The following is a 143,500-nucleotide window of genomic DNA, read 5'->3' on the forward strand; positions in this document are numbered from 1 at the left end:
GTTAGACATCGGGCAAAGTTAACCAGAGGCCTTTGATGAACTCCAAAGAACAGTTCTAACATGGTCAGGTCTGTCCATTTATCTGCGTTCGCCAGCACATTTTTTAAACATCGACATTTCCTACTAATAAAGTATACTGAATGTTTTCTGCTACCCCTTCATCTCCCCCACTTGAAGTTTGTCGTTGTTGCCTCTCGTAAGATCGATATCAAACTACACACTGGTCGTCCACCATGTCAGTAGGGGGATAAACAAGTTGGGCAAACATCGAGCTTTGCGCACCCCAGGTCATGCTCAGCTCTCCACCCATACAAGGATGGGACAGGTAAACCATATACGTCACGTCTGACATGATGTAACAGGTGAGGTGACCTCAGCAACAGGACTGACACTGTTAGTGTATACGTGTATTGGTGCAGGATATATATAAAAAATAATAATAATAATAATAAATAAAAATTAAAGCGAATAGTTGCACGTGTCACGTGTCACTAGTCAAGTAAGATTTCTCGTCTGTTGACATTTGGCGTGAACACACACAAGACGAAGAAGCTTATTTATTCTAGATTGTGGTCAATCTTTATCAGTGATTATCCAAATGAGCTGCTGAGTTCTTGCAAGGCCCACTAATGTGTGGATACCTTATGAAAAGCTGAAAGATACAAAGGTATGTTGTACCTGCGAGGCACGCGCTTATCGGCATCACAATGAGGACAATGGCCGGCATTGTATTTCTGTTTACTCCCATAGAAGTGATTCATCGTGATAGAAATTGGATCGCTGCTTGCAGCCGTCCATTCACTCATTCACAAGCTCCAGTACAGGCAAAGAAAGTGTGTTTTGATCTCATCGATAAGATTAAAATACTAATCTGAATCATTGTGTGTATCCCAGAAGCAAGCGACTCCCTGAGGTCTCTAGCCAAGCCTTTCTCCTCGTTTCTCATGGCAGCCGCTGAAAAAAAACTTCCAATCTGCGCTATAGTAAATTAAAATGACACTCGCACAAACCAGATTTTTTTTAAATGGAGGGTTCTTGCGAATCTGGGTTTGTTTTAAAATCTCCCTTGAACATTGCTCAGTCTGATAGACTTGGTAACATACATATAAATATAAAATATTGATTTGTGAGTCATTTTACGGTGTCACTTATAGAAGAAGATAAAATTAGTTCAGACAAACCGTTTGTGTGAGGTCGGAGGAACCATAGCATAGTGGCTAGAGAACTCCACGTAGGAGAACGTTACTGTGAGACTCACTTGGTTTAAATATATATTTTCCTTTTTATTCTAGGTAATCTCATTACAAAAGTGACCTTTCCCCTTGGCAGGTAGGCTTCAGGAGTAGCTATGCCACTTGCAGGTGGGGTAGGAGTTAGGTTTACTGAACTTATAGTTTTTAAAAAATGTCTTTACAAGATGTGTTCTTCAAAACGTGCGCTCAGCTGTGGAGTACACGTATGGTTGCACACAACGAAAGCATCGTACTGAAAGACGAATATTTGTCATACTTTATTTATGGATTATAAAAATATGTAGATCCTTAAAAGAATCAGTGAATCGTAACATATATATATAGACATACACGTACAGTGTATACGCAACCCACGAACATGCTTCAGCGGTCCTTTCCCGCAGTGTAAGGGAAGCAACTCTGTTTTGATTACTTTTTTTGTTTCACACAAATTGCTTGGTAGTCTCCCATGTAATCACTCGTAGACGAATGGTAAATGGCAGAGCTAGACTTATTAGCCAACTTCTTCCATTTGTACCTCTTAATTATAGCAGATAAAGATTTTTAAATGGTAAAAAGAAATCGTCATTCTTGTCGGGGTAAAGTATCTAATCCAGTGTGTGAGATGGACAGAAGAAACGCATTTGAAAGTTTGTAACAGGCGTTTTTAACAGGCTTCTGGCTAATATTGAGACTTATATACATCAAAGCTTTTCAGTGGCACGTAGTATCAAATACAAACAACCTAGGGCTACGTGTAAAGCTTGGTGTGGTACCCGGTTACATACATTCTTTTTTGTGACGGGCTTTGATAAAGGAAGCACCACAAGCTCGACATTCATAGAGATATACAACAATTCAACACTAGAGTTGTTATAAAATATACCCAAGCAACGCCACGACCTCCTTCACATGCATAGCTAATGGTAATGGAAATACAATTAATGCAATAGATAGATTTTAGTGTATGTATATATATATATGCAAGTATACTTTTTAAAATATATTGAAAAAACTAAAATGCTAGCGTTGTGCAGAGTGAATAAAAGCTAAATTCAAGCAAAGAACAATATGTAAAGCAATGAAGCTAATGTATGAACTAACTGTAGAGATCACTAGAGCACAGCACAAATAACAACAATAAATGATCTTCTTGTGGAGTAGGCACAATCTAAACTATTGTGACACTCACTGACGAATTTACCCTCAATCCTCTTTTTTCCGAATGTGAAAGAAGCACAAAATTGAATAGCTAATTAACAGTTAAATCTGAGAAGCAGAACAAACATAGTGATAGTGGAATCTGTAGTCAAGAAACATTGAAATGTGGTAGTTATCTACGGGAGTAAAGAAAGAAAACACAGTCGCCGTCGATGATAGGGGTAAATTCGTCATTTATTCCTGACTCGTTCTAGTAATGGCATTTCTGACAAAGTCCTTTATGTTATTCCACTGCCGATGGTACAATATTGGCTCCTTTCTCCGACACGCCTCAATCGCTGCCTTTCCTGGCAGATTTCTGAGTTTAATCGACTCCGAAAAATGTCTCCCAATCGCGGCTTTTTCTTCTTTCGTCCAGAACTTTCTTTGTCGTCTTCTTCTTTCTGTCGAAACGACAAAGTCATGGAGGTGTAGAGCGATACAGCATTGCTCGATAGAGCATGACAATGTGTGAAATGTGGAATAACGAAGTACCACTGTCAGACCTCAAGTGAGGAGATATTCAATGACTCTTATAGCACTTGGCCAAAAGACACTAGCAATGGCGATGACAGAAAAAAAAAAATTAAAATTCATACCAGTTCTCTGGGGGCCCCTCATGGTTTGCCGTTTATTGTCAGGTGCTCCCACATCATTTCCATGTTCCTGCATTCCAAAGAAACATATCGCTTTGACAATATGATTTTTTTCAGTTTTGAGTGTGTGCTTTGTGTTTGAGCATTTGTTTGTGTATGTATACGTGTATGTGTATGTGTATGTGTATGTGTATGTGTATGTGTATGTGTATGTGTATGTGTATGTGTACGTGCATGTGCATGTGCATGTGTACGTGTACGTGTATATGTGTGTGTGTATATGTGTGTATGTGTTTGTGTTTGTGTGTATATGTATGTGTGTGTATGTGTTTGTGTGTGTTTGTGTGTGTGATGGGAAAAGGTATTGCAGAAAGAAATAAAATGGACTTTCCAAAGAATTACTGGGGACAATCACACACAATATAAAGAATGACGGGTTTCAGTAGCTTCGTTCGTTTGGAACAAACACCCTGACATTGAAGAAGATGAAGTTGAAACCAAGTGTAAAATTACATTTCACATTTCTAAAATTAAATGTCTTTTGTGAATAATAGTTCTGGGTTCCAACCTTTGACGTTACTAATTTCGCGCTCGAGGATTATTGATCCCTATTGGCCTTTAAGGGGAATTCTTCTTGCAAAGCCTGGTCCGCAACGAACGTTGGGAAAAAAAAACCCACCTTTTATCACGTGACTCATCAACACACAAGGAGGTCATACAGAATCTTTCCCGATTTTATAGCGACCCCCACACGTCCACTTACGTTTCATTCGTCTGAACTCATCTCGTTCAACTTCGTTTTCTTCAGATGGAAGATCCTCGTCCTCAGCCCCCTGTTGACAAGAAGGTGGCCAACAAAATTTTAAATCGCTTTTTTTTCAAATACTGTTTATCGAGTCACAAATTAAAACTAAGAAAACTTTCCTCTGCAACTTTCCCTTTTTGGAGCTTGCATCAAGATTGCATTATATTTTGGTGCACAGAACTAGATTCTTCCACCACTTCCTTTGTACTCTGTAAATGACTTCTATTCGCCTTAATAGCTCCCTCATCCCTTTCCCCGGCTAAAATAAAACGCTCCTTTATTTAAAGGGAGTGGGGAGCACTTATGTCACACTTGAGTGTAACAGTTCTCGTGTGGACTGTGAAAAACATAATATTAGCATTTATATATAATATTACTTCAAATACAATTAATGATCATGAGACTGCTGTGCCACTCATAGAAGTTTCTGTTTCTAGTGTCAAAAACAAGAGAATGGTGGATAAGGACTGAGTAACGCACAGTAAACAATCACAAACTGACACTTGCTTACTTAGAATAAATTTTATATGCATCTGCTAAATCGGGTTACTTTCACACCTTCATCTACTGATCTATAGTAAATGAAAATACTCACGATTCTAGTCGGTTTGATTCCTGCACGTTTATCTTCAACTTCTCCGGGTTGAAGATCGTTATCGTTGATGATTTCTACGACAGAAGAGGTGCAGTAGGTGTCAGTTAATAACACAAGAAGCAATATAATTTTTTTTATTCCATTTTTCCGCAATATCTTTCTAATCTATTGTCAACTACTCAGAGACAGAAAACCATTTCAGGAAATGTATAATGATAGCTAAGGGGCTGTGAGACTCAAATGGTTCTGGTGAAACTACAACTCTTCTTATTATTATTTCTTTTCATCCCCAGTGGAGCAAAGTGCCGCAACTACAGTAAAAGAAGCTATTTTTAACTGTTTCATACCTTCATTATCCTGGATATCAATATTGTCCAAGTTTTTTCCCTTGCAGGCTGCAATGTCCCCGGATTCCATAGATATCAAAAGCTTGGAGACTTTGGCGAGCTGCAGGGTTTCGTCTGGCAGTCTGTAAAATCTGCGATGTACGTTGATGTCGTGGCCCAGAAAGTTGGCCAGTATGTCGAGTTCGTTGTGTTTTAGGTTGAGGATCTGAGAAGTGGTGGCGATGTGCTTCCGTAAAAGCGTAGTGGTGAGGGTGTCAGGATGGGCAGCACCACTCGCGTGCCCTGCCTCCCTTAGGACATCGGACCCACGGACATGTGTATCTGTTCCAATTCTTGCAAAAAAATAGCAGTTGGTATCCATCACTCCTACATCTTTCCTGCATTCCAGCAGCGTTGTGACCCATTTCTGAAGGGTCGCGGTCAAGAGGATGGGAACGATTCGTCCTCGCTTTCCCTGAATTTCTATGCGGACAAGTTTCGACAGAAGCTCTGTCTCGAATTTTGTCAACCCTGCAGCGATATCAGCGTTGGGCTTAGATTTTCTAAATTTCATGTCCCCTAGTTTCACTTTGGAAACCTCTCCTTGTCGGCGACGATTAAACGGTCATGAGGCTGACGAGAATGCAGTCTCTCAGCTTTCGGTAGGCGCTGGAATCTTCTTTGTTCTTGATGAGATTTTGGTAAGCCGCGTTTCCTTCCTTCTCCACGTACCTTGCTAATTTTTGCACGTCTGCTGTGACAGGCAACACGAGCATTTTATTTCTGTGTCGTTCTTTGTATGTACGTCGCGTGTGGACACCAACCTCGTCCTTCCACTCGTTATCAAAGCACGTGAGGAGACCAGACACTTGCTTGAATAACTCGTCCTCGCCGTTTTGGAGACCCTTCGATTGCAGTATTCTCGCAGCTTCTTTCACGGCCAGTCCGATTCTTTCCGCAGCTGATGGCGCCCCAAACGTGTTGCTAGTCTCGTCGAAGCTGGCGATGTTCTTGATCTCGCTACATATGGCTTTGAAATATTTGGGCGCCATGAAGTCAGACAGAATTTTGCCATTGCCGTGAGTCTTCCGCAACCCGCGCAGAAGTCGAGCAAGGTCCCGAAGCCTTCGCCTGATAAGTTCATGTTGATCTTTGTTGTGGCCGTACCTCATGAAGAGTTTCTGACCATAGCTTATTATTAGTCTGTCCCCTTTGACAATCACTGAGATGCCGTCCATAGAAATTTTGGACAGGACTCTCCGGAGACCTTCGCATGCCTCGAAAGGGACATCAAGGAGCAGTCGGGCGGCTTCTTGGACCCTACTGTACCTCGCAGCTTTCTGGCGTTTGAGTTTGCACTCTCGTGTGTGTCGGTAGAGGTCGGTTCTAACATAGAATCCAAGGCAATGCACGCACGGGAGGTAGTTTGTATACGAAACGTTTTCTCTCGGTCTATATACTACTATAAAATCTCCCTGTTGTTCTCTTATCACTTGGTTATTGTGCTTATAATTACCAAGATTTCTAAGACGCTGAAGCTGCATTTTTCGCTCACGCTTCAGTCGTTTGGGCAAGGAAAGAAGAATAGCCACTTCCCTTTCCTCCGAGTGCATTGCCTCCAGGTGCGGTGGAAGTTTACAGTATGACTTCAGGCAGAAAGGGCAATACTGCTTTTTGTCAAACGAGCGACCATCTTCATTGTTTGTTGATAGAACCCTGATTTTAGACGAAACAGCAGGATCGTGTATGGTGTCCTGCTCTTCCGACTGATTTTCTATCTGTGAGTTATTTCGAGGACGAGTTACAGGGTTGTAGGTGGAGTCCTGAGCTCCCAACTGTTTATCTTTTCGCCAGTTTCGATGCTGAGTTGCAGATTGTTTCTCGGATGGATCGTAGAACTGGCTCGGAAGTTTGTTGTATGGTCCATGGCAGAATGGACAACACTGTTGTCTGTGGCTGTCTTCGTTGTTTATCGAAGGAGCTCGAATGTGAGGCGGAAAGTCGGCGTCCTGTGTGATGTCCTCACCCTCCGACTGCTTTTCTTGCGAGTCTTGGTGTTGAACTACAGGCTCATATGTCGTATTCTGTTCTTCTGATTGTTTTTCTTTCTGCGATATTTTGTGTTGAGTTACAGTTTGGGTCTCGGATGGGTAGTTGAGAGTGCCGTATGGCGGAAACGAAGTCTGGTTCTCAAGCGAATCTGTTTCTTCTGTGTTCTCATCCTGAAGACGGAGTTTTTTCCTCGGGAGATCGTTGTGCTTAGTTTCTCTTTTTTCTCGACATATTCTCGGTTTTTCTTTCATAAAGATTGAATTTTGTCGACCAACCTCCTCGTCGTCGTCACCATTCTCCTCTTCAGATTCCTGTTTGCAGTCATCGCCACTTGAAAAGTCAAAGACATCATGTTTCTGCAGATGAAACCATCTTTCTCCATTTTCTTCTGTACACTGTTGAGCTCTCGTTGGCTTCTTTTTCTTAGGTGGCATTGTCGTTCGTGGACCAAGATAATCTTTTTCCTGTTCAGATTCTGGATCGCAATCATCATCACTTGCAGCATCAAAGACATTCTGCAGATGAAACCTTTTTCTGTTGCTACAATATCGTGTACCTCTATTTACTTTTACACGCTGTCGAGTTTGTGTCGGCTTTTCTTGAGACGACTTGGGTTTCGGTGGTTCCTCATCATCTTCGTCTGAATCTGGTATGTATTCTTCGCCACTGGAGAGTTTTATGTCATCAGAGTCATCGTCTGAAACAATACCTTTATACATTTGTGATATTTTAATGGGTTTTTAACTTAAATACACTTTTTATCCTTAGGTGGAAGATTGTCAGACGACATGCTGTAGGCACTATGAGGTGTAATAAAGTGAAAGCTTGACTTCACTATCATCCACTAAAAGATTGAGAATCTAACTTGACATACCTGCATATATGGATCGTTCATTAAGCTGTCTCAACCTGAGGGCATAAGGTTTAGATACAGTTTCTTCTTCAGGGATGATATTACTCTCCATCAGCTCTGCTAATGAAAGAAAACAATATAACAAATTTAGCATATTTTAATAACTAATAACGTGTTATAATAGCCTAATTATCTCTATCCCATGTTGGTGGAAAAAGCTTTAAATTTAATTGCTATAAACGTTCTAAAGATATAAATAGTTTTCTTTAGACATATTCCACTGGTAGCTCAGGATGATGAAGTTTTAAGACAGGATTTAAAGTTTTGGGGGTTTATAGGTTCTGTTTTAATTTTCTGGTTTGATGGTGGCCTTTTAGAAAACAACAACCTTTTTAACACTGCTTACCCGTTTTGTATTATCCTTTTATCTTGTTTTGATTTCTGATGTTAGTGGTGTTATTGTAAAACATTGAAGTCTTGTTTTTTACCCCTTTTAAACAATGTAACGTTCTCTTGCAGTGAAACCGCCTTAGTTGCCGGCAGGGCGTTAACCTCATCCAACCAACCATTCACACCTGTTGAATCTCATGTCCCATGCAACCATCAAAAAGAGTTTTGCTCTAGCTTTAACACATTTTGAGTAGGTAACAGTGCTCATTTACCGTACTGAGCGTCGACACTTGAATAAAATTCGTATTCTGGACTTGACATGTTTGGTGTGTATCTGCTGGTGGTTAGACAAGCAGTCAAAATGCCTCAGGTGTTTCACCGAACCCCTCGCCTGTCACAGAAATACGCAATTACCTGCTTCAATGTGCAGTGTACTGTAAAATCATCGTTGAACGCCGAGACTTGTAAGAAAGAAAAAGCAACATTCTTTTTTAAAATAACGAGAAGAGGAGTGAAAAAGAGCTGTTGATAAATAGGGTAGGAACGAAAATACAAAAATATACCCTAAACCTGTTTGATAAATATGTTTACATAACAGATAATACTGATTTATAAATACTTTAAATATTTACGAAACGACCTTCTTTAATGGCTGGGATGAGCTCAGACCGAGATTAAAACTCCCGTCGCCACCAAATCTGAATAAAGAAAATCCTGTAACTATTAATCACAGGAGTTTACGCCTTATTAGCGGGTGTTCCTAACTGTCCCAACGGCTCGCATGAATTTTGGGTTTTAAAAAAGTGATGGCACTTCAAACTTATCGCCATCCTTCATAGACGCAGGGCCTTACTACCTTCCATAAATTAAAATTCTTTTCATTTTTTCTCCTGTCAGAAGGATATTCCCACGATCAGAGTCACACAACGATCGTCAGTTCTATGCACCTGTCCAGCCCGACACTTAGTTTAACTACATCTGTTTCAAACGGAAAATAATTCTTTTACAGTAATTATTATTTGTCTTTTCAGCATTTCGGCATTTTTTCCACAGAGTTCTAACTTCTAAAACTCCTTGCTCTTGTTATTAGTCATTTTTTTCCTTTTTTATGGTTTTATCATATTTATCAGATAATCAAAGTTAGAGCATATGTTCGGTATTTGTTTAAAATGGTATAATATCGTTGGTATAATTACCAAGATTTTACATCAAGATGTAAGAAATGTTTCTCGACCTACCTGCAAGATTTTGGAACCACTTGGTTGTGAGGTCAGAGTTAATGTGAGTTTCACTGGAGCGGAGAGGTGTCAGCATAGCAAACAGGGGAGGACGTTCTTGGCTACCCACCCGTGTCCCTCAGTATTCTTTCCTCTCTATCTTCACCACAAAGCTGTCTTTTCACTGTCTTCGGTACTTCTCACGTCGACATAGATATGCTGGAATGAGTCGTTAACCCTGTCCTTTTCACCTGCAGCTTCTGTTGACGATGGGTGGCTTCTCCCAATAGTGTTCAGCCACAGGTAAGGTTGTGGGTGTCCCTGAGAAGTGAACGTAGACCGTTTTTACTCGAAACTTATATGCTCACGTCCGCAGAAATCGCTGTTTGGCTGTACGCAGTCTCAGGTAGAAAAATTGAGAAAACGCTGACGATGCAATTATATGGAACTTTGACACTGCCACGTGTATACAAACTTCACAGAAGTCGGTGCTTGTGTAGTTTATACCATTAAAAACATTTTCAACCATAAACCCTTTGCTCCTACTCTAGCTTCACCTTTCCACCTCCACCCAAAATAAAGAAAATACGTTCATGCATCATGCATTCTACTTGTAATGCGTTGCACAGTCGGATTCTTGTCTTCAAAGAAAATTATCAGCTTTTTAAACTTTTTTTTTACAACTGTCCCCATGACTTTTGACATCCGACGACTACTAAGCAGCATGTTATTACAAAATAAGGCAACAAAAAGAAAAATTAGGCTTTTGTGGTCCTTCACCTGCTTCACCGAGTATGACATGCACATTTAAAAGCCCTGAATGCTGTTTCACAGCAGGAATCACATGGCTTCAGAAAACGTTAGCGAAAAAAGAAAATAATTATCAACAGGTTTCCAGTGTTAGAAGGTGAATCCCACCAGATACAAATCAACATATTCTAAACATAATGGCATCTCTATAAATGCGAAAAGCTCGTTTTGTTTTAGGCTCATCGTAGCCTGATCATCTGCTCCGAGGGTAGGAGCTGTTGTGGAGTTACATCGCTTGTGAGGTCATCTTAAAAAAAATAATTGACCAACCGTAACATTTATATCACTGATCCTAATTTTATTCAATGTATTTTTAAATAAGAGGGAGGAAACAGGTGCAGTCTCGCCACATTTTACATCCAGAATCACTTTTCGTGCTGTGGACGCTTATGTCAAAGTTCACTAGTTTAAATTTATTTTTAGTGTCAGAGACCTAAATTTTGGTTTCGGTTCACAACCCGCCGCCTTTATAAAACCCGTTGACATGTCTGCCCTTATTATACACAAGGCGTTATTTGGGACTTGCAAAGGGAATGTTTTATATTTCTTTGAATGGGTAAAGTTTTGAAGTATGTAGCATATTTGCCAAGGCCTGAATGACTTGCGCGTATTTCATTATCCTTCATTCACTTCAGCATGAGTTGGTGGTGAGACTCACATCGAGGAGAGAGTGAATAGAAAGAGAGGTCAGTATTCAGCTTCTTTACATAAAGGCAATGAGAAACACCGCAATATTTATGTTTAAAAACTAATCTTGAATCGCAAACTTGTCAGTGCTAGTAGCAAGCGACCTGCTGGTTTCCAAAATCCGTTCCTATTCCACGGCATAGCGAGGGAAGTCAACGGCGTAGTCCAAGGGAGACTACTGAGGCTTAAACGTCTGACTTGTTTTAATCAAACGTTGCCTCCCTTTAATCGCACCTCTGATGCACACGCTTCTTGCGACCACCCCCAACCATGGCTTCTTTTATCACGAATATGATTAACTTCTGTCACCTACTGTTGCTCTTTGCTCTTGCTGAGTCAAGCTTCTATTTTATTCCTATTCTCCGCAGCACTCAGGTCAGGAATATATTTATCCTCGAAGCAAAGGACTATACAGAGCCAATCCTGCATAACTAAGTCAGTACCCAGACAAAGAACGATTTACATCCCAAAAGGTCGAGACTTCTCCATGGTAGGGCGTTTGTCCCTTTACAATATTGTTAGCAAGGTCGGCACCATGCTGAGTTTTGTTGTTCCCGTCTGGCTCACTGAGGTTTGACACCTGTACCAAACTGATCATAGCGCTTGTTAGTTTGTGAGCACATTTCGGTTACAAATTAAGCAACGTGATGTGACAAATAAATCTCAATAATATGAGCTTTATAGAGAAGCGAACTGCCTAACCATCGTTCAGAATAAAGTTGAGGACAGGCTGTATCCTCCACTGCCGCTTCCACGCAGAGAACAGCAGGCGACAAAAGCGGGGCAGATGATGGTGAGAAACTTCACCTCTTCATTATTTATGGTGGTTGGTGGGAATGAAGAGAGTAGAACCCATGTCGACACTTGAGAAAATAGACAGACATCATCATTTTTACAGGTCGACAGCGAGTTTTAATTCAGCAACATGACCTTTTAGCAGCAGGTGACCCGCCTCTCCTCGACCCCACTCCCGCCCCACGGCATTGAGATGAAAATCAAGGACGTATTCAGAGAATATTCAGGTCTTTCAACTGATGAGACTTTGTTGCTATACTCAAGACACGCATTTCTCCCCCCCCCTTTTTTTTTTCTTCTTCTCTCTCTCGCCTGTGGCTGCTATCAATGACCTATTTCTACTACTATTTAGGGCATAACCTGTTCCTTTGAGGTTGCTGCTTATACAGCAATTTTTGCTGTTGGTGAATGGTAACAAAAAGGAAATACATTGGGGAGAGGAAATAAGGTAAACTGAAAAAACGGTTGAAGTTACTTTTCTCGATTCCGTACGCAATTAAGGAAATATTTTTGTGTGTGTGTGTGACTTGCTCCAAGTGTCCACATCGCAAGTTTGTGTAATCTACTTTGAACTTTTATCATGAGAAATACCAATCAGACACTGTGAGGTGAAAGCAATGTCCACCATGTTGGAGCACTGCACATCTTCATTACGACAGGGCGGGCAGATCGGAATGGAGAGGCAGCAGCTTGTAATCTGTGATGAAGGAGGAATTTTATTTTGTCAACGACTTTCCTTGAACAAGCACGTACCGGGGGCCAAGATGCGTGAGTCAGGGTGAATGTACTCTGTCTACTTTCTACATGCCATCAAAGTGTGGAGGTCTCAGCTGGCGTCTGGTGTCTGCACATGTCGTTCGAGTGGCTTTGTCGTCTCGAGCCAATGAGCGCAACAACTTTGTTTATAACAGGTCAACCCTAGTCAGAGGGGTGAGGGAGGACGTGGGGAGAGGTAGTGGTGGTGTGGTGGTAGTGGTGGTGGTGGCTGCCAAGGGGTCTCCATTGAATCACGCGGCTGCGCGAATGACATTCTTTGACGTTTATAGTTACACAAAAACTTTGCCAAACTTGGCTCATCTTTATGTGTTAGCCCTTAATGGTTTTGTGTCACCAGACACATTGTGGAACATGGGACTATGTTTAGAAAAATCCCTTTGTTAGTGCAGTATCAAAATTTTGTCAGTCAATGTATCGACAATGAATCCTTTAGATATCTGTAAATGAGGTCGGACAAAAACCAGTGTGTGCCGCACAATTTGTGCAAGTACACACTGTGACATACTGTCTGTATAGTCTGTGTCCAATTAATCAGCAACTAAAGACATTAAAGCTTTTCTGGATGGACCCTCCTCTCCCAAATATGAGTGGTCCTGTGGTGCAACGGTTAGTGCCTGTCACAAGTACAGTGAAGATTGGCTGTCTTGGGTTCAAATCTTGAGTCGGCACACTTTTCTATCTCTGGATGTGGCATTTGTTTACAGGACAGGCCGTAGTATAGGCTTACCTGCTGGTGTACAATCCCAACTCCGCCCATTCCCTTCAGCACCCAAGCGCTTATTGCTCTCAAACTTCTCTAAGTATTTTCTGCTTAACTGTATTCGCTCTTACTTCAGTAGCCCAACACTGAACTGAAAGTAGCTTCGATCATGAAATTGTATAACAATGCTTTCAAGATGAAGAACGTGCCCTTCATCGTCTGAGTTGTCTTGCATAACAAACACTCCAAACCTGATACAAAAAAATAAAGCAATCTCGGTCTTTTAAGCTGATATTTATGTAGCGCACGTTTTCAGGAAATTTTGGAATTCTATTACAAGGTTTCTTGACTCGAAACAGAAATCTCTATTGGAATTATTCTTATATTCCACAAAAAGCCAGTTGCACAACGTCGATAAAATTTGTTAAGAGACAGATTTAACCAGACCCATGCGGCTCACTCAGAACACAATAAGATGGAAGGAGGATCAGAAGAAAGAGACCAATAATTGATGGTAGATTTCTTTTAAAATAAAAAATATCTGTGTTACAGGAACGTGACAAAGGAGAAAGGCGCCATGTTAGCGCATCCCGAAGGAGTTGCGAAGATTACCCCAAACCTATTACGAAAAGAAAAAATTCATGGCGGTATTTCAGACATTTTTGAGTGGATCAGAAGAGACGATTGTGCCCGCAGAAATGAAGTTAGAGCTGCGACTGCAGAGCTGAACCAGGCCCTTCCTTTGTTACACATAGACCTTCAAATACAGGCATGGGTAGATTTGTGAAAAATTAATGTCCCCAATTCTCTGTTAACCTGCTGAGCAACTCCCTGCACCCTGCCCTCTAGAAAAGTTAATATTCAGCGAGGCGATGTGGAGGCAACTTCCACGTTGCACTTTTTGTAAACTCTTTCTTTCTATCTGTCACTGTAATTTTGTTCTTTTACTTTTTGATGTAACGACTGGTTTCGTTGAATCCTCTGTCTTACCTGTCCACGGGTTCATGGAGGTGAGCTTAGTGTTCTCAACATTGAGATTAAGGCTCTGTCTCAACATGGTAAGAAGAATATTATTTTTATACCGATATGCATTATTGAATCAGATTAACCTGTTGATCAAAGAAAATGAATCACAGAAGAGTGAAGCCCATGGATGAGCAATTATCAGATAACTCTTAAAATAAATCTCGAATGCGCTTTTTTTTAAAAGTCAACATCAGGGAAGGGACATCCCTCAATAAGTACAGTGGAACCTCGGTTAACGAACATAATCCGTTCTGTAAAGTTGTTCGTTATCCGAAACAGTTTTTCCCATAAGAAATTTTTCCCAGCCCCTAATGACTCGCTATGTACAACTCTGACGTCTGTGCGAGTGACCTTGAACATGCTGATGATTTCTTTGAAAGGGTTCGGCAAGTCTTATCTTGCGTAATGACATTATTCCATCATTAGTTTTGTACTCTGCATGTAAATCTTTCCAAAGTTAACGTTAACTGAAGAATTTACAGAAGTAAAGTGTTAAAAATAAAGTAAGTAAATCTGCGTCGCTATGGAAAGTACCCGTACAGTCATTCAAAATTAACAGCTCTCCGGCTATGAATATTTCTCAACGTGCTAAACTGAACCTGCAATGCTTGAAAATCAAAAATGTGGTAGACAGAAATTTGACCCCAGTCGTTGAAATCCTGTTGATCCCAGACTAATGATTTAAAAATTCAAATTTATTCTAAGATATAATAGGCTTAGTACATCTATAAAATACACATCATATCACAGCATAAGCTGAGAGCCACAAGGTGTAGCGTATAGTCATATACTTAGTCGAAGGTTTAAACAAAACATCAGGCGTCCCTTCGGCACTTAACTTTGATTGACTCCCCTTGTGTAAACCCAAATTTTCTGTTTTGCCTTTGATTGACACAGCATGGACGGATAAGGAACGATCGTTGTGAACGACTCCAGTTGATCGTTCCCGAAATATTCGCGTTAACGAAAATAAAATTTAATCCGATTTTGAGAATGCAACTAGCTGTATTAATACATAAGCTTCGAGCAATAAACAACTTGCCAGTTTTGAAAATATAGACTGCAACAAAAGCACTGAACAAATGATCATCGTTACGGTCGTCAGGGAATAAGGTGACCTCCGTTGCACTTGTTGTCACCGTAATCAATAAGACAAAACTTTTTTTTGTTGTTGTTGTTGTTTTCTCCTGTCCCTGGCTGTCTTTCCGTTCCCATCCATTCAAAAGCTGTATCAACTGGTGGGTGGGAAAACATTTACTGCGCACCACGGGCATCGATAGCTGTTACTTTGCCCACAGCTCTCTCCTCTCGGTGTCCTCTGACCCTCGGGTTGTAGCTTTCCCTGCCAACTAAATGGGACTCATTCCACTTCCCTCGCCACTTACATTGATAATGATAATAATTATGCGATAAAAATCACACGATGGAGATTCAGAGATAACAATGATATCGCGAAACATTATGGAATTACATAATAACTACGAAGAAAGAAGAAAAAAGGTGAGGTGGATGACGATAATGACTAGCACCTACTGTATAAACCTTGCACTGTTGGACCTCACCATCTATGTATTGTTTGGGAAAACAACTGAGACACCGGATGGTGATGTTGAGCTTATAAACGGCATTAGGTCAACCAGAACCACTTTGTTTCCACCAGAGAAATCATTTCTGGAGTCACACAACAAGCTCAAGTGAGCTGGCTTTCCAGATGATTTGATTATGTGCAGTTTTTTTCTATTAAAGAAAAAGGAAATTTGAGAGAAGGATTTTTTTAATTTCAACTTCTCAACTTCCTCCTCCTCCGAAATCGATATTGGTTAATATTAGAAGCACTTTTAATATTTTTTATAAAAACGCAATTAACTAAGTGTGCGCATGTCTGCCAGAACTACACAAAAAGAAGTTTCCTTTGCGTATTAAGTAGCAGTCTTGTTAACGAAATAAAATAATTTCTAAAAATGTCTCCATTTTTTATAGATACAAACCCTTTATATATTATTAACATATTTAAAGAAACGTTTCAAGTTGAAAGATTACATTTATTTCTCCCTCTGGTCAAGTCCGTCTGTCTTCATATCCTCCTCTCCTCATCTTTCGTTTTCATTCGTCACATTTATTTCTGCTCTTTCTTTTGTCTTTCTGAATATCTGTCGTTTCTATACTAAGTAAAGAAGTGTTTATTCCCGTACACAGGCACGCATGCACACAAACAGACAGACACACACACACACAAGGCAATCGGGTATCTAGAGATCACTGGCTCTGCCTGAGAAGCCGACTTAATGGCGGTCATCCGTGTCAGACCCACCCAGGACTTCCACAGTCTGTTTCAGCTTCGATGCCATGACGATGACCCCGCCATCGCTGCCTGAAGGCCCCGGCATCAAACGGATATGAACGGGCGTAAAGCTGATCAAACTGGAATGTGGGCAATCGCAGCTATCATCATGTATCCCGGGGCTTGAGAAAATCTGCTTTGTTCGGGGTAATAACCGGATTTCTCCTCCTGGGCTGTTCAGAAATTTGCATTGGCGGGTGGCCTCTGCCGGGTAACTTTATAAGAAGTGCAGCCAGATTGGGATGTGTACAAGGGGTATCAAACGCGACTTTATTCCATTAATTCGATGAGAGTAAGAAGGAAAGAGATTTTGTGTTTCCATCCGTCATTCTCTTTTAGTGTCTGTTTCGATCAATGCTGGGATTTTTTCTTTCTAAATTTTTGTGAATATCAGCATAATATTTTATAGACACTGCATGTAAAAATTATACAAAATCCAAAGAATCAGTTTGCATGACCACCGTGGTCTAAAGTGTTTTACTCTAGGAGGAATATTGTCCGGCAGTGAGGGGAAAGAGCAGGTTTGGGAACAGGGTGCTGGTCAAGCAGTTTTGAATCGACCTACACACCCGACCCTTCTCCCACACTCATCTGCCTATTTATGTTTACAAATTTGGTGCTTGGATACTTGAAAGGGTCGGATATTTTTTTTTTAAAAAGGTATTTCTTTTGGTCTTAAATAGACACACGTTCTTGTGAAATGTCGAAATAGTTGTCAGGTAATGGGAATCTAGTAAACAAGATGCTTGATGGCGTTTTGGACATGACAACTAACCGTTAGTTTGGTTTACTATAAAAAGACTGACCTCATCGATAATATTGTGATCTGCAACACCCAATTTGGTTTGATCGCTGGCTACACAAAATTTATCCTTCAGCACTAGGACTACAGATTACCCCTCCTCCAAAAGTCACAAGCTACATCCTAGTCTCTGTCGTTGATCCTCCCCTCGAGACTTTCCTGTGTTTTTATATCGTAGCGCTTAGATGGATATAAAATGTCAGTTGGAAAAAAACAAACAAACAAAAAACTGCAAAAAAAAGAAAACAAGTTAAAACGGAAAAAATGAGAGTGTGTGCGGCATTGATTGTCGTCTGTGTGAAAGTCGGGGGCATGTGGGGTGAGAAAGTAAAAATTCCGATCGAATTGTCAGTGGGACACTAATCCTAGACTGGGGTGTATTTTGTGGAGGTGTGGGAGGGAAACATTGGGAAATTCCTAGGGCAAAATGACGTTTGGTTATTAGAAGAACAATTTTAAAAAAAGCCCCAGGTGTTTGTCGGGGGCGAATCTCATTTAGTAAGCGCCCAGAAGTGCAATGGGGTGTAAACTTACATGTGGCTGCATACTCCATAAAAAAAACCAACAGCCGAAAAACCAACCAGCCAACCAGCCAACCATGTGAGAGCAAAGGTTAATGTTTAATCAATTTGCGTCAAACTGTCTGCTGTCTGTTTGTTGGATGCTATGTGTGCATGTGGGCTTGCGTGTCTGAATGCACCTTATGCTCATCTTTATCAAATCCTCCAACATAGCAAATGTCAGATTTACAGATTTTCACCAGACTTGTTCCCCTTTCATCGACAAGTCGCCATACTGCAAAGAAGAATGTCAAGGATGCTCCCAGTTTAGCCAGAAATACAACTTGCATTTCTTCCTATAATTAATGATGGGCAACGACAAGAATATTACTTTACGGTTACAGGCCTTAGGTCCACAGCAAACCCACACACAATCTACCCAGTCCAATGTCATGCACACAAACCAATCAACCAGAATACCTTACTCGCTCACTCCACACTCTCCCCAACTTTCACATTACATAACGACTTCCGCATTTTACGTCATCGAAACATGCGACTGACCCCGAAAGGTGACCCCTAGCATTCGCTCTGCATGCAAGCTTTACCACATGGCATATTTTTGGGCCAGTCGACTTGAAATAGTTTCTGCTGCATCAAAAGATTTAATCATTCAAACAGCCGTGAAGGGCCCGGCCACCCGTGCGTCTATTTATAGTAACAAGTGACGTACGAGGGGATATTAACGGGAACCCAAAGTTTGATCTGCTTGTCTGGCTGGTTGCGGCACTGTGTTCCGTTAAACATCCCGGTATTTATTATTGTAAAAATAGCCCTGGTTACATGACGGTTGCAAGATGCGTTTGTTCAGCTGTAAAGTAGCCGATCATGTGGAGGACACCGAGCAGACAGCATCCATTGTCATTACCTGACCACCGTCAGCACGCTTTTCTACTTCAAAACCTTTGGATGGCTTATAATGAGGACTATGCTAGCACCAGATCACCATGACACACCTTACAAGTCCATGTCTGACACCATGTCCCACTCATTTTTTTTTTAAAGGTCTGCTACAGTGCAAAACGCTTTCTTTTTTCTAATAACTCCTCAGAGGTCAGCAGTGGGGTCATACCGTTTAAGCAAAGCAGGGTAAATACCGCGCTTATTCAGATACAAGACTAAAAATCATCATCATCAGAGAGGTTATTAAACACAAATATTAGATTGTACATTAGTACGTTTATGCTGTCAACCTTTAACATTTTTTCTAGTTATTCTAAAGAGATCCTAGCACTCGGCGACTGGAGCGCCAGAGGTAAGTCCACACGCGCTTGTGTGTATATGTACATGTGTATGTTGATGTATGTGGAAACTACCTCGCCTTATAGGTAGAACCCAGTCTGACACCTTGCACCGAGCTTCGCCCTGTGATTTTTAAAAAAGATTTTCTACTGAACTAGATCTTTTTAAAAAAAAAAACTTTCCGTCGCTTCTCTCAAATCCATTAATTTACCGTAAAATGGTTGAGCCAGTCATTTTTTTGTCACGGACGCATTTTGTTTTATTGTCTCTTCTTTTCCTCCTCCTCGCTTTCTGACTGCGTGGGGAGGACAGCTTGTCTCCCCTGGGTGGATTGCGGGAGGTCGCTGCTGGACGTCTCGTCTGCTACGACAGGGTTGACAATGGCAAGGGGCGGATAACTTATTTGCTACAAACACGCGCTTTGCAGCAAGAGGTATCTCCTCCACCCCTCATCTCCCTCTTTTTGAAGGCACGCAGGAGTACTCAGACATTTGTGTGAAAGTCAAAATAACAGCTAAATCAATTACCTTTACATTAATTTGATGTAGGATAATGCTTGGAGGCTAAAATGGATTTTTATAGCCCTCCTTAGGCAAAGTGCTGGTCTGCAATTTGCTAATGGTTTGCACGTGGCATTTGTAATTTGTTCGTGAGTTGCGTGTGCCAAAAATATCGATCAGTCTCTCTCACTGAAAGTAATATTCTGTCTTGACTATGTCCGTATTTTTAAACTTCCTAATATTCTTTACTTCCAGAGGAATGCGTCTGGCAGGCTGTGTAAAATAACACGTGACGGCAGCACGAGCCTACGTTACATGAGTACTATGTCACAGTCACCGTTGTATCAATCAAAGAGGCAGGTTACATTTAAAGTAAAAGACAGAGATGGGAGATTTTCTGCAAATATTTATAAAAAAAAAAAACTTCTTCCACTGAACGTGTCGCTCACGCGGAGGGAAAATGGTTTCTGCGTTGGCAAGATCGTCTATGTTAGTCGTCTAACTTGAACCACGGACATCAATAGGTGGATTACTGTCTGCCTCCCAAAGAATGTGACTAAACCGGAAGCTTAGTATACACCTGCCTCGCTTTAGTAGTTAACTGGAAAAGTCGTCTGCAAGCAGTCCAGTTATACAAGTCGTTCTTGAACCAAGTGGATTTGCCGTCCATAGTCAACTGACGATTGAAATTATCATTTCCAGCGAGTTGAACTTTGTGCGCGGGCTGCAACATGCACTTTTTTTAGCTAACATCTTCCTGATACAAGGTAAAGACGTGAATGGAAATGGCTGTTATAAGGCTACAGTTACTATGACTTTGAAGTTTCTCCGACTAAACCGGTGGAGGAACAAAGAGATTTAACCGTGAAGAAAAGGTGAAGGTGGATGGGTGTTCGAGACAGTGGGTGACGGGAGGAGTGAGATCAAACGGTTAAAAAAAAAACTCCCCCCCCCCAACTAACACGCGTACCCTTCCTAAGAAGGGTGGAGAGGGTGGGAGGCACAGAAAGACACTGTAATCCAATTTCTTCCGAATTATCAGTGCATACCTTCGTCTGTGAGTATAGGTCCTGGCTTCGCCATAACGGATTTATAAAGTTTCGTTCAAAAGTCTTTTTCCGTCCTTTCAGCCCCCGATTATGGGATTAATTATTATTTTAGAATTCTATTGCAAACCAATTTTGTTGAAAGAAAATTTTTAAATGCTACACAGATCACTTTTATTCAGATAAAAAGTCAGTATATCTGGAAATGGACATAATAGGCCTTGATAATAATAATAATTTTTAATTGTAGGAGTGAGACTCATATGGTTTAGTTTGTGAAACTTTACACAGAAATGAAAATCTAGTCTTAGTGGTTTCAAGGCATAAGAGACTTTCTCTTTTTTTTTTTTTCCTCGCTAAATCACTACAGAAGAACAATTTAAAAAAAAAATTTGTCGAGGAAATAAAACTCTTCTTGAACTAAATATGAGAGTGATGTAGCAGATCTTGGGCGCACATGGTGTTTACAGGAAGTGCGTCAATAAAACGTTACTATATCAATTTTTTTTAAATATGTTTTTGTTTGCATTGAGGTAGGAAGCCATTTTCTATTAAAAATTCCTGCTCTCCAATATTTTTCTTAACTGCCTTGTTTGGAACTGTTTTTTTCTCTCCTTTTGTTTTCAGGCCATCTGAGGTTTTGTAGTTTGAAACACGAAATTGAAGGCCTGGTGTAAAGGCTGCTCGTGCCTCTCTGCCAGATTGAAGCTAACAGCAGCTGCTCAGCTTCCCGCGCTGAAGATCACTGAACCAGTGTTGTGTTCCCCATCTCGGCACATCGTTGTCGAGTAAACAGTAAACACATCGTCTTCGCAAACAAAAAAAAAAAAAGAAAAAAAAAAAAAAAAACACCCTCCTCCGACTTGGTTTTGATGGAATGTCGTCAGGTCTCGTAGATCACGAGATTATTCGAGATGTAGACCGGAGCTCGTGCGACAAGACGGCGCTGTGAGAAGTGAGTTAAGTACATGAAAACAAGGGTTTGTGAGGTTTTCTCGTCTTCAAACAACGTGGCATCTCGTTGATGGCTGGAACATTGCTGGAACAATGTTGTTTTCCAAAGTGCTCAGACCTACACACAATATCTGTATAGGAAATTCGCGTACTAACAATAAAGTCCAAAACCCTTCCTAATGACTTTGGCACTGGAGCCTGTTTTGATTTTATCATGTAAAATATTCAAAGAATGTTAATATACCAACTATTGCAACAAGGCTGCGACCAGTGGCAGAGTGTATATTCTTCGCAAAATACCATCGATACTAACTCCATGAAAAGCTATGTTGGGAGTGTTGAGCACCTCTATGTCACCTTTCTTTTCTGATTTGCATCTTAATTTGATCAAAACAGCGGTCTGCACAAAAATGCTATTGTAAACCAGCACTTTTTATTTTTTTAGTGTTATTTACATTAAATATGTAAATGTATTGCATATGATATAGATGTATTGTGCATTATATTTTTTCTTGCCTAATATTGAGGTCTCTCTCTTTCATCTCAAGTTCCAGCCAGACTTCAGGCTTATAGTAATAAAATTAAACAGTTGAACAAACTCATTGATACCCACACAAACAAATACACTAGAACAGAGAAATTCCATAAACTTTGATGTAAGAAACTAAAAAAAAAAAAAAATCAAAATCGTAGCAACACTAGAACAATGTAAGGTCATTCTTTAAAAAAATTATGTTTAAAAAAAAAATCATTGCTAAGATATTTTAACCAATCACTTCCTCCTCTCTCCTCCCCAAGGGATCTTGTTGCGAATTCTAACACCGAGTTCATGTCCAAGGACACAGGATGGAAGGAAGGTAAACAATTTAGAGAAGGTCCCGTGGGGAGGATGGCAAAGTTTAAAAGAGTTGTTTAGACGTAGTCAGTTTGCTTTCTTTTGTTTCACTTTTGTCTTTTTATTTGCAAAGATACAGTGTTAAAAAACTCTAGCAAGAAAGATCAATCTTTGGAACCATGGCCTGTCACTTTCCATAAAGTCCACAATGAATAACGGGAACAGACTTCGCTAAATCGCTCCGATAACTGTGGCTGCCTTTCTGTGATCTTTGTGTTTGGAAAGACATTCTTTCGTGTAAACGTTATGGCCAGGACGAAAAGCTTGACAAGTATCGATGAGCCAAAAAAATAAAAAAACGGTCCTCGGGGTCAAAAACTAACATGAACACAAACGCGCAGTTTGGAATGTGTGCACTTACACTCAAAAGACACATAGTAGGACATTCTCTCTCTCACACACACACACGCAAGCACGCACGCACGGGTTAAAATCTCATCATGATGGCCACAAAAACAGGAAGAGCTACCTGCCAGGTACACAAACTCTAAATCCACACAAACAGAGATAAGAGGGGAGGAGCGTTTGTTATGATGATAACATCTGGAACCGGGCCGGCCATGATGCAGGCATCAACATTATATGTTAGGCTCTATACATCACTTTCATCCAAGCACTCAGCAAACTGCAATGTCCTTGCCCACACGCGACCTGCAGCCATGCATCTCAGTCAACAAGCCTGCACCCGAACCCACCCTCATTGATCTGTTGCATCGCTTTGTTTTGCCGGCCATGTAAAAGCCGGAGTGGCCGCACGATGAAGGCCGAATTCAGGACAATTTTCTTCGTTCCACTGGCTACTGATTGTTTGGCTGAAAGTAATCCGACAATCCTTCTTGACGTCCACGTCTTCCTGCGGTCCTTCTACGGCCTGCGTGAGTTGAGACGTGAGAGCGAACCCCACTAAAGGCCATTCCCACATGCGTGTTTATCTTAGCGTGAAATCTGATTTTTTTCAGATTACAAAAGTCAAGGGTCAGATAAAAGAAATTTCGTGGCATGGTAGGAAAAGACGAGCTCTGCCTGCCAGAAATATCCGATAGAATCAGGCTAGCAAGTGCAGTGACGAAGTTAATCTCAGTTTTTCTCTCATTTTTTTTAAAGAATAGATCACATTATTCCCGAGAAAGGTAATTGTTTTCTTTTAAACCCATGGTGGGTTTTTGTTTGTTTGTTGCTTTGTCAATTGTTCTATCGTTTGTTGATTGTTTCCACTTACACAAATGTTCCTAATGCAACATTTATGTCAACAGTAGACAAAATGCACCAGTGTGCTAAAAGTATCATCTTATTATTGCTCTTATTTCTAGTTCTCTTGAGATGCAATAATACTGGTTTTCAGAGTAATAAGCCAGGGTCGTTCAGGAGAACGTAGTTCCGTCCCTGAAGAGAAAATCAAAGGAAAACAGTAGCAGCATGGGCTGTGTGCTTTGGGATAATCTCCTCGCTACTGCGCATGCTCGAGCAAAGTAATTAACCGCTCGACACACTCAAGAGACGGTCCCAGCCCATGCTGCTGCTAAGAGGCGACTGATTTATAGGGAAACAAATTAGCTTTGAGCTGTGAGTGCCTTTGGTGATACTGGTAATGTAGGGTATTTCAGAGTTGGGTACCTGTGACTGAAGTCTTAATTCTTGCTTTACCGGGTGTGTTATTTTATACATATCATATTGTTAGTCTCGCGTTTGTGTGTGTGTGTGTGTGTACGCACGTGTGTAAGCAGGCTGAACTAGAAAAAATCGGGAAGGCGATTCTATGTGAAAGATAGACGAATTTGCAAAATGTTTTGGAGAGACTTATTGGCATTTCTTCTTGTTTATGAAGCAAAAATAAACAACAACAACAAAAAAAAAAAAAACAAAAAACAAACAAACAAACAAAACAAAAAAAAACAAAACAAACAAAAACAAAAAAACAACAAAAACAAACCTCATGAATACCGCAACAACCAGCATATTAGCACGGATGTGCATAGGTGGATTGCTGTCTGTCTGCCAAGACCAACTCTTAGCTTCTTGCTGCTAGTTTCGGCGAGCCTAAACAAAGAATGTGACTAAACCGGAAGCTTTCTACACACCTGCCTCGTTTTAGTAGTTAATCTGAAATGTGAATAAACCGGAAGCTTTGTAGTCTCATGCCTCGTCTTAGTAGTTAACTAGAAACAATCGTCTGCCTACAGTCCAGTAATTCAAGTTCGTGATATTAGTAAACGCAAAAGTTCAGGACTGATGCCATCGTTTGAGTCGCCATACTTCTATTTCTTCCTCCCGCCATATTGGTCATATCAGGACCCTCCCTCCCTTTACTATAGTGAGTAGTCGCAATCCTTAATATACAGGGGCCAGGAAAATCGGACAAAACCTCTTTGGTGCATCGATTGAACGGAAATGAACGATCCACGCATGTCATGTCGCACACGCGATCGCCCGACATGAAAGGCCAGCGAGGCAACCGGAAGGAAATGCGACTCGCGCACTGCATTACAGTATCAAAGTCAGGCAAATATTATTGGAGACAACGCCTAACAGTTACATTTGCAAAATACAAAAGGATAACGCGTGGGTTTGTGCGGATGTTAGAATTCCTTTAATCTTTCAGTGCGAGGAGAAAGGTGGGGTGGGGGCACATTTGAAAATAACCGTTCCTTTCAAGTTTGTTTTGTTTTTCTTTTTGTCTTTTATTTGTTTTGTTTTGTTTGTTTTGTTTGTTTGGGTTTTTTTTTACTCTATTTCATCTGCTAACAGAGTTGTAAATGTCGTTTGCAGGGAATGTTTATATTTGGTTAGAATGTGTGGGTGCAGTTATATGCAGGCAGGAGTGATAACTCACGCATGCATGCCTCATTTCGTCCCTTTCTCAGTTGTGTGCCCGTGTTTAAATCTAACAGCAATTGCTGTCCCATAATTTCTGGAGGCATTCTCAGCATCAGGGGCATTCAGGTTTCTTTTTCGGGCTAATGGATGATTATTATGGAGCTGGAGTACGGGAGTCCATTTTTAGGGGCTCCAATGTTCTTTCTCTTGCTCCCTTCTCCCTCACTGGCTTCGCCATCAAAGGCATCGGGGACTCGGTAGGTCTTTATGAACATCTCCAGCTTGCCCAGCTTCAGGTTACTCACCAACTTGACAATCACAACAAACTACAGAAGCCTCCATAGTCTTTGTTTCTATGTTTTTGCTGTAGGAACTGAAAGACGAGTTTCGAGACGGTGAATGTTGCTAGAGAATTCTTCCGAAGGAATCGGGCAAGAGACGAGCTGTTTAATTTTCCAGGTTGGTGAATCAGGTGAGGTGTTGACATCAGCGATCTGATCAACATGAAGATACCTGATGTCACTACCTAGCCTTATGATGTCAATTGTCGTGTGTAAACAACACACTTAGGACGTGACTGTTGACAGCGTTGCTTTGAGTAACTCTGAATTTTATTATTGTGATCATTGATTATTAATGATTAATTATTGATTATTGTTTATTGATTCTGTGCCGTTAGCTGACAGGTGCTGGACGTCTCGGTCAGACAAACTTATGAAAAACTGAGAGGACAAAAATGTTGACAGCAGAAAAAGAAACAAAGGATACACAAAAAATACTACCTTTTTCTGCATGGATATTAAAATTTTTTTAACAGGAACAACGCATTTTTTTATTCTTTAAAGAAATCGGTAACCATGTGGTAATATATACTTCAAAGAAATTATCTAGTTCAGGAGGTCCAGTTAAAAAAGAAATGTCAATGATTTGAAGAAACGTTTGCAAGGCAAGTCGATCTTTATCTGCACGAAAAGATCCGATTCTTTCAAAAACTGCAATTTCATTCACTCTTTTCTTCTCTGTGGGCTAAAACTAATCACATTATTTCCTTTCATAGTTAAAATCCAAATTAACTGTGGGAGAGAAAATGGCTTCTGTTCAATATTTTTTCTCCTTTAAAGAAATTGAGACACAAAACATTCTGGAAATTAAAGTATTCAGAAATAGCAATATTTAAAGAGTTTGTTTTTCCTAAATTCTTCCTTGGAGCAGTAGAAACAAAAACAGCAGTAATGATTATATTAGGGCGAAGTGCCCACAGAATAAAATTGCTATGAAAACTTTATTCAATGGTTATAGACTCGTATCTGGAGAACAGAAGGGAGATACTTTACCTGGGTTGGGGAAGTAGTATTTGTACTGAGCTAAACTCAGTCATTAGGAAAACAAAATAACTGCTCACCACTAGACCTTTAATAGCTGCAAAGAAACTCATTTCGTAGGAAAATTAACTCTGATTTTTTCATATTTAGCAACCGCCTTTGCGTGAGCGTCCGTTGCCATGTTTTGAGGTAGAAGGGAGATTATGTAATTATTGTTGTCTTTAGTGAGTCAGTGTCTACGACGCCATGTTTATTTGTGGAGCGAATGAAGATGTGAATGGACATTGGGAAAAAGGTGACTGAAAATGGAATGGGAAAAAAATTGACGACAATGACAATGACCAACTTTATTAATCCCAGGGGGAATGAAAACCTGCTACATTCTAAGGAAATCACTTTTTGGACAGAGATTTGTGGTCCTCCGCGATGGGCGTGGGTCACAGCGGAAAGGGAGAGTACAACTAAACTAATCTAACACGAATTTCGTCCCTTGTTTTTTTCTATTTTTCTTGGTGTAAGTCATGGGTGCTTTTAGTCGATGATCTTGCTGTCGAAAAGCGTTTTGTATAACTTCTATCTCGACTGACCGACGAGTTTTTATCCAGTTTTATTTGACTTAAACCTTATTTATCTCCAATCTCCCGACAGACTGGTTGTTCCCTACATTTTCTAGAGTTCTTCAAAACTCCCGGTAAGGTTTCAAGATTAAATTGCAAACTTGCGAAGCAAGAAGGTATAGACAGGTGGAAGGAGCTTCCAACAAGCAGAATATACTTGAATACAGTGTATTTGAATGACACAGAGATGACACAGCGATATAGGTTGAATATGTAGCAATTTGTTCATACAGCTGTATAGAGGATCGTCTCACTTAGCGAACGTAGCTTTTCGAAAATAATGATGCCAGGCACAACTCAAGAGGCGTCAAGAGTGGACAGGAAATGATATTTTCCTCAAGATTTTTTAATGTCCCCAGGCTGTTCCGAAATCGACACAGACCATTAGAAGAAGCGTAAGACTGAAGGGGATGGAAGGATGACCCTTCAGATGACAGATGACCTGCACCGTAGATGACAATAGGCGTCTTCGAGGGCACTTCATGTCATCAAGCTACATATGGGCACCACGGTTAGGAGTGTTCAGGTAAAATTGAATTTCCAATACCACAACTTTGAAAAAGTTCAGTTATGAAAACATTTTTCTTTACCTTTTTAAGCGATGTTTTTTATTGCGTGTCAGGTGGGTGAGTGTAAAACAGGAGAGGGAAAGATAGAGAGATGCATCTAATGAGCTCAAGGGAAAGCCACGGGTCAGTGAGTATAGCTAAATAAATATACTACATCCCAAAATGTTCACATTAAGAAGAAGGCCTGCGGGACGGACGTTCCCCACCCTTTCCATAGAGGGTCGGGGAAGGTAACGTAGCAACGTCGGAAGATGTCCTCGCACGCACATGCGCACGTACGCATATATTAAAAGATGGACCCAAGAAAAGTTCAATACCTTTCCACCAATGACTGATAATCTCTGGAACTCCTTTTACCTTTTTCACCTGTTCACCGGGGTCTAGCTTTAGGGCCAGAGCAGGGGCCTTTTTTTAGAGCGCCGGCATGTTAGCCATTTGTCTTGGACGTCTGTCTCCGCTGAGGTTTCGCAGACGATCGTGGCCGGTCTAAACGCGGTGCTCACAAGACAGTCGGTTAGAGGTCTGCAAGCCTTTCGCCTCCCCGGGGCATTTTTGAGAAGCGAGGGGGAGCTAATCACAGTCATTAGGAGTAACTTCCCTTGTCTCAGCAACGTCACGCTAGGGCACATCCTGTCACTAGCGACACGAGGGAGTTAATTTATACGGGCGGCGAATTGGTTGTACGCGATACGACCGTCCATGATCATTGTCTGGTGTCAATTTAGTTTTCAGACCCAGGAAGGGCCAGACAAAGTGGGTGTTCGGCCCCTTCTCCGTCGTCCCTTTCCCTTCGCTAAAGAGCTTGTATTTTGTGCGCGGCCCGTGACAGTAAAAAGATGACAAACTGATTTCAAAATAACAAGCGGATGACTGCGTTAAGGACTCCATTTCAAAGTAAAAAATGTTGCAATTGCTGCAATTACAAGCTATTCCAACAAGATTATCACAAACAGCGACAAAACAATTTAGGAATGTTTGCATTTTGTAAGAAAAAAAAAAGAAAAGTTTGTTTTCATTCTGTGGATTGATTTATGGGTTGGTTGATCGGAGAGGCTGAATTCAACAGATTTGGCAGTTTTCTTCTCATTACAATCCGTAAATGAAAGAAAACTTTGTGGACTAGCTGGCTCCTGCTGCGACTGCTGGTGTGGAACCGCACAAACTCTCCACTTGAGCCTGCTACAGCAGCTTGACGTTGCCATCGGTGGAGTGATGTTTGGCTTACTTGACCCTCGTGACGTCACAGTCAACCTGGCGGGTGGCAATGAGTCACAAATTATTATCAGGCAAGGTTAATGGTTCTTTTAGCAATAGAGGCATATACAAAACAGAGACCTTGAAATCACGAGAAAATATCCCATTTGAAACAGTCCGAGAGAAATTGGCTGACCTCCGATTAAAAATTTCTTATTCCACGACAACCCTCTCTATAGCGAGAGAAGATTTTGTGAGAGCTCTGAAACAAAAGTAAAAATTAAGCAAATAAATCTCCGAGCAAAAGTGACATCTTAAATTTGTCTGATATACTGAGAAAATATTTTCATTGCGTTGATGTCTGTATATGATCCAAAACAGAAGCAAAGCAAGGACGAAAACGTGGAGTCCAGAGTTCATCAAGATCATCCGTCGCTTAAATAATTGTATTCTTTTGGAAACTTCTATGTACCTGTGCAAAGTGTTTTTTTTCTGACACGAAGCACCAAGTATTAATTATATTCACAGCAAAGGACCTGATCATGAAGCAGGTCAGACTCCATTGCCTCAAAGGCTAGCAAGAGGGGAGCATTCTTATAAAGGGGTGTGAACTTGTTTTGCAAAACACATCTATCACTTGGCAGTTAAAGCAATGAAGAATGAAAATCAGAAAAGATTATGAGTTTATTCCTTCTCAAGAGCCAAACAGAAGGAGTCTGTGAGCTGCTGGCGAGCTAATCAGTGTCCATCATGGCGTAATGACTGTGCTCGGACACTAACAAGTACCGCTTGGACTCTGGCCGCCAGCTGCAGGCCCGCCCCTGCCATCTTTGAGCTGTCAATCATCCATAACAAATGTCGTCGTCGTGAAGCTTGTAACTCAGTCGTTTAGTCGATCACCATTACCTGCCGGGTGCTGCGATACGTGGGAAAACTGGGAAACACGATACATGAAGTCAATAGAAACCTAAGCAAGCAGAAATACGTGAATACTTGTTGGAAGAAACTCTTAATTAGAGTAAGAAAATCTTGACTTAAATAATTATAAAAATGTAGATGCCTGAATAATAATAATAATAATAATCATCATCATCATCATCATCATCATCATCATCATCATCATCATCATCATCATCATCATCATCATCATCATCATCCCTGACCTTGCTTTTGCCCAAGAAAAAGCGAATAGAAAAAAAGATGACGCGTTGTATTAACTGACATAACCTGCAATGTATTTGTTTTGGTTTATGCTTCTATCTAAAAAAAAAATACTCGCTATTAATGTCTGAAAAGATACAGTGGAAGAGAAAGGAAAGGAAGATAATAATCCCCTTTTGATCTCTTCGAAATAAGGTTAGTCCTGTTCAAACATGATAGTTGAGTAAGCAGTCTATGGTTTTGGATAATCATTCAATATGGCTGGTGATCGTATTGTCAAGAGTGCTTAGGACCAGTTGAACTGGTTAATGTGATGCTACATTCACTCTTGAACTAGGCTCTGCTCTTGTTTACAGTATACTCTTACCATTTAACCTGGTTCTGTTATGAAGGCTGTGGTTTCCCGGTTCGAAGAAAATATTAGAGACTGGTGTAACGGGGGAATAAAACCTTAACGTCTAGTCCTCTGAAAATGTGTCAAACTGAATAGAAAATTACTTCTGCCCTGATCTGATATCCAAATCCATAATGGAAGAAGGCTTTTCTGCTATCAAACCACCCAAACTGGGGCTTTAGGAAATCGCACCATTTCATCGCAGTTAGTGCGGGATAAATTCCTCTAAACACACTCTTCAAAGTTTTAGCACATTTACTAAATGGAAACACATCCACCCTGCTGTACAAGTACTTTCAGTTTAATTTTACATCGCCCGACAGATTTAAAAAGAACTGACACAGCCCCCTTAACTTTCATTCTCAGCCTATAGTATATAAAGCTCCGCAAATTCCGGCGCTTACATCCTCGAAGGAAATTCAACAAGTCACACTGTTCACTGAATTTCGTTTGCACTGATATAGAGTGTTGGCGCCTGACCACAAACAGTTTTGTTGAGTGGCTGCTCTTTGTGATCTTCACACACTTCACAGAGATCGATGCCATCATCCTTTGCGCCACCCGAACTTTACCGCCGGGTTCCTGTCCACGTCCAGCAGTCCTTGGCTTCTGTCGAGCACTCATTGTTCTCAGCGTTGATGATGTTTGATTCATCGCCAGAACCAGATTCACTTTGAAGCCGAAACTATTTTTCCGACCAGGTGAGAAATAGGGATTGAATAACGCAAAAAGCAGATCCGAAATACAAAAGTAATTAGAGTCCGACTTTATTCATACGCTGCCATCTTCACAAAAGGATTGAAAAAAGTCCATAAATCACGATCAAGGGGAACAAAGAGAGAAGTGAGGATCAAGCCCACGGATTTCATAAGGGAGTCAATACAGGTAAGTTTTTATGTTTATGAGCTATTTTCAACAAGTTTTATTAAAATTTTTCGGTATGTATATGTACATATAAAGTTATAAAAATGGTGTATAAAAGCGTAGACATACAAATTTTACAATTGTCTTTCTTGAACATTTGATATATGAAGATGATGGAGGAGGAGGAAAATGGATATATCATGGTGGTACTTTCTTATACAGAACTGTTGCGTGAATACAGCTAACGATGTACTGCGCCGATTTTCTTGCATTAGGAAAGAAAGAATGATTAAGCGAAAAACAAAGAAGAAATATCTGCAGTCCGTCAGATAATTTTATAGCTGAAAAAATATCCCCGTAGCACAACAGCACTTATTTGTATTTTTAGGTAATGTTAGAAGGTCTAAGGGCACATTTATGAAATACTAGACAGTTACACCTGGTGTAACGCCCGTAATAAGTGAGGTCACAGACGGTCTGTCATTACTTTGTCTCCAGCGGATAACTCTCGCAGTTGCTAAGCGCGATCGTCCATGTCCCGGTGATCGATTCCAGACCTGTCTTTGAATCCAACTCCATCCGCTTGTTAGTGACAGACTGTAGGTATGAAAACAGTTCATAACCAACTTTATAGACGTGGCACTAGAGTGTAGCTGTGCATTTAATTGCCTCTTCCATGATGATTAGACGATGAGACCATCTGTTTCCGAATAATAAGTTCTTCGCGCTCAGGTATACTTTCGTTTGTAGCAGAAAAAGAAGGTTCTTGTTTGCCACTTCTTTCTTTCAATTTGTCTAAACTTTTTGGTTTTGTTTTGTTTATTCATTTATTCCAACATCCTGTTGATGCTCTAGAATAGTGCCCCTCATCTTTTTTTAAACTTTTCTTTACATTTCTTCGACCTCTTGCTTGACACTAAGCTAGTGCTGCCCAGGCAAAACCACGTGTTTATGGAATATATATGTGTGTGTGTGTACTTTTTTGAATGATCGAAAGATAGTTTGATACCTACTTAAGGTATGTGTACTCTTGTACTTTCGAGCATGTGTGGATGTCATTGCGCCGTGAGTCCACCGTCATTCGCGGGACAAAGCACTAAATAAATAAGCGAACACGCAAATAAATAAATAAATCTTTTATTCGTTAATCACCATCACTGTGCATGCTTAGGTATTAAATGTGTATGGATATATTATTGGACATAGATCTGCTTGTCTTTCTTTATGCTACAATAGCATATAACACTACCATGATCTTTTTTTTTTTCTCTAAAGAACACAAGGTACTTTATTTCCAACCTCTAACTTCGCAGTTCCATGCAAGCTTGTTCCACCTCGGGTATCGCACGTCTACACAACGGCAACACGCCGCCATCTCGCGCCCTGCACGTGCGCCGTGTGATATGCCGCGAGTTTACTCCTCCCACAGGCACCCAGGCTCCCCGCTGCATATCACCCATTAACGTATTGCATGCCCCTCATTAGCATCGTAATCTTTCCATTAATGTATCAACTTACTCCCAGTCAGTTAACGAGCGTCACCCTTTGACCAACACTCGGACTGCCCACCCGGTCAGTTAACACACTCGTCCCTCCATTCCACGCGGGTCGCAGTTTCGTTTATCACACAGCCTCCCATCAGCGAAACATTACCAAGGGATGTACTCCCAGCATCTCTGTACTGCATCGTACAAGCACTATGCGACATCAACACTGCAGCGCAGTTGTGATGGCGGATGGTGTCTGGGGGCTGACCTCCCGTTCGATGGCCGCGGAGGCAGAAACAGTTTACTCTCGTGACGAAAAAACAACAAGAGGAGCCCGGAAAGAGTTATCACCTGACATCGTCAGTTGACAAGGCATATATCTAAATAACTGCACGCCATTCTTCGCCTGGTATTGTAGCCAGCAATTGTGGAATGGAGTCCTTTATAGAATAATTTAGTCTCACCGGAGATGATGACAGGGGGCAAGTTTATTGCACGGCAGCCATCTGTTGACGCGGTCACTTATCGGGGAGTGCATAACGGATACAATTTTTAAAATTTTGGAGTGGATATTTTTTAGAAGTTTTATTTGCTTGTCGAGGCTCCTATCTTTACGGTGTGGCATTAATGGAAATCTGAGCAATCACTGGGTAACGGTAGGAATACAGGTAGATGGACCTTACGAGCTTTTTCATACGACTATTATTTACATGTTTGTTCAGGTCTCACTAAAATTGTTGTCTATGACTAGTGAAGATACTACCATACTAACACTACCAATGCATCCGTCATTCCATACAGCTTTCAGCAGATGAGATCAAGAGGTGTGATGTAAAACAAAGAGCAACAAGAAAAATGGAAGACTTTGGGAACTTGTCCAACCGTCCACAACAAGTTCTTTCTTATAGGGTCCCCCACCATGGTCCCACCATTCTCTAATCATCTAAAATTTAGGAAAATTCCGCATCTAGATCGACGATTTTTGTTTTATTTTCGGAGAAATTAAATCACGGTTCTTTTGGGAAGTTTGGACTGGTTCATTACGTTCCAGTCTGAGATCGACCCACGTTGTCCAGTCAGTGATCAACGAACCACGTAGCTAACCAGTGAGTCATCAATCCAGTCAGCCAGTCAATTATCCACCCAGCACCATCCTCTCCGCCTTCGGTACCATCATCAATGTATTCACACGCACCATCACATCACCATCACATAACCGTCACCAGCATCGTTGCATGAACCACTGAGTAGTTGCTGGGCTGAAGATCATCATGGAGGCGACGGCAAGTCTGGCCTTGCGAATACAGTGGATATGACATGAGAGATAAAGTTTCAGGACAGGAAACAGTGTATTCGCAAGCAGCTGCTATCCTCCCTTTGTTCTTCTGTCTATAAAGCACACACGCACCTGTTAAATCACTGATAAAACGGGATTCGCATCAATATTTCATAAATGAGATAAAGGTTGCTTGTTTAGGAAGGACGACTTGGACGGGTCTTCGGCAACCAAGGTTTAGTTGTTTTTTTGTTGTACCTGAATCATATTGTAGGGGCTTGTGAAACATTTCAGAACAGATTTTCGTTATGCAAGTCGGTGGTGTGTTGCTTTGACCAGGTCCTGGCATTTAGTTTTCATCCAATATGCGAATAGCTAGTCGATCTCCATGTCCACCTGTAAAAATAAACCACTGTCTGTGGTTCGCATGCACACACACACACATGTATACATACACAGCTTGATTATTGTCGGCAGATGGCATTAACACACTAACATTATAAACCCAATTGTAAATAAAATATTTCGTCCGCCTGCACAAAATACACTATTTAAACATCCCTCAGCTATTTTTCTGACGACGAAATCAACAGATTTTCCGAGAGGTTTCGGTGAAAATAATCTTCTTTTCCGTGGCTACGTGTAGAATGATGCGGGTCTGAACACAGCCCTGAAGTCGGCGAAATTGTTTGGAGGCTACATCGCAGGAAATGACGGTCCTAATAGTGTCGTCTGCTGCCTTCAAACGCTCAGGGGAAATGTTGGAGATGGGAACAAGAGGGGGAAGGAAGGTGGCTGATGCTACTGGGAAGTAAACACGCATGCGCACTAATGAACGCATAAAAGGCACACGCTCTCTCTCTCTCTGCCACGCGCGCGCGCAAACATACAGAACATCGACAAATGTACACACACACACTCAAACTCGTACACAAAGAAAACCCATGTTACAGGCGCGCACACACACACACAAACACGTCTGACACCATCGGGATAAACAATTCGTGTTTGATGGCTGGTTTCAAGTAAATTTTCCAAAATTTATAGGTACACTAGCAAATGTATTTTACCTCTCCTGTATTTCCCATCTCCGTCAGCCACCCGACAGGCTGTATTCCTCCAACCCCGTCCTCCCGATGGTGAGAAAGGTGAGTATTGTAGACATAAATACAAACCTTAGCATTTCTCTTGCGTTATGATTAACGAGCATCCCATAGAGATGCTTCCTGTTGGAAAGAAATGTGTATTGTTCCTGTTGTAAGCATCGACAAGTTGCCAAGGTGCTGGGATTGAAAGATGGCGAATAGCTTAATCAGTCTGCGGAGGTGGGGAATGGCTTGTGTCGTCCTGTGAATCTTGTCCTTCCCTGCAGCGTCCTTCGCGGGTCTTGGAGCCTTTCCATTGAAGGGTCTTAATGGATTTCCCTTCTTCCGCCCTCTCGTCCTAACGAGCAGGAAACGTTAATTGGATATATAGAGGAGCTTTGGCGACCGTTAATTGGATGAATATAGAGATATATTTATCTATACATTGTTAGTCGACCCTTGATTGTATGTACATAGTGTGTTTAACCTAATGTTATGGGGATTTAACAGAACACTTTGGTGTATCATGCTTCACTGCAGGTGTCAGGTTGATGTTTGGCGCTTCACTGAATATAGTTGGATGTATGGTGCATTATTGAAGGTGGGTGTTTATAGGGTGTGATTACTGCGAGACAAATGATGAAAATCAATTTTGGGTGGTCCTCACTTTGACCATACGTATCTCCAAGATTTTCAAAGACATCAAAATGAGCATTCTTGAAAATTAAATAATAGTTTGTACTTTAACAGATATCAAAATCAACGATCTATGATATTTCGTACTATCTGAAACATTTCTTTCAAAAATAATACTCTAAACAAATCATTGCTTACAATAAAAATTTTCATCCTAACCACTTAAAACATATTTTTATATAGCTATTTTCATTATTATTCTGTCACAAAATGTTAGTTAAAAATATTTGTTCTTAGAGTGTACTGTCATCTTAAAATGCTTTCAGATATTGAATGTCTTTAAAAGTTGAAGGATGTACTGGCGCCGTTTGGCTGTCGGCACATAAAAAGAACTAAAGAGCTTTAAAGGACATCTGAATCGTGTTGTTGTAACAAACATCAGTGAGGCCTATAACAAAGTACTCTAATCCACCCCTCCTTCACCGTGAAGATGGGAGGAGGGGGATGTATCAACATGGCCAAGGCTGAGCTTAGTGACAGAAATCAAGCCACGACCAAAGAGGACTAAGAACTGTCTGGCAACATGTGGGGAACCTGCATCGGCACAAAATGGCTATTTTAAATGGCAGTAACATTTACCAACAGTGCAGCTGACATGGTCGAGCCCTTTTCAGTCCCTCAGAGAAAGCCTAACTGCTGTTTGCTGCGATTCCGATGCCGACATCTTCTAAAGCTCTTTAGGTGTTGACAGGAGAACGGCGCCATTGCCTCCTTTGGCTTTTAAAGAACAGCAGCACGGAGACTGGTACTTCGAAAATCTATATTTGCTTTTTGAATTAGCTGGTACACATGGGGCAAGTCTGTTTGTGATTTCGTCAGTACCCAGTCTCTTTGCCTGAATGTGAAGCAAAAATACTTCTGTTCAGTACACAGCTCAAACAGATTTAGGGAAATGGGTTCTGTGTACTTTAATTAACTGTTGAGTTTTATAATCAAACCTTTCATGAACCGTCACATGCTTGATGCTTTTAGAGAGAATATTTTAATCAATCGACCATCAATATTTGTAATCTCTTCCCATCACTATCGCCAAAAGCAACGCAGAAGCGAAAGTATTCCCTTTCAATACGCAACCCACAGAGTTCTAGGGGAATGGGTTCTATCTGGACGCCATGTTGTTAATTAATTATTATGTTTGGGGATCAAAACTTCCGTAAAACTACGCCATACGCTTGAAGCTTTTAGAGGATATAGTTTAATCAATCAACCATCAATGTTTTTTGTTTCCTTTCCAACACTATTGGTGTGAGCCGCCTCTAAAAGCATTTCCTAAATATTTCATATTTTTATAAACTACAGACACAAGCAAATTGCAAATAAACTGTCCCCAGCCCTCTTCGACCTTATTTTAACACCCTGAATTGTTTCCGACCCTCAATAATCTTATCCGAGCATCTCCGAAACTTTCCTATACTTATTATAGCATCTCTCGGCTATTCTCCAAACGTTTCCTTGTCTTATTCCTGAAAGTTCGCTAACATTTTCCAACTTTCCAGTATTTTATCAGCTTAATAATCTTCGTCTAACATCTCCCAGCTCACCCTTCCCCAATCTCAGAATATCTCAGCTTTCTTCAACTTTGTTCCAGGGTCTCCCAACGTTCCCGAACTTCATTCCAGCATCTTCCAACCTTTCCCATATGAGATCATCTTTTAGTCATTTTTTCCAACGTTTCCTAACCTTATTTCAACCTCCTCCAAGCTCCCTAACCTTTCCCAGCCTTATTCCAGTACCGTCCAACCTTATCAAAGAGTATCTCATCAGCTTAAAATCTTTTTTTGCAGCCTAGCCTTCCCCACCCTCATTCCTGCGTGTCCTATTCTTTCCTAACCGCGCTCCAGCATCCCCTCCAACCTTCCTCCCGAGTCCACCCACGTCACTACGGACAGTGCCATGGTACCCGCTCGGTGACTTTTCCTGGCTTCTTGTGCCGAACCCACATGCCTCCCACTCACGACTGCTGCTACCCGAGACTCCGAATCGATGCGCGTGGCTGACGCAAGGCCAGAAGACGGGAGGAGGTTTGGGTGGAGGAAACGTGCGTCGGAGAGAAACCAGAGACTGGGGGTCCGGTAGTATTCAAATAATTAAGCACCCTCTAGGATGGCTGGTCCTTGCGTTGCTGTCGGTTCTGCACAGTGAAACACCGTGTCTATGGACACACAGCTGGGGTATACCCTCTTCATCTCAAAGCTTTAAAAAAAAATCAAAAAATGGATGTTAGTTTTATTGTATTTTCACTGTTTTTTCTGTATTAGCTTACAGCGGGATGTTTGAGTCCGATTGATTTTGCATGAGTGCTCCGAACATAGGATATTTTGGGGAGGAATGGAATCTCACGGAGTCAGAACTGCTGTGAATTTGATATCAATACATTTTAGCCACTCAAATTTCTTTACTTTTGAAGTCGAAGTCAATGATAAAACGCTAAAAGGGTTGTAGTAATAAAATCCCGGATTGATTTATTCCAAATTTTCTGTTCGTGTAGGTGGTTTCCAAATAAAGGAAAATCTTGTTGGAAAATAAAAGCTGGGTTCGAGCAGTCTGCCCCAGAGTTGTTTCTTTGACCTTTTCACCAAACAGTAAATAGCACCAATCAAAGCTGCTGTCCTCAACCAAATTATTTCCTGTAGTAGATTGCCTCTTTGAGGCACTTCTTTGAACCTCACCGCTCGCTGTCTTTCTTGAGTTCCTGAATATACTGAGAACCTCGTACATCCCACAAAAAAGCTCCGAGCTACAGGCTTTTGACTTCGATAAGAAACGTGGCTACCGAGCTGGAGATGTCTATAGTCGAGCAGAGCGACTTGCCACGCAGACAAACCCATTTTTATCGTTGTCATTCTTCTTGCCATGCATTCAGTTCCGAAGAGGCGCATCTGTGGACATAGAGATTGGATAATGTAGAGGAAGGTATCAGAAGTCCTCTCAGACCAAAGAAACGGAGACCTCTGCGGTGGACAGATAATCTCGAGGTAACAGCTTTGCATTCAGTCCATACCTCCTGCTATGGGTGGTGATAGTGATGATGATGATGAGGAGGATGATGAGGATTAAGATGTGGATGAGGATGAGGATGAGGATGTATCAACAGTAAATATATTTACTACGCTGTCTCACGTGCAGTTATAATCTTTATCTGCGTCACATTCATCACACCACCCTGTCTGCACCATAACACACACTCAAATTTGTAATTCAATCGACAAATCAAGTGTGTTATTAGATGCCTTGTATTCTTTTTTTTCTTTCCTTCTCTCATTCACTGTGATTGCTCCCCATGTAAAATCGAGAGTTAATTGAGAAACTGATGTCACATCTCCTCTACATCTGGCGTCTCTATGAGTGTTTGCTTTAACTTCTCTTACTTTCCTCAAGTATATGAATCTTGCTGCTCCTCCCTAAAACCTGTAATGATGACTCAAAATGCTTTTTGCGCCTGAAATAATTTCTTTTTTTTAAAATTTTGAAATCGGTAATTTTTTTTTTAAATATGCTTGATGGTCAGTCCAGCTGACGCCCATGTGCATTTTATTTCGATATCAAGCATCGAGGCATCAACTGAGGACGCAAATGTGGTTGTGCAATTAAATTAATGATGGTTTGGCACAACCTCACACGAGAAATCGGAGACTTTCGAGACTATCGAAATAAAACCATGTCTTCCTCTGAAATATTTTACTGTTAAAAAATGTGGTTCCTTTCCTTCCCTCGGGCTGCACTTCACTTACATCGGACATAAACTGTATTACGTTTTAAGCACAATTAGTGAGCTTATTATAGCGTCTATTAATTCCATCTTAATCGCGGTTTCAAGTAGAATATTTTTTTTTTTGTTGCTGAAATTGCTATCAAACAGAAGTGTCTATATTAATTCTGTTGCCTAAGGAAACGGGATATTAGTCTCTAACACACACACACGGCACACACACTCTCTCCCAATTATTCTCTCTCTCGCGCGCGCGAACATTATGCTGAATGTAAGCAACAACAACAAAAATCGAGAATTCTTGAGTGATTCTTCAGTTACTTGTTGACTAGAAGCAAATCTCGCTGGCCGCTTGTCACGCACTGTAACTGACACCCAAAATCACTTTTAATTACTACCTTGTATTGCTAATTTAGCCAGAAGGAAAACCCGTGATCCCAAAATCTTCTCGACAATATTACTCCATTACATGAACGCCAATTTTTTTTTAAAAATAAAAAGCTAAGAGACTGCAAGCAAGCCGGCAATGTCCCATGTTGTAGGCTTTGCTAGCTGAGTGATTGCTAACAGCTGTTATCCAGGTTAAGTCCCAGCTCCAGCCACATGCGAGACAGATGGTCGAGATGTCTTGGCGCTCCGCAGCTCACTTTCTTTGTCGATGGACGAGTTCGTTCGCATCTCCCTGTGCAAGGTTTCGCTGACATACAAAAGGAACTGTGTTTCACGAAAACTGATGTCTTTTCTGCTTTTAGGTGGGAGTCAGAAAAGGAAGAACCGTTTCGTTAGTTCTTGTGCCGGTAGTTAGGTCTTCACGATGTGCGTGAGAGTAGCAATCGCATGCGGCGTGTGTGTGTGTTGTGGTGTGTGTTATTGTGTGTATGGTCTGTGTGTGGTGTGTGTGTGGTGTGTGTGGGGTGTGTGGTGTGTGTGTGTGCATGCATGTGAAAGGGAGAGACACGAGGTGTTTAAGGTAGAAAATAGAACATCGAAGTAAGCCCCGGCCCGCAGGCTTCCTCTCCCCCATCCCATGAGAAGCACTGACGTCATATCCGTGGTTTCAGGCAGAAGCTGATCGAACAGATACTCCTCCCTCCCAGCCGGGGCACACGGCGGTAAGGCAGGGTATCGAAGCAGGCAGGTATCGGGTACCCGAATGCAAGCCATTTTGCCCGGTTGCTGTAGTTTTGAGGCAATCCTAATTGGGTTTCGCGCTGTAGTTTGGGGGAAATCCTCGGCACTCTCAGTCCCTGGCTGCTGCAACTGTATGGCGGTCTTCAATGGTTTCATTCGAGCTGTGCGCCAGTTATTAACAGGATGTCGTCAAACCTGAGCGGTTTGCAATATTGAAAAAGGAGAAACTATTATTTCTTCATCTAGGTTAACTGTTACCTCACAGGAATGTCGCCTTCCGTTTCTTGTCTTTCCTGTTCACCTCCATTTCAAAATCTCATTTTTCTGAGACAAAAAAGGAAACGAAAGAAATGACTGTAATCAATGCCGTCATTACAACCGCTAACATTTATCACTACAGGGAGGTTTGATGTTGAGAGGTGGGTATGATATACTGGAACAGCATTGACCGTTAACAATTATACGACATCGTTGAACATTTTGGGGCGAACTTACAGCCTTTAAATTAATCTTCACATTGTAATCTCTCAGGGCTTGTGTTCCCAAATCCTTTAAAGATGGTTTCTTGTACTGGCTTTAGGATCTATATGAGGATGACATCGACTACAATGACAATGATAAGAAGAAGTTAATGTTACTTTGATGATGATGATGATGATGATTTTATTATTATTATTTTTTTTTTTTTAAACCACTACAATAAAGGCTGCCGACCCAGAAGACTTGTTTTCACTCTGCCCCCTTTCATCGCGAAACTTTCTCTAATCAGCTCTTGCCGTCACTCACACTTGTTGAAGTATCTAGCTCATTACCTTTGATAAGCCATACCATTTATCATTAAATTACTTGTGAAGTCAATTAAAATAAGCATCAAAAGTAAAACTAAGAATAAAATATTGTCAGAAAATTATGTGTCCGTATGCTTCTCTTTCTTACAGCAATGATAGACAGATGTAACCGTGGCAGGCTAAACAACAAAACAAAACAGCAGAGCAGGGACATGAACTGTAATGGATGTTGGTTTAAGGGTTCAGCGGCTGCTTTTTTTCTATGCACGGATTCTTTTGTTTGCTGTTTACACAGGTTCTTAATCAAAGCGCTTGAGTTCCTGGACACAAAACTGTGAAGCGTGCTGTTTCTCCGAGTTATTGTGTGCAAATGAAGCCGATCGATGTGTTAGACACACTGAAGACGGGAAGAAAACAGGCTACGCATGTGCGCTTAGTCACACACACATAAATATATAGATATAAATACACACATATAATAATTGTATATCGCGTTGAGATACGAGTCCAAGTACAAAGAGAGAGAGAGAGAGAGTGTAAAATGAAAGAAAGTTGGAGCTGATGTACTAATGAACAAATGTATTTTCAGGGATAAAAGTAAAGACACAGGAAAAAACAAACAGGACATAATGAATGGAAAGCCTCATGGCTAAAATAACAACATCGGGAGCGCTTTGCAAAGAACTTGCAGCCATGCCAACTTGGAAGAAGAGGGTAGCGAGGAGGGATAGACAGCACATATACAAAAACAACATTAACAACAAAACATGTTGATAAGCGATCATCTAGTAACGTCTGGTAATCATTGCAATTTCTCAACCTTTATAAATCATTTCAAAGAAAATTGCCACAATTATCAAACACTATAATCATTAGGCCAGGACAATACACTGAAAAACGATTGCCATCGTGGGATTTTCCAGAACTCTTTCACAACAACAAAGAGAAGGGCGGTATAAAAGGAGAGAATTGCACCGGGCGAGGATCAACGTCTTTCACTGACTACCACTGACTCCTTCATCTACGACCTCTTGCATCTGTTCCCATCCATCCATCCAACAACCGGAACACGATTGAAGAGATAGGATATCTGGCTGTGAAAAATAAGACATTAAGCCCATAGGATGCACCTCATCGAACAAATTTGTCTCGACAAACGAAGTTATGTTTGGTGTGTTTTGGGACCAAAAAAAATTTAAAAAAAATGCTGCAGCTAATATGTAGAGAACGAATCGATGAAACACGTGTTACACTCAGTCTTTGCAGACCGAGGTCTCGATCGGAAATGAGTTTGCTTTGCGCCATTTTTTTTCCGTGATAAACATCCGCTCTTGCTTTATTTTCGAAAAAAAAAATGGCCGAGTCCCATTTCTTTTGGCGACAAACGGGCTTGTTGCTGACCACCTCTTATCCTCCATATGCCCTGACAGACATGTCCCGCACGCGGTGCATAAACGGGTGGTTATGGTGAACCACTTTCCATCTCGGCAGGCCCGGCGGAGGCTATATTGCTTTTCCCAAGAGGTTTTTCCACGCATGTACAGGGTGTCATTTAGGTTGTCATTTTTATGTCAGAAATCGTAATGCAACACTTCAAATGGATGAATTGGTAATTGGCTTGGCTGAACTTTCGATATTAGGAGGGAAAGGGACAAACGAACGACTTTGAATACGAAGGTTGCTCGTTCGATTTCCATTGGATACTTTTCTACTTGGTATACAGGTTTAATTTCTATTTTTTATCTTCTGATGGAGAGTTTGTGTGTGTGTATGGTACACACACGCACACACACAATCAAATGAGCATAAAAACTTCTGGGAGTATAAAAGAGTCACTAGCTACAGCTGTGACCATCAGCTTGAAAGTCATCCCTATGACTACCTTTGTCACAATATGAATCACGTGACAAGGATGAGTCGACTGCGGTATTGATTAACAGTTTATCAGTATCGCTGTTTACAGCGTTCTGTTGTCGCAGACGTAGGAGACGTAGAGGCTTGTTTACTGCTTGCCCCATCCCCTCCCCTCATCTCCAATCCCCTGTACAGGCAGCAATGTGATACGTTTGGATTAAGTGAGAGAGGGAAATAACTAGATGGCGAACGGCATTTGATTTACTGTCCACTTTATTTCTGGCAACATATCAAAGTTTGAAAAGCAGTTCTGCCAGCATTGTCGGGGATGGCATGATGCGACTGTTTGGGGATTTTTTTTACCAATTTGATGGCCACACACACACACACATATGATATGATGCTATTTTTAATTATTCAAACTTCTGGCCAAATTTTTTAAAATATTGACAGTTGATATGAATGTGATAATAAATGTCAGTGTCGTTTGCACTTTAGTTTGCAATTTACACTAAACTCCATCCTGGCATTAACTGTCTTCGTTCCCCATCTCTGTGATTTAAGCTGAAGGACTTAACATCTCTACTGCTCTTCTCAAAGGACAATATAAGTGTACCATTCTTTTCTTCCTAACAGGGTTAGGGTTAGTTCATTTTAAAATAATAATTCTAAAATATGAATACATAATAATTTTGCTTAATTTTCAGGACATAAACCTTCAAACATCGACATTTTCACCTGCTACTAGGAAAGCAGAAGAAAATTACTCTCCTACATTTCTTTGATAAGAAGACATTATCAGGTTGTCATGTTCAAGAAGCGAATTTTTGCCCAGAAAAGGAAACGGCTGATTTTTCAAACACAGCTCCTACAGATCTCAATTTTATTTAGAAACTTCGATTGAAGTTTTAAAAATAATTAAAAGGTCCAAACTGAATTCACTCAACAGACTGACAAGTAAATCTCTAAATGAAAAATGTAATGGGTAACAATCACAAACATTGCAGTCTAATGTTGCATTATTTTTGATTCTGTTACTAAGTGGGCGCATTTAAGCTAATTTTTCCATTGTTTATAAAATATAAACACCTTTCAAATGTGCGTTTGTGGGATCTTTTCTTAAGTTTTTTTCCCCGCAATCGTATTGGTTTCAACAGCTCGTGCTTTTGTATACTTGGCACTACTGTATGAGGAATATCTCTTTGTTTTACTGAAAAATCCAAGACTTGCTTGTATTGTATAAGTGACTGATAAGAATCGATTTTGAAAATGCTTCGAGCAAATTCAAAATTAATCCACTGGCGTTTGTTGCCATTATCTTTGGATTTCTTAAATGAGTACAAACTCCATCTGAGTATCAAAGAAAACATTCAGCAACACTACATTGTGTCCTGGTCTGCTGTCTTTTACCGAAGATTGCATCTTTTTTCTTCGATTTCAGCTCATGCAGACAAAGCTATTTTTAGAAATACTTCCTTTCGTCACTTTCCTGTTTTCTCGACAAATCCAGGTGTGATTAAGAGAAAAACATCAATATAATATTCCTCGTGCCTCTTCGTCATAAGATGTACATCGGGATATGCTTTTGTGTTACTTTGTGTTCTATTTCCAGCGATTTTCGCTCATCGCTCGTGTTGTCCTTAACTACTACTGAAATCAACAGTCTCCTCTTTCCTTTACCTTCATCCTTCGTCAAAGTGTTATGTTTTTGTAATTCTTGTGTTGGGGTGAATGTACGTCGGACATGACAGGAAGCTTCCTAGAATTATTCCCTTCCAGAAATCATGAGCACTAATTGCTTCGACCTCTCACCAAGGTCGGAAACACTGCTCTTTTAATACCTTTGTGGCAGCTCCTTGATTGCAAGAATGAAAAATATTTGTTTGTGTTTTAAAGCCGATGAGATGTTTCCCGGAGCTTTAATGAAACTCGAATTTCGTGACCTTTTTCCACGATGGAAACATTTCTGATAACAAAGCCCTGAAGCCAATTTTCAGCCTGCAAAAGTGTCAACTTGATACTGGCAATTCTGTATGAAATGGTAAGAACTCACTTTTCAGCTTTCTAATCACGTTGTCTAAACATAAAGAAAAATAGATTTTTTTTATATATGTCATGTAAGTCGATTAGTAAATAAAGAAAGAATGAAGGCATGACGGCGATTTTTCAAAATCACTCTCGTCTGATTCATCCAAATTTGCGATCAAGGTTGACCTGTGGTCCTTATCGCTCACGTGTTTCCGATGCAGAAAGGAGAATATTGGAGCGCAGGGTCGATGGGGGAGGAGTGCACGGTTTTACACTTTCCGACGCATTTTCAAATGGTTTCAACATGCTGACCGGCTTCAAATTATTCGAATTGTGGAAGTTTTTGGCCAGATCGATTCGAGCATCGGAAGTTGATCATGCATTGTTTTAATGGGAAACCAACCAATTAATGTTTAAAATTCGAGTTAGGGAGAGTTTCGACATACGGAAGGTCGACTTACAGAAGTTTGACTTACTTTCATGTATGCTTATTCCTGTAACATTTTCACCCAGCCTATTACGGTAATATCTTTTTTGCAATCATACCTGTGTACTCATCAAAGCTATGTTTGTAATATATTCCCTGCTCGACACTGTCAGCAGAGCAATGACTCTATTGCCGCCAAGTTCTCGAGATAAAAACCTTCCAAGAGAAAAAAAACCAACAAACTGCTAATCAAATATCGGAGACGAAGCAGAAAAACATCAAACTTTTGTATAAGTGCAGCTACATCCTAAGATCCTGCCACAGCTGATTTTCTCTCTTTCGGGAGGGTATCATTTTCTCACACTGTTCCCTGTATTTTTATTACATCCCCACTTACCCCTCACCGCACAAAAACCGCATGCTCTGATTGATGATCCTGATTGCCCCTTTTTTTCGATCGAGTTGTTTTCGCTGTTTATCCGGTTTTCACTATGTGCAGAGATCATCATCATCATCATCATCATCATCATCGTCGTCGTCGTCGTCGTCGTCATCGTCGTTGTCATCATCATCATCATCCTTTTAATGCAACACTCATTAGATACAACAAATCGTCATAAAAGCATTGTAAGCAGCCACAAGTCAGACCATGTGTTGTATCATCATCGCCAATCAAAAGATGCCCTTCTTAATTAAGGAGAACGCCAACAACAGTATGAGAAGATGACAAGAGTTCATGTGATATCGCCCTTCACCTCTGAGCCTAAATCCAAGTGAGGGAGAAGGTGGAAACATCGGGTTGGCTTATTCCCCATGTTTTCATATCATCTACATTTTCTTCATATTTTATGGGGTGGGAGACAAAATAAAGGCAATTAGTCAACGGCTTAATCATCATCAAGCTTGTACAAAGCAAGGCGTGCACATATATATTTTGCTCTTTCTGAACCTCATTTCGTGCTTCAAATGTCCCAACTTGACATCCTGCATACAAAGCACAGTCAAACACAGTGAGTGCAGACCTGAAGGATTGACAGAAACTGAAATGAAGAACGCATAGACAACCTTCTCGATTTGGCCGAGTTACAAATATTCGCAGTGGATACCAGCCCCCAGACGAGAACAGGGAAGCAGCCGGATTCAGAAACTGTCTGCCTCGAGGTATGAAGTCATGAATCTATCAAGTTATCGCAGTATTTGCTTCCTCAATTGCATCCCGCAGTCGGCGCCTTTTCATATCCCTTTCTTTATCTTCATACGCGCAGCCATTGAGCATCGCAAGACCGCCATCTGCTGCACGCGGCGATAAGCCCGCTGTACGCGAGTCGGTCTGCAGGACGCCGCATTCTTCCTTCGTCCTGCGTATGCAAAGAGACCAACAAGATGGCACGAAGGCTTGACTCAGACTAGCAGGCTCTAACATCTTAACAAGATTTGGATAGGAACGGTCAGAGATAAGAGGATTGCTTCTCATCAACCTTCATCCGGCTTGCCACAATGCAAGCATCGTCACACGTCCAGCCATCGAGAGGTTTCTATCATCCGCGGCAGATGACCCTGGCAGCGAGTGTTATTGCCAGTTTTCCGCAAACTCCCCATCCCCCGAACTGCGACTTGTCATGATATTGTCAGGTAATGAAGGGAAAGGTGTGCATAGTGCTTGTCTCATTTTTTGATAACTTTCCTTCGCAACGAATGCTTCTTTTAATTTGTGGGTCGTTTGCTCCAAGCGTTATAGGTTCCCGTTCAATAAAGAGTGAATCCCAAATGAGAGGTTATCTCTAACATTTGCTGGATTAATTTTGGAAAAGTGACGGAAATGTCGATAATTCTAAATCAGTATGACAGCGCAGGAAAGGTTTCCCTGTTGATGACTTTAAATCGAACTGGGAAGAGGCATGGGGTGTCTCTGAGACAGTGTACAGAACAGAAAGTGATACAATAATGCATACTATATGTAAGAATAATTAAAACTGAACCATCATCATTTATGTCAGTCTATTGTCGCATACATTCTCTCCTATACATATATATCATTATCTATCTCTCTCACACCCTGAAGGGCCGATTGTGTTGTCCTAATGTAGCCTTAGTTGCTGGCTCGGCGTAAAACAATTTTTCCTCTCTTTCCACTCTCAAAACATGAATATACTGAATGTAGACCAAACTTTTCAACTTAAAAGCAACCATATTGAAAATATTATTATCTTACAATAAAGCATAAAAATGTGAGGACTGTTTGTGAATGCTCATCGTTGACTATAAAGAAGTCAATGTTAGGGTCTTTGAAGACGTATATATTCACTCACTCTAGCACCAAGTACAGGCTGCAGGAAAGGATTTTAAGTCAGACTTGACATTAAGCCCAAGATTTTCAACTTCCGATATATCGCCATTGGCTGGTGTGCATAAAAGGTCATAAATATCTTCAGTCTCAAGTGGCAAGCCGTAAGTTTAGACCAAACAGCGAAGTGTGTGTGCATGGTGTATGTCTGTCTGTTTTATACATATATGTGTGAATCGATACACGCGTTCATAAACACACTCTGTATGTGTGAGAGAGAGAAAGAGAAAGAGAGAAAAAAAAGAAAGAGAGAAAGAAAGAGAAAGAGAGAGAAAAAAGAAGGTGTAGATCAAAAGAGAGCGGAGGAGAGAGAAAGATGAACGAACACATGGGTCTATATAAAGAAAATAAAAGCAGAGATAAAAGTGAAAAATTGTTTGTGCAGCTCGCTGTTTTGTTTTATTGGTTTTAGCTTGGTTTTGGATTTCAATTATCTGTGCCATTTAAGCTCTGCTGCCATTAGAGGAGCTTTTAACGACATTTTGCTGAGCGGCACCCCGTAGTTTTTCCAGAACGTTTAACGGAGGATTAGCTGTAATCAGTTCGGTACCAGTGCCTCCATGTTTCCATCACTCTGCAGGCAAACTGATACTCAGAAAACCAAATTTGGGAACACGGCATCCAGTCTACGTCCCGTCCTGCTCTTTTTGTTTGTTTTTTTTCTCTGCTCCACCCTTCAGCCCCGACTCTCCCACCCCTGAGCTTTGACTGGGATTTCCTTCCTCACGTCATTACACGTCAGGACATCGATCTTGCTCAGCAACTACATCTTCCGGTCTTAAGGCGCATGCGCCAAGGTGTGGCACCGTACAGCGTGATGATGTGTTCTACTCTTTACTCTTTTTCATGAAATATTTTCGCGTGTGTGTGTGTGTGAGTGAGTTAGTGGGTGAGTAAAGTGGCGGTCATGAGACTTTGTCTGCTCTTTAATGCTCTACTAAGCAGATGATACCCTTTGTTACAACCACTGTCTGTAGCTTGGAGGCAAATTTTACTTCTCACTTCCTTTTATAAACGCAAAGAATATGGATATTGTATATATAAGAGGAAATATCTTTGTCGTACAACATGGCAATATGGCGTGCAAACGAAACAAAACAAAAAAATTGGTGAGAGCTTACGTTTGTCTTTATTATTTTTCTGATTCATTTGCAGGTTTGTTGTTGCACTGCTAGTTTGCTTTGTGGACAAAAGTTGAGCTTTAGACATGACTGTCCTATAAATAAAACAGACGTTGTTAGTGGAGGCACTTGAAACCAATGCAAATCTACCCCGTTGGTCGGATCGTCACCAAATTTGGCAGAAATATTCCTCTATGGTACGGCTCGGTAATAAGTTGTGTTAGGTTGCTGTAATTGCCCCTGGACGTGTTTATGTCTGCTTCCGGTGACTTTTAATTGTAAAACACTACACAAAAGAACAAGTCACTATTTAGCTACGATGAATCCACGCATAAATAAACTTGACTCAAATGAGACGACATGTGAAGAGTGAAGAGTGACAACAAAATCCCATCTACAGGAGTTAGCCGCAGAAACCAACCCGAGTGATACCCTGTACCCGCTTAGTGACGTCACAAGTGTGAACGTCAACCCGTGGTGAATAGTTGCCGTCTGTTGCTTAGCTACAGTTCGCAATACGTTTGTCTGGTGGTCATTTATCAGGAGACTGGGAATGCTGCCTCAACGGCGTAAGCATCCTCGCTAATGGCCCTTTCTTTGATGGGCTAACGCGTGGGCAGACGGGAATTATGAACGGGAAACTAGCTGTGGGTGCACCGATAGCTCAACAAGCCATGGCTGTGCTGTACGTATCGCTCTTGCTGATGTCTGTGCTGACCACAGCGACAGATGCCGACGTTGCCTCGAAGGGATCCTCGCAAAGAGGTGTATCGGTCGTTTGAACTTTTTTTTCTCAAGGGGCGGGGAATGGATAGCGTGTCCGTTACCCTTTGATGTGCTTGCTAGCCAGACCTGTTATTTCCATTTGCGCTCATCGCTCACGTTGCTTGCACGAATATTTCCTGTAGAAAATAGCTTTCATAATTTCTGTCATTAATAATTTACTGATCTCTCATCCTTGCTCCAACCAAACTCTGCTCCCAACGACATCCAAATTTCATCGTTTGCTTAACTTGTCGAAACAAAGTCCGTATCCTTGTCTTCCAAAAACAAGCCAATCTGGACTTCACCAAAACAATATAAAACCCCTCTCGATCTTGTCATGTTGGCAGCCGTAAGCCAAAGAGGCCCACCATTACACGACATTCAGTTTCCCTGGAAACTATCAGCGACTCTGGACCCGCAGGGTCACGGCCATCAAGATAAGGCCATTCATTAATCGCGCATCTCTTCGTGTAGCTAACGTTTTACAATTCCCCCAAGTCCGTACAGCCAGGATCCCGCTTGCCTTGTACTCAAATCGCCCTTATTTGCACAAACGTCGATACAGGAACTTTCTGTCCAGCGTGTATTGAATCACGTCGTCTGCGGCTGCCGTGGGTCTGGCTGTGTAGAAAAAGCTTCCACACCCCACTCCTACCTCTCAACTACGCTTTCTCTTTTTTTCTGCGTCCCTTTCTCTGCCTCTCTCTCTCTCAGCGCCGGCTGTATATAGCTGCCTGGACCATGCCACATTTTACGGCTAGTTTCCTTGTTTTCAAGTGCTAGCGCCGTGCGATTTCCATGGTTGTTTGGCATTCGTTCTTCATGGAACCGGTCAGAACATTGAAGGTCAGTTTGATTGGGTTTTCCGCTACCTCCCTTTTCTCTTGCTTTTATTATCCATCACTTTCTTTCTCCCTTAACCCATCTCTTTTTTTACCCTCGTCTCTCAAAACTGTGCTTATTGCAGTTCAATCTTCATCTTGTTTACAATGTAAACGTGGATTCTTCAAGACTTCTTTAAGATGGGTTCACACTCTCAAATGTAATGGTTCACAGCAAGGATATACCATGCAAAAAAAAAAAAAAAAAAAAAAAAAAAAAAAAAAATTGTTGAAGATCGAACCTACCATTGGCTGCTACAACCGTTCTCTTCTGCCAAGCCAAGTTGAGAGACTATTTAGCGCAGAAAGTAGTGTATTCGAAGTACCGTAACATCGTGACATAAAAGAAGAGCTAGGCTACTTTCCACCCTCCCTTTCCCCGCAAACACCCGTATTTTAACAGGCTGCATTTGTTGACTTAACGAATGTCTGCAGATGTGTGTGGGTAAACATCCCGTACAGCAATACAAACAGTGAGAGAACGGCTCCGCCACGTTCTATCGTCTGCTGTCCGGGCTTTCTCCAAATTGCAAAGCTGTCGAAGTCTTAAACAGTCCAACAGCTCGTTCAGACGCACTCTGTCAGTCCTCAGCTCACCGCCATCACACTGATTGCTTCCTTCAGCCGGACTGTTGGGTGGGTGGCTACGGAAGTCACTACTAAATTAATTCCTCTTTGAATTACACGCAGGTGCTTTTATTCGATGGTAATTGTGTATCAGAGCACTTTCCTCTCCCTCCTCTCTCTCATTCATTTCTCTCTCTTTCTTTTTTTTATTTAACAACTCACGTTTACTACATTTTGAGATGGTATGCTTGCTTTACTTGTGGCTCTTTTGTTGCCACCTTTATAAGGATAGCTTATGGTCAATAATCTCTCTTTCTCCCCACCCCAATTTATGTTTGTTTATCGTCTCATTTCGTTTATTGATTAGCCGTAAATCAAGGTTTTTAAGCCGAGTGAAAAAAGTAATATTATCTAAAGCAAGACATGGTATAATCTAAAGTAGAGGAGAATAAAACATAATTTTTACATATACTAGGTTAAGTGGCTTCTTTATGCAACATACATAGAGCTTTAAGACTTAAAGTAATAATGAAGTCTGCCTCCTATGATAAATGCTTGTCATTTTGTCTTTTCTTCAAATAGATAGTGACTTGCATGCGGACGCACGTGTGTGTACATGAGAGAGAGAGAAGCTTCTTGTTATAATATTCCACAATATGAATATTTTACCATTATCATAGGTAGAGCCGCGAAGACTGCTCGGGCTGACACAAATATGAAGAAGAAGCAGGTTTCTATCAAAGAATAATAATTAAACGTTTCCTTTTATTTTCTTCATTCATTAAACGAACTCACGCACCTTTTTCTACATCTCCAACTCTGCCTTACTTCTACACAGATAATGCACTGGTCTTTCAGTTCTGCGCCCAATTTCTCTCTACGTTTGAACAACTTTCTACGAGACCTTCCCTTGTCATTATTGGAAACGGGAGGCAGAAGCACTTACCTCTTGGTAAAGAAAAGGAGTACATGCGACATATCAAAGTCAACAGTATTTTAGTTGAAAAGTGAAAAAGCAGAACGGCAATGAAAAGAGTATTGAGCGACTCAGACTGAGTACTGCTGACTGGTTCTCTAGATTAATGATCTGGCCCATTTAACGCATTTCGTGGGAAGATAAATTTGTCTATGCATGCCATGTTCCACTGATGCGATAAATGTATATTCCAATAAACTACGATGAGGCAGTGGGCTGAAGCCAACCAATAAACACTTTGCCCTATCTTTGATCCCTGATCGATGTAAGAGGCGCATTTCAGTATCAACAACAGCTTGTCCGATGTTAGCGGGAGGGTGGAAAGGAAAGGGTAGTGGGAGTGGACAAAAAAAGTATTTTGCTGTAGACAATGTAGGATCTACTCAACCAAAGTAAGAAAGCGGCATGTGCGGGGAAAATCCGCGCACAACGATCAGAAAAGCCATCTGGTGGTGGTGATGAGTACAAAGGTTGGGGAAAAACCCAAACTACTAATCCCTGCAGGAAAGAATGAAATCACTTGGTAAAATCCTTTCATTCGCAAAATGAGAAAGTGTTTAACAGCAGTGGAATAGATACACTAACTGTTTAAAAAAATCCTTTCAGAGACAAAAGGTGTTTAAGCACTTTTCAACATAATATTTTTGCTTGCGCTGTTGCCGCTCTTTCTGATTTTATTTTCTTATTCAAAGTTAAATGAATATTAGTTATTAATCATTAAGTGAGAATTATAATTGTCTTTATAATTTATAATTGTAACTATATAGCTACATATGTTTGCTAATGGTGTTTACGCTAGAAACACTATCGTCTAGCGACTGTCTTTAATTAAAGCGCCCAGTTATGGTTGTTGCCATAAGATGGCTGTAGTATCTTATCGCTCAGTTAAATTGTCCATTTATTTGATATCTCCTAAAGTTTTGAATAATTATTTCTACTTCTTTCAAGCGTTTGGTTGATAGCATTTTTTTTTAATCGACGTTCACATAACTTCACATATTCGCGTGACTACGCGTGTGTAAACGGCCAGATTGTATAAACAGTCAGATGTCCGATTCCTTCTTGAAATCGGTCTTTGGTGCTAAAATTAACCTGACAGAATTCTAACCTAAGCTCTATATAAGTTTTATCTATATTATTATAAATAGGTAAAAACGTTTCTCAAAAGTTTAACGAAGTTACTTGGAAAAAGAACAGTCGTCCCGTACTTGACTGATTGACATATTGCGAGGTCGGTCACGCCCCATACATGTTGTTTACTGCCGAGGGAAGAAGGTGCACGCGAAGATGTGTTTTAATTCGTATCGCGACTCCAAGGCGCTTGACTGCGGCCCCGCCCACCACCCGTGAGTCCGCGCATGCGCACACAGCTACACGATGTCCAGAACTTCCGGGAGCCGTAGTGGCTGTGCCGTGTGAAAGTACAAAAGCGCGCCGCGGCGTTATGATGTGCTTCACTACAACAAACGACGTCGGGGCGTCAGAGCAGACGAGAAGTGAGTTTATACACAAGTATCTTTTTCGTGTAGTTTTTTACACGTTCTTTCTTTCGCAGTCAGGATTCTTTTTTTGTAGGGGGAGGGGGTACAGTCAAGGTTGGGTGATATGGATTTCTTGTACCACTGACGGATAAACGGTTGGGACTGAAGAAGTACTTAACAATTAGCATTCAACAGAAAAAAGAATTCTGTTCGCTTCTAAAATATGTTAGTGGAATACACTTTTGGAGTTGTAGTTACACGAAATGTCCCTCGCTATGTGTAGGGTAAAAACACTGCTTATAGTTTCGGTGAGGCTTTTCACACTACCAACAATATAAACATTAGTTTAAAGTTTATTTACAAAATGTAACTAGATAAAAAGAAGATGTACAGTGCTTCAAAGGAATTTCTAATTATTTTGGACTAGTTGCCAGGTCAAAAGGTTTTAACAGTACAAAGTATTTTAAGTTTTCATGTTAAAAGGCATCAAACAAAAAGTAACAAATCAGCTGTTTATTTGTTATTAGACTTGATTGTGCGTGCAAGTTAACCCCTATATTTTTAAACATTTCTTGCTCATCTGCTCAGTAAGTATAGTTTTTCAGCATTACATATTTGTCTGAACAGAGTTAAAGAGTTATTTTCCCTAGATGCAGAAGGTAATAATAATTATAAATGCAAAATTTGTAAAGCGCATACTCACACTCCTAGGGTGTATGCTCTTAGCACTTAAGAACAAGATTGAAACATGGACAGCATATGAGGGCAGGAAAAAATACCATATGAGCTATAAAAGAATAAGCAACAGTACTAAACGAAGCTCAAAATCAAATACAGAAGCACAAAGAGGAACCAAATACCAAAAACAGGAGCTGAGAGTAACATGATATTGCAAAAGGAAGTGTGTAAAAAAAGAACTAGGATTGTGGGAAAGGAGTAATGTCTATGGAAGAGGTGTGTTTTCAGTGCACATTTAAAGGATGCAATAGTGGGTAGGTGGCATATATGCAAAGAGAGAGTTCCATTGTTTCATTGCACAATAACTAAAAATCTTGTGGCTACCAGGTATACTTTGAACATAACATTCTATTAGGATTTGCATGATGATAAGTCTTAAACATATTAGGGTTTGAAATAAGGCTCTGCCACAGGACACCCAAGACCTATCTTTGCATTCTGTTTGGAAAGATAACAATTAATAAACAGTTTTATAAAGAGATAATCATAGCTCATTCAGCTCCTCTTTTTCTTCCTATAAAATATGCTACAACTAAGACATACTACAGGACTGTGTATGTGGTTTGAGCTTGTTTTTTCTGCAGTGGCCTACTTTTCAAGGTTTCGTGCCTCTGTCCGTGGTCTGGTTGACCTGGCGTAGTGCCTAAGCGAGAATAATAGTGATAAAAAGAGAACAAGGAAGAATATTGCTACACTTTGTCGGTGGGTGTTTGCACACCTTTTTTCCTGAATTAAGGTAACAGTGGTATACAGATCAGTTGGAATACCAATGTATTCTTAAATACTTTAAGGTACAAAACTGTTAATATATATTATTTGCCATCATGGGCTTTGTAAGCATGACACACATATATTGAGTCACAAAGTCCTCCACACATCACGTAATATAATACATACTTAAATATACATACAGGCTTGCATTTTTATCTTGGCAGCGGGTCTAAGCAGACACTATGCACTATAAAAATTGAATGCCTCTACACGGATGTTAGTTTTGGGATCCTTTTCTCTTATAACCTACTGTGACTGGTGTGGAGGGGACACATGTTTTCAAGCTTTCTTCCTTTACAACTCTCAGCGCATCAAGAATGCTAGAGTAAGAGGAAAATATTTATTTCTAGAAATGTTAATAGCAGATTCAGACATTTGACAACATTCAGGAGCTTAATATGAGGAAGTAACTCCATTTTTGTCCATGGTAAAAATGTGTTTACTCTGTGTCATATGTGTGTTTGTGTGTGCACATGTGTTGTTTACATGAGAGAGTACGATTATTTTAATTCTTCTCCTATCAGTTGCGTTTGATATTGATGGCCTGGTGATATAAAGCATGCAGAACATGACCACATGCTGGTATCCTGCGCTGTACAAACATCATTATTATTGTTGGGTGGCATGTGATGTGTTATTGTTAAATTACGATCCACCCATTCCAGATGCATGAAGCAGTATATATGACACTATAGTTTTAAATGTAAATCATGATTACATTTTAGAGTTATGTTAACTTTTTCAGAAACCTTATGGAGTCATTTATAATGTGTCACTAAAATATGATCCATTTATTAATGCTTAGAAGGTTCAACTGCAGTAAACAGATAAGAAGCCATCATTTGTAATTTCAGCAGCATTGATGATTTACATAAAATACAAACCAATAATTGAGTAGTTTACAGTCATCTAGAGACTTGCATTTTTCCCCTCTACCCGTAGAAAAAAAAACTGCTGGGAGGCAAACTGATTTTTTTTAAAACTGCAGAAAATTAGTTTTTGCTCAGAAAGTTTATCTGTCTCATTTTACTTTCTTTTTCTCTAATTGACGTGTAATAACTTGGGTTTAAAAAAAATAGGTTTTAGAAACTTCCAGAACTCTTAAATGACTTCAGGGAGACCAGGAGAGGGATGTAATTGTTCAATTTCGCTTGGTAAGGCAGGTCTAAGTTTGGCAGTAATCATTAGTGCAAGCTTCACAGATATTTTTTTTTTTCTGATGTGGCACAAACTACTGTAATAACTTTAAACTGATTCCATCCCCCATCACCCACTGGTCTATCACTAAGGCTGTCTCAGTCTGGGTTTTCTTTCTGATCAATTTTGGCATGAAGGAGACGAAGATCTGGTAAAATGAGGCGCTTTCCTGCATTGACTGGTAAGCCTCAAAAAAGACCTCATGAGTCAAGAGAAATTGCAGTTGAGAAGAGGCTAGGAGCCAATTAACCACTCTCGGGCAAGCTTGTTTGTCGCAGTGGTGCCTGGTGTCTACAAGAGAGAAAGGGGGACTGCCATTTTTGTCTAGATAGGCAGCAGTCAAATTTGTTGCCAAGCCTGCATCCTTCCATGCTCAGGAGAGGGGAAATTTGAACATGAATTTTCTGAAGCTAAGGAATTGGCTGCAATTAAGACAGGATCAGAAATGTTCCTTTTGGAATCTGGCCTAGATTGTCTTCTTGTCACATGATTTCAGAGTTGATGTATCATCCTTTCAGATATGCTACCTGTGCTTACAGCCACCACAACCTGTTTATTTTCTCAATTCTCATGTGTTACCAGTGGGCAAAGTCAGGTATCCCAGCTAAAAGAAAATGAATAAGAAGTGTATCCACTTTTTACATTCTTTAATGAACTGTACTACTACCCTTCAAATCGGCATTTAACTATGTCACCATCTTGCATATTTTTGTTTAAATTTACTGAAGTGGTGGCATTTAGCAGAGAAATGTATTCACTAAATGTTACAAATTTTGTGTCAGCCTGATCATGAATATACTGCACGAAATGCCCAAGTTCGCAAACTTTCTTGTGATGCCATATATACTTTAGTTTGCTACTTCTGTGTCATGTCTTAGAGAAAATTATAATGACAAAAATATTTTGCACATTTCTGTAAATAATATCATGTGAACAACATCTCTGTCAACAGTTAGGTGCTTTTAGATCCTCTATGCAAGCTTCGGCACTAAGTCAATCAGAAACATCCATTTAAACAATAAATTATCCCAGAGGGCTTAGTTTAGATAACACAAAAAAGAAAAGAGTGACGTTAATTCTTTATATTGGATCTGATGCCTTTTCATGTGAAACAATTTACAAAATTAAAATCCGATTGCTCGATATGGTAGCACACAGAAATTCATTAAATTTAATTACATTGTTTTATGAGCCCAGCAACCAAGTTAAGATTCAATTACCGCTGTGTGATTATATGTTGCTTTTGCTTCCACACAGCATTTTTTTGCTCAAATATTTTCAAGATTTACGAATAGAACATATTGAAAATTAGTTTGCCTGAAATAACACAGTGCCCAAATTGGCTTAGGATGTCTTAACCAGTGTGTCTGTGTGTGTATGTATGTGTCGATACGAGCAAGTGTGTGATTAGTTCATCTTCTCGTCATCTACAGATTCATGAAACTCCCAATTGCTACTGTTTGTTGCTTGTATCTCTTTGCATCTTCTATGTTTGTCTTTTTATTGCATATCAGTACTGTTGTTTATCCGTCCATTCTTCTCTGCTGTTCTTAAGCACATGCTTCTTTATGAATATGATCATGAGCTACCAGCCAGTGTGAGGTGGGTTTGTGGGGTGGGGGAAACCTCTGACCCAAGTTGATCACAAGCAACACAAGTTTTTTTTTGTTTGGGTTTTAGTTTTATTTTTTAGCTGAAACATACAGGAAAACTTCAGTTATAACAAATTATGTCGTAATAAAAATTATAAATCAAAGGTTCTCTGCAAAATATCACAAGCTGAAGTTAGTCCCAAGCATTAATATGAGCTGAAGGATTCAAGTCTAGAATGACTGTAGAGTGAATGTAACAGTGTTTATTGAAAAGCAGATGCTTAGGAACAGTTGACAGAAATATAATTTACTTTCCTGGTCTGTTTATGTTTTTAAGATGAGATCTTTGGTTGTTAAAATCTATTGTCAGGTAAACTTTTAAAGCAGATGTTAATCATTTTATTAAAATTCTTTATTCTGTTATATGTTGTATTCCAGATTGCATACAAGAACTGAACTTGATTTTTTTTTGAAGTGCCAGTTTGATCACACATTCTTAATGCCTGCTCTGTTTGAAATAATGTCTGTCCCTAAAGAATCTCACTTGTTTCCATGCTGCAAATACGAAATACAGGAACATTTGCTTTTTGCTGTAGACTATCTAAAGTACCAATACATTAAATATACCACCCATTTAATTCTTTAACAAATTTAAATATCATAGTTAAAACAGTAACAGATCAAGATGATAAAGAAATGAAAATGTGGGAATGCTTACTGTAAGATCAAGTTGGAGCTTACATCTTGTACCAGCAGTCAGTAACCACCATTTTGGAGTTTTCTTATTGAGTTCTGTTACGAAAGCTTAATTTGAAATAAAACTACTGTGTTCCAGGAGCTAATAAAAGATGACACCCAGAGTTTCCTCACTAAATGCCTTGACTTCACTTACTGTGGCCTTGACAGTAATCATCCCATGGGCTTTCTTATTACTACTGCTGACCCCACCAAGCTTTGCCTTGACCTCGGAACCTCACCATTATCATGACTACTGCATTGTTGGAGCTGGTCCTGCTGGCTTACAGCTCGGCTTTTTCTTAAAAAGAGCAGGCAGAGACTATATAGTCTTCGAAAGGTCAAATACTACAGGTGGGTGTTACACATACATTTTTTTTCAAAGAATATACATGCTTGTTGTTCAGCAGCTGGCTCATGGATGCAGAATGGTTTCTCCTGCTTATTTAAGTTTGAAAATTTTGCAAAAATAGAAAGCAAAGTACTAAAGTATAACAGGTGTTGTAGAACTATTTAAATGACATTCCTCAAACGGGTATTAAAACATCGATTTAGAATGATAACAGTTGTAAGGTAAAAGTCACTCCTTTACTTCTTTTTTAGAATGCGGTCTAGTGGCATAGCAATTAGCAGACAAGCAAGCTGAAGGGGAAAAGAGATAGGACACTGTTTCATGATCACTTGTTGCAGGTCAGTTTTTCATTGATTATCCGCGGCATCGGAAGCTGATCAGCATCAACAAACGCCACACTGGAAAGACAAACAAAGAATTCAACCTTCGACATGACTGGAACTCATTATTATCAGATGATGAATCACTTTTGTTCAGGTGAGAGCTGCCAGAAGCCTAATGCAGAAGTTTCATCATGTGTTACTGGTTATTTTGAGAGATGGCATGCTTCATTTGTTTTGCTTTTCAGCAAGCAAAAGAATAAAATGAAGTAAATGTAATGACGTATTTGAGCTTTATTTTATATTTGATGTTTATGGTACGCACATGCACATACACACATCATAATTTAATGGTATGTCGCTCGCTCCCCACAAAACCAAAGTACTGCAATGCAGTTTGTTAAATATTGATTTTTTTCCCAGCTGCACTTTTAAGGAAAAACAATTTTTTTTTTACATATATTATATCTTTATGGAGGAAAATTTTTGTTTTTTGAAAACAAATAATAACTTGTTATTGCCAATGAGGCACTACCTTCCAATCCCAATTATGAACTATTTTTCTTTTGTTAAAAGGCACTACTCCAAAGAAATGTTCCCACATGCAGATCAGCTGCTGCGCTACCTTCGTGACTATCAGCAACGCCTTGGCATTAAAGTGCAATTCAGCACTGAAATTAGCAATATTCACAGTCTTCCTGATGATACAATGCCTGATGGTGTGTTATACTACATGAATGATCAACTTAATAACTCCTATTCATGCAAGTGAGCAGAGCCATTCTCAACTAACAACTATATAATTATTTATTTACATTCTTACCCTGTGGGAAAAAAACCCTTATCTGCATAAGATCTTTCACTTTTATTAAATGGGGATGTTGGAAACTGTTTGTATGTGTACTTCTTGAATGTTTCCCTAGAAATGCCTGCTTCTTAGAATTGAGGATGTGTGTGTGTGCACACATGCATAAATGCATACATATGAATGTACAGGAAGTGTGTGTGTGCACGCGTGTGCTCACGAATAGGAGAGAGAACGGGTTAGAAAAGGAATCATTTGGAGAGTGAGGGACTTATCATTCCAGACCTGAAACTTGTCTCACTTTGTCTCTCTAGTACTTTCTGAGACAAATTTAATTTTTCATCAGAATAGACTTTTTTGAGAAGCTTGTATTTCTCAATATGTTTTAGAGTCCTGATAATTGCAACTGGCATGGGAAAACCCAATATTCCAGACATGAAGGGTATTGAATATGCTGAGGGATATGAAAGCCTGTCCCTACATCCAGAAGACTACGAGGGGAAAAGTGTCCTGGTATTGGGTTAGTTATGCCTCATTCGATTTGTCACTTTGCATCTTATTTTATGCTAAATCTTCATCTTGATTAAATTTCTGTAGGTCAGCTTCATTTTTGTTTTTCTTTGATGTGTAGGGGCTGGAAGAATATAAGGGGGATAAAGTCAAAGAGATCAGAAAAGATCTAAACAGCCTGAGTAATAAAGAAGTGCATATGAAGTATTTTATATGAAATATTTAATAGACTTGCCACCAGCTCTGAGACTAAACTTAACAAAATTTAGACTAAGCTGTCATAAACTCCCTATTCAGCAATTAAGATATAGCGGTATACCGAGATATTTAAGAACATGTCCACTGTGTAATCTAGACGAGGTAGGCGATGAATTTCATTATTTGTTTGCGTGTACCCACCATTTCTTGGTTGCCTCGCGGAGAACGCTACTTCCGGTGTGTTTTGCATGTCATGTGGGTGAATTTGGGTTTCAGCAGCTGATGAGTGTTGGTTCCAGGCGTGTGCTTGTGGACTTGAGCAAATTTGTTAAAAGGGTGTTTTCATTGTTTGGATGATCTGTATGTATTTATACGTGGTGCCATGTGACTATTTACATGTGTTTGCTATGTTGTTGTCACCTGTAGTGAGTTTGTTGCTGCGATGGAGTTGTCATTGTGTTTTTTGTGATTGTGAGGTTATGGCTAAAAATGCCCCTGGGCTTATAGCCATTAAATAAAAATGTTCAAATGTTAAAATGTTAAGTATTTAGTGTGATTGTATTTTGGATAGTGGTTAATGCGATGTCATTATATATCTCTCCCTTTTTGACAGGCCGAGGCAATTCAGCCTTTGAGGTGGCAGATGGAATTTATGGTGTGACAAATTTAATCCATATGGTGGCACGCTCTCGTGTTAGATTATCATGGGAGACACATTATGTTGGAGATCTAAGGTAAGGGGAAAAATGTTTCATCACTTAGTTGCCTCATGTCCATATTTAAAAAGTTTATCTCCACACAGATATTGTAGTGTTGATAACTGCTTTAAAATATTTCTACGCCATTGATCTACTTTTAGATGGGACAATTTAAATGCTTGCTTTCAAATTCCACCACAGAAGTAAACAGGAAAATGTCATTATAAACTATCAAAATTTGAGTATTTCACACTTTGTGGTGGGAACACACATTTAGTGAACAGTGAAGCTATCAGATAAAAGGCAGGAAATAAACTGACAGGAAGAGCTCCATGATAAAGCCCTTAGTTTAATGTTCACTTGGTAAGTTTATAAGCCACGTAGAAGAATCTCAAGTTTAAGAAGTGGAAGCGACCTGCAGAATTTGACCTTACTTAGAAACTAAGCTGTGTAGGAATTAAGGAAGGCACACTTTAGACTCCTCATATGTAAGGGAAAGTGAGCTACTTGTGTAGTTAGTAGAATTCTGCCTCAGATACCTTACAGTTCTTTTGTTCTTAGCTAATTACTAGGAAACTTTCTTATGTTTTTTTTTTTTAAGTATTTTAATCTTACACAATTTGTGTAAAAGACACAAAAATCTTTTCATAGACTTGCAGCTTAAGATAACATTTGTGTATTTTGTTATAACTTGGACATAGCTGTTCCAGCTAGTAACTCATCATTTTTGGTAGCAAAATAACAACAGCTATTACAAAATTGTACAATTAAGCATGGTAATAATGAAAAATGGGAAAGACTTCCTATCACCTCTTACTGTCAAACTTATATAAGTCAAATCTTCAAGGGACCGATGAAAAAAATAAAGGTACAGAAGGTTCAAGTTAAGAAAGTTCATCAGATGGAGTTGCACACAATTTTTTTCTGCATAAAAAGGAGAATATTAGAGCACAGGGTCGATGGGGGCCTCCATGGGGATTTCATGATTTTACACTTTCCGACGTATTTTCAAATGGCTTCAACATGCTGACTGGCTTCAAATTATTCGAGTTGTGGAAGTTTTTGGCTAGGTTGATTCGAGTTATGGAAGTTGACTTTGCATTGCTTTAATGGGAAACCAACCAATTGATGTTTAAAATTCGAGTTAAGGAGACTTTTGACTTACGGAACATCGAGTTACAGAAGTTCGAATGTATTACCATTTGGACTTGACGGGTTCTGTAAGCTGACCTGAACTTAAATGTTGATGTTTACGAGTTATTTTAAAGTCTTCTACTTTATTATTGCAACTGCCTTAAATAATGGATGATTGGTTTTTACCACCTTATGTATAAAACAAAGATCTGAAAGGCAATAAACAAGTCGCAGACACTGACTCTACAGTTTGAGCATTATCAAGTAAACATAATTTTGAGAGGTAACAAGTGAAAATGTTCTTTACTTTGATGACCTTTTGTTTTGTAGCACTTTGTAGAAATTTAATAGTCTTTGATTGTGCATTTATAATTTTCTTTGTAGTATTCTTAACTTTGTCACTTCATTGCATTTACAGTAAGCAATATGTTAAAAACATAAAAGCAAGAAACATTTACATAGTGTTTACATTATGGATCCAAGTGTATAGCATAGAGAACTCAGTAAAGCATATTTTTCAAACCTTTCTTTTCAGGAAGATTATTTAATCACGAGTTTTTGGATAGGTGGTTTTGTTTTTTTTCTTTTCGTTTCCTTCTTTTTAATTTGTGACTTTTACAATAAATTGCTATCTTTAAATGTTCTTTCAGGGGAGTTAATAATGCACTGCTCGACACATATCAGCTAAAATCTTTGGATGGACTTCTTGAAGCTGATTTAACTGAGGTCCAGCTGGCGAAAAGGGATGGCAAAGTGTTTATTGAACCACTTGTTGAGAATATGAGTGAATTCCAGAAAATTTTTGGTGACAATTTTGCACTACGTGAGCCATATGATAAAGTCCTTCGTTGCCTAGGTTTCTCCTTTGACTCCAGTCTGTTTCAGTGAGTGATTGTAAGCAATATCAGCACAGCAGTTAAAGAAGAAATATAGCTTGCTTGTATAAATTAAGAAATTTTCATAGTACAGAGTTATGCTTATCTTAGAACTGCGACATGTATTGTAAAGGATTTTTTTATCCTACAACACTATGCAGATTTCAAGCTCTGTGAAATGTAAGCATGCATATCCTCATGTATTGTGTTTAGGTGTATGTGTCAGGTAAGCACCCAATTCCTTAGTTATGTGGTTCAAAATGAGCAAGAATATCTCAAAGTTAGAAAAATAACACTTAAAGACCAACCTCAATGCTTTTGCGTTTTTTTTTTTTTTTTAAGGTATCAGTAGATATAGGCTTTAGAAACCTAACCTGTAAATTTCAGCATCCAAAACCCGTCCATTATTTATCCACTACAGTTTGTACCTGCGATCAACAAGTGCTGATAACAGTACTTTGGTAGTGGGTAAATAACAAGTCAGTTTTGGAGGCTTAAATTTACAGGTTAGGTTTATATCGCCTATATCTAGCAATATCTGCTAAAAATGCAAACTATTCAGATTGGTCTTTAATGTCTGGCTACGGAAAAAAATCACAATAACTCATTATAGTTAAAAAAAACTATACCAAATAAGACTTTATTGTTTAAAGAGGAATCTTACTTTATACCACAGTCTACTTATTAAGTTATTCATTGGCTGCATGATTCTTAGATCATATTTAGTCTGATGACCATAGGAATTTTTGAAAGATTTAAAATTTTAAAAAGGCAGAAATTTGTGCTTTTTTGTCCCAGAAATAAATCACTAGCACGCCGTAGTGGGCGCTTGAAGAAGTTCCCCGCCATCAATTACAACTATGAGTCAAGCTCTCACCCAGGGGTGTTTTTTGCGGGTACGACTACACATTCACTTGACTTCAGAAAATCAGCAGGAGGCTTTATCCATGGATTTAGATATGCAAGTATGTTTTGGCCCTTGTCTTTCTTTTTCTTCAGCCTCACTTTTCTTTCCTTTCTTAACCCTTAACATACGAAGCCTATGTCATCAACATTGTTGACCAAGCTAGGGATCCTTGGAGGACCCAATTTTTTATTTTAACTTCTCAACTGTTTGTTGCGACAGATTACTCGAATTACGTTTGGGGATTTCTGAAACAATATTTCAGCGATACAAGCATTTTTACCATCAAATATTTTCTTCTTCATATTTTCTACATTTTTACTAGTAAAATTTTAACAATACAGTTTGGGTTTTTTTTTACATCAGATTACGTGCAGTATAATATTTCTGTATAACCAGTTATATAAATTCACTAAAATAAATGGTACAGATTCATGTGTTGCCATCGCTACAGTCCTTAGCACATGTCACAGTTGTGCTGATCTTCCAACGTGCTTCACAGACAAAATGTTTGCATTTTATTTTATGTTTAAAAGAACATTTTATAAGGATTGTTATATAATAGTTATCTTAAGTTGATGAGGGACATACAGAAATCAAGAGTAAATTGTTACAGGTGTAGCAGGATCACTAAAAGTCACCCTCTGGGGGTCTCCGAGGACCCCACTTTCTTGGCATGTTAAGGGTTGATCTTATCTAAGTCTCTCTCTTAGCCTTAATTATAAAACACAGGGAAGATTATCTTTGGATTAGCTATAGACTTAAGTCTTTCATGGCTATGAAGAACTTTACTAGAACAACAAGTATTGGGCAGATGTCAAGCAAATAAGAGGTACTGATGTATTTTTGGTTCTTAACTAAAGGCCCTTAACTCTCCAGAGAAAGCTCCTGCAAACAGGTGTCACATGCAGATAGTGCCCTGAGACTTTATTTTTATAATAATCAGCTTTAAAAAAAAACTATACACCAATCTCTGAAGCACAGCAACACATTTTGGTCATTCTTTTAAATCAAGCCACAGCTGTGCACATGATTCTGTGATGTGCTGATTTGTATGCATTGTGTTCATGCACATGCATGCACACACCTTTAATATTATTGTTTATTATTTATTGATTGCTTCCATACAAAGCCTACATGATTTTTAACAGATTAGCATGTTTAGCATATTTAAAAAAATTTTTGCTATGCAACAATTTAACAGTATATCTGTTAGATATAAATAATATCAAAGTAGTGGACGAAAAACAAAATGTTATTTACAAGACTCCGTAGACAGATAAGGAAAGATAAATTTGTTTTATATAGGTTGCCTCCTATGGACTTTTTTATAATTAAAAGTGAAAAAGATATTTGCAGAAAATAATTGTAACTTCTAATTTATTATGATACTTTGTATCATGGCTGAAGCACAAAAAGCATACACATCCTCTACGGATTGATGAAGTTTACAATCTGTCATGCATATTCTTAGAACAAATGTTGACATCCACATTAGTGGCAGAATTTTCATTTGCTTTGTTGAAAATTTATGAGAAACAGCTTTGAGTATTTAAAAATAACTGAAGTTGAATGAACGAAGCTTGCTAATAATGTTTCGATGACAACTTCTGCTGTACTAAACAGATGTTGTTCTGATACTGAATACTTAGCAATGAGCCAAAATCCTAAACCAAAAGATGGCAAAGTCATAATTTGGGGTGAACGTCACATGCATGCATAATTCTCCAAAATTGCCCATAAGGTACTTCTAAAATCATTTGTAATTGTTCTGGATCCCTTAACATTAGTAATCTCAGCAGAATAACTGCAACATTCAACATATCTTTTTTTAAAAGTTCCTATGATGATTTATCTTGAAAATGTTTGATGTTACAAATACCCATAAGATGATCATGTAATATACATGCTGGAGTGGTTTGTTTACTATTAATGAGCTAAGTATATAAGCTTTAGACAAAGAACAATCTCAAATGTCATGATTTAAGAAATGGACTTTACTATGTCTTAACAGTCCGAGCACTACATCGACTCCTAGAATGGAGATATGAGAACGTTCCGTGGCCTAGTCAACCCATTCCTACAGCACATCTTATGAACCATCTGCTTAAACGCATGAACGAGGCATCAGGTCTTTACCAAATGTTCCAGATGCTTGGGGATGTGATTGTTTTCTCCGAGTGAGTAGCTGACGAGAGCAAGAGAAACATCTTTTAATGCAATAGCTTTTTTTAAACTGATGATAAGGTAATAGATAAGCGTATACACATGAATTAATTATCAAATCAGTGTTGATTTTAATGGTTTGGGGGGTTTTTTTTGTGGCTTTTTTTTTTTTTTTAACAGACTTCAGCACTAGCATCTTTTTTGCTGTAGGAACAGTTTGAAATGGACAGGGTTTTCCAAAAGTCGTATTTATGTTGTTATAATCAAGTCAGATTTATAAGGGGAAAAAAAAGGCTGCGGAGATGGTTAGATGAAAAGTCGAACAGAAGGGAGAAGGAGAAGGGGCAGTTAGACAAAAATTATGCTGATGTTAGGGTTATTATTGCTGTACACAGGGATGGTGAAAGTGTGCATTACTTTGAAGAGTTCCCAATCAACATGCTCCATGAGTTCACCAACAGCACTGGGTTCCCAGTCAAGCAGGTGCTGGTCCTGGTCATGGAGTATGGCTCAGAGTTTTCTGGTCCAGGCAAAGACATCTTTCGATATGATCGCGCAACAGGAGATCCCGGTGATGCTCACAACTCCAACTTTCTTCATCCTGTGCTATACTATTATGACACAGTTCCTACAAGTGAGTCAACTATAGCTGTTATAGTCTTGTGTTTTTAAAAGGATGAGACAAGTCAAGAATTACTGTCAGGCAATTGATTTAGCTAATTATGTAGTTGCTTAGGCTTTGTTGTCAATTGAGTGCCCCATTGCTTAATCGTTGAGATATTGTGGATTTATAAATGGTAGTGAATGCATTTTAGCATTAGGTAACATATATTTTTATTCATAGTATCATCTTTGATGATAGCAATATTTGGATATGCATTTGAAAAATATTCCATGAGTGGTTTGTCATTTTAATGTGATATTGATTGTAATGTAATTCCTTCTTACTTTTGACTGAAGTAACACAGTTGCATAGTTAAAAACCAGTCCTGCATTAATTTATGTTTTCCTTGTTTTTTTCATGAAGAGATGCAAATGAAAACAAAAGGAAAGCAAGAGACTCTTCCTCGTCCAGCAGCCATGCATCACATTGTTGAGGATTTCCTGACATTGTGGGACAGACCATTTTCACACATCATGCCCTTGCGCCATTTCCTGGATCATATTACAAAGACAGACCTGCGAGACCGCTTCTCTCAAGCATGTTTCTTTGAGGCCATGACCCATGATAGTGTGGGTCTGCTCTGCAAGCAAAGGTATTTGATGGGCCAGGGGCTGTCAGCTACTCCTGAGATGATAGTCGAAACTGACGTTGAGGGGCTTTGGCCAAAGTAAATATCTGTCTTAGGAGTGGGCTAAACAAAGCAAAAGTTTTTAAACAGCAGGAGGCAGCTGCTTATTAAAAACGAAGATGAAGGAAAGGCCAAAACTGACATTTTCTTGTCATGTTCTCTGATCTATCCTGAGTTGTAAGGCCTGTTTGCTTATCAGACCCTTGCTGATTCAGATTGTATTACAGGTGATCCTGCAGTGAGATGGTTAAGAGATCCCAAGCATGTTTTACGTACCACATTATCTCCCTTTGTGTTCTCAATCCACCCCTAGAAATGAAAAAGTTCTGATTTTCCAAGATTGTACTTGGCAGCACTGATATCGTTGCAGCCTGACATAGTCTGCATTTAACTTTTTACTTTCACCATTTGTTTTGTTTCGGACTGTTTATAAATTATTGCCTTCTAAGGAAAATGCAAAGTTTTAATAAATGGTAAATATAAATTATTTTGGGGGCTGACTTTTAACCCAGAAGCTACAATACCATCATGGATACCGCTTTCAAAACCTGTCTTTCAGGAATAGCATGGTCTATGCACAGTTGTGTACGGACAGAAATATACACTTCTCTTTGGAAATATTGAATAATTGGTCTCATTTTTTCCAGATTTTTGCTTTTAAAAAAACTAAAACAAAGTGAGGCTGGTTTTATTTATTTGTTGAAGAAAGGGAAGAAGAATTGTCTTCACTTGTTAATATTTTACACAGCTGAAAACTTGAACTCCCTTTTTGGGTAGCTGTTCTGCTCTTAGTATGTTGTGTGCATGGTTTGTTTTAAAGCATAATAGGATTCATAAGTGCACAAAGTGTTGGATCCTTTTAGATGCTAAATTATGTTTATAACATTAGTTAACAAGTCATTTTGAAATGTCTTCCATCAATAAAATTTTGCATCTGTTTTATGTAGTGAAATTTTTATTCATATTTCTCTTATCTAGTTTGCTATTTTAATACCGTGTCAAATTCTTTTGCTTACTCCTGTGAACTTGGTTTGTGCATGGAAGCTTTCAGTTAGCAGGATTTATTAGTAGAATCGTTTTGATTCTTTCATTATTGTAGATTTATAAAATGCATTTTGTCTTTATTTTTGCAATATAATACTCCATCTGTGATGTGGCATCTAGAATTGTACAAGCGACGATTACAGTGTAGTCAAGGCATATTATCACACATCAGCTTTTTATGTTAAAACGTACACTATCAAATGTGATTACAGGCTGAATAGTAATTTCACAGCCTTATGATTGATCAGGTGATTGCTGTTTGGGGTATATGAACAAAATCTCTTATTTCCAGTTAGGCTGCAGATAAAGTGTCAAAAATTCTTGTGTTACCTGCATAGTGAATAGTAGATTCTCGTTTTGAGTAGGATAACAATTTCTAAATTAAGGCATTGCAAAGTGTTTGAAAAATTCATCAGCTGTTCTTCCAAAGTTGCAATTACATGCTTCGCGATAGGAAACATTTCTAGAAATACACGTTTACATAGTTCATTGTTTTTGTTGTTTTTTTGTTTGTTTGTTTGTTTTTAATTTTATTTTTATTTTATTTATTTTTTTTTTTTTTGCTTTGTTTTGTTAAGCTTTGTTTACAGAATGCTGAAAGATGGACAGAAATAGATCAGTACTTGACAAATTTGAAATTGTTTATTCATCCTGTGCTTGCCTGCTTACATTCTTCCTCCCGCGCATGCGCGTGAGAAAGAGGGAGAGATAGTCAAGCGCTCATACATGCTGCGTTCATTTCCGCAATACACATTATATAGTGTCTTTGGGCGATCCGTTGTGTTGAGCTCTGGCACAGGTTTGAAAATAAAGGTCTATTTTTCCTACTGTTTGTTTTCGTGTGCATCGGAAAAAAGGTCTTGTATCTCTGCATTTGGTGTGAGTGGAAGAGTTGTTATAACCGAGCCGGTGTTTCCCCACACCCTTCCCACTAAAGGACTAGTAAGGGGCAGTTGTCTTTTCTTGATTAAGTTTGGGTAAGGTTCAGTGCAAGATGCTATTTCCTCAAATGTAGGGTAATATTACTCTTCCGTTCTCGAGATACACACTAACAAACATTACTGCGCGCAAATCGTGACGTCACGAATATAACTAATTAACATATACCAGCTTTTCCATTGGCTGAACGAGAGTAAAGACGTGTGTGTGTGTGGGGGGGGGGGAGGGGGATTCACCCAGATTTGGAAAAACAATATCAATAAACGTGGAGACAAGAACGATGATCATATCCATTCAGTCGTCATGACCACTGTGCTTCAGTTCGATACCCGTGTAGCGCAGCAAACCTCTCAGTCGACCCAGCTGTTAGGAATGCAGGTACTGATCACTCCTTAGAAGTTTAGAAAAAGTAAGGCAGCGAGGGAGAGGAAATGGGCAGCGCCCTCATAATATAAAGCTGTCCTCGAGAAAGGTGACATCTCTAACACCTCACTCCCCAACGACCTTACCTGTACCTATGTATAGTAATCTGTTTAACCGGGGGTATGAATGTGTGATGGTTTTGTTGATGTGCTGTGTGGTTAATTGTAACCTTGCTTCCTTAGAGAGTTGCTACTCATTTCCATACTAATAAAAGACAAAAACAAAACTAGTTGGTTGTACATAGTATATACCTATATCAGTGCGTAGGTAGGCTGAGGGCACTTTCGTTTTAAAACCCTTTCGCCACCAGCCTATTCCTCAGTTTATTGCAAGAGGTTATAAAGTTTGAATGCCACAAGGCATAGTTAGCCACATCAGCTTCTATAATCTATATCATCAAGAGTCACATATCTTGGCAGCACGTAGTTTTTCTAATCTCTCGATAGTCAGATCGCACTGAAAGTGTTGCTACAACCGAGCCAGAAGAAGAAATCACTATTACCGTACACTCTCCTAATCAGGTTCAGATTTTTTCCCTTGTGACATGTTAATACGCGCATCAAGTCAAAATTCATCACCACTCCCTATAATTATCATCTCCCCAATAAAACAATTAAAGCTGTGGACGATAATTTACATCCGCATGGCAGTCATATTTCGCTGGCAGTGAAGAGAGTAGACAAAGACTAAGTGAGGGTCTCGCCACTGCCAGCGAAAATTAGCGGAGCGGTAATGAACTTTGACTTTACGCGCATGCGCAGACCATATCACTCGGTCATTTCGTTTTAGACATCGGGACTAAGCCAAACGATATTTATTATCGCGTGATCTCCAAGACTGGTCACTTTAAATGTGACTCTTTTATTATACATATTATTGGGTATACGTTTCCTGCATAAAGCGAAAACTTTCAGATCATTCTCACCAACAACTTTAGAGGGAAAATCGCTCTGTGTAATGGGGTCCCAGTCAAATTTACTGCCTGGCATGTTCTCTAAGTCTCGGGGAAAATTTTATTTGGAGTTAGCTGCAAGGATGCATGTACGATGAATAAATTGCAGCAAGGGAATTTACCATTGCTTTGACAGCAGGCAATCTGAGTACGTGAAATAAACTTCATCAGTTTGACTGTTTGAAAATAGTAATCATATGCACTATTGACAACTTTGTCTTTATTTTCGCCTATGCCCTATACCAGTGATGCCCAACCTTTTTCGGCCTGCGGGCCATATCCATTTCGGACAGCCGTGTCGCGGGCCACTTCACCGCAAAAATACAAAAAAGAAAAAAAAAATAGAGCAGATACCATTTTTTTTATTAGAAACAAGTTGTACTTACCATTAATTATGTAGTAATTAGTGGGATATTTGAAGTTGTTTTCCCGAAACCAACTTCTGAATGTCCGGCCTCATCATAGAGACACCAAGTCTGAGCACTGAATAGAAATGTTCGTCCATCGAAAAAAAGATTGGGAAACGCCCCTACGTGGGGATAAATACTTCTTCTTCCCTTTTTTTCGTTTTTTTTAAGGTCTTCTTTTATTACTAACATGCCGATTTCCTGCACTGTGGGCAGAAGTTTCGCGGGCCGGATGGGACCGCGTCGCGGGCCGGATATGGCCCGCGGGCCGTAGGTTGTGCATCCCTGCCCTATACTATCGCTCGGCATCTGCTTGTCTGCTCCCAAACCGCTTGTCTGAAAAACAAAACGTGATGAAACTTAAGCTGACGCAACATAAATGATGGAAAACTGATATCAGACGCTTCGAAAACAGAAATGAAATAGATACAGTACATCCTGGACGGCAGATAGTAGCAGCTCTACACGGAAACAAGGGTTACAACCACACAGTGCAACATTAATAATCAATCATACCATCATATTAATACTAGCCCACGGAATAGATATACATACATGGAGTAACTGACAAACGAACAACTTTATTAAAGCCAGTGAGCAGTTATAACTAGGCCAATACATGAACATCACTTCTTGCAAAAAGTTGACAGGACCTGCTGGAACATGTGACATCGACTGCAGATCGAGTTTTAACCTTCAGCAGTTTGTGAAGCAGGTGAACGAGAGATAATGAAGTACCTAGTAACCTGATGAAGGGTTCTGTTTAGTTCTGGCACCGCACGTGGCGTCACATTGTTTTCTGTTGTTTTCTAGTGCACCACTCCCCGAGACCAATGGTCTGCAAAGATGTGGTGTGCAAAAGAGCGGATCAAAGTGTCACAGACGGGTGACTATGTACGATACCTCTGGCCCAAGAGTCGGCATTGCTAAGGAACGAGAGAAAAGTCGCCCGTCCCCTAGAGGCTACGGCGCCAAGAAACGGCGTCTTTCTTCTTCGTCCTCTTTTGTTGGGATGTATATGTGAGTTCAGAGAACCTCTGGTCCTCAACGACTACAGCAAGGTGTCTTGTGAGGACATCCTTGTGTTCAATCAGTGGACGGCAGCGACATTTACTGTAGGTCGCTTAAATAATTCTTTTTTTTTTCAGGTCAGGCTGAATGGGGAAACTTCTGTTGGTACGTGAGATTTTCCCACTGGTATTTTCAGTAGTATCGTGTGATTGTACCAAGTAATACTTTTGAGTGACATAGTTTCTTTGTCGTTATTATTTATTTAACCAGCGGGTGATCTTGTGACATCCATGTGTAATTTAAAAAGACAGGGCCTGCAAGAGACAGCTACAGTTTATTTAGGAAGGAAGGAAAGCGCAAATTTCGGGACGAATGAGTGAGGAGCGCGCACGTGAGCATCTGTGACATTGGGTGACTATGTTTTTGTGTATCTTTCTGTCAACATTTTTATTACTTTATTTTTCGTTCATCTAATAAATGCTGATTATTGGGCCAGCGACGTCCTAGTCAATTATTAGAAAAATAATCGAGACAATACAAAAATTATATATAGCAGCATTTTGAAGAAATAACGTGCGTCGTACTGTGTAAAGGAAGCTTTTCTGTATATATTTCAACAAATAAAATGCTTGTGTTCCAACTGGTTGTGGGTAGTCAACCACACTGTACCTGTTTACCATTTAAAAAATGTTTATTGTTGATACTACTCAACTAGACCTGTCATTGAACATGATCTTGTTGAAGTGAAAGTCATTCGTTTGCTCCAGGCTGTCTGTAACTTGTACGGCTCACGTTTCTGCACAAAGAAGCAAGAAAGGGGGATTAAATGGCTATACTTTAAAGCCAATTAGTATTTAAAAGTTTGTATGAGTAAAATTTGACATTGAGATGTGATCCAAAATTTTGCCAGTATTTGTAAGAATGATTAGAAGTAATATTAGATTAAGTGACAGTTTGCTAACGAAAAGTAAGCTTTTTTGATTTATTTTGTCAAGCTCACAACACTTGAAAGATGAAGCACAGACTCTCATTAAATGCTTCTTGTTAACTTTTCTGATAATCAGCCAGCCATTCCTCTGAAACAGACATGGTGTATGTTGGTAAGTCATGTCACATTCCAGAGGATCTCAAACTTGTAAAGTGCATTAATCATTTTGATAGTTTATAGTCTTCCTCTTGAGTTTGGTTGATAATGCCACAGAAACTTAATTTGAAATAAAACTACTCTGTTACAGGAGCTAACCAAAGATGACACCCAGAGTTTCCTCACTAAATGCCTTGACCTCACATACTGTGGCCTTGACAGTAATCACCTCATGGGCTTTCTTATTACTACTGTTGACCCCACCAAGCTTTGCCTTGACCTCGGAACCTCACCGGTATCATGACTACTGCATTGTTGGAGCTGGTCCTGCTGGCTTACAGCTTGGCTTTTTCTTAAAAAGAGCAGGCAGAGATTATATAGTCTTTGAAAGGTCAACTATTCCAGGTGAGTGTTACATTTCTCAAAACTGTCATTGCCCCAATCTTTAAGACATACATTCTAATTTTGGAAGCAGATTATTATTACAATTGATTTTGATTATTAATTGCTTTTACAGAGGCTTTGTTTCTTGCAGCTTAGATAAATATTAAATTTCTATGTAGTAATAAATAAGTAGGAAAGTGTAATACTAAAATGAATAAAACTAAAAATATGTATTTAATGATAAATAAAGTTACCTTCAAATACTCTTAAGCCTTCAAGAAATTCCTCCAAATTTCTTCCAAGAAAGGAAATAATGAATGGTACTTCCTAAAGCATATCCCCTTCTTTTTTCTAATTAATAATCTTTTAATTAATGGACAATTCAGCTGTTTTGTTAGGAACCTACAAATCTGAATAAGCAGCATACGAATTTCACAGAAAACAACTACTGAAAGTGTTAAAACAGCAGAAAAAAAAATCATGCATTAAGGATGGACATTAGAGAGACTGTTTGCTGTTTAGGAAGAAAATTGTTTTTCTTCTATATTTGGGACTATTTTGTTAGAATTCTTTCAGTTTTTTTTTTACGAGCAATCTTTTGTTAAAGGTATATTCCTCTCAGCTCCATACTTCCTTAGCACAAAGAAGGGAATCAAAGTCTACAGATGTTAAATGTATTTGCTTTCCTGCTTGCCACATGAAAGTGGTAAAAGGAGGGCTGCAGCAAGTTTCTACGTCCTTGTGTCGGCATAAGAACTCAAATATCATTGACCTCAACTGCAAGTGATAAAAAAAAAAAAAAAAAAAAAAAAACTGGACACTGTCATGACACTTACATGACTTTTTCAGGACAGTTTTTTGTTGATTATCCGCGGCATCGGAAGCTGATCAGCATCAACAAACGCCACACTGGAAGGACAAACAAAGAATTCAACCTTCGGCATGACTGGAACTCATTATTATCTGATGATGAATCACTTTTGTTCAGGTGAGAATAAGTGCTGCCAGAAACTAAATCAGACGTTTTATGAGCTATTTGGTGAAATATATGCTTTATTTGCTTTGCTTTTCAGAAAATCAGTTAAAGATGTGCTTAGCACATTTTACACCTGTATTGCAATTTCTACTAATTGTTCCCCCAAATGCACTTAAACAATATTTTTACATGCAGTCTTCAGTGTACAATTGGAAAAAAAAATAATTGCAATTTACTGCAACTAAAAAAATATGATCTTGTTATTACCCAGAGTCAGTATTTGCTGTTTCTAAAGTATTTTTATATTTTCAAAAGGCACTACTCCAAAGAAATGTTCCACATGCAGATCAGCTGTTGCGCTACCTTCGTGACTATCAGCAACGCCTTGGCATTAAAGTGCAATTCAGCACTGAAATCAGCAATATTCACAGCCTTCCTGATGATACAATGCCTGATGGTGTGTTATACTACATGAATGATCAACTTAATAACTCCTATTCATGCAAGTGAGCAGAGGCGTTATCAAATACCAACCGTACGTAATTCTTACTCTGTGGTAAAGATGAGTGTTGTGTCATTACATGTCTGTACTGCGCTGGCTAAACAACTTATTGTCATTACTTGGGAGGACCTTTTGTGGGAGCTCAGTGGTACGGCCGGTTTCTTCTGCCTGGCTCCAAGTCGACTTACGCATCTCTCGTTTGTACTCTCTTCGGATTTCCTCCCTTCTGACATCCAACATTAACTGTCTTCACATCTCCGTGACTTCACATCTCTGTCATTCAGTGATTCAGTAATTCAGTGTTTTACTCTTTTTCAGAAAGCGATGATTATGGCACCAACAACAGGAGTACTTTTGATTGACTTGTATTTTCAAATGTGTTTCAGAGTCTTGATAATTGCAACTGGTATGGGAAAACCCAATATTCCTGCAATGAAAGGCATTGAATATGCTGATGGATATGAAAGCATGTCACTAAATCCAGAAGACTACGAGGGGAAAAGTGTCCTGATATTGGGTTAGTCGTATCTTTTTCGAATTGTCACTATATTTCTCATTCTGATAGATGCATATATGTGTGTATATGATCTTGAAAAGATGCTTTATGTGATTACATTTTTAATCTTCCTTTTACAGGTCACGGCAACTCAGCCTTTGAAGTAGCAGATAGAATTTATGGTGTGACAAATTTAATCCACATGATAGCCCGCTCTCGAATCAGACTATCATGGGCAACACATTATGTTGGAGATTTAAGGTAAAGAATTTACTGTTTCATCATTTCATGACTATATTTTCCACACATTTACATCACATCGGATTAAAATCTTTATATCCATTGATCAGATTTTAGAATATGAATTCTAGATGCGTTCTATATGAATTCCCACTAAGAAAGTATAAGGGAATAGACAATGTTCTAAACAGTCAGAATTTGTGTATTCACTACAATGTAAATTTATGTTCGATGAACTATGAAGATCTCCGATGAAAGGCAGGAAAGTCTCCTGAAGAGCCTTATAGTAAAGCCCTTAGCTTCGTGTTCACCCATCGATATTGTTTCCCGTGTATAGGTACTTCAAGATTAAAGAGTGAAACGGATTGATGCTATTCATCCTTGCTCAGAGACTATAAAAGCCATATAAAAATTAAGGAAGACACAGTTTAGAATCCTCAATTGCAAGAGTAATTGCATTACTTTCGTAGGCAGCAGACATAAGCCTCAGATGACTTACATTCCTTTTCTTTGCTAATTACTGTATTGATAGTCTTTCCTTATGCAGTATTTTTGAAAAATAGTCTTTTATTGTGTATTGATGGTTTACATTATGGTATTCCTAATTCAGTTTTGTCACCGTGTGATGCATTTACTGGAATTAGCAGATCTATTAAACATAAAATATGTAGTATATGTAGTAGAAAAAATAATAAATTTTTGGCATAGAAGAGAATTATTTAAAGGAGACTGCTCAAACCTTTTGGGGAAGTGGATAGCTGAGGGGTTAGAAATCCAGAGGTGGACTGGTTCAATTCTCATGTGGCGCAGCAAACTTCCTCCAATTAACACAGCTGTCAGGAATGAGTACCTGATTCCAAGGAGGGTTTGGGAAGGTAAGGTAACAAAGGAGATGAGCTGTGTACCGCCTTCACAAAAAGCTGGCTGAAGAAAAATGAGCTTTATAACACACCTCAATGACAAAACTTTACTTTTAAAAACAATAAGTTATTAAAATAGTGTAATTTTTTATAATCTTTGTCTTTACAGTATTTTGTCATATTTAATTCTATTTCAGGGGAGTCAATAACGCCCTGCTTGACACATATCAGCTTAAGTCTCTGGATGGGCTACTTGAAACTTCTGTAGAGAGATTCGAACTGAAGAAAAGGGATGGCAAAATCTTTTTTACATTTTCATATCAAGACAGAAGTGAATTTCAGAAACTCTTAGACAACTTCCCATTGCGTGAGCAGTATGATAAAGTTATCCGTTGCCTAGGTTTCACATTTGACTTCAGTCTATTTCAGTGAGTGATTGTAAGAAACACTAGCAAAGCAATTAGAAATATAAATGCGTTTTCAAGCAGTAAATGCTTTTTTATTTCTGTTTTGTCATGTCCAGTTATATTTTTCTTTGTTTCTTGGCCAGAAATTTTCATGTTTTTTATTCTAAATTTCTTAATTTATATCTTAGAGATATATGTATAGGTTTATTTTGAACCACATAACTATGATGCTCTTAAATTGATCAACACTTTAGGTTTATGTATACACTTTATATATATATACATAAAATCTGAGCCTATGCATAGTTACATTTTTATCTTCAACGACACTTTACTTACCTTTCTGAATTATAAGATAAGCATGAGTCTTACATGTAACAAGGAATTTTCAAAATGTACCAGCTTTGTTTGCATTCTAGTTTGTACCACAGTTTAAATTTGATATCAGAAATAAATCACTAGCACGCCGTAGTGGGCGCTTGAAGAAGTTCCCCGCCATCAATTACAACTATGAGTCAAGCTCTCACCCAGGGGTGTTTTTTGCGGGTACAGCTACACATTCCCTTGACTTCAGAAAATCAGCAGGGGGCTTCATTCATGGATTTAGATATACAAGTGAGTATATTTTGACTTAGCTAAATCTCGTTCCTTCAGCCTCACTTTTTTCCCCTTTTTATGAAACCGTAGAATTACCTGTGGGTTACTTAGTGCTTTGATCTGTTAATTAGAAACAAGTGTGGACCTAGGTCTTTGCTGGCACTGTAGGTACTGAGCTATCATAAACCTGGTGGCACTGATGTACTTTTGGTTCTTAAGTAAAGGCTCTTAATTCTCTGTGCTACCCTTTACCACAGTTTCTAAAACTTTCTATGCATAATCATGTTTTTTATTTCTACTAATAATTTCTATTGTTTTTGTTGATGCGGAGAACACCTTGTATTCAATTCTTCGTGTGAAATCTGATTTTTCTATCCTCCACTCTTTTACCATAGCCTTAACAAAATTATCTGACAAATGTTCCAACCGAAACCAACAAAATGTAAATCTGTTTTTTGCCATAGTTAACTGTAAACTATGCAGATGTCTCAGAAAGACTGCAAATAAAAAACAAAATTGAGTCTTTTGCGATAAGCAACACTTGTGCATATACATCTGTATATCTGATATGCACACATACAGGTACATGTTTATACATGCCCGCACATGCACACACATAGACCAAAGTATTGTTCATAAGTAGACAAGGGAAAATTCTTTTCTGTTCAGGCTCCCTTCTGTAACATACTTGAATAAGCTTTACTTCCAGTAATATACGCTGAGAATGAAACCTTGACCTTTAGATATTTCTATGCTGTAACTGCAAATATTAACTCTAAGATGAATATTATTATAAGGCTTTATTTTGAAAGTATTTGGACATATTTCATGATGCCACAAGAACACCTAAAGATGCAGATAAATAGTTGCAGGCCCTCAAACACATATACACGAAAGTGATTTGTTTACAATCAATGAGACAAGGATATAAGCTTTAGAAAAACAACAGTCTCGGACATCATAATTGAAGAAATGGATTTGACTGTTTTAACAGCTCGAACACTACATCGACTTTTAGAATGGAGATATGAGAAAGTTTTGTGGCCTCATCAACCCATTCCTATGGCACATCTCATGAACCAGCTGCTTAAACGCATGAACGAGGCTTCAGGTCTTTACCAAATGTTCCAGATTCTTGGGGATGTGATTGTTTTATCCAAGTGAGTAGCTGAGGAGTAAGCAAGAACATTTTTGAAGCTCAGTTTAACTTTTCTTTTTAAAATCTATAAGTAATCATAGGTTAATGATGGGCATATGAATTAGGAAGTAAATCAACAGTTTTATATGTTGTCATTTTGCTTTTGAATCACATCTTATTTGGTGTAGAAACAATTCTAGGTTTATAAGATTATTCCAAGTCATATTTATGATATAATTTAATTTGTTTAAGGCTGATAAGATGGTAGAAGATAGCAGGACTGGAAATGTGATTGTACTGGAAGGGGACAGGAAGGAAGACAGAGGGAAATTAGGATGCTGTTAAACTTTATGACTATACAGGGATGGTGAAAGTGCATACTGGTTTGAAGAATTCCCAATCAACATGCTCCCTGAGTTCACCAGCAGAACAGGGTTCTCAGCCAAGCGGATGCTAGTGCTGGTCATGGAGTATGGCTCTGAGTTTTCTGGTGAAGACAAGGACAACTTTCGCTATGATCGTGCAGTATCGCATCCTAGTAAAGCTCACAACTCCAACTTTCTTCATCCTGTATTGTACTACTATGAAAAGGTGCCTACAGGTGAGTTAGCTATAGTCATGGTCCTAAATAATGAAACAATAATCGCCTGTTTATGTAGTTGCTTAGGTTTTATTGTCTATTGAGTACTCGTTTCTAAGCCGCTTTTTAGAATCTGTGGTTCAGTTATTCTTAACTTCTTCTTCTCATCCCTCGGAGGTCGTTGGGGAGACACAATGCGACGTAGCAGAGGTGAACGCGCTCCACCTAATCAGGTCGCGCCCACGTGATACGGTAGGTCAGTGGACAGTCTGTCCACTCCTTCGCGTTCGTCACCCAGCTTTTCTTTTAATTTGCCTCAGAGAGATGCAAATTTTTAATCTGGCGCAGAAGCCGATACTTCTGCTGTTCCAAATCTTGCTAAGCCTGGCCATCGCCGCTGTTGCTGCCGTAATCCTGAGACAAACGCCCGTCCCGCACCTGCAGTCCTTTGAGCCCAGGTATTGAAAGCACTGCACCTCCTCCATCTGAGCTCATTTCGTTCGATTTACTAGATCCGACGATGTTGACCATTACTTTGCTCTTGTCTGTGCTGATTTTCATCCCATATGCACTCGTGCTTGCTGATGAGGTTATGTAACTCGCTGCTAGTACCCGCCATCAGATCGATGTCGTCGCCAAAGGGGAGGCCCTTTGTGCCATTCTTTTTAAAAAACCGTCTTGAAGTCAATAAAATCATGGTAGAGATATTTGCTATGATTCAGATTCGGAATCGACCATGGAAAATTTGTTCAACAGTGCTGCTGCCAACTCTAAATCCGGCCTGCTTCTCAGGTAACAGGTATGAGCCTTCACTATCTCTTTCACAACACATTTGATCAACTCTGCTAGGACGTTGTCTACCTCCACGGGGACTTCCTCCCTTCAGCCTCCGAATACCTATTTGACCTCTTTCCGTAGTACTTGCAGGTCCTCTGGGTATTCGTATCCTGATTCTCGTGGAGGATGTTCGGGGTCTAACATCAACAAAAGTTGTAAAGGTGGCGAGATCAGTACTCCGTCTACCGGTCAAGGATAGCCTTGGACCCCCTAGAACCTTTTGTAAGAAACCTCTTTGATGTCATCAGAGAAATTATCTATACTACAGTCGAATAGCCTTTAGACGGTGAATTTCTCTTTAGGTGCATCTGGAAGATTCCAGCAACATTGGTCTCGAATTTCTTCAGGTCGAAGCGAATTCGTGGGTTGTGCATGTGACCCTTCACCTTTAGCTTCCTCCTTGTTAAGAGAAAGTTATGGTCACTATTAATATCCGCACCTCGACAAGCTCTGCTCTGCGCCTTATTGATGCTTAATTTGAAACGTCTTGGCAGTACGATGAAATCGATCTCGTTCTTGATCGATCCACTGGGAGAGTGCCAGATCACGAGCCTTGATCTTTAAATAGGATGCAGGGTGTTGTCGAGAGTTAACCTGTGACTCTGGGCAAACCCAAGCAGCAGAAGAACCCCGTTCATTCGTTTCGTCAGTCTCGAAGTGGTCCACCGTGCAAGCCCATTGCCAATATGCGTCTGAGCCTACTTTTACGTTGAGATCCCCGATCACGGCGATGATGTGTCCTTAATTTATTCTTAACCTATTGTGGCTTGAAAAGGACCGTAAATGGGCTTTGAATTTTAAGCAGCATGTGTACAGTAAAACTGGATGGTTTCCATTTAGCCCTTTAAGCTGCGGATCTCCGATGCTAAACGCGGACGCTTACACAGGTTTTAGTTAAACAATTTGTCTTTTCAAACAAACGGAAAGATTTTCTTTAGTTTTGCGGCAGTGTGAACTATTTTCAAATAATCAAACAATGTAATACGACTGGCTTACGTTGGGGAGGTTTTATTTTTTATCATTGTGCCCATGATAATTTGTGATGGGTATCCTTTTGCGGCGCTTCTGAAACGCAGACCAGGGTGTGTTCATTTTATTAAAGAAAGCAAAGCCATGAAAGCCCTCTGCTACAAACGGGAAAACTTTAACCACTTGAGAAGCATGTCAAAGTTATAACTCAGATTGCTTCTATGTCGTGCTAACATACCCTTACTTGCTTTTATTCTGTGCATCAACCGTAACAGCACAGACTAAAAAGTAAGTGGGACCCATATCCTCCGCTAGGAAACCCATGCATTTTTGGCTAGGGATGATCTAAGAATTTCATGCTAGCAATACTTTATTTAAGTGCTTTAGAAAACATTCAATAAACAGCTTGCCAGTTTAGTAGGATCGAAGTTGCTATACATTCCTACTCGATCTTAATTTAAGTTGCATAGATATAAAACATCACAACTGTATCTTTTTAGCATGTCATCAATTCATTTTTGCCTTTTCTTTTCACTAAGAGCTGCAAATGAAAACAGAAGGAGAGGAAGAGACTTTTCCTCGTCCAGCAGCCATACATCACATCGTTGAGGATTTTCTGACATCGTGGGACAGACCATTTTCACACATCATGCCCTTGCGTCACTTCCTGGATCATATTACGAAGACAGACCTGCGAGACCGCTTCTCTCAGGCATGTTTCTTTGAGGCCATGACCCATGATAATGTGGGTCTGCTCTGCAAGCAAAGGTATTTGATGGGCCAGGGTCTGTCAGCTACTCCTGAGATGATGATCAAAACCAACCTTGAGGGGCTTTGGCCGAAGTAAGATAACTAAACCTCAAAGTGTGTCATTAGTCAACGTGAACAGAGAGAAATACCACACCACACTAACCAGTGACTAGTTCTACCGACGCTTCACAGGTGATGGTGAGATGTGGGGAGCAATGGAGGAAGGACACCGCCTCTCACAATTTGACGAGATGTAACATGATTTCAAATATTTCTTCACTGTCCAGCCTACCGACGCAGCCAGTCCGCAATGAATATACTACTTTCCCCGTAATTATTTTGTTTTACAGTGTTTATAAATTTCATTGCCTCCTAATGCAAATAAGAAGTTTTAAGTAATGGTGAAAAATAAAATAAAACCAGAAGCCACAATGACATCTAAGACAGATTTTCAAAGACCTATCTTTCAATAACATCATGATCAATGCACATTTGTGTCATCACAGAAGTATGCATTACTTAGTTTGGAAATAATTAGCCTCAGCTCTCCTGGACTTTCACTTGGAAACATCGAGGCTGGGTTTTACTTTTTTTATGGATTTGCTTGTTAATATTTCACGTAGTTAAAATAGAACTTTCTTTCTTGTAGCTGTTTTCATTAATCTTATGTGTATTTGTATGTTGTGTACATGTTTTTATTATATAACATAAGGAATTCGTAAGTGCTTCAAGTGCTGGATTTTTTTATTTGTTAAAAGAGAAGTTCAATTCGCCCTTCTCGAAGCTGTCGCGATTTAAATCACACGACACCTTAGTCTCTCTTAAAGGTTTGGAACTGACTCCTAGCCACTCACAGGCATGGATACTATGTGTGCGTCGAGAAAGATGCAGAGGGATAGAAAGACAAGAAGTCTAGGAGACAGACGAATAGAATCATAGACAGGGAAGGAGAAAAACATAATGTTAATCATGTTGTATGTGCGAAGGCTTGTAGGTGCGGGTTAAGAAAATAAGTTAGTTGCATGCATTTACAGAAAAAATGCTAAACAGATACTGACCAGGGCTGCCTGAGTGGATTAACAAAAAAAAAAAAACAAAAAAAAAAAAGAAGAAGAAGAAAACGTACAACAAAAGACACAAATAAATGTTTCACAGCTGTAAACTCTTTTATTGCAGAAAGCTAATAAGGTATCGCACTATGCCTTACAGATGCATTCACGAGTTGATGTACAAGACTACTTTTTGTGACTCAGTAATCTGAACAGTGTTTATATCTCTATATTCTGCTTTAGCAACTGAACCGCCGAAAATAGTATTTTTTTCCCAAGTGGACGACACGCTTGAGTGGTTTTTCGTGCTGTGTTACGATCTCAGGACTAGGGAGAGTTTAGGTTTTAGTCATCTGAATAAATGTGTCGAACTTTTCACGCGTCCCTTCATGGTAGCTCCGCAGCTTCTACAGACTATTCTGTGACTTTCTTCACATTTTCGTCAGTCGTTGAAAATACTGTAATGCTTCTCCTCTGTGTTTAGTTTATCTTCACAATCTGAACAGAAACATGAAGACATTGACTGGCGCCAGGGAAAGATCCAGCCCACAGTTCCAGAAGAGTTCGTCCACACTGCCCGGCACGCGAGTCGTAGATTCGGAAACTCTGCCCACGAGGTTGCAGTCGCTACACTGGTGGTTGTACCACCACCCTCCACCGTAGTTTCTGCGCAGTTGTAGGTGGCGTTGCCGTCGTTGTCGGCGTCGTAAGTAGAGAAGGGATGATTCTACAAACACGAATATGCCAGTGTTAGAAAGAAGACGTGCAAGACAGAAAGGGAAAAAAAGAGGAATAGTGAGTCATATAATGAAAAACAAAGCGAGAGAGGAGAGTGAGTCTGTAGAAAGAAAGAGAAAGGGAAAAAGAAAGAAAGGGATCGAAGAGAGAGAGAGAGAGATGGAGAGAGAGAGATGGCAAAAAGAAGGTTGGAAGGGGAGGAAAAGATTCCACAGTAGGTGTGAGATAACAAGGTGTGACATAAGAAGGCAAAAGGCTAAACTAATTACAGTACTAAACTTAGACGGCATGCAGGTAGTATTAAAGACAGAACAGACAGGTAAAAAGCAAGGAAGAGAGCAGAAGTAAGGAGCAATAAACACCTGCAGTGGGGACAGGCAATCACCCATTGGTAACACTGAAGAGGTAGGAGGGTCGTAATGACTGGTAAAGGTCATGGAATACCCGTCTCCAGCACCTTTGACCTCGAAGTTTGAGTAGTAGCGCTGGTATTGGGCAGGAAATGACACCTTTACAGACAAAAATGTAACCCTTTACTTTATTTAAAAGCATACGCTGTAACATCACTGAAATATTTGTCAAAAAATAGTTATCTGATAAACATAGCTAAAAATGAGATATTTGTCATATGCGATTTGCCAAATGTAAACTCCAAGATGCCTCTCATCAGAATCACCTCGTCACATCAGCATCGTTTAGTTTTCACAAGGTAAAGAAGAGTAGATTTTACTCGGGACCAAGTTACATTGTGAGGTATACGCCTTTCCACTGCTTCACTTTACCCACCCCTCCACGGAGTCAGGTACCCGTTTCACGACTAGCATACACGCCTGGGCTCTGACACTTCTCCTGTAAAGACCCTTCCTCGTTCTCTGCCATCACTGACCCACGTGTGTAGCCTTATTAAAACCCACTTTCACGTCCATGTCTGACCGTAAATCACAGGCATTGCTAGACGATAATGCCGCTAAAGAGCGTGTTAATCCCTCCAGGCCTGAGCAGCAGCAGCAGCGTGGGGTGCGTCTCGTGCAGTGTGATTGATGAACCACTCGCACGCCTGGCGAGCTCAACAATATTACTCACCCTGGCCTCGCCTCTAAACTCAAACATCAAAGTCTACTGTGTGCATGATTTAGCTAGCTGGTTTGGCTTAGAGAACCACCATCACCATGCCGTATCTCAACCGCCATGCCACCATCCAACTACCCACATTTTAAATCACGAATACAGCCAACAAAGAGAATCATTTTATCTATTTTCCAAAGAAGCAGTCAAAGCAGACCTAGTGGCCTTAACAGGAATTAATTATATATGAATAGCATAAATCTGTTAAGTGAATTTCATGACAATCTGAACCTTAAAAACACGGGTTACGTCAAGCTCAAATTCTTGTTAAAATGATTTTCTTCAATGAAGTTTGTTGATAATGTTTCATTTAATGAACAATGTTTTGATTGAATGTTATTGCTCATTCTTTAAGCTAAAGAAATTATTGGCAATCACCTGTACACCCAGGGTATATGAGGTGCTGGAGGTCAACAGGTGCAGATTTTCCAGGCCAACCCAATAGTCACTGTGGTCATCTCCGAAGCCAGCCACGTAGTCCGCCATGCTGCGGTTGAAGCTCGGGACGTTAAAGAAACGTAGAAGAATTATGTGCTCCACATCAGGGCTGCAAAAGACCCGAATTGGGATAGTGGCCTGGGATGGCTGGATGATGAATATACCTGGCAAGGCGTCATCATAGTATCCAGAGGAAATTATTTCTTTGCAGTCTGAAACAAAGACACAATCTTATAAAGGTTTCTATTGATCACTATATATATATAAAGCACATGTTTATATTACTTCCTTAGGCAAAAAAGACTTTTTAATAATTTCAAACTGTTACACCACTAGGCTGTTAAGTAGAAATTACAGCACTGCAGTGCAGTGTATTATAAAAGCCCGAATGTGCTGTAAAATATAAAGTGTTAAACACCTAAGACATATAACAGCTAATGTAGCCATTAAGTGTACTTAAAGTAAACTCTTGTATGAATTCATAGCATATCTGCTAGGCTTCTTGATTTTTCGCTTTGACCACTACTGTTATAATATCAACCAAAATGATGATTGTATTAAATAACATTACTGAGAACGTAGACTGAGCAGCAACCGATAGGGAATGGTAACCTCACCCACCCGGTCAAAGGAAATGGAAAATTTACGCCAGCTTGATCCTCATTGTTGTCAGAAACGCTAGAGTAATCTGTCATTAGATGAGAAGACTAACCTGCTCGGGGCCGTATTTCATCCACCACTAGTCAAGGATTTTTGCTCTAATGAAAAACTTCGTGTTAGATTTCCGTAATGAAAAAGTTGCAGTGCAGGGCGTTAATGGACTTTTGAGAAGACAGCTGCGGCTACGTGAGGAATAAAAAATTCAGAAAATCCAATGGACAAAAAAAATAATAATAAAAAAAAAATCTAGGCGGCAGGCTTCACGCAATACAACGTTTGTACAATAAAGCTGAAAAAACTCATTTCTTTATCAACACCACCTGTATTGTGTAGCGTGTCACTGTTGATGGTGGCAGTGCGTGATGTATGTATGTCCAGGTATTACGCAAAGTATTAAGGGATTCAAACCTTGTTTTCGCTGTGACGGCGAGCTTGAGCAATGGTGGGTTGCAAATGAGGCTAGCGTACATTAACGATGTGGAGAGAGGGGTTGGGGTAGACAGGAAGGCGTGAGTAAGAGATGATGAGAAGTGAGAGCATGTGTGTGTTTTTCTGTACATCCAAAAGTGAGCATTTAATGAGGAAAGATGACAAATATTTGACCACTTCCACGGCAATAAAAATATCAAATTATTTTAAAGTCGCAGGGTCTGGTAAAGTCGCAAAATGAATTTATTCTTAATTCTGCAACGCTTATCTTCTGCTGAGTGTTGATAATTCAAAAACTTTTTTCTTTCTCTCGCGTGCGGTTGCGCGCGCACACACTGTATTAGTTCTTCTTATATTGGTAACCACTGCTGCTATATTGCATTACTTTCAATTTAAATGTTGGATTTCTTGATTTTAATCTTTAGAATGCAAATGCTTTTTCCAAAGGAAAGGGGAAATAACAAGGATCAATTAAATTACTCTATAAAATAGTACCAAATCAGTTCCTATAAAATAATTTTTCACGGCTTAAAATGTACAGAAATCAATAAAACCCCATTGATATTTTTTAAATTTTTTTACTCGTTTAGCAGTGACTAATAAGTCGATAGTATACTTTTCCTCTGGTACCAGTGTGTTTTAATAAACGGGTCTCAGTCTACGTTTGATGGTAGTTAGGGGAGACAACTTCCATGATTTTAGAAAGAAATTTAATCTAATCGACCTAACAGAAATAACTTCTGTTTGGGAAATCAGTACCTAGAAATAAGTTCTATTTCTTTTGTGGAATTTTAATAATGAGAAGGTGAAATTAAGAATGCAAAAAGTAAAAGAGAAGGCCGAAGAATATTAAAAACAAAGACAGTGATGGGCGACTCACCTGACGTGAGCTGCTCACACTGGCTACCGATGTAACCGTTGACACACTTGCACGTTGAGCCGCCTGTATGAGCTCCGTTTTGACACACGACGTCTATAGATTTCTGTCGAAATAAACGTGTTCAACACTTTATTATCGTTAAAAATGTGAAAAATGTCATTTCCATACAGAAAAAGATATTACAAAGATAATCTTTTTTTGTCTTTTTCGTCGCGGAGAACGACTAAAATATGTAAGCATCGAATATTGAGATGTAATATTTCAGTGTCTAGCAACAAGAGACCATGGGATAGTTTCAAGAGTTTATAATTAACTATAAACTCAATGATTTTTAAAATCATTGACAGATTTTCTACCTAGTAAGCGGAAGTAAAACCAAAAGATAACTTTCATTTTGTGGCAACGACGATATTGGAAAGCAAAACTTCTGACGGCAATAATCAGGCAGGTGTTTGTAAACTTCATCCCTAAGCACACAGCTGGTGAGTGCGTGTGTCTGTCACAGCTTGCTATAAAAAGTAATTGTATCCTGTGTAATGTATTAAATTTATTCGTTATTGTTCATTATTCATTAAATACAATTTAATGTTAAGCACCATTTAAAGTTAATTTAGAGATCTTGAAATAAATGATACAAACACATTTTCATAGCACAGAGTTGTGTACTTATTAGACCGCAAGTCACAAATAATTTAACTCAGCCAAGAACAGCTTTATTTAGTTTTGGATTTAACTATACCTATCGAATATACTTTGATGCCAATATTAAAGAATTTCTGTCGATTCAAGATACTGTAGATTCAAGATATAGAAGAAACCTTGAAAAGGCTGTGTACCGTCCCCTTAGGAGGTCTTCAACGATCATAACGTTAACTCCCCACATTGCAAGTTCGTGCTCTTCTAAATTTTGTATTTACCTCACTTCTATGTAATCCTTTTATCTCATTGTAATTCTTCTATCACTTTTAATTTCTCCTCTAAACATTGTTTCTGTTTCATGACCAAGAAAGCAAGTCAGAGTACTCTCCTCTTTGCCCTAAACTGACAAACCTTCTGAAAATGCAACGACGTGGTGGAAGATGCTGCACACAGGTGAGAGGTCAAGTCGAGTTCATAGTGCAGGCTGCACGTGCCACTGCTGTCGATGAAGGTGAAGGCTGTGCAGGCCTCGCTTTCGCTGCACTTCATGGCACAGCTAACCTTGCTGACGTCGGGAAAAGAAGAGGTGCCAGGAAGAGTTCCGCTGCACAGGTCGATGCGATCAAAGAAATTTTCACGAGTCAGTGCCGAGCTCCCAAGAGGTGCTGTCAGTCCCAGGAGGTGTAGAGGCAGGAGAAGACTCCACATTGATGCCATTGTTAAATCTGTAACAGTGCAGGTCAAACTATGTATGCTGACGGAAATTCACCTTTAATTAGCTTATGTTCCTAATTCTTACTTCAAACTTTGAATACTTTTATTATTTTGTATTGATTATGAAAAGTCATCTGCATGCTTAGGAGATAAGATAACGACCGTATATTATAGACAGTTCACTGTAAAAGTTCTTGGCATTAAAAAGGAATAGAATTTTTTTCAACAGTTTCTAGTGTTGCTCAGTGCAGTGAGATCATAGATGCCCACTGTAGGTATGCCATCGTCTTCATGCTACAGTGAAGTAAAACGCTTAGCGATCATGGTTATAACACAAAATTATTGCTATGATAAAGTAGGATTTCGGGTTATAATTGTAAAATACATTTTAAGCGAAAGAAATAAAGGAAGAAATAAAAAAAAGAAATAAAGAGAGAAAGAACGTAATAAAAATATATGAAAAGTAATTAAAGATGGAATAATAAGAAAAGAAGCAAAAGAAAATTGAAATAAAATTAAATTAAAAATAATTAAGGACAGAAGAATAGGAAAAGAAACAAAAAACGAGATAAAAAGTTAATGAAAGAAATAAGAAACTTCAGAATGCATGAAGATAGATAAAGATATCAGGTAAATGGTGTGCACCTGTGTGGCCTGCAGCGGTAGAGGTTTAGCTGATGACTTGGTAGTTTGGCACCTGCCTGATTACATCTGCCTCCGTTGGAGTAGATGGCGTCTCACCCGGCTTTCAGTCCGACAGGCAATGAAAGAAGTCAACATGGTTCTTGAACGGGTCACCAGATAGATTTATTTCCTTTGCTCACCTTCACCTTCTACAGAAGGTTAAGACATGGAGATCGATGGAACTCTTGTCCCAGAGGATATCGTCAATTAAAGGGCGATAGCTGAAGCTTCGGTAAGCTCATGCAAGCTAGCACGCACATGGATTATTATTTCATTATATTTTTTGCTAGGTGTTTGCATGTATTAGAGCAATTTTCAGCATTTTTCTGTACTTTTATCATGTCACATAATTTTTACATTTTTGTGCCTCATTATGACATTGCCAATTTCTCTCATTTTTGCAACACTTTTTTCAACATCATCTGTTAGCTTTAGTTTTTAGTAATTTTATGGTTAGAAACTGAATTACTCCAGCCCTATGAAGGTAACAAATTTTTATATCTATCAGCCTCTTTAGGCTACATGTTGACATAACGGTCATTTTCCGACCGAAAATCGTCGATATTAGTTATTACATCAAAGTGTTTTAATTTGAATCGTTTGTTTTCTTTAATGATACAGATGCGAGATACAGGTGTAGTGGGTGGTCCTGACACAGCAGTCCACAGTTCATAAGATGAAGCAACTAGTGAATTTTGTCTACCGTCAGAGGCCATCCAAGTGGTTGAGCTTGTGGCTGACAACATCTTGATTAGTCATGGGCTAGTAACTGTTGCTCAACGTCTGCATGCAGGGAAATAAAACATCGACCGAGAGGGATTTTAAAAGGTTCGCCGCCCCGCGTCCATAATATATGATGGGAAAGGAAATTTTCTGCCATTTTTGGGAAGTAGAAATGATGCTTGATGAACTTAAAACTTTACGCATTTTAACATACGTAAAAATATGCGTTTAAAAATGGGATTGTCGAAATACTGTAAATACCAAATATAAAAAGGGTTTTTCACTTACAAAAAAAAAAAAAAAATCACAGACATCATGTGCTCTGTACCACTAACTGGCCATAATAAAAATAAAAACATACAGGAAAAATTATTATATATACGGTAAACTTATTTGAATGCAGATACCGTATGTTTGTATACGCTAAATCATTAGAAATATATTTTGAGTTCTTTATTACCATTGTAGACAGGTACGAAAATTTAATGATTCAAATACGTTATTACACCACATTGCACCATATATTCAAGTGCTCATTCTCTATGTTGGTCATAGGAATGTATCGAACAGTTTTTTTTTTTATTGTTTGTTACAGTTATTCTTATCGTTCGACAAGTTTTTGCTTTGGTGCACTTACGAACTTTAACTTTGAATGCTTTTTGTGTGCAGTATGACTTACACAACATGCATCATTTATGGCACCAGACCCGACAAAGAAACATTCAAAAGAGCTTGAGAGTTTTAATTTCTTCAAAAAAAAATTAATCGCCAAGATATATCTGTTTTAGGAATTAAATGATGAAGAGGAATTGTTTGAGAAAGGTAAAATATGATCCACATCCACCTACAATGTCAATTTTTTGTGGTACACAATTACAGAAAGGAAAGTGAAATTCAGAACTTTATTTAATTTGACCAGCTTTGCAGTAACTCATGGTAGGTTCACTTTCAAGCGTTTGTAAAGCTCTTAAACTCTTATTTTTATTATTTACTGCTTCTACTGGAACGTTGGCTTGCCTAGATTTCGGCACATTTTGGAAACAGATGACACCTTCTATCTGAATAAAATATTCAAGTTAAACTACAAACGTCACTAGACTGCAAAGAGGTGTGCGCTAACAACTAGACCGTAAACAAGAGGGAAACATATAATACAATAGCTTTTTGTGCATATCTTTAGTCAACATAATTATTTAAAGGTCCATAAACGATTCTTTTGCAGACAAAGGTTTTATGCGAAAGCGATCTAAAGCTTCTGCATGTGCATTGATCTTGCTCTTGAAATGCATCATTGATGTGATAGAGATTTCAAGGTGTTTAATGGAATTATTTTCAGTAAATGTGTTTCTCAAGCAAAAGACTTGCAGTTATCTCCCTTTACATAAACATTGCAGCGAGAAATAGACCAGCAATATAATATATAATTTACTAGGGGAGTGAAAACAATTACCTACAAAAATCAAAATCAGAAAGTATTTTATAAAAGTTCTTTGAAGTATTTAAATATCGGGTGGTTGAGCTCTACGGAGACCAAACAGTGACAAAATATTCTCTAATACAGAAGGAGCGATCTCGTAATAAAGCATGTTCTACCACAGATTTATGTGTAAGTTGCATACAAAGAAAACAGTATATAGTGGATTTTTTAGAGACAAACGTTGAAAGCGTCGTCATGCTTATCCACAATTAGTTTTTCTTTAGGATCTGAACAGAAACACGCTGACATATGAAGGCGCCGCGGTGCGATTCAGCCCAGGGTTCCAGAAGACATCGTCCACACTTTCAGGCACGCGAGTCGCAGACTTGGAAACTTTACCCACGAGGTTGCAGTCACTACACTGTTGGTTGTACCACCATCCACCACCGTAGTTTTCTGCGCAGTTATAGGTGGCGTTGCCGTCGTTGTCGACGTCGTAAGTAGAGAAAGAAACGTTCTACAACATACAAAAAATCACTGTAACAAAGAGGATGTGTAGGACTGAAGTAATAAAGAAGTCAGGAGTAAGAGAGATATAAGTGAAGGAATAAAAATGCGAGAGTGAGATTGGAGACATGGAAAGAAAACGAAAGGAAAAAAAGATTAGAAAAATAGACCGAAGAAAAAAAAATGTTCGAGTAAGATGGAAGGAATAGAAACTGAAAGAGGAAGAATGGGTTTATCGACAGAGATAGTTAAACTTAGCCAGCATGAATAAAGACGAAAGTTACAGACAGGCCAGAAGAAGAAAGAAACAGTAAATACCTGTAATGGGGTAAGACAGTCACCCATTGGGAGAGCGACACTAGAAGGGTCGTACTGACCGCCGAATGACATAGAATAACCGTTTCCAGCACCTTGGACCACAAATTTGGTATAGTAGCGCTGATATTTTGTGGTGCCAAATGAAACCTGTGCAAACGAAAGAGCCCGAGTTTATTTTTCAGCACCTAAGGTAACATCTCGATATGAGAAGAGATACTTACCAGCGCCACAATAGGCAAAGCAGTAAACTCGTAACCTTTCGGGTCTTCTGGAAGGGATATGTTAGGGAATTGCACTTTTCTCCATCTTGGAGCTGCAAAGGGAAATTAATCCCAAACAGAGCCCAACAACTGCTGACCAGTTGGAGCTATTAATTATTAGTTTAGATCATTCAAGACACCAGGACGATGCTATATCATTGGTTGTATTAAAATGCATGCATTATGCATAATGTAGCGACTTCAAACTTCTTTAATACTTTTCGTCTTTTTAAAGAAACCTAGCTCTATTCTCTGTTGCATCTATTTTTCATTCAATATTTATGTTCTCTAACGGATATTTTCCTTCCTTCTCCCACCCTCTTCAGAGTAAGGACAAAGTGCTACGTCAAACAGACAGATAGGCTTAAGCATACACAGTCAATCAATAAATAATGTTGTCGCCTAACTTTTCTGCCAAGGGAGTAGAATGTTAGAGAAACTGCTCATGGCGCCCGTCAGTTTTTGAGGGCAGGGACCATCTTCTCTTCCTCGCTAACTTTTGTCTTTTGTCTTTAATGAAATGTCTCTCCATTCAAACTAATGTGCTCCCCAATAAGTCTCTCCCATCCATCCAGATAAAGAAATTATTGACAATCACCTGTACGCATAGGACATATGACATGCTGGAGGTCAATAAGTGCAGTTTTTCTAGGCCGACCCAAAAGTCATTGACCGCATCTCCGAAGCCAGCCACGTAGTCCGTCATGCTGCGGTTGAAGCTCGGGACGTTATAGTAACGATCAAGAATTATTTGCTGAACTTTAGGGTTACAAAGAACACGGAATGGAGTAGTGGCCCGGGATGGCTGGATGCTGAACATACCTGGCAAGGCGTCACCATAGTATCCAGACGAAATTATATCTTTGCAATCTGAAACAAAGAGACAATATGACAGACGTTTCTTCTGGTCACCATATGTTTCTACATTTTTTTGTCTATTAGTGACTTCAGCAATCATTGCTACTAACCACTGATAACGTTGACGAGCTAATCTGTATTTTTGTAGATTAGAAAAAAAATGGTTAGAACTTTAAACTGTAGCACCATGAGGCTAGTACAGTATGAAAACACTTAAGTAGCGTGAAACATAAAACTTGCAGTACCTAAACGATATAGCAGCTACTGTTGTCAGAAAGCTATCTATTCCAAACACATCTATCGTTACCTGTTTAAATTCAAAAAAATTTTTGATTGGTTTCTTGTTACCGTTCCTGCTAGCAAAGGTAGCTTTTTCCAGCATTGTCTCCTAACGTGCCGACTACTGACTGAGAATTCTAACATCATCGTGAAGTAGAATATACATTGTACCAATCAGACGTCCTGTGGAATAGGTGAATGAGGAATAGTCAAAACCTTAACATATGTTTGGATCGGCACGATTTGTAAGGATACAATTAAAACTTCAAATTTGTTTTCAAGTCTGTAAAATTTATGACGATCGAGAATAAACAAGTCATCAAACACGATCAAAAGAATACATTCGCCAAACTCATACATGTTTAACCTATAAAACTGTTAAACTATGGGGATTTTGACAGATTATTTAACATCATGGAGGACTCTGATCATAGGCATTAATAGGTTGAATGTAGATTTCGTAATATATTGGTTGTCATGGTCTTTTCTAAAACTCTCTTCCTCTCTCCATTTTTCTCGCGCGCACGCAAGCACGCACACACAAAGAGAGATGGGGCATCATTGGTGTCTTACGCCGAGCCAACGACTAAGGCTACAGTACATCACGGCTAAACAACAACAACAACAACAAAAAATAATAATAATAAGAGGGAACTTATAAAGCACAATATCTCAGCCTCAGGTGGACTCATTGCGCTGAACAAGATCACAAAATAGTAACAAAGATGTAAAATAAGCTAATAAGATAGTAACAAAAATGTAGAATGAAGAACAACGCGACGCGCTTGTGCTCCGACAGTAAAGGGCGATCACTGTACATTTAACGGTAACACTCGAGAGAATAAGGTTAGTGACATCAGGAGTATACTGGGAAAATACTGAGTAATCTTGGTAATACGAAGAAGTGTTATCTTATGAAACTGCAAGAGGATGATCAACACTTCAGTTTATTCGATGCAGCTCAAGGTCGCTACCGAAGAGAGTGAAGCGAGCGGAATGGAATCCAGCCAATAGATCCAAACAGTTCGCACTTCAAAATAACATTATCTACAGACCTGTTGTAAACCAGAAGAGGAAGAAAATGCAGCAGAAGCACATGTAAACATGAAGGTTCAACACTTTAATACCAATCGAACCACGACCACAAAACATAAACAAAATCAAGGAGAGCTGCTAGCTAAAGGGACAGAACTCTCACTCACACAACGAGATAACTGTGTGTCCTCAGAGAATTTAAAACGCTATCAGTCCATTTCAAGGAGGGTCCAAACAGTGCAGAAAACAATATAAAACAGTAAAATAAAATATACATCATAAGCTTTACAAATTGTATAATGTCAACTAATACATTAGTTAAATTTATCACTTCGAAGGATTCCTACATGTAATTTGCTACATTATTAACTTCATACTTGTTAGCATTTGTCAGTAGCACGGAAAACAGATGTTGGTAATATTTGATAAGCTTATATTTCTCTCTCAATTCACTTTATCTTGGACATAAGAACATAACATTTGAGGAGTTTTATGTGTTAGTGAAGATGAGAGATATTCGCTCATAGATATTGAGGATTTGTAAACACAAGCAACCATAAGGTAAAGATAACTTATTTTTCAGGCGCGGTAATTCAGCACCTCCAAATTGAGTTCTATTTTAGCATTAAAATTAAACATTTATTAAGACAGAACAAGAAATCGAAAAGTAAACGACAAGGAAGAAGCATATTAACAACAAAGAAACATATGGGTGACTTACCCAATGCAAGTCGTTCACACTGGCTGCCGACGTAACTGTTGAAACATTTGCACGCTGAACCGATTGCGTGACCTCCGTTTAGACAGATGATACTCGATTTCTGTAGAAATACATTTGAGCAAGGTGTTCAATTATGGACCGATAAAGGGGCAGTCCCTTGGCTTGTAGGTGGATAAAATAGAGGTATTTCTCAGAACACACGCACGCACAGATAGACAGACAAAACTGAAAAGAAACAGAAAGGAGCAAAGTAAAGTTGAGAAGAAGACGGGAGAAATAAAGAAGGATAAGTCAAAGGGACCGTATACATAGATTCCATTGAAATACGTGTTCGAATTTTGCATTAGAAAAGTATTTTAACTCTGTGATCGGATGTTAATTTTCCTATTTGTCGAGGCGAACGACTAAAACCTCCCAGCGAGGAATCATGAGGTGTTAAGATTCGGAGGGTCTGTCAAATGAATTTCTGGAGTTAATTCCGAAATCTTGTAAATAATTTCAAGCTGTTTTAGTATTAAATTCAGTGATTTTTTTTTCTTTTTTTTTTTTGTTTTTTTTTTTTTTTGCAACAATCATACAAATTCCTATGAAGAGCAGTTGCAGCTTTGCGTAAAATATTAAATTTATTTATTACGGTACAGTGTACCATCTCAGTTTCAGTTATAGAGATATTGCAATATAATCTGTGTACTTTAATGTTGCCTTCATTTATTTATTAACAAAATCACAAATAATTTCGTTTAATCGAGAACTATTTCATTCAAATTTGGCTGAAATATTACCTTTGGGGTATACTTTCACGACAGAATTTAGGCATTTCTGTCGATTATTAGTCAAGATACAAAAGAAAGCTAGAAGTACTGTATACCGCACCACTTAAAGCGCAGTTTTAACGTAAACATCTAGTGTTTACCTAGCTTCTATTTTTCATCTTTCTATAACTTCGATTTCCTCTGTAAAAAAAATTTTCTTATTTTCTGCGAAAAAAGATGGTCAGGGTACTATTCTTGCTTTGCACTGATACAAACCTTCTGAAAATGCAACATCGTGGCAGAAGAGGCTGCACACAGGTGAGAGGTCAAGTCGAGTTCATAGTGCAGGTTACAAGTGCCGCTGCTGACAGTGAAGGTGAAGGCTGTGCAGGCCTCGCTTTCGCTGCACTTCATGGCACAGCTAAACTTGCTGACGTCGGGAAAAGAAGAAGTGCCAGGAAGAGTTCCGCTGCACAGGTCGATGCGGTCAAAGAAATTTTCACGAGTCAGTGCCGAGCTCCCAAGAGGTGCTGTCAGTCCCAGGAAGAGTAGAGGCAGGAGAAGACTCCACATTGATGCCATTGTTAAGAACAGAAACATCTGTAACAGTCCGGATCGAACTGTTACAAACTGTCCTCTGGTCTATGTAGGTTTCTAATTTTGAATATGTATTAATTTTAATTTGCTATAATTCAAAAGTAGAAATTGTTGTTGGCTGTTAGCTTACTCTATTGGCCTTTACTACTAATGATCACACGAATGAAATATAAATCAGTAAACTATGAATTGAATCACAGTTTTACCAAAGCTCTATGAGTGAAATATTTAAAATTTTTGACCACACCTTATAAGCCATGCTCAAAATATACTTAACCTCTTTGCTCTCAGTAGACAATCTGCAGACATATAGGTTGTCATAAATATTAATTATAATTGTTACAATAGTTCTAATTCAACGATCGTCCATTTTGCCGATCAAGTGAAGTAAATTTATTTTAGACGAATTATATTTTTTATCTTTCTTTAGATCTACCCCCTTGATAATGGTCATAGGAGACCTTCGTTCCCAGGATATTTTGTACTTGTTACGGCGAAATTTCGATAAACAATGAATGACAGCTTTAGAATTTTATGTTAATATTATTTATGTACTTAGTATGAAAAGTAAGCTGCATACTGAGGAGATTACGACTTTATATAGGCAGTTCTTTGCTTACACTGTACAACATATGCTGCTTTTATGAAGCAAGATTATTTTTCCCGCATAAAAGAGTTTCATTACACTACACAATATTAACGTGTGTTCACCATGCCTCTACTATCATCATGCTACAGTGAAGTAAAACAGAACGCTTGAATGAACTTGTCATCAAACAACATTATTTGCATCACAAAGAAGGATTTGGAGTTATAATTGCAAGAAAGCTTCAAAAGAAAGAAAGAGACAGGAAAAAATTGAACGAAAAAAATAAAAAGCTAGAGAACGCATGAAGATAGATAAATACTGAAGCGGTAAAGGTATCAGCAAAATAGTGAGCACCTGTGTGGCCTAGCGCTGTAGATGTTTATCTGTGAGATGATGACCTCGAGGTCTGGCACCTACCTAACTGCATCTGCCTTCTCACAACTGATGTGTCTCCTCCGGCTTTTAACCTGGCATGCGCACTTCTGCATAAAGTTAAGACGCAGTAATCGATGGTACTTGTCCCACAGGATATCGTCAATTAAAGGGCAATAACTGAAGCTCCAGTAGCCTCACATGCGAGCACGCACTCGGTTTATTATGTTTTCTAATAAGTGCTTGTATGTGTTAGAGCCCCTTTCACCATTAATTCTGTCATTTTATCGTGTATTGCAACCATTACTAGTACATGTGACTTTCCATTTTCTTTCTATCTGTATTTAATTGTGAGTTTCTAATTTTCGTTGTTTCTTATTTATGTCTGGGTGATGTCCCTTCGCCTTACCGGTTTCAGGGGGCTATTTCTTTTCTGCGTTAACCTGTTTTACATTTTGTGCCTATTAATAGATACACGTTTCTTCATTATTGTGCTGAACTATCTGATTTTATGCGACCTTTTGGTTTTCATATACAATATTTTATCGTCCAATCCACTGCCTGCTTCCTACGTCTACTGTCATAACGGTTTCCTTGTGCAGTTCGTCGCTGAGGTCACATAGTCGATGAAGTGTTATCGATCCTTTCTGCTTCGTTATTTCTCGAAGGCAACATTCAAGAAGGTAAAAAAAGAGACAAACATCAGCCAAACATCAGCTAAAAAAAAAGCACAAATCAACAAAGTAAGGGGGGAAATCAAAGACAAGCTAGCAAAAAGCAGCAATTAGTTCTACGCCTTGCGGCGGAATTTTTCTAACGCGGAAAATGCGTTGGCATTGCTGAGTTCAAATTACAGAAATCTTTTTTTCTGCAATTCTGGCATCAGTATAAGGGCTAGAAATAATAATAAGAACAATGACAAAGACTGCGCTAATCAGGAATCAATATTATTCCCGTCCTGAAGTAAAAGACTTTGTTGAGTTTGCGGAAGTTCCATACACAGCTGTGGACAGACCACAAAAGAAAGCAATTAGCAAATTTTATCTACCGTCACAGGTCATCCAAGAGTCAATCTTGTTGCTGAGGCGACAACAACTCGATACGCCATGAACTGGTCACTGTCGCTCAACGTCTGCATGCAAAGTTTGAAACTATGGCTTGGAATGAGCCCGGAGCTCCTCATGCGACTTCCCACATTTCGTCGACGACCGTCTGCGTCCCCTGTTAGACGGGAAATGAAACATCGATCGAGAACAAATTCTAGAAGGGCTTTCTACCCTAACCATGATATAGGATGGGAAATGGAATTTTCCGCCATATTTGGAAAATAGAAATGCTGCTTGATGAACTTCACGAATTTCAACAAGTGTTTGGTTATAGGTTTTATAAAAACTGTTGTGGAAATGCGGTAAATAATAAATATAAAAAGTGTTAATCAGAAGTGAATATTATATGCTCTGTACCACAAGGTAGCCATAACTAAAATGTTTAAAAATAAAAAATATAATAGTACCCTATTTGAAAACCGACACATCGAACTTGCACATGTTGAATCAGCAGAAATATTTGTTCATTTGTTTCTTACCTTTATAGACAAATGCACAAATTTAATGATTCCAATATATTATTAGACCACATAAATTACATCAAATATTTAAGTGCACATTCTGTATGTGATCATAGGAATCTATCGAAATCTTATTTGGGTTTTGTTGGGGTTTTCTTTTAATACAAAACCATTAACAAATATGGAAGTAAGTTTTTACTAAACCAAAATCGAAATTCTTTTAAAGTTAAAAAGGATAGAATTTCTTTTAAAAATCGATTGATTTAGATTCTGTATAATACCTATCTATTGAAAACAAGACTTGCTTTTTGTTGAAGTTGTTTTTCTCTTTGTTATATTGAATGGAGATAATGTCAAAAGATGATTATATACAGAGTGCAGGTTGATGGATTTTTTCTCCACCACCACCACCACCCAAAAAAAGTAGATTTATGAAAGTCTTTTTGTTCTGGTGAAATTTAATCCCTTGTACAAACGATTTTAAAATTAGAAGTTTTAATTATTTTCATTTTGACCAATTTTGTCACAACATTTACTAACATCAAGTCAGCATGGTATGGCATTACTGAGCAACATGAAAATCGTATCAACGTGATCGGAAGACCACATCAAGCAGCCTTTGTTGGGGGCAGACGGCTTTATCCAGTTGCTGTGATAAAAAAAGTCATGCTTGATTTCTGCTATGAAAAGGTTCCAGTGCAGGGAAATAATCTTAGCTAGATGAGAGAGAGACAAGCTTAAGGGAAAGTGCACAGGGAACGAAAGGCAATCGAGCGAGACGGCAAAAAGCAGGCTGCTCCACAAACACTGCACGTATCTAATGCAGGTGCTGAGTGGTGTATGTTCTGCCATTTTTCGATCGTTAGAAAAATATTTAAAAAACACTTTTCAAACTACTTTTGAGCAAGAGCAATGCGTGGCATGTGAGGGCAACCGTAACATAACGATGATCGAGGAAGGGAAGGTAGGAAAGAGATGGGGGATTGAGGAAAGAACAAGCGATTCAGGGAAGGTTTGCATGGGGGATGTATGCATGTGTGTGAATGAGTAACTGCATTAGACGCACGCACACGCGCGCGCGCTCACACACACACTTACTTTTCACACTATGTGGAATAATGTCTCATTATTGGAGAAGGGAATGAAAGAGGTATGTAGATGAGGGGAAATATGGAAAGTGTGGGTGACTGCTCTGTGAGGCTGCAGGTAGTAGTTTGTGTTTCAATAAACATTGTAGGCAGCGTTTGAAAATTAAATACAATTTTTGCGGAATGCGTGTGGAAACACGCGAAAATACAAAAATGTGATATACAATCGATGTTTCGTCTGGCAGACTATAATACCTCGCCAGTGCATTGTATAGTATCACCAGATATCCCATTCAGAGTATCAACAGTCATAGAACAAACAACGAGGCAGTGTTGTGAGAAGGTTGAGCAAGATATGTCTTTCAGGAACATGAGCCAGAGAAATACGTCAGCAAGGTTTAGGCCTGTTTGACATTGGACTGTACTTGTTCATACTATGATCTATAACATTTACAATTCAATACTTATAGTCCTGCATTTATAATTTATTTGGATATATAACCAACCGAACATTAGCTTGGGTACACCCCTGTGTTAATAGCTGCCTTGGATATAATTCACCGGTCAACACTCCTTGGGAACATCCGTAACATCCGTAACGACTATTCCACGACTTGGTTATAACTCTTGATCGTCTGCTTGGTGGACTTCTGTACCGACAGCGTGTATGTATGGACACTGAATCACCTGACTGCTGGCATCAGATTACCTGATGAGCGGAGTATCAAATGTCGGGAGAATTATTAACTTTCTACTGGACGGTAGACAGAATTTTTTTCGCATTTTCATTGCCATTTAAAAAAAAAACACATGAATTATGTTAACTTGTTGACCGGACCTTTTGTATGAAAAAGGTAAATGAGTGGCCGTGAGCGAGTTTTACATGCAAATGTTTATTCACGCTCGCATACATTCATAACACGCTCTTCACAAAACGTTACAGGCAATATGTTTTAATATTGTAATATTAATAATAAAATATTAACAAGTCAAGACTTTCCCCTTCTAGTCTTGAACGAACAAACAAATAAAACCTGTATCAATTTTTTAAGCGAAGGTCTGCAAAAACTTTCATTCACGTGCACAAACGTGTTTCTTCATCCGAGATCGTAGTTCCGCCTCAAGTCAGGGTACAATGACCTGCAGCCACAAATCTTCGGGTAGACATTGGCAGTGTGTTGCATCCTAATGGAACCCGACCTCACGACAAGCGATTTTGAGCTCGTGAATTCTCGAAGCGGAACTTGTTTTATCTCCCATTACCTAAAGTCTCTTATTTTATTTATTTTAACAGACAAATAAAACAACCAGGGATAGAAAGAAAGGAAGAAAGAGTGAGGGAAAAATACAAATAGTGTGACAGGGTTGGTGTTTCCGTCATAAAGGGACGTGGCTAAAAAAATACGTCTCCTACCCCAACCACCCATACCTGTAACAAAGGCAGATCAGATGGAGCACCACTGCATGATTTACCACACTCATGCGTGAAAATACACTGAGTGAAAGATCATATTTACAATCTATACTCCGCTGAAAGAGAGAGAGAAGGACACCAAGGCCATGCGTGGCTTTTCAAAGCTGACTGGATGACTGCGTTGAAAAGAAGAAAACACCGCTTTTATTCATCCTGAATCACAACCTGGATAGTGTGATGATGTTTACTAGTTTCTAACCAGACATCAAAAGGAGCTGAGTATTGTTGAAGGTTCGAGACGGGGGATAACGGGTGAGGTGGACGGTATCAAGTTCTCTCGTGATAAGCTTTCAAGGTAGCCCCCCGCTCGCTGCTTCTATATTAACTAGTTTTATAACAAGCTGGGGCTTTGTCGGCAAGAATAACAGATCCAAGGACAATGGCTGACTGTCAGAGCTTTGTGGAGCTATACCTGAGGGACTGCTGGAATTAATAGATATATGTTAAAAGACCACCGACAGGCGAGGGACTGGTTTTTGTAGGACTAAACGGAACTAACAGCAAGGATCATTACCGCAACTATCTCTTGTGACATCCAGAGAGAGAGAGGAAGAGAGCAGGCACAATATCCTTTTGCTTCTCCCGTTCGCGTATTTCAAAGCATAAGTGAGTGAATAATATTATTCGTTATTTATGTACGGGTAGATCATCTAAAGGTAGCCTGCCTTCTATATTACTCTCTGACGTGGCCGGACACGTTTGAGTGGTCCACTCTATATCATGTTTGTGTGTGCGCTCGTGCGGAGTGAGAAAGTTATTTTATAGACGTAAACATCAAACTGATTTTTTTTACCTGTAGAGTCGGTATTTGAAACATATTTTTCATTCTTGAAACCTTTAACAAAACAGAAAATTGAACTGGTGATTGGATTGTCACAGGTTTTCTTTGCTAGCAATGGCATCCTCGTGGAATCGTCTCCTGACTGTATATCTGTTGGGGCTCTGGATGCCTGTTTGGGGCTCAGCACTGACTCGTGAACGTTTCTTTGGTCGGATTGAGCTGTGCAGCGAAGTTTTTCCTGGCACCTCCTCCTTCCCCGACGTCAGCAAGATGCACTGCGCAACGAAGTGTGCCGAGAGCGAGGCTTGCACTGCCTTCAGCTTCACCACCACCAGCGGCATCTGCCATCTGCACTATGACAGCGACTTGACTTCTTACCCGTGTACGACATCTTCTTCGACCTCGCAACATTTTGAAAAGGTTTGTGCAAGTTTGGTAAAGAGAAGGAAACCACCAACGCTCTATTATTTTTTGCACAGATAAGAAAGAAACTTTAAGCGAAGAAATTCATAGGACAAAGAGATAAAGAGAAAGATTAAGGGAAAAAGATATCAAAATACGAGGGTAGGAGTGGAACAAAATTATAGTATGACAGGCTCCTTTAAGATCTCTCTGTATTTTTTTTCTCTTTCATCTCACCTTGTCTGGATTTTTTAGCTGCTACTTTCTTAGTTTTTATCTGTTTTATAATTTATCTGACATATATTTGTGTCTACATGTATGTGCTGTGTTGTGTGTGTGTGTTTGCATGACTGTTAAACGTGATCGTTTTTTTTTTTATATCAAACATCATCTCAATGATAACAGCAATTGGTCTGGACATGGAACTCTTAAGTTTGTTCTCTTTTTCCCAGAAAAATCTCGATGCTCAAATGAGATGTTGCACCTTGTTGTTTCTACAGATCTCTGAAAACCTCGTCTGTTACAACGGAGGTTCTATAGTCTCAGATGGGACAGCATGCAAATGTGTCAACGGTTATGTTGGCAGCCGCTGCGAAAGACTTGCAAAAGGTGAGACAACTACGTGGACAGTTTGTTTTATGCAGAATCTGTATTTTTACTTACTCCTGTAACAGTCTTTACATCCTTAATAACTATGAAATTTTGATGCAAGGCAATGATTGCTGATGTACTTAACAAAAAAAGTATGTTTTCGTTACCTTAAAACCCATAAAAACAACAACAAAATACTGTAATATTTGTCTCTTGACCTCAGATTGCAAAGAAATAATCGCATCTGGCTACTATGATGTCCTTCTGCATAATATATTTAACATCCGCCCGTCCCTGGCCACTGCTCCCATCCGGGTCCTCTGCGACTCGTGGGTAGAAAACATCATCCACAAACGTATCAGTGTCGTGCCGAGCTTCAACCGCAGCATGGCGGACTACGTGGCTGGCTTTGGAGATGCCAACAGTGACTATTGGGTTGGCCTGCAAAACCTGTACTTGTTGACCTCCAGCACGTCATATACCCTCGGTGTACAGGTGATTGCTAACAAAATCTTTGACTGGAAGAACAGAATCATCATCATCATCATCATCATCATCATCATCATCATCAGCAGCAGCAGCAGCAGCAGCAGCAGCAGCAGCAGCAGCAGCAGCAGCAGCAGCAGCAGCAGCAGACGCAGCAGCATCAGCTGTGTTAAGATTTTGAGATCAGTAGAACCATCTTATCAGACTAAAATGCTAAAAATGAAGCAGGCTGGCCGTTCCCATCTGTGCAGGTCGCTTACTCCTCCTCTGAACACCAGCGCTTCTACAGGAACTTCACAGTCAGAGGCGCTGGGAACGGGTACTCCATGTTCTTTGGCGGTCAGTACGATCCTCCCTCTGATAAGGCGGACACAATGGGAGACTGCCTGTCACAGCTACAGGTATAAACAATCTGTCTGTCTGTCTGTCTGTCTGTCTGTCTCCTTGTCTTCCTGTTTTTTAGTTCTCTTTGTCTCTTTCCGTCTCTCTCTGTTTCTCACTCAATCTTTTTCCTATCCTCCTCCTCCCAAACTTTTATCTCTAAAGTTCTGGACTTCCTCATAGTAAAACTGATTTATTTGTATTTGTAGAACAGTTCCTTCTCCACTTACGATGCTGATATGGACGGGAACGCCACCTACAACTGTGCCAACAACTACGGCGGTGGGTGGTGGTACAACCAGCAGTGCAGCGACTGCAACCTCGTGGGTAAGAAAAGTCAGACTTCGACACGAATTCCAGGAGCTGTTGACGAACTTTTCTGGAATCCTGGGCTGGATTCTCGCCTGACGCCCGTGAATGTCTACATGTTTCTGTTCAGATCTTAAGGAAAACATATTGTGGCTGGTTATGGCGACTTCTTCACTTTTTGATTTAAAGAATGCCTCATCATGCCCTTGAACAACGGACAATATTCCTTCCTGTAGATGATACTAAATTGTGAAAAAACTGCATATTTTATTATCGACTAGAGCCACTCACTCACGCACGCATTAGCACACTGTCCTTTAAATATATGAAAAAGAATCAGATGTTTAACAATTAATCATAAAGTAGTGAAGTCAATGTATTAACCTTTGTGTTTAATTACTATTTTTAAATCACACATTAATTGACCACAATTTTCGTTTCCATCGTATTGCGCAATCAGTACTTAAGCATTTGTCATGTGATTTTTTTAAAAAAGCTGGAGCAGGGAGACTACTTTTGCGAAGTAGTGGTGAGTGAGATTTTTTAATCTCTTTTCAAAAGGCAGATGAGAATTGCCAAGTGCACGTGGAATAATTATCCTGTAAGACCAGTCGCACGTAAGAATGAGTTAGGTAAGTAGACGAGTTGGTTCACGAAGGTTGTCATTCAGCAAGTCGATGTTACTTGTGGTTTTTGTCTGTCAACTGCTTTGTCGTAATACAGCCTTTATTTACGGGCTGCAGCTTAAAGGACTACTTGTTTTCTTTCCCTCAATCCTTGTGGCTCTGCAAGAATCAACTAATAGAACTTTGTTCAGTCTTGCGATGCCACCTTTCCAACCCCACACCGAATTATAGCTCTCACATTCTCATTCGTCTTCTTCCAGAAATTTGTTTTTGAAACTTCCAGAGTTTTCTACATAAAATCTTTTGAAGGCAAAACAAACTCCCTTTGAGTACGAAATAGTGTTGGAGGGAAAAATAATCGCTCTGACAGGACACGTCTTTGAGTGAAGTTTCTCGCGCTGCTGGCTCCCGGTCCCGGAGAGTCCGGTCTTACGGGGTTGTTCTTTTAATGTATAATTAATGTCATACTTAAGGTATCATGTAATGTCTTATGTATTATGTAATAGTAGCATTGTATCCCCTAGCAAGGTTACTGGCTAGTGCCCAGCCCATACCCTTCCTGTCGCCACGTCCGTCAAGTTTGATTCTCCCTTTTCAATTCTTGTTCGCAAGGACTTGTTTCCACAGGTTGTGTCGGGAAGGAGGGGATTTGCATGGTTGTTTGGGTTGTCCATTCTGTCTCTGCGATCCTTTGTTCCCTTATTTGTTCTTTTCTTTTTCTAGTTCCTTTTTTTCTTCATTCGTTAATAAACGTGTTTTGCACTGTTCTCACGTGTGCGCGTCACTGAGGGATGATTGGGCGAGTCACCAGCATCGGGTGTTTGAGTGTATGTTGTGTCTGTGTGGTTGTGAGCGTGCTTGCGAGAATGAAACGTGTGGCACCCGATTGCTTAACACGACATACGTCACTGACCAACAAAGACCTAGAGGAAGGCGGGTAGACCACCCCGTTGGTGCAACATGGCGCAGGTCCAACCAAGCCGAACACTGAAATGTTTTGCTTTGGGCTAACAACCCATTCGTATAAAACACCAGTTGTTGCAGAAACCGCAACAGTATCGTGTTGCTGCACTATTCTGCTCGAGGAGTAGCAAGGACTAAAGGCGGATGGAACATTGACCTGAAGCCATGACTGCAAGGCTTTTAAAATCTGAAATAAAGACAATTGCACATATATTGTATGTACAAAACTTGAACCAGAAACAATACGGCACAGCATCTGCAGCAAATTCAATTCCAAAACACAATTCCAAAAACTTCATCTGCTAATGCACTCACATAAACACACATACATATTTATAACTTGCGTAATAAACGTGTTTCAGCATGTACGCACGCACACACAAACACACAAATGCACGCAGGTACATCAAATGTCATCAAAATATGAGGTTAATAAGGTAACTAAAAAAAAAAACAACCACACATAGACGTCAGCACCTTACACTACAGAAGCATAAGCTTTATTTCTTCGTTCTTTTTTGCCTTACTCCTCCTCTTATCAATCTCTCTATGTTTATCGCACATAGACTTAGATACCATGCATTGCATCATTCGAATGGTAGAGTAGACGGTGAGTCGTGTGCCGGTGGTCAGTTCAGTCCAAATATTTCCATTAATCTGCGATTACTCAGCTACGAGATGAATTCCCACCAGTGGTTACCCGCATCTACCCACTACAGATGCCAAGTCCGTCTCTTTATCGTTCCACCGACCTCCAGAGGATTGAAGATTGTCAAGTCTCCCAGGCACGACGCCGGCCTAGTTTTGTCTTTCCAAAAATCTCCCAGGCTCCCCATCTAACTACAGGTAATTTTGACGCCGTACATTCTAGAAGCGGAACTTGTTTCTACCTCCCACCGCCGCTCCTCCCCTCCCCCATACACCCACTCATCCTTTTCCGTCGTGACGCATTCACCAATGAAACTTCATCTGTCTGACCACATAAAGACCATTGGTGCCTCCTGGTCAAACCACAGCTGAGGCTCTGAATACGCAGGCCAACAGTGGACAGCAATGAAGAAGGTAAGTATGAGTAAATTATTTCGAAACGTATCTACGGATTGTCTTTATACAACCGTCAATCCACACTACTCAGTGGTTAGTGAATAGTGGACTTCGGACTGTCCAGACAGACTGTATAGTACCCACAGGTCATGAACAAATAAAAAATCCACGGGCTTTTAATAACAGGGGACACGTTGTAGACAAGATAAGTGTAATGTTCGGAGGACGAGTCTAGAGTTGGTTTCCCAAGAAAGGGACATAATTATAACCTATTGGAATCGTTCAAACTGCTCGTGTTCAAACTGCTCATACACTATCCAGCTATATAGGTAATCTGTCTCCAGTTAACTAAGGGGATGTGATTGAATAGTATTTTAATGTTTTAATTGTGCTCTGAGGTATGTCTTGTATTCCGATGTTTATTTGTTGGTTCTATTCGTTGATCCTTTGTGTAGGAATGTGCTTGAATGTGTGTGCGCGCTCGTTTGATTTTGGTCTATCTGATGTAGGATATGATCTGATACAATAACACGATTTCGATAACAAATTTCTCCTATATTTCCCCCCGGAATTCGAACTGCCCATGAATCTCTAAGCGTTGAGTGATCCATTACTGACAATACCTGTATATTTTATTTAAAATAGCAATCGCTTGGTTGGTTTTGTTGTGTATAGCTCGAGAAAGCTCAATTCTTTGTGAGAGGTGAAGACATCCTTGATAAACGACAAACGCTGGAAGGAAAACAATAATTAATTTATTAGCATCGTTTCATTGTCAAACCTTTAATTACTGAGATAACCCAATCTTTTCCTCTTAACCTTAGAGTTTGGCTTTAGTCCTAATACACAGTTAAGTTTGAGTGTTAGAGGTTTGCAGGGATTGTATGTTATATATCTTACTACTAGTAAGTTTTAACAAATCTGCTACTGTTTTACCTGTCAATCCTTTCAATTGTACTGTCCTCAGTTTGTATTGAACATAGAATGAAATAGGTTTGGCTTTTTCTGCTAATTAAACCAGAGACACAGACATACAGAAAGACAAACAGAAAGAAAGGAAAGGAAAGTGAAGGGAAAAAACGACACTTAAAAAGTTTGAAATTCTTTCATAAGGTGAATGAATATATAAATACCTTTACTTTTATACATTACTATTACTCTTAGCAAAAGTTGGAAGAAACGTACTTACCAGCAATAACAATAGAAAAATACAAAGAAGAATGGGTAGAACAAAGAGAATCAATAGAACAAAACTAGGGGTAACTGTTGAAAAAATTTCCACTTTTTTCAGAAAAAAGGAGAGCGAAGAACACGAAACGGGATAGTGTTCATGCATAAATAAATAGATAGATTGTCACTAAATAATTGACAGTGTTTTGCGACTGCTGGCAAACGCTTGTCAGTGCGGTTGTGTGCGTGCGTTACGTAGATGCATTGTTGATCGCTGTTTGATGGAGGGAACTGAGCCCACCTTGAGCAGCGCGTGACGTCAGGACCCTGGGAGGTGCTGGCCATTTGCCAGGTCAGCAGGTACAGGTGTTCTCATAAAGATATAGACTTACCGGTTCTAAGCAAGACCTATAGGCGGAAGTCTTGTCCTCCATGGGTGCTGTAGTTTTCTTCATTTTTTTTACACACACTTTTATTTAAATCACTATGTATATATTCATCGAATTTTGTAATCAATTTTCGCTCACTTCCCCTCGTCCTAGAGATCTGAAATGTTCATCAGTTACTCATTTCCGGTGACAATGCCATAATAAATCATTTATAGCAAGACTAGTAAACTATAGGCCATCTCCCCTAATTTGGTCTCTAAGCAGGAAATCAAAAAGTAAAACGAAAAAAATCATTAATAAAATTCAAACACGCAATAGTTCCTCCCCTTGGATGATGCATTAAAAAAAATAATCCCGTAAAACAAAAGACTCGACCCTTTAGAGACGTTAAAAAACCTTGGCAGGAAGACCCTTGCGTGTGTATGTAGGAGTTCCCGTAAGTGTCGCACGTTCCGAGTGCTGACCAGCATAGAAAAATAACAGGTGCAAAAATATTGTGTTGATAGTTTCTCATGTTTACCGAGGTGTCAAGAATTTGAAAGCCTGTATAAATAGAATGATGCGAGTCAGTCAGACAGGTGGATACTAAATTAGCAACCATCACTTTGCGACGACACTCCACTCCCTAACTCACTAAATGCGATGTTAAATCCTTTCCTTGAGAGAGAACACAGATGGATGAAACCACAGCGCGAAAAAGAGGTCCTTAGAAAAGAAGAGGCAAAAAGCTTAAGACAAATTATTGTCGGAGACTGAAGCCGAGAAGCTTTTGCGATTAGAAGAGCTCCGTGATAAAAATGATTAAAATCTTTAAAATAAAATAAATATTTAAAAAACACTTTTATTTAACAATCACTAAATAGGGTAAAATAATGTTTCATTGCGTCTTTTTTTTTTTTTTTTTTTAAATACTCATTTTATTTCTTCGCTTAGACATTAGGATCATATACGCCTTGCACTGTTTGCAGATTCCGAAGGGTCTGTCGCAAACAAGCTATAAACCTGTGTGAGCTTTTTTTACTTCCTTCTGCATTTTCGAACATTTCTGAGAGCAAAAGCATATTTAAAATCGAGTTTGTTCGGAGAACACGACGGCCATTATTCGCAGTCTGTTTACGGTAATCCCAAATTTTCTCAGACATATCCCTTTAAAAAGGAGAGAGAGAGAAAAAAGTTTTCGTGAACAGGACAAAACTCAGACCATCGTGGGCAGTGATGTTTTCGTCTTCACTATGGATGTTGCGACATCGTTCAATGGTTGCTGAAAAGCCTGACGCAGAGGATGTCCGTACCTTCGAAGACTGAAGATGGGTGGTGTTGAATTCATTGGTGCATCAGTTCCCAAGGCCACAACACTTGCTGGTTCCATATGAAGCCCATCTGACACCGTATCATAACGAGCTGTTATTCGTACGCCAGCTTTTAGCGCGATGACCGATTTGTATCGCTGTATCGCGATACACCCCAAGGGGTGGCTGGTGGAACAGACGACTGTAAAGAGATAACCGTCAAGCCAGGATGGAAAAGCGCAGAGTTGCACGAGATTAGCATCATGGTTGCTGCAATTTTTCTTTAACGCCAGGAAGGTTTTTGCCGAACTGTCATTTTTTCAAAAATTAATGACGTTGCCAACGTACTAATGAAACAAATTGTCTATTCTGCATGAATGTTTTTTTCTGGAGAGATAATATTGTTTTGCTGCTGCTGTTAAAAAGTACTGCTCACGGTATTAACGGACATAAAATCGCTTTTTTAATTAATTAAAAATTAAAAATGCAATGTTCTTTCACTTGCTTTCATTGTTGCATGTTTCTCTCTTCTGTTTCAATATATTTTTTCGAACTATGCTTCCAGATTAATCTACCAACTGTTCTGCTAACTGTGGTCATGCTCTTTCAAGCGGAAGTGACGTCCATGTTTACTCGAGAGCAGCGGCCTTCAAGTCTAAAAGTTACGAACGAATGCCATGGAAACGCTCAGGGCTTGGCGAGAAACTGAGTGTAGTAACCAATGACTTTCAGACTGTTTGACAAAAGAGAAGAAAGGTGATTCAAGTTGTTATATATCCTCATAAGAGGAGAAATGAAAGAGAAACACACATGAATGGAACTGTATTGAGATGCAGTAAAAATAAATATCATAAATGAGTTTTCTTTGTCCTTTTTTCCAGAAAATATGACCTGTCAAGATCACTGGTTGTCTTCTTAACATCAGATGTCAGGGACCAGGAAGCTTCTTTCAATTCTGACGGTCTGCACTTTTATTAATTGGCTTTTTCTTCGGAAACAGGGACCACTAATAATTAATCATGTGGAACAACATTTTGTCTTGTCTTGTCTAGCCCCACAATGTTACATTAAAAGCTTCGACTACAAGTTTCTTTTTTGACAGAACTGTTAAAAACCGTTTCAAAACTTGGTCATTTATCGACTATTCAATAATTTATTACTTCTTGGACGCGACTGATTCTGTGGAGGGTAATTTGGCTTGTTTAATTTTGTGTTATTATTTTTAGCAAAAGATAAAGTTTTTTGTATTTTACTTACTGATTTAGTTTTTGTTCTGTTTGTATTTGGGCGGCTTTATTCTTTTTTTTTTCTTGTTTTCGTTTGTGCACACTTTAATGAGCTTAAAACGCAAGTTTATATTTAAAAACATTTTTATTCCATATTCTTTGTCACTGCTAATTGTAAACCATAATTATTTTAGTCGCTCTCTCCATGAAATCAATTTTAGAGTGAACAACAAATGTCTTAATAACGAATGCAGCTGTGAAGAACATAAATAGTTATCTGGAGGACTCAAAGATTAAAACAGAGAAGAGGAACAATATCATCAACAAAGTCCTGTAACTAGTTGCATGTCCGTACTAACCGCTTACATTACCTGAAAGTTATGCCCATACTGATGATATCAGCCGTAGGTGGTTCTAAATATTCTATTTTCTGTTTCAGCGAAGCGCAATTCATTTAACGGGAAACAACTCGTATATTCTTTAGTTATTACTGCGTAGCCTCCCTTGATTCGTAATCGAATGGCAACTGGTCTTCCACAGCAGGAGGATTGTTTAGGTCTAGGCTAATATTAGAAGAAAAAAAAACCAAATAACTAACGACACCACCAACAACAAAACAAACAAACAAAAACACAACAGACAAACAAACAAACAAAACAGAAACACAACAGGAAACAAATATATAAGCTTAGTTCAGATGGTTATCTGCTAAAAAAAAACTCACTTATAGCTCTATTAATTATAAACATAGTTTTTTCATAATGTTTCACAGGTTTTAAATTATGCGTATTTTTTATATAGTCTAGTGCTGGATTTTTGTTTCAACTCCTAGAAATTCTCCCTATTATTTCAAGGGAATTAAGACAACCAAAAATTACTAGATGTTAAAGTTTTCTTCTGCATCCAATTTTCAAGTAGGCATATTGACAGTTCAGAACAATTTTTCTATTGTTGCAGACAATCTCTTGGGAAGTATCATACATCTTTTTGCCAAACGTCGGTAGCATGATGATTAGCGTTGGTTCAGCAACAGAATGGGGCGCAGTCTAGAAACAGAAGTCGCCCACCTCAGGATTAACTGTAATTAGAAACAAGAGCAGACCTCATCTTGGTCAGCAGCTGCGGCTACAAAGGACTTACTATGACTATAGGTACTGGCAGAAATAAAACAAACCTGTGGATGTGGATCTAATTCTGCTTCATAGCTATGGCCCCTCAAGAGTTAAAAAAAAAACAAAAACCAGCATTCCCATCATATCCCAGACGGTCTGTATAATGAACACATGGTTTTGGCCAATGAAAAATGTACGAACACGAAGTATTCTTTGCAGTCATCAAACGTACATCGGCTCTCAACATCGTGCTTGTTACGAAAACCTAGTTACATTAAAGTAACCTGGTTCCCGATACTTGAGTGTCTTCAGTTTTATTTTGTCTTTTGCCAGCCCTGCTTTTGTTGTGTACATGTGACTGAACGAACAGTAAAGGCGCGCAGTAAAGGTGTGAGTGCGTAGATAAATGAGTGTGTTGCTTCTATACATTCACTGCCACACGAAATAGTACAATTTTGCAGATTAGCCAAGCAAGAGAAGTAAGCCTGTCCTTCAAATCCAAACATATGTCGAGTGTTTTCTCCCCTTTTATGTTTTGCCATTCCAGACTCTGGCACTCAGCTTGTCAGAAATATAGTAGTTTTAAACCCTTATATCTTTCTTTCTGTCTTCTACGTTCTCAATACCTAGACTGGTCCGATCATTAAAACTATGGCAGTGAAACAGTGTGGGCTCTAATCATAACGATCTGCAGGAACATTTAGCTCGCAAATGAACGACCAATACATTACAAATTGATACCTAATGGATTTCGCGTAACGATGACTCAGATTGTTCCTGGCTCCACTGGGGCCAGTCTTTCGGGTTCGTTTTCTGGCCAGGCTTGTCTCTGGGGAATGCTAGTCAATGGATATTTCATGAACAAAGTTGCAAAAGATACTGTCTTCGCGCTCAGTAACGTTATCTTCCCTTGGTGCACTTGGGTGGGGGACTACAGAAGACATATCCTGGCCTGTTGATGCTGCTGAACGGTCAGTCTACAGCTAACAGTACATTTAATCCCGTGGAAACTCGATTTAATGATGATTCAGCGGATATACTCTGTCCTTCCTCCTCCCCAACGTTATTCAGTCTTTCCTTTTTTGATCCCCTTTTCTCTTCTGTCTCTCTCTTTCACACACACACACAGTTCGATTCATTGCTTCAGCATAGCTCCAGTAAGGATGTGAGCATCTATTATCTTTCTCTCTCACACACACACACACGGAGAGAAAGAAAGAGAAAATAACACTCATCCTCCTCCCATCCGTAGCTACAGCTCATCTGGGGCGGCAGTTAAGAAGTGAGGGAAAATCGTTTCTTAGGAGCAACATGGGAAACTCAGGACTAGCGTCATGCTTCGGAGGTTATAATCGGTGTCCATCTTAGATGATGTTTTACCCCTGGAGCTGTAGTTATAAAGGTGTCAAAGATGCCCTGAGGTAAGAAACACAAAGAAGTGTTCACGGAATCCAAGCATCGCTTTGTAACTTTGCGACAAAAGTGCGGCCTCAGGAAATCTTTATTTGAGAAATCGGAAGCTAACCGCATGGTCTCTTTGTTCTACTGCAAACTGGTATTCAGAACTCCATTAGAACAAAACAATAGAGAAATATTGAGAGCGTAAATGCAAATCTTGCTGGTACCCCAGTTATGAAACAAGGGCAAGTCGTTGCCCTAGCAACATGGGGAACCAAGGAAAAGGATTTCGTTTCCGAAGTTATAGACCGGTGTGCAGTCCTTGCATATATTTTTTACACCTGAAACCGTAGTTTTAAAGCAATACCAAAGATGCTACGGTTTTTTAAAAAAAAAAAAAAAAAAAAAAAAAAAAAAGACATGAAGTGGTGACCGCGGAGTCTGTAACTATGAAAACAAGACGCTTTTTCTTCAGTTCCTGATTTTTTCCCCCAATGAAGAAACTTATTCTCGCTTCATAAATGCGGTCCTTGAAGGTGTTTTCAGGAACCTTTTAATGTACACAAAAATAAAACCTTAGAAGTTGACAGCACTTTTTTAAAACTTGAAATCTTGAGTGTCCGACTTCCTTAATTCACGGAACACATTGGAGGGGGAGAGTGAAGAAGAGAGAGAGAAGAGATTTTATTCAGACGTGCAGGTGGGCACCACTGTGTGCCTGTGCGCTAACTGCAAAAGCCAAAAATCCCAAACTTCTTTAAATTCCGATCAAAGCGCTCTTTCGATATTATTGGAGTCGTCTAAATCATCCTCCGTCGCGGCCCTCCCTCTCAGCGACACCGGATGACGCATGCGCGGTGCTTGGCCGCTTGTCTGACACGAGTTTTTGCGCCTTCCAAACGCAATCGTCATTTCCGCTGGACGGAATCCTCTTGATGATGATGTTGGACCGTCAGCCAGGCTGCACAAAGGCCAAATTACGACGGTGAATTCAGTCGAAAAGCTCGTCCTTTGGTTCGCATCCTCACGACTCTTCAAAGTCATCATGTCATGTCTCGCTCTGTAACAGAAATTTCGCCGCCTCGGACCAGAATAGATCCAATCTTTATTAATTCGCCTGCTGGGTATTGACAATCGATGGCGAGTCACATAATCACATAAACAGGGTCTCGAAAGAATTTCTCAAATAAGAAAATTTTATGCTTTGCCAGGCTGATCACTTCTAAGGAAGCAGCAATGGAGACAGACTGAATGGCCAAGAAAAGGGCTTTGTTTACTTACACTGCATGTATGTAGTTCATTTCCTGTTGCTCTAAGGATATAATATAAAACTTATTTTTAAAAAATCACCCACGCAAATTTACACCAGATAGATATATGTCTTAGGGTGATTTTTTTCATTTACAGATTCATTAAGTGAATAATTTTTTTTTTATTTTATCAGATGAAATTAAAATCTGCATATTTCATTCGGACGTCAACTTTTTTGCTTTTGGTCTTTTCATTTCTATTGCTTTGAAATATTTTTTTTACAAAATAAATAAACGAGCAAAAGTGAACGCATCTCACTGCAAGAAATGCCAGAATGTAGTGTGATGTTGTTGTTGTGGTGGTGGTTGTTGTTGTTGTTGTTGTTGTTGTGTTGTTGTGGTGGTGATAAAAACTCAGCTCCTGTCATGTTATCAACCGAGGTCTCTGTCGTTGTCCCAGTAGTGAGCTAAAATGCTTATATAGTATTAATACTTGACTGCTCGGCATTATCACACAACCAGCACTGTTATGAACCCATCTCCAGAACAGCTAATCGTCATCAATATTTTATTCTTTCCGGGACAAAACATTGTTAATGGTGTCAGTTTATCTTTAGGGGCAGAATGTCCTTGGATTTTATTGTTATGGTCACGTGCGGACGATTCACAAATTATTTCTAACACGAATAAATCCAGTTACTGCAGTAACATAGTTTTACACCCAGCAAATGATGCGATGGAAAGAGGGTTCAAAATGGATGAACTTAAAAGAATTAAACCTTTCCCTTCACCTATTGTGTGGTGTATATTGGGGGAAGGTGTCTGATTTTTTTATGTCTTTTAGCCTCAGGTGCTGATAACAATTATATTTGTAATGAATAATTAATAAACAACATATTAAAACTTGCATCAGGTTAATGCACAATTCTTGCTTATTGCACCTATGGCATGTTTAGTTTCGAAGTCATCCCCAGACAAAAACCAAATTAAAAAAGGTTTTCTAGTAATAACCGATGACTCGTTAAAGGTCAAACTGACAGTCGGGTGCTCAAAGTAAACAGATCCACCACCTGGTGTGAAGAGGCAGTTTGACCTTACTGAGTGAACCAAGCAGTGGATGACATCAAACAGAAGCCAGGAGACTGTCGTACTCTGAAGGGAGTGTCGACTACTGACATTCATCCCTGCTGCCTCCGAGTCGGGGTCATTCGGCGGGATAAAGCCCATCAGGGACGGAGTGCGCTCGGTAATAAAAACCTTGTATCCGCCAAGCACAAGGGCCTAAAGTGTTTCTGGCAGAACATCATGAGTAATGTAAGGGACCTCCAGTCGCTCGGCTCGGTCACCAGCACGTGGTCCCGTCATTAACCAGAGCAGGTTCCGGCCTCGCATGAAGAATCTAAGAGACCCCCCTCCTCGTCGTGACGTGTTTTGTCTCCTCGAGGGGTTGTCAGAGGTCAAAGCTGACGAGGAAACGGAGGTAAGCAATGGCGACTGTCAGTGGAGGCTTTATCCGTTCCGCATCGTGCTCATGGCTTCTGATTTTAGCGTGGGTGATGCTAGAGTTATGACTGCACCCGGTGACGTGCGTGTTACTAAAGTTAGGTCTGCACCCGGTGACTGTGCGAGTCTAGGATGTCTGAAAACAATTACAAGATTGCTGAGCGGCAATTATTGGTCTCTCCCACACAAGTCATTCGGTACTGTCTCCGCCGAAATGTGATATCGAGATATATCTTTCCTTCTCTCTCTCTCCCTCGTATTCTCTGTTCCTCGACCCCCATCTTCATCCCTCTCCTTTATCTATCACCCTTCTACCCCCTAAACACAGTAACACTTGTTCACAGTCCATTTCCTTTCACTCGGTGTGTGTGTGTGGGTGAGAGAGTGAGAAGAAGAGAGAGAGGAAGGAGAGAGAGAAGTCAAAAATTTCATTGTCTTAAGGCCAATCCAGCCATTGTCACTTTTACAGGTGAGCTGAAAATAGCCATCCTCACACTCATTCAATCACATGTTTGTTCATACCCATCTCATACCTATCATATATATATATACACACACTGCATGCACAAGCTATGTTCACTCTCTAATACCGACAATATCATTAAAACCACTAGACATGTATAGCCATATGCATCATGCAGGATTCGGAGGCAGCGCTCATACTTCACATGATACAAGTTCGGTGTCGGCCTTCTTATCTTAAAAAAATTTGTGTATAAATCAACTGTCTTTTTTCTTCCTGCTTTATCGCATGACAATACTTAACAAGATACTGTTCTTCGTTGTAGATACTCTAGACAAAAATCTACATATTGGGAGAAAAAAGTGAGCTTTGTCTTCTGTAAGACTTCTGCAAAATGGACATATGCTTGTATTCTTCTGTTCTATCCTGCACAAACAATTTTTGCGTATTTATATTACTCATTTCTAGACGGAAACTTATTAAAACATCCCTGAAGTCTTTTACTTTCACATAATCGAAGTACAGCTCTGGAATGAGAGTGGATTTATGAGATCGGCATGACTGAAATCGTCCGCTATGCCTCATGTTCTCAGCAAATATTTGCTGAGTGACATCTGTCATTCTAAGTTTAAAATTAGAAAAAAAATTCTCGCTGATTTCCGACACAGAGAGTCATTTACCCTCACGGCTAATTAGAGTTAGAAGTCACGTGCACCTGCAAACAGTTGATACCTTCTGTCTTCTCTTTCTCATAAATTATCTCTTCCTTGAGCATCGTTATGCATGAAATATATAACAGTGTGAGACGACATCTCGATAGCTCGCACTGGTTCTCTAACATTATCTCTGCTATAAATTGAGTTTTTTTCTGATTTTGTAGAAATGCCACGTGTCACAACGCGGTGGCTTTGCCATGATATAAAAAAGCACTTTACATGAGGCCAATGTGAAAATACTGGAAAGGTAATCCATAGAAACAATTAGATAAGTGGGTTAGTAACTTACAAAAATGGGTATTTGGTATTTCCTGTTTTCGATATTGTTCTGGCTCCAAACAGTCACTGTCACACTAGCATCACCCTTTTAAAGTTACCTTTTTAGTTTCACTGTTCTAGACCTAATTTTAAATAAAATTTCTAGAACCTCTTTTTAAAATTAAATGCTATTCTCGAAAACGGCTACGTTTTTCAGTTCTAATTTTGGAAAGAAGATCCTTCATTTTAATTTTCAGAGGTGTATCAACATTGTTCGTCACGGCCATGCGCTGCGAGAGTGTGAGCCCTTTCATTAGAGGCAATTGTGACAGACAGAGAACGAGATTGACCACCTTGTTTCCACTCACGCCCCCAGTCTCAAGTCTGCGAATGAGTTCTGAATACCTCTGGGGCTTGAAGTAGATGCGAATATTTGCAGGAAACGGCGAGAAAATGGGGAGGAAGGGGGGCCCTTTCCCGCTGTCCAGGCCTTGTGCTCACTCACTCTCACGGAAATTCGGCGCTGTCAACCTCTTCTTCCGAGTCTCAGAGCATGAGCTAACGGCGTACGAGGTCAATTTTGATTGGATGAAGTCGTGACCGTCAATAGCTTCCTCCTCAAAACCGTGACTGAAGAGCATAGATCAAGGGAGAGAAACGAGGCAGAGTAAATATAGCTTACATCGATCCAGCATTAGGAAATTGTGTAGCTATCGCCTTTGCTGATCTACCCTCCAGCGTATTTCCGCCAGGGAGGAGGCAAGGTGTTCACGGTGACGGTAAAACAGGCAAAAAAAAAAAAAAAGGTGATGGGGAAGGTATGTGAGGATGGAAGGAAGGGGGCAATGAAGAGATGAAGCAGAGAGAATGTTGGGATGAGGTGGTGTAGTTGGGGGGTACAGGCTGTAAAAGAAGAAACGAAGGTGATTGGATTGGGATTGGGAAGGGGGGAAAAAGGCTGAAATAGATGAAGATGTGATGCCAGATGGGAGGAGACTGGCCTTCGCAAATTCTTTCCCATCTTTCCTTCTTGCAAACACTAAAGCGTTAAAAAGCGCCGACCTGCTCTTGGCTGTCTGCTTACCCCATCAAAGACCGGCTCGAGGTCCCTGACAGCTCCGGCCTCCCGCACGGCCGACTGTCTCCCAAAAGACTCGCCCGCACCTTGCACGGTGCCGTAACGTCTTGCTGCACGTCCCCTTGTGAGACCACACGCACCTTGACTGGTGTGAACTGCGCGGCACATCCCGCTCTACCTGATGCCACACCCATAGTCCTAAGTCTTGCACGCTGCCGTGGCCTCCTGTGCCGGCGTCCGCTGGAAGTGGGCAGACAACTCGGCGGCTGGTGTGGTGAGAGCCCTTTGTTGCCCTGGAGATCTCGTTTCCAAGATACAATCGCTTAAAGCTACGTAACGTAACGCAACGTAACGTAACGTAACGGCAAGTCTAATTCGCCAATGATCAGGTAAGACCTTTCTCAAGTTGTGCAACTGATAGTATCTTCAATGTTTTCTTTTTGCTATCGTTTGTCTCACTTTTTTCCGTTTCTTTCCCCTTTCTTTCTTTGTTTCTTTCTTTGTTTGTTTCTTTTTTCTTTCTTTCTTTCTTTCTTTCTTTTCCATCGCTCATTCGCTCCATTCTCCTTTTTTCTGGCTAATAACTTTTTCGTACTTTGCATGAGGTTAGTGAAGAGAACACACGAACTTTCAAGACCTAGTGAGTAATGAGAAAAAAAAGTCCTCGTGGAGAACTTCATAATAGTACGGAAGATTTTAAAACTTAAAAAAAAAAATTAGTAGTTGTAGCTGTTTGAAAGAAAATTTTCGAGTAATGTTTAACAAAACAGTCTTAAGCACTGGTTCAATGGATGACATGACTAAAGTCACAGGGAATAAAGACGGGATACAGACGACACCTAAAAGAGATAGACTGAAAGACAAACTTAGAACAGAGTTTGGGAAGTTTCCAAAATACATTGTAAATGTATCGGCCATGACAGAGTTTGGTTAGTATGGTTAATAACGAAGCGAACCAAAAATCGTGCGATATCTATGGAAAGCTGAAACAAGTCAGATAAAATGCTTTGTGTGCTGCCATATTTGGTAACATTGTTTCGAGTTCACGATTTAACATTATAGTTGCTTGATATGATGTTTCTTAAGGCAGGTAAATTGTGATACCTAATTATTTGTGAGAATGTGTATTTGATTGTCCTCAATGAGGAATTTCTTTTTTCTTTCGCCTTCTTTCTCATTCTTTCATTTTTTTTTTTGTTAAATACTTTTTTCTATTGTTCTTCCTTCTTTCTATCTTTAACTTCACTGATAACTTCTTTTCTTAATTTTTTTCTTTGCTTTTGTTTATATTTCCTTCCCTTCTTCAGAACAGATAGCAGCGTTGATTTTTTTAAGTTTTTTCTTTTTTTTCCCATTGAGAACAGGTGTTGTCATTCAAAAGTCTTCGTCATTCTTGTCTTAGTGACTGTAAGGGAGAGATAATGCTGGTACAGGTCTGCTGTCTTATGCTTGACAAAAATCCAGGTGCTACGTTTTGGGGCGGCTACAATTGGGCGGTGCTGCTTTCGATTGCATCCTACCCAAAAAATCTTTCAATGTGTCTGATTGGCTACAGCATCCACGGCGACAAATTTTTAAAGATTTTTTTTAATGGAATAGAGAAATAATGAAGGTTTCTGAGAAAGTGTGACCATCTGCTTTTTTGTCCTATTGTGTCTCCTTTAACCTTTCATATTAGCTAACAGGTCCACAAAACTTGTCGGTGAACTTGTCATAACTTATTTTTTTTTTTTTAGCTCTCCAGGTCTTCCCAAAATTAATCAGTGATTTGAGGGGTTATGCCCAACTTTATTGAAGTATTCACATTTTTTTGTAAAATGATCAATGTTTCGTGACACACTAATTTGTACAGATGAACACCGGTTGTGAACATAACATTTATTTTATGTACTACAAATGTAATGATGTAGTTACTAGTGAATTAGCTATTCACATCACACACTATCTATTCCGCTCTGTACATAATGGTGTCTACAGATGCTCGCTGATGTCCAGGATGAAAGGATCTTGTCTCGAGTTCTTTAAGTACAAACCAGTTGCTAGGATTAGCTAGAGATAGGGCGATTTTACGCAGAGTTTAATTAATTTTTGAATTTTCAAATATTTTATAATGAAATAATAAGTTTTGTGTTGAGTTTAAACAGAACACACACAAAATGTATAACGTACTTGGAAGAAGGAAAGTTAACAATGAAAGATACGAACACAGAAACTGAAAATTTCATAATACAGTTTAAACGTATTTAAATGATTATTTCAGTTGCCTCTGGTTCTTTTTCTTGCCACAGACTTTCAGTTTCATGATCTCAATATCATCGGATCACAGGTTCTGAAGGCTATATCTATACACTCACTTGCGCTCTGTCTTTCCTATGAATTAATTATGTTGTTTTTCTTGGTGCGAACGGACTGTAAAGTCGCTTTTAGATGAGGGAACGCGAAAAGACTGGAAAATACACGATGAATTATGGAGAAGGCAAGATTTTAGCTAACCAAGCAAAAATTAACGCGACAGAAGACGGCGAATTAAGGGGAAAAAAAAAACCAAAAGTAAGTCACTCCAGAAAAGTGCGATGTAAACCAACCAAGGATCAATTATGCAGAAAAAATTTCTTCTAAGCTCTGGGGTCATCAAGGAATCAGTACGACGAAGAGATGAGAAAACGTCTTGGCAAATTTTAAACTTTTGAGTTAAAAATAAAGAGAACGTCAAGAAAGATACATTTAAATATTTGCAAAATCGTCAACATTTGGCCCCCGCCAAAAAAAATAAAATAAAAATAATAATAATAATATCTTCTGTTTAAACCGAACACGGAACGAAATGAACTGCATTCCAATGTTACAGACCAAAGATAGTTGAACAAAGCCTTGAGTTTCCTACAACGCTCTCCCGACAAAAAATTTATCCAAGTGCATTTGTTTATATTTTTTAATATTTCTTACATTGTGATATTGATCCCTTCTTAAAAGTGGCCATCGCACTTTATTTTCTCTCCTGGATTGTACAAGTTTTATAACTTGCAATCAGAATTCTTACAGATGAGCTGTTTGTTATGGTACCTGGAAAATCAAAGGGAGATAATATCTTAGTCGTGTGTCCCAACTACTACCTTTCACTGAGTTGTACGACTTAGCCTTTCTACAAAATTAATTTGCATGAAATTAGCGACCACAACTCTGACAATATCCCATATTCTCTCTTTCTCTCTCTCTCACACACACACACAGCCAGCGTAGGGCGTGAAGCCGTTGGAAATGTTACTAGATCACTTCTCGCTGCTCAGTGCAACGAATCGAACTTAAAGAGCAAATGTAAAAGATAGGGAACAAGCAAAGGAATTTGTAAAATTTCTGTGTAATGTCATTGCATTAATTTCTGTGTATCTTGAAATCGATTGCGCAAGTCGTGGAAAAAGACACGTCACACTTGACAAGAAATGCATTGGCCATAGTCGATCATTTGAGAAACGTGAGAAAGAGAGAAAAAAAGGGGGAATATACATAAAGAACCTGCAATGTTGATACAAGCGAACAAAAATTAGCATATGTGTATTTGTGCGCGCGTGCACGTGTTCGTTTGAGAGAGAGAGAGAGAAGAGAAAGAGGGAGTGAGGAAGACTTCGTCTGGAAACGAACCTTTGACGGCCGTACGCCCCACTGCGAGTTTCTGTCCCGCCACATGGGTGGAGACTGTGTAAACAATTCCCTTCTTCTCATCACAGCCTGTAAGACATTTCTCCACAACCTGGTGTTGAATATGTCACCTTGTACGTGCATGATGCAGGGTCGCGCGGTATCCCCGCTGCTAATGGAAAGATCGAAGGACGGAAAAGGATCAGTAATGTGTAAAGGGCGGCTTAGTGGGTGGACAGATGTATTACATAAAGCTTGTAACCTCCGACAAACAAGTCCTCGTATTTATGTGTAGGCTACATTCATGCAATCATGAAGCGCTAATCCCAAACTGTTCTTTAAGTTCACTTTCATTCTCATTTGGAAACTAGAAGGACTGGATATTGTTGGAACCATCAAAGAAAGGCAAGACTTTTACAGGACTATAAACAGTTTTATCTAGCATAGATGAAACTTAAAGTAATTTTTTCAGATAAGGACCACTCGATAGGGGAAAATACAATATTAGCTTTCATACATTATGAATAAATTTTGATCATATATTTAATTAACTTGTTCAGAAGCATCATCCTTCTCCCTGGGACTTGGGCAGTCATCTCAAAAACACTCTGGAAGAGCAGACGATTTTTTTAAACTTTCAAATCTTGTTTTATGGTTCTGCTTCACATGGTTAAGAAAATTCAGTAGTTTTTTTTTTCCTCCCATAATCTCTTCTCGTACCCCATCGGGTAAGCAAGTTTGATGCTAGCATCTAGTCCACCACCGCAAAGTGAAGATTTTTATTCTCACCGGCTGTTGACTTTACAGGATCAAAGAAGCCGCGAAGCTGACATCTTATCTTTTGGCCCCGCCTAATTCCTAATCTCAGTAGTCGCTGAAGATGCTGAACATCTTATTGACAAGACTCAAATGCAAACAGACGAACCAAATCGAATAATTTACTCCTGCTAGGACGCGTTTACGCATAAGTTTACATGTTTTAAGCTCGCTTCAAGGTGTGTTTGAGGTCCTTAAGCAAATGTACTCATGGTTGAAAGATGCAGAGATATTCCAACTAGTGTCAAAAACTGTTTGAGGTTCTTATCGGCGATGCGAAGGGCCAGGGTAAACAAAAACCAGTTTACAGGTTCCGGGCCCACGCGACCCCAACTCCCTTCACCGTGTTTGCGTCACGACTCCATTACCAGACGCAAACAACACAACTAAACTTCAAACTTTTTCCTCCCACTCGAATTTAATGCAAATCTGCACGCAAACTTAGTTGCTACTTTCAAACTGCCTACCTGCAGAAGGCTTTCTTGGAGAGGACAGAAAAAAAACTTGTGCCCGAACATTGATTCTTGGAAGATGAGAAATTAGTGGGTCGGGGGATCGGGGTTTAAGGGGGTCTGGGAGAAAGAATATGGCAACTGGCAACCTGCACGTGCAGACATGAGATAAAAGCTGTCTCAGTGGAAGAGGGCAAGGACGAGACACAATCTGGATCAGAGTGAAGGCGGATGTTGCTCCAGCTCTCGCTTGTATCCATTAATCTTATGGACGGTGCGCATCCTTGTGTTGTCGTACTGTAAGCCTATAAGCTTACCTGGTGATACATTTGCATTAAGCAAATACATCCGCACCGCGTGGCCCCTAATCTCTGGGAAAAGTTTTAACGAGGATACAGAAGTTATTCATATAAAAAAAAAACAAGAAATCCTCTCTCTGTTCGTGTAGACAGGGACATTCCCATACACAATCTACCTTTAAAAAAAAAAGCCATAAAGACAAAGGTGCTGTCGTGTCATTATTGAAATTACTATAATTTCCATGTGTGTGCCTGATTATTTAAGAGATATGCGTTACTCGATGGAGTAGAAATTATTACAAGTTCACATTAATAGAAAGGCACGACTGATTGATTCTTCTATCATTGACAGTTGCATTTTCCGCCAGAGTTCCAGATATTTGCTATTTTATTTAAAATGAGGTTTATCTTGAAAGTTATATCAATGACGTTACATTTTCAGATTGTTCAATTTTTTTTTCAGAATGCCGAAAAACAGCCTTTTCGCAACGCTGATATGTTTTCTCTTATCTCCTTGCTGCGGAGCTACATTGCTGGTGAACAGGCCTGATGCTGGGTGGAAAAGGGACCCTTCTCGCCTCGACCGCATGCCGCTCAACTTCGGCAAGAGGGACTCGAACCTTGCCAACTCCGAGGCTACCAGTGCGTTTGGCAGCAAGCGCTTGGCCAAGTTGAATCGCATGCCCCTCAGCTTCGGCAAGAAGAGCGCCCTCTTTCCGAACCTGAACGATAACTTAGCTTCCAGGGAGACCGAGGACTTCCAGCAAGCCACCTCATGGGCCAAACGCAGTCCACTTCTGGCTGGCGAGGATCTCTTCCCGACAGTTGGCAAGCGCTGGGCGCGGCTAGACCGCATGCCACTCACCTTCGGCAAGCGTCTTCCCTGGGCAGCCTCATCCGGGGTTTCTCGACCCTCGTCTGAAGAGGAACAAGAGGTAGATGGAACAGAAGATACCCTGGACGAAACGAAAAGTGTGTTAGACCGTCTCCCAGCTTTCGATGAGAAGCCCAGAGAAGACTTCGACCTGTGGCCAGGAACATGCTGCCAGGACCAGGTTGACAAGCGCCGGGCAGCCTTGCTGGACCGCATGCCGCTGAGCTTTGGCAAGAGGACCTGGGAGCTGGCCATCGACGACGACGACGACTTGACTTTGACACGCCGGGGTGTGCTGAATCGCATGCCCTTGTCATTTGGAAAGCGAGCTCCTCAAAATTTCGCGATTTACAAAGGTATGCACCATTCTGAGTATGTTTTTTTAAAAATGAAAATTTAACTTCTATAATCTATATGGCCTATAAATTATATGTCGCATACTTTCTCATTATTTAATGGTTAACCTGCGAACACTGATCTGAAACTAATGAACAGATCCTGATGAATATGACTAGCCATCCCTTTGGAACTTGAAAGGAAATACTGTCTTGGTATTTTAAGGGCATTATAAATGAACTCAAACAAAGCAAAACTGATGAAAATGAAATATAGATAAAATAAATAGAGGCTTTATCTTCACTTGATAAAAAAAATTATTGGAAATGTGCTGAATATCAAAAAACACAGTGCCCTGCACTGTTCTTGTATAAAAAAGAAATATGATGAAGCTTTTACTTGCTTCTTGTTGACAAGTAAATAGTCTCTTTCATTGTTGGCAAGATTTGCTTATGTATTCCACAGATACAGGCAAAAACTTCGAAACGACTTCATGAAGCATCAGTCAGAAATACTTCTTCAAAAGAGTACAGCCGACAGCTCTAAAAACCTTGAGGGTAGGCATCCTTGAAAACATACTTTTCACCTGTCATTGGACACACACACACATACAAACAAGTAAACACGCACACATATTAGCACATATCGTCCATCCATACATCCCTCCTTTTGGTTTTGTGTATCGCTACTTCAATCTGTAGTGCGCTCATTCTCTCTCTTTCTCTCTTGCTTTTTCCCAGTCTGTTTTGTTCTGTTGACCATCATAAAATATTCAAGGGAAACAATAATCTGGCAGTTTATGATTTGTGTACAACGCTCACATTACGATATTTTTATTTGCACAGAAAATCGGCAAGCCACGTCCGGACAACTGCAATAATACTTCCTGCAGCGAACCACGGAAGTTGGGGTCACTTCCGACATCACAGACGGGCTTCTCGTCCTTTTGAACTTTTCTGTCTGGTTTCGTTGACTTTGTGGTATTTATCATGGACACCGCGTGAGAGATGGAAATATAACATATATAATACACAGCTTTGTGGATGTAATCAGACGTTAACAGCTATGGGCCAAGTGGTTTTTCTATAAATTTGCAGCAAAGTATAAAATAACAAATTGAAAGTCAAACGACCACAGACAACTGAAATGAGGAAATGATAACAACAACAACAACAACAATTAAAAAATCTGTCCCTATTGCAGTAAAGACAAGACTTTGATGGTCAATATCTGTACTCTAGGAAACTAATAACACATTCTGCAATACACGGCAATACATTAATAAAATATGCGAACTAAATCCTGGTCTTGGTTGTTTTTACTGTAGCTTGTGATGTATAACAAATATAATATTGATAACTACGGGGGTTAGTTTCAGTGTGAGTGTGTATGTATGCACGCGCATGTCGGAGGGTATTTTGTGAGTGCATCTGAAAGAAAGGTGTTTTTTTTTCTCCTCTCCCGAGAATTTGTTAAAAGGTGATATATTTTGTGGGTTCTGATGACTTATCTCAACAAATATGCTAAACATCTCCAAAAGCAAGTCAAACGAACTCCGAGTTTGTTTCATCAAGCCTTATTGTCTGTATTCACAGTCAATACCTATCTGTCTTTACTTCTGATAACTAACAACACCTTCCAAGAGAATTTTATACGTGACTTAGTAAAGTTACACAATTCAAAAAAAGGCTTTGACGGTTTGTTTTAAGTCTGAACATTTGAGGTAAGTTAGGTTTCTTGATGGCGCTCGGTCACATTGGTCAGGATTAGGAAATTATTTCCCTTTAAAAAAGGATTTATGGACGATAAATACAATCAAATATTTTAAAATAAAAGTTTATAGACAGACTCTAAATTATACCGTCAGCGACAAACCTTTTTAAAGGGGAAAGTTGTAACCAGTAAAAACCGCCATCAGTTAAAATAATTACTACTGCGCATTATAATTTTCAATGACACACCTGATGAACCTCCTTCACATAAAATGTCACACCTATTACGTCTGTCAGAAAGTAATGATTGCGATCTGACTACAAAATATCGCAGAAGTTTGTATCCGTGGGATGCGGAAATATTCGCTTTTTCTTGTTCATCGATCATCATAAATCTTCTTGTATCTGACCTCAGTGCTACAAAATGAAACGAAACGACAGGTCAGTAAGTAGCTGGAGTTGCTGAGGGACCAGGGTGCCAGAAGACTGCCATTCTCAACTAAAATCTGATGCAATCTGGACTGAAGTTAAACCAGAGTTTTAGCTCAAAGGTCAGACAAGTAGCTTACCACCTGTTTCATTTGACTGAGTCGAACCGTGTAATTCCGGCCTTTGGCAAGCTGCGTTCCGTTGAACTTTCAAGTAAATTTTTTTTCTCTCCCATGGTCTTCAAGATGAAAAAATACGGCGCTTTCAATGACATGCTGCCATGTCTAAGAAACTGCCATCTTTTTCTTCCCACGTGCCATTGTAGAAAGGCTGAATGTAGGGCTACGGATTTTAGTTCGGTTGCACCAAATCCACTCCTAACGATCACTCCACAACGACCTCACGAAAGTGACCCAGAGGATGACATGGATAAGGAAACTGTTCCAGTGGGGTTCTCTTTGTGAATATATTATCTTGAACTTTACTGGATGATCATAAAAAATACACCACACCTGTTGCTTAGTTTTGTGAGTAGGGTAGTTATGCAAGATTTATTTTGGAGTCTGCTCCACATGCTCACACACACAGAGACCAGCGCCTGCAAAACCTATCTTCATACCACTGTACCCTGAACGAAGGCGATGGATAAGGGTCTGACGGTTTGCGAAGTTGCTGGATGGCATCTCGGTGAGCTTGCAATCCGCCATTTAGGGTGAACCACTCTCTTCTGTATCTGCTCTAGAGAAGTGTACAGGTCTCCAGATAGATTTTGGGGTTTGGTGGCTGAGGGACCTGCATACGGTTCTTCCGCAGTTGCAAAGGAATTCCACTCTTTCTGAAATAACAAAGACTTCTGCTTTGATGTTGAAGTAAGGCACTAATCCCTAAACCCTAGATCGGCACGAGTTCTCCACTTGCGAATGAAAAAAAATAAACTTAAGCCGCTCTTTTGTGGTCGACTTTGTCTTTTGGTCCACCTGTGTACACATGGGCGACTTTCGCTGACCTTCTGATCTTTCATTATACGCGTTTCTCGACTATTTCCTCCTTAACGTGAATTGACGAAGATAGAGATGACGACCTATGAAATAATTCTACTTCTCTTCACTCCCCTCCTTCTCTTTCTCCCGCTGCTGCTGTGGTTCTATGTTCTACTAGTTTACGAAGACTTGGATCTGATCACCTTTAGCGCCGTGTTGAAATCCATACTGCATCGTACCCAAAGACACAATAATGTGGCTTAATGCGCATTGATCTCCTGTTGTGAAGTCTACCAAAGCCTACTTACTATTACAATATCTCAACTTTGACCTTTAGAATTTCGAGAGGTGCAATAACCTTACCGTTAAGAAGTAAGGGTATGCACACATGACGTAAGAAATCGCACCGTCATGTCCGTTTACAAGACAACCCCTCTCCTGACAAGCAAAGATGAAAGGCTCATATCCTACATTTTTCTTGTGCGTCTTGTTGGATCCGACCAGAATAAATGGATTTTTTCCCCTTAATTCTCATTCGTGCTTAGCTTATAGTCTTAACTCCTCCTAGATATCAAACTAATGGAAAGAATGTCCCCGCTCCCTCTTAACAAGCTATTTCAGCATACATTGTTATTACTCAGACCCTCAGCGCACCTCGATGCGATGCTTTTTGTTAAAATAAAAATTTAAAAAAATCACCTATTAGACGGGAGTGACATTGTGCTTTGCTTTCTTCTTTCGTTTTTTTTCCCGGGGATTTCGTGATTTTAATGGAAATCTACATCAGGGTAAGAGAGTGAGGGTGGTAGCTCTGATCGAAGTCTTCACGGATTGTTTGGACTTCCTTTGTTGTGTTTAGTCGTCGTGAAAACCACGAGCCTGCTGCAGGTCGAGGAACACGTGATCCATAACGGCGCGTCAAGACTTATAGACCAGGAACCGTGGCAGCGACCTCGGCGCCATTTTTAGAGGTTTGACATTTCGTCGTCTATAATTAACTCGCATGTATTTCCTCAAGTCGTCGTCACAGCAAAACGACAACGGCCGCGGCGGAGAGGACTACAACATTTTTTTGTTTTTTTTGTTTTTTTGTTTTTCACTCCTTTGGCCTTACTTAGCCTTGCGGGCGCCCAGATTCTAGAGGTTTGACGTCACTGAAGGCTGTTTTCTAACACTCTGGCATCACGTGACATGTTGCGAGGGCTTGCCTTCTGTCAATCATGTCACGTGCTGCGAAACCGGCTTTGCTGTTGGATGATCTTCCTTATTTCCTTGAATCAACAAGAAAAGTGCCATGAGAGATAAATATTGTCAAAAACTTCGAGAAAGTTAACCAGTGAGGTCATAAAAACTTGGGAAAGAGCTTGAACTTTAAGATGGGAGCAAAAGAAAGTTTGTTTTCTTTTTTAAAAAATAGTCGATATAGTATTATTTACCACAGTTTTTAAATCACGTTAACTGAAGTTCCAGAAGAAGCAATCCCAAGTATAGATTCTAACCTTATCTTTCCGGGAAGTCAGGCTTCCTCTACATGCTCTCTAGGTGTAAGCAATGTCCTGTCACACCAACCAACTACAGTATAACTAAAACTTATTGTACTTGCCGTCCGTGGTTTTCTCTGACTGCATCACCTCTTCATCCATAGTGAAAAATTATCCCCTAAATATCAAATAAAAAAGGAAAACAAAGGTTCATGGCATTAATTGGCTGGCTATAAGATGAGTTTTCGCTTTCTCTAAAGCAAGACAATAAAATAAAGCTTAATGAAATATTGTACAGGCTCCACAATGGAGAAACGCTAATGCTCACATGCAAACTGATATACTTAGAGGAGTGAACTAATTGGGATGCTGCTGCTGCAGCTGATGATGATGAAGATGATGATGATAACAATGACGATGACGATGACGATGACGACGACGACGACGACGACGACGACGACGACGACGATGATGATGATGATGAAAGGAAAGATTTGTTTAGCGCATACTCACACTCGTAAGGAGCATGCTCTTTGCATTTAAAACAAGAATGAGACATGAACGACATGGACAGCATGCTAGGGACGGAAGAATAAACAATAGTCCATCCGTCGTTCATATGTTGTTTTTTTTCTTCGCCAATAAGGATCATAGTTTATTCTCAAACTGTTCATGACATAGTTTCGGAAAGAAAAACTATCCAATAATAATAATAGATGTTAATGTTGTTGCTGTTATCGTTGTTCCTGTTGTTGGAGAGATATAAAGCATAGAATCACGCTTACATCAAAGCTGACGTGTCGATCTCGAGATGAAAAAAACAAAACATGAAATATGAGTGTGGAGATGTCTTGTCATCAAGAATGCATGAGAAGAACAAGTTGCGACAATGCACAAGTGTAAATGCACGTTGTGTGTCTTCACGGCGTGTCCCAACAGACCCCAGCAGGTTGTGGAGAGCTGAGGAGGATTGTAGGGGGGAGCAATAGGAGAGTGCAGTTCACGCCCTGTCGTGCACTTTCACGCTGCATACCTGACATGGTGGCACAGGGTGTCCATCACGACATCGCTTTTCTTCTCCTCGTCGGGCCAGCCTGAATGGACGCTGAATTATTCATCTCCGTCGCACGCATGTTCGAGATCTCAAAGAATCTTTGCCCGGTTGTCCCCTCTTTCTGCGACCAGAAAGCGCGGATCTCTAGGCAGACGAGAGCTAACAGGAGCTGACTGACGACTGATCTCGAGAAAAGTAAGAGAAAGTCAGATACGAGGAGGCGGAAACAGCGTCATAGGGGAATGGTTGTGCATGTTTGGTTCAGCCACCATAAACAGTCTGGAAAAAAAATTGAAAGCGGGAAACGAACTTAAGTCAATCGACCTCGAAGACGAGGCATTCTCCTGAATAAAAGTTAATAATGTCATAGATCACGGAGGCGAGGAGGGAGAGAAGAGGAACCGGAACAGAAGGAGAAATGTACATCGGGATGGCGTGTATATATTTTTATAGAAACGACAGCTACACTCTAAAGACTCGGAAGAATGTAAAATTTCCCTTGTGTGTGTGTGTGTGACCAATTAATATGTCTTCTAGTGAAAAAAAAAAAACAAAACACCATGGACATACTTACTGCACCCCTTGACAAACTTACCCACTTAGCATGCATACCAGTGAGTTACCTCGTCATTTAACTGCATTAACTGCAAATACTGTATTTGACTGTCGGATGTGATAAATGGACTCAATCATCATCCGCAACTGCAAGCACAAAACAGAAACCTCAGACGCCTGCCCACAGTCACGATCCGGAAGTTGTCATTGGTCGGTGGTGTCGCATGGCTGTACAACCGTACTATACCACGGTAAAGACTCTGTATGTTGCTATAGACTGTACATATCCCATCAATGACTGCGAGACTCTAAGCTTTTTGTCGGTCCAATAATTATTCTTCCATTATGACGTTATTATTCTCTTGAAAATAATTTCTTCCCGGATGCATAGAGGATGTGCTCTCTCTCTCTCTCTGACCGTTATCAGCTGTTTCACGCTCGGGACTCTAACGTGCGGAAGTGCAAGTGAGTATGTGAAGTTTACAATGGGTTTAAACAACAATTTATGAGAGGAATAAAACGAAAATAGGTTGAAATGCAATGATAAGCATCAGCAGCATATACCGTCGAGGTGAGTGCATGCATGCGAGCGCACGCGTGTGTATATGTGTGTGTGTGCTCGCTCGCGTGCAGTTTGTAGGAGGTAGAGAAATGCGCTGATTTAAACGTCGTTCATAGTAATCCGAAAGATTGTAGATCCATATTTATGTGTGCACAAATATGCTCCCATTTTTACCTTTGTTACTTTCATTCTAATGTATTTACCAGCGTCATGTGAGAAGAAGTCATGTTACCATTAGCAACACCGTTGCTGAACGTCTCCCACCCACTACAGAGGGCGTTCATTTACACACTGGCTTAGAACTTAAGCGTGTACTTCGTGTACAAAAACAAGATTATCCTTCTGTTTACTGCATACTCGCTCCATACCAGCAATGGAAGTAAAGTGTTGATGTGTAAACAGATTTTTTTCTTTCTTTTGGATCGCTGGCACTGCTGCATCTGTTCAAACGATCTGAGAGCTTTCGTCCTAAACAAACACCCGGCGCACCTACCTATTGTTTGACGACCATTTGTTGAGCACAAGTAAACTTACTATTTTGCCTACAACGGTCTTGTTTTGTCATCTATCAGCCCACATCCAGGCGTGTCATTTTTGGACACGCCTCCCAGCAAAAACTAAAAAAAAAAAAAAAAAGTTTCTTTCAAATGTTTTGATACTAATGGAGAAGATTCGACGATTTCTTTGAATCCAACGAATTATAGTCAATTGTTCATTTTGTTCGTCGTCCAATGTAACAATTGAAGTTCCATTTCGTATAGGGTTTTAATTACCGAGGCTTCATAGTCCTTTAGCCGAGACATCATGACACGCCATCTGCTGACGTGGAATGGAGCAGATAACTATTGTATGATGATACACACTGTTTTGATTTTTAAGAACGTTAGGCAATATGGATTTGGTGTACACAAAAAGCAAAGCCGTAAACAAACAAGATCAGCATGTTTGTTCTATTTTTTGAGAGCTGGACTACCAGGATGATCTCTAAAGAAGTCATGACTGTTTCAAAGTACGTCTTGGGGAAATCTCCTCTACAGAAATGTAACAGAAGAGCAAAATATTCAACTGTTCAGCAGTGTAAAAAGGTGTGCACAGTTTTACAAAGACAGCTGTTGGAACGTGAATTACACAAAAATTATTATTGTTGCATTAACTTATGCCAAGAGAAAAACGCAGTCGTCCCATAATCTCTTCCTGGAGATTACAGCGTGAAGAAAAGATTTGCATACAACATACGTGTTTCCATTCTTCGATACTTGTCAATTTATTACAATCAATACCACAAACTATTGTGATGATACATGAAACGATAGGTTTAATTCACACCTAACCTTTAAAAATATTCTAATAATGATGATGCCCCGCATCTTCACATTTGCTGGCTGCTGCGTGTGTCACTCCAATGAAGCTCGGTTCACGACTCGGTGCTCGGCACCTGGACGAAGACCAAGCTCGGAACGTCACACCACATGTTCAATGATTAGCACGCGCAGACGATGGCTTCTCGCGCGTGAGGCGATCATTGATCAAAGGCCTGCGGCTGTGTCGCCGCTTTGTCACGGTGGCAAATGAGTTTGCTCCTGACCAACCCGCCGCAAATACCAGGGAGCAGCTTTGATGATGTCCGTGCACTGCGTGCTTTTGTTTGCTTTCTGTTTCCGCTTGCGTCCTGGCCGAGTGATAATTTGTAATATTTGTGTCAACTTTCGCTGGTTTCTTTTTTTTTTTTTTTCTACCAATAGACAGACGAGGACGGAGGGAAGGTTGGTGATGGGAACTCAGACGGTGCGATGACAAGTTTATAAACTTTTCTTTAGGACAGGTTTGTTTGGGCGGTAAAAGTTATGACGCAACCAGGTTTATATTTAGAAACAAGGAAGAAAAACAAGTTTGTGTAGGGTCTTTAGGTGATTAAAGAAAAGGAAGAAAATGTAATTTTTACTAAACAACAGCGTGTTTGAGTAAACTTCTGGTACGATTACATTTATTGTTAGGTTTTCTGGGATACACAATATTATCATCATCTTGTCATCGTTATCTTGTAACTAGCACTTGTTTTGTTTGTTGTTTTGTTTATTTTTGCACCTAAACGCGCATACAGAGTATAACTGCCAACTGGGATTGGTCATTGGGGTTGGTCATTGTCACTTTTGTGTGTTAGCTTTCGTGCGTATGTGGTATGGCAGGTAAAGTAAAGATGAATTCTCAGATGTTGGGACCAGTAGGATTCTGTGTGTGTGTGTGTGTGTTAGAGAGAGAAAAAGACAAAAAGAGAAAGACAGACCGTGTCTTCGTGTTCCGGTGTCATCTTCTCGAACGAGAGGACACTGGACGAGACCTAAAACAACTCAGTCTTTATCTATATTTAAAATCAAAGAGCCAGACTGTTTAATAAGTTCTGAACATTACGCAAGGCATCTGGTCCTGTTTACCGGGCTTCTAGCAATGTCCTGGCACTAACATAAGAACTCTCTCACAAAAAAACTGTCCGATTCTAGCGGTAACATAAAACTAAAACAAAAGTCAGCTTTCGAAATGCACCATCTTTTTATTCTCCCAATAAAGCTACCGGAATAATTCCACACACGAAATGCACTTCGCGGAACAAGATTTAATTGCATGCATTAAGCCCGAGTAAAGAATCTTTTTTGTAAGTGAAGCAGGCGGGTGGTATTTGACAGAAGATAGTAATTAAAGACCTTAGACCTTTTCAAAGTATATATTATGACCGCTGACATCGACTTGCATGAACTTCAACCAAGTACCTGTACACTGTCGTTAAGTAGTTAAGTTCTGTTTGTGTTTTGTCCTAACGATGCTAGAAAATGTTGAAAAAGTTTCTTTGATGCTGGAGCTGTGAAGGTCTGAACATTGACAAAGGTGTGTTAGGGAAACAAAATTCGACACTGATACATCAATGTTTACTTTAGCAGTCACCTGTTTTTACTTCGAACACTAAAAGAACGAGCATAACCGAACACCAAAGACTGCCAAAGTAATTTCAACAAAAACAACATACAGAAGTATCCAAAGGATCTACCCATTTAGTCATTCGATATTTTGAATTCGATATTTATTCGATATTCGATATTTATTTGACAGCACTCCTGTCCATAATTTTGTCATGTATATATTTTCTACCTTTTTAGTCATGCCGTATGTCAGGTTTTCAGACATTAAACTCATCAAAGACAGAAAAGAAAGACCTTTCCCTCTGTCTTCGTATTTTTAAGTGTGTGTACGTGTGTGTGTGTGTGTGTGTTGCAGGAAAAAGATTATATTGTATGCAGAAATATTCGTGATGAAATATCTTGTTTTTCTCCTTCGTTCCTTGCACAAAACCTTCTCAGAAAATCACTCCTATCTTTAAACATGATGCAGAATAAGAAAAGAAACGTGATTTCCTTGTTTGCGAACAACGACCTTCCGTTTTCTTTGTAAACATGCAAACATCATCCCTGTATACTCACAAAGGTCTGCAGGTGCAAAGGTTATTTTCACTACAAAGGTGCACAGACATTGCTGCAGGATGTTGCATAACCCAACACACAGAAGAGCAGTAAATGTTACTAGTGGAAGTAAAGAAAATGTCATATGTCTATTTCCTTTCTCAGGATATGTGTATATATATATGTGTGTGTGTGTGTGTGTCTTCTTACACGTGTTTATTTGTGTGTGTGTGAGAGAGAGAGAGAGAAGTCTTCCGGGTTTGTGATCAGGGTGGAGATCACATGCCAGCAATCGTCCAACTTCTGTTCTTGCAAGTTTTGAGAAAGCATGATACATATATTCGACGTCGCTCAGAACAATTCAACATTTGCAATATTTACGATACCATCTGGAATCAAAAGATATTTAATCATAAAGAACGAAGAAAAACTGCATGAAAGCTTCTTTATTGTGAAACAGAACTATAGAGTTTGTCAGCTTCGAGACTGATTCGCCAGCTGTAGATGAAGGACTGATTTATCCTGGCTTCCGGAATTTTCCCGGTTTTCAAGACGAGCGTTTTCACCTGGTCCATCTTAGTTTAGGAACGTTTTATCTTAGATCGCAGTGTTTTGTTTGTGTTTTTTTTTCTTGTTCTCTTCCTGAATAAGTTTTCCTAAAATTAGATCAGAATGAGCAAATATATCAGACTTTCACCACGAGTTGGGTCTGATTTCCATCGACACTCCTTCCTTGTAAGATAACCTTAGATACTTCATCAGATGAAAAGCCATTATAAAAGACAAAGCTGCTGTGCAGGTAGCACTCTCAATGAGCAGTAGATAAAAAAGAATAAGTGCCAACGAAATCCATTTTGATTATTTATGTTTTCCTGTTTTTAGACAAAGTAGACACGTAGTCGGAATATTTAGGCTCTACGATAAACTAGAAGTGTGACAAGAATGGCTATTCTTCAGAGAATGTTTTCAACTTATGTTTCGCGAAGTATATTTCACAGATCTTACTGGTTTTCAAGTACAGCCATCGGGTTGAATAAATCAGCATCGTCGGCTTCTGTTGCAATTAGTACATTATGAAGTTGTCTAATATCCTATATGTAAATAAATATCTTACGTTCCACGAAGACTATGAGAACGCGGAAAGGTTGAAAATCTTTTGACAAGACCACTATGCAACTAAGGTATTCAAAATACTGAAACAGTATTCCCTTACGGATGCTAATACGGCGGGTCGCAGGCTTTAAACAGAGCTAGCCAGAGTCTCTTCCGTTAGTTTCGGATCAGTGATTCCCATCCAATAGGCGGAACACGCGAATATCTGTTGTTTTGTGCAATGATATTTCCGTAAAAGTTGAGTGTTGTAAAGCTCTGATGCATTTACGGACTTGAGAAAAAATGACAACTACTTCCTGGCGATAACACAAAGATAAAAAGCGTGGTTTTGATTGCAATCGCTTGATGAAGCAGAGCCAAAATATAGTTTCTGTCATGTTGTTTCAAAACGACACGATTGCCCATGAAAACTGAGCTCTTCTCGATCCTCTTGCTGGTTAGAAGCGAAAACGTTTGAGGACAATCTTGAGCAAAATGCTACTGTTAATAGTTTCCCTTTATTTAATGTAGGAGACTGTGCATGGACGGCTGTTTGCTTTGTGTGGATGATAACTTCCCAACAAAGCTATAAAATATTGGTGTTTAATAAAAGTTTACACTGGTTTATCGAAGTCAGTAAAGCTATACATCAAGCTACATCAGCCAGGTAGCCAGGATAATATAGCACACATAACAAACTATATACTTCGAAAGCAGTAAATCAAAAGACTCACTAAATTTTGAAAGCAGGAGCATATATGTTGCGAAACAGCCTCCTTCAAATACGATTACAAGGTATTACGTCATCAAAATAATTTCTGATTGGTTAATGTCAGTGACGTCATCAGCGGTCCGCTTCGACTGTTGGTCGGTTTCTCTTCCGCCTGCTTACCAAGCCCTCCATTCATTTTTAATAGTGTCTGTGATAAAGAATTAGGAGAGGTAATAACTCTTTTAGCAAGAACTACTTACATGACCTACACTACTTTGTTTCAATTACATGGCTGTAGATGATTACCAGATGTACATTTCCAAAACTGTCAATAGGTCAGGTCAGCTAATACTGTTAAAATTAAATTATGAATCAACGTCGAACGAATTGTTGGAATTTAAAACGAACGAGTCAAAATTATTTGTAAATGTTTGTCAACAAAAGGACAGAAAACAAATATAATGAAAACCAGAAAGGACGGGTGGACGGAAAAACAAAGAATGAAAGAAAGAAGAAGACAGAATTAAAGAAAGCAACTGAAAAGATAGATAATAAGTTGAGGAACGTCTGTCATTAACAATTATTTCAGATGTTTTCCTTTCTCCTTTAAGGTTTCTTCTGACAAGACACAGTTTCAAAAAATTTAATGCATCACGTTTCTTCCTGACCTTTTCGCTTTTCATCCTGGGACACAAAAAGGCACAATGGTTATCATCTTCTTCTCAGCTAAAGATGCTTGGCTGTAACTAAGCTAGTTGATAAAGAAAGTGCGTTTTATATTGAAGTCAGGTAAACAGTTTCTCCACCTCAGCCTCCCCCTACACCCCACTACATAAATCGTGAGTACTTTTCGGGTTTAGGGGTCCTCCAAACGGTCAGAATCCTCTGGTGGGCTACGAAGACCAGTTACTGAAAAATAAAAAGAGAAAAAAAATGGGTGAAGGTATTAATTTGTTTGCCTTTGTTTTCAGATGTGCTTTGTTTGGAGATCAATCACTCAAACATTTTTTTTTAAGTCGCATCTTTCTTTTGTGCCTTCCCCTATGTCTTTGCGTGTCTGCAATGTAATCATGTGAGACGTGGGAAAAATGGCAGAAATGTGTGGAGGTGGGGCTGGATGTTAGTACAGAGAACAAGAATGCCTGTGCAAGAATTTTCTTAAAGTCTTTATCATCCAACATCTACAATGCTGTCTGTGCTATACTCACAGTAGCTATGCCAGGCGGCTTCAACTGCTGATACCAATGCCGAGTTATCTGGGGATGAACTGCAAATAAAGTAATGTATGAAAGCATGTCAGGAGAAAGGTTTAGATTTTTAGAAAAAGTCTTTAAAAAATGGACAATTCATGCACATGTGTGTGTGCATGCACACGCGTTTGTTCTTAGTGTCTTTTTTATTTTTTCTCATTCGTCTTCTTCGAGTTCATCCATGGCTATCCAATCGTGGGGGACTTGGAGCAAACAGATTACTAAACAAAATTAAGTACGCATGTCTCGACGATGTCATATAAAATGTAGGACCAACGAAATTCAATCTCTTCTTTGATAAAATATTTAGGTCCGCTTTTTCCAACATATCCCACCTTTCATCTATCCTGTCAAGGAAACCGGACAGAAAAAAACAGACTGACAGACTGAGTTACGGACAGCAAAATATGTTTGACTAGTATTTCAATACTTTTCGCTTGATAGGATCATGCTGTCCTCCTAACATCTGACATTTACTGATGATGGTACAAGGTGGGTCGGGAAGAAATATTGACCATAAAACTGATGCAAGCAGAAATTTCTGTAAGAAAATCCAGCTGTATATGACATACAGGGTTATATAGAGAACGCGAGACAAATTTATGAAAGGCGGAGACAACACGAGGGACTGAGTGACGTGGTTTCATTCGCCATTTAACCGATTGATAAATCTAGCACTAATATTGCTTTACAACTTTCATTCACTTTTTTCTTTCTGTCTTTCTCCAAATGCATGCCCGATGTTATTGTCGACAATGACACTTATCCCCCTAAGCTCTGACTGGCTGCTATGCATACAATGTATAGTCTAATTGGATGCGCTTTGTTGACAGTCAACTTCACTTTACATGGAAATAGAGAAGGTTGAAACTGGAGCGAAGAATTGTTTTTATGACAAGAAAATGCCAAGGTCAGCTCTCTTTTTCATGAAAAGTGCATTGTCAGCAACAACAAGGTGCATCCAACCAGATCAAGTGTTATGGAAACAGAAGCCAATAAGAGCACATATTGCTGTGGAGGACGGACAGCAATCATTGCGAGCCTGGAATTCATTGTGACATAAACACATGAAGCTAGTACAGTAGAGTAAACAATGTCGAGTACAACATTAATACACACGCTGACACAAACTCACACCCAGAGAGACATTCAGACATTCACGCACGCCTATCAGTAACACTCGCTCAAACAGAAAAACCTTTATCTGCAGCAACATTTTGCCAAGTCTTTTTCATTTTTTTTTTTTTTTTTTTTGCACCCACATACACTGTCACCACTCACCAGCACAACGTATTTTTTTAAATCTTGATTTTTATAGAACTGCTTTATATGTTTTTGTTGGTTTTTTTCCCATTACTTGGGTTTCCAAATTACTGATTTGATTACTAAAATAGTGGTTTTATTCGGCTTTATTTATTCGTTTCTTTTCCTGGCACATTAGCGGCCATTGTTGAGCTTATAAAACTGTTCAAACATAACTTTACATGATTTATAATGTATGATACATAAGCACCGGCAAGATTTAAGCGTGAATTTTTTTTTTCATTCAAAGGATGTAGTCACTGGCAAGAAAAAATTGTAAATATCCTTACTGTATTTACATCCGCAAAAAAACTTTATCTATTACTTCTACATCTGAGTTTCAAAAAGATACGGAAATATTTTTTCTTGTATATCGTAAGGTCACATGCAGGTCACATGCTCACTAGTGCACGTCCACTTTACAACAAAGGTTTGCTGGAAATGTGATGCGATGATAACGGTTAGAGTAACTGGGGAGGCTGGGCGTGGCGGAACATATGAGTTACATAAAATAAATTTGGTGATTGGATGGACTCGTTGACTCATCTAACGTGTGTGACCTTGTCTATTAAACCTTCCTATCTGTGGACTTGTCGTTCTTCTATTGATCTCTGCTTTGAGTTACGCTGGTGAGTTGGAAAACACTCGCGTCAATTTTCCATTCACGAAAATGCTTTTAAATCGTAGAAACAGGATGTGCGAACAGTTTTATGAATTGAAAATAAAGATACAAATAATCATACAGCCTGGCCAACATACCTACCTAGGACGTTCCCCGAAGTCTTTTCCTTGCATGATGAGGCCAGGAACGTTGCTCAAACCCTCGTCAGTTGCCTTTGAAGAGTCATCGACATTCGTTTCTATGAAGTCAAGTGGATCGTCGACTTCGTCTTCAAGAAAACTGTCAAGGTCTTCAGCCGAACCTTGTGTGTCTGACTGTGAAGTTCTCTTGCCAATCCCTAATGGCATTCGGTGAAGACGGGAGACTCTCCTTGCTGTTCGCTTTGTAATGAGTTTCGACCACGTGTCCTCGGGTGTTCCAGATGGTTGACTGCTCCACTCGGTTTCTTCATCTCCCGTCTTACTTTCCTCTGCAAAATTATTTCCCGATTCGTGCCAAGACTTTAGCTGTCTTTTCTGGTCCAAAGCTTCCACGAGGCTAAGCAACCGTTCACGAGTACTCATCCGTAGCAACCTACCAAGCCTTGTGTCAGCGTCAGGGACAGTAAGCATGGCGTCATCTAAAGGACCTTCAGAGTTATCCAGCCTGAGATGCGAGCGACCGTCATGGCCGATAGGATCATTCAAATAGCGCGGATTTATCGCAGGATTCCTGTTACCGTTATCACGTTGGGCGTCGACATTTGACAGCAGCTGGCTAGAACGGGATATCTTTGCCAACAAGTCATCTGCCACCAGGTCAGGATCGTCTGCGTTACGGAACGAGGCGATGATGGAAGAAGAGCTCAAACCAACAGGAGAGTAGGAGGGGCTGTGGAGCCACGCTTGCCGAACAGGAGTGGCATCCTCCTGAGAACGCTGGAGCGGGGTTCAATGTGGATGGGTCTCTGGGCCAGCAAGAGGGGCAAGACAAACATGAGCGCCATGCCTCCACACGGCTGCAGCTTCACAGGGCACCTTCCCGCCTGCACACAGCAACGCATTTTCTACGTTGTATGAATGACCAAAGTAGGATTGCTTTCTGAGGACTCTTGACGCACATACAAAAAGGTTTTAATAACATCTTCAAAGAGAGAGAACCCTTCACGCAACGGTTATCTGCCGTCCCACGGGCACCAAAAGGCAGTGATCACTCGCGCACATACAGCTTTCCTTGGGGGAGGGGAATAGGGTGGGTGAAAATCGTTTTTGGTGTTTTGTTATTGTCGACATATTATGGGAAGAACTATTTCTTTTTGTTGTAAATTATTGTTGCTTTCTGTGTGCGCAAACACGTATAACAAGACGTTATTGCGTCTCGCAGTTTGAATCAAAAGGTCCTCGCCGTTATATGTTGGCATTAATATTGAAGCAGCAACGTTTAAATAATGCATTTGATTTTTCAAAGCTTGCTTCCCATAGTGGCTAAGCTGTAACCCGAACATGAAGAAATATTGCGATATCTGAAAACAAAATAGGCGCAAAACAGAAAGGCACAAAAAATTCCTTTCGCTGTCTCCCTCTCTGACTCCTTCTGTCCTTGTATAGTCATTTTCATCTTCCTGCTGACAAGTTGCTGCTTAGATATCTTAAATTAGTCACACACATCTGAGTTAAATAAAAACTACAGCTGAAGTTCTGTTGCCATTAACCCTAACCTATTAGA

General features: G+C 39.6%; 9 protein-coding genes and 1 long non-coding RNA gene across 21 annotated transcripts in view; 5 read left to right on the plus strand and 5 right to left on the minus strand.

Annotated features, from left to right (window-relative positions):
- Positions 1–1,608: 1,608 nt before the first annotated feature.
- Positions 1,609–5,357, minus strand: LOC112571451. Its single transcript, XM_025250467.1, has 5 exons — positions 4,776–5,357; positions 4,429–4,502; positions 3,792–3,861; positions 3,032–3,133; positions 1,609–2,836 (listed from the first exon to the last, which is right to left on the minus strand). The coding sequence occupies exons 1-5, from the start codon at positions 5,326–5,328 to the stop codon at positions 2,628–2,630; spliced, it is 1,008 nt and encodes a 335-aa protein (XP_025106252.1). The 5' UTR covers positions 5,329–5,357; the 3' UTR covers positions 1,609–2,627.
- Positions 5,358–9,824, minus strand: LOC112576907. Of its 4 annotated transcripts, none has more exons than XM_025259797.1 (4): positions 9,288–9,824; positions 8,322–8,440; positions 7,681–7,776; positions 5,358–7,503 (listed from the first exon to the last, which is right to left on the minus strand). In XM_025259797.1, the coding sequence occupies exons 2-4, from the start codon at positions 8,368–8,370 to the stop codon at positions 5,372–5,374; spliced, it is 2,277 nt and encodes a 758-aa protein (XP_025115582.1). In that variant the 5' UTR covers positions 8,371–8,440; positions 9,288–9,824; the 3' UTR covers positions 5,358–5,371. The 4 variants fall into 4 exon arrangements, with proteins under 4 accessions (XP_025115582.1, XP_025115565.1, XP_025115573.1 ...); XM_025259780.1 differs by having other exon boundaries at positions 5,358–7,515; XM_025259788.1 differs by having other exon boundaries at positions 7,681–7,779.
- Positions 9,825–31,180: 21,356 nt separating this feature from the next.
- LOC112563770 (FAD-dependent oxidoreductase domain-containing protein 2-like) lies at positions 31,181–70,111 on the plus strand. Of its 8 annotated transcripts, none has more exons than XM_025238119.1 (12): positions 31,181–31,357; positions 31,835–31,939; positions 59,086–59,339; positions 59,676–59,814; positions 60,234–60,425; positions 60,852–60,982; positions 61,784–61,904; positions 63,653–63,886; positions 64,676–64,842; positions 66,796–66,961; positions 67,343–67,581; positions 67,975–70,111. In XM_025238119.1, the coding sequence occupies exons 3-12, from the start codon at positions 59,099–59,101 to the stop codon at positions 68,280–68,282; spliced, it is 1,938 nt and encodes a 645-aa protein (XP_025093904.1). In that variant the 5' UTR covers positions 31,181–31,357; positions 31,835–31,939; positions 59,086–59,098; the 3' UTR covers positions 68,283–70,111. The 8 variants fall into 8 exon arrangements, with proteins under 8 accessions (XP_025093904.1, XP_025093889.1, XP_025093921.1 ...); XM_025238111.1 differs by lacking the exons at positions 31,181–31,357; positions 31,835–31,939 and adding exons at positions 53,947–53,967; positions 55,275–55,392; XM_025238104.1 differs by lacking the exon at positions 31,835–31,939.
- Positions 70,112–72,334: 2,223 nt separating this feature from the next.
- Positions 72,335–83,915, plus strand: LOC112563805 (FAD-dependent oxidoreductase domain-containing protein 2-like). The gene is given in 13 exon segments (XM_025238159.1): positions 72,335–72,719; positions 72,818–73,180; positions 74,251–74,504; positions 75,333–75,471; positions 75,775–75,788; positions 75,791–75,965; positions 76,348–76,478; positions 76,598–76,718; positions 77,755–77,985; positions 78,413–78,579; positions 79,556–79,721; positions 80,062–80,300; positions 82,625–83,915. Coding segments are annotated over 11 exon segments (1,932 nt in total). The 5' UTR covers positions 72,335–72,719; positions 72,818–73,180; positions 74,251–74,263; the 3' UTR covers positions 82,933–83,915.
- Positions 83,916–83,971: 56 nt separating this feature from the next.
- Positions 83,972–90,417, minus strand: LOC112563811 (angiopoietin-1-like). Its single transcript, XM_025238171.1, has 6 exons — positions 90,153–90,417; positions 89,205–89,518; positions 88,155–88,257; positions 86,126–86,397; positions 84,985–85,131; positions 83,972–84,611 (listed from the first exon to the last, which is right to left on the minus strand). Exons 2-6 carry the CDS (start codon positions 89,508–89,510, stop codon positions 84,327–84,329), a joined length of 1,113 nt encoding a protein of 370 aa, XP_025093956.1. The 5' UTR covers positions 89,511–89,518; positions 90,153–90,417; the 3' UTR covers positions 83,972–84,326.
- A 1,223-nt stretch (positions 90,418–91,640) lies between these two features.
- LOC112553150 (angiopoietin-related protein 4-like) lies at positions 91,641–98,701 on the minus strand. Its single transcript, XM_025220180.1, has 7 exons — positions 98,665–98,701; positions 97,906–97,957; positions 97,338–97,661; positions 96,310–96,409; positions 94,015–94,286; positions 93,157–93,303; positions 91,641–92,848 (listed from the first exon to the last, which is right to left on the minus strand). Exons 2-7 carry the CDS (start codon positions 97,915–97,917, stop codon positions 92,612–92,614), a joined length of 1,092 nt encoding a protein of 363 aa, XP_025075965.1. The 5' UTR covers positions 97,918–97,957; positions 98,665–98,701; the 3' UTR covers positions 91,641–92,611.
- Positions 98,702–102,977: 4,276 nt separating this feature from the next.
- LOC112576149 (microfibril-associated glycoprotein 4-like) lies at positions 102,978–106,186 on the plus strand. Its single transcript, XM_025258428.1, has 6 exons — positions 102,978–103,354; positions 103,628–103,949; positions 104,432–104,540; positions 104,746–105,017; positions 105,260–105,409; positions 105,599–106,186. The coding sequence occupies exons 2-6, from the start codon at positions 103,644–103,646 to the stop codon at positions 105,833–105,835; spliced, it is 1,074 nt and encodes a 357-aa protein (XP_025114213.1). The 5' UTR covers positions 102,978–103,354; positions 103,628–103,643; the 3' UTR covers positions 105,836–106,186.
- Positions 106,187–108,171: 1,985 nt separating this feature from the next.
- On the plus strand, positions 108,172–114,291 carry LOC112570020. Its single transcript, XR_003100572.1, has 4 exons — positions 108,172–108,349; positions 111,745–111,935; positions 112,061–112,140; positions 113,363–114,291. It is a non-coding gene; the product is annotated as an uncharacterized LOC112570020 (long non-coding RNA).
- Positions 114,292–119,356: 5,065 nt separating this feature from the next.
- Positions 119,357–127,891, plus strand: LOC112576363. The gene is made up of 4 exons (XM_025258750.1): positions 119,357–120,572; positions 125,850–126,616; positions 127,062–127,153; positions 127,442–127,891. The coding sequence occupies exons 1-3, from the start codon at positions 120,565–120,567 to the stop codon at positions 127,091–127,093; spliced, it is 807 nt and encodes a 268-aa protein (XP_025114535.1). The 5' UTR covers positions 119,357–120,564; the 3' UTR covers positions 127,094–127,153; positions 127,442–127,891.
- A 9,358-nt stretch (positions 127,892–137,249) lies between these two features.
- Positions 137,250–143,500, minus strand: part of LOC112573567 — a 9,728-nt gene continuing 3,477 nt past the window's right edge. For both annotated transcript variants that reach the window (XM_025254057.1, XM_025254065.1), the window contains exons 2-4: positions 141,938–142,820; positions 139,831–139,889; positions 137,250–139,531 (exon numbers count right to left, since the gene is read on the minus strand). In XM_025254057.1, the coding sequence (XP_025109842.1) occupies positions 139,479–139,531; positions 139,831–139,889; positions 141,938–142,407 (582 nt within the window). In that variant the 5' untranslated portion in view covers positions 142,408–142,820 and the 3' untranslated portion in view covers positions 137,250–139,478. The remainder of the gene's footprint in view (positions 139,532–139,830; positions 139,890–141,937; positions 142,821–143,500) is intronic.

Source organism: Pomacea canaliculata, linkage group LG1 (assembly GCF_003073045.1).
Source record: "Pomacea canaliculata isolate SZHN2017 linkage group LG1, ASM307304v1, whole genome shotgun sequence".
Lineage (NCBI taxonomy): Eukaryota > Metazoa > Mollusca > Gastropoda > Architaenioglossa > Ampullariidae > Pomacea > Pomacea canaliculata.

Excerpts from the sequence above, each read along its gene's own strand:
- LOC112571451 (XM_025250467.1), bottom strand. The coding sequence starts at position 5,328 with ATGAAATTTAGAAAATCTAAGCCCAACGCTGATATCGCTGCAGGGTTG. Across the intron at positions 3,134-3,791 it reads TGAGTTCAGACGAATGAAAC|ATATTGTCAAAGCGATATGT; the intron begins GTAAGTGGACGT and ends CTGAAAAAAATC. Across the intron at positions 2,837-3,031 it reads GAGGGGCCCCCAGAGAACTG|AAAGAAGAAGACGACAAAGA; the intron begins GTATGAATTTTA and ends TCGTTTCGACAG.
- LOC112576907 (XM_025259771.1), bottom strand. The coding sequence starts at position 8,370 with ATGTCAAGTCCAGAATACGAATTTTATTCAAGTGTCGACGCTCAGTAC. Across the intron at positions 7,780-8,321 it reads AAGTGTCGACGCTCAGTACG|CAGAGCTGATGGAGAGTAAT; the intron begins GTAAATGAGCAC and ends TTCTTTCATTAG. Across the intron at positions 7,516-7,680 it reads TGAACGATCCATATATGCAG|GTATTGTTTCAGACGATGAC; the intron begins GTATGTCAAGTT and ends AAATGTATAAAG.
- LOC112563770 (XM_025238119.1), top strand. The coding sequence starts at position 59,099 with ATGACACCCAGAGTTTCCTCACTAAATGCCTTGACTTCACTTACTGTG. Across the intron at positions 61,905-63,652 it reads CATTATGTTGGAGATCTAAG|GGGAGTTAATAATGCACTGC; the intron begins GTAAGGGGAAAA and ends ATGTTCTTTCAG. Across the intron at positions 63,887-64,675 it reads TTTGACTCCAGTCTGTTTCA|AAATAAATCACTAGCACGCC; the intron begins GTGAGTGATTGT and ends TTTTTGTCCCAG.
- LOC112563811 (XM_025238171.1), bottom strand. The coding sequence starts at position 89,510 with ATGGCATCAATGTGGAGTCTTCTCCTGCCTCTACACCTCCTGGGACTG. Across the intron at positions 85,132-86,125 it reads CATATACCCTGGGTGTACAG|GTGTCATTTCCTGCCCAATA; the intron begins GTGATTGCCAAT and ends TTGTCTGTAAAG. Across the intron at positions 84,612-84,984 it reads ATTGCCTGTCCCCACTGCAG|AATCATCCCTTCTCTACTTA; the intron begins GTGTTTATTGCT and ends TCGTGTTTGTAG.
- LOC112553150 (XM_025220180.1), bottom strand. Across the intron at positions 96,410-97,337 it reads CGATGTTGCATTTTCAGAAG|AAATCGAGTATCATCTGTCT; the intron begins GTTTGTATCAGT and ends GTATTTCTACAG. Across the intron at positions 92,849-93,156 it reads ACTGTCTTACCCCATTACAG|AACGTTTCTTTCTCTACTTA; the intron begins GTATTTACTGTT and ends TGTATGTTGTAG.
- LOC112576149 (XM_025258428.1), top strand. The coding sequence starts at position 103,644 with ATGGCATCCTCGTGGAATCGTCTCCTGACTGTATATCTGTTGGGGCTC. Across the intron at positions 103,950-104,431 it reads CCTCGCAACATTTTGAAAAG|ATCTCTGAAAACCTCGTCTG; the intron begins GTTTGTGCAAGT and ends TTGTTTCTACAG. Across the intron at positions 105,410-105,598 it reads ACTGCCTGTCACAGCTACAG|AACAGTTCCTTCTCCACTTA; the intron begins GTATAAACAATC and ends TTGTATTTGTAG.
- LOC112576363 (XM_025258750.1), top strand. Across the intron at positions 126,617-127,061 it reads AAATTTCGCGATTTACAAAG|ATACAGGCAAAAACTTCGAA; the intron begins GTATGCACCATT and ends TGTATTCCACAG.